Raw genomic sequence first — 144,179 nt, 5'->3', positions numbered from 1 at the left:
TATGGCTGGGGGTGGTACTAATGAATATTCATGACAAACTTTAAAGACACTGTGCAAATTGAACATTCACATGATGGTAATTATGGCATTTGATGACTTTGTTGGAGGTAGAATAGGGGCTTAAAATATCAGCTTTTCAAGTGATAAATATATGAACAGAAACAAGGGTTAGCTTTTTGCAGTTGTATGGATAGAGACTTGGGATTGCACCTTTACCATATCGGTTACATCAAATTTTGATTAGAGAGAAGCTATTAAACTAAATACACACCTTTTCTCAATACCTATCTATGCATATGTCATCATCAATGTTACCAAGAAAGAGATATGATGGCCCACTGTATAAATGTCTCATTTCTTCGCAGCCGGTTTTGAGCTACGACGAATTCAAATTTGTCCCTGGAAATTTCCTGTATCTCTGATTGGGCTATCACATTGTTGCCAATGAGGAAGCATTGTCGAAAAGAGAAAATGAACTCAGCGCTCTTTCCTGCTGATATTAAAGGACAAGTTCACCCTCATAAACATAAGGATTGAGAGAATGTAGCAATATTAGGAGAACACGTCATTGAAAGTTTGAGGAAAATCGGACAATCCGTTCAAAAGTTATGAATTTTTGAAGTTTTTGTGCAGTAACCGCTGGATGAGAAGACTACTGCAGTGTATGAATAACTTAGATGTCACATGCGTACAACAATATAAGGAAAATATAAAGAGAATTTCACAAAATTCCATCTTTTGAAAAAAGTACATATTCCCTTGACTCGTTACCGACATATGTTAGGGGTAATATTATTCCCCCTGCCTTTAGAAAGAGACAAGTCAAGTGCTCTTTTATTTTGCGGAAAAAGAAAAGTGAAAATATATTGCATTTTCTTTACATTTTCTTTATACTGTTGTACGCATATGACTCACAAGCTGTAGTAGTCTCCTCATCCAGCGGTTCCAACACAAAAATTTAAAAAATTCATAACTTTTGCATCGATTGTCCAATTTTCCTCAAACTTTCACTGATGTGTTCTACTAATATTGCTGCATTCTCTCAATCCTTATGTTTATGAGGGTGAACTTGTCCTTTAAAGTGATAAAGCTTTTGCTGGAATCTGTGAAACCAGTCCGTTTTGAAGTTTTGACAATTACTGTGTGGTAAGATTTCTTTGTACCTGTTGATTGCTTTGAAATACATAGACACTTCCATGTTCATTTTGTAGAAAACACAAATGCTGAGGATCCTTCGTAATATCCTAGTGATTTTACAATACCTGACGTTTGCCAAATGTAACTGATCAAAATAGTAGACAAAATGACATCCTATATCATAAAATATTTTGAGCACTGTGCGTCAATTTTATTTCGTAACCTGCTTCCTGTGACCATGAAATATGCATCAAAGTCACTTCAGTATCATCCTCTTATGCATTGTGTTGTTTTGAATGAATATCTACAACTGATGCAAAAATTATCAATTGGATTGATTATTTTCCTTTCTTTTCTAAATTAAAAGCAAGTGGATCTGTAGAAGAAAGTGTTTGTGCTTTTTTTATTCTCTCAACCAAGCTAACTGGCCATGCCTCAACACCATGAGACCAACAACAGCATGGACGTGTCACATGCTTTAAAGGTCCTGTTTACCTTTTGGAGCAGTGATGTAAAATAAAATATTCCAGATATGACTTTTGATGCATATGTGTAGGCCTGTTGTATCACGAAACATCCTACCATATACAATTTTTGCAATAAAGCGTAAAATATAAGGAGATATCAGTATTTTTCTCATTAAACCATAACTGGTTTAGTCTGGAAACGTTTTTATTATAACCGTTGTTCACATTTTGTGTATTTAACAATACTTAGCATCGATTATACGGATTCAAATTTTACAGTGGTTGTTTCTATCCCTAACTTACATTTTAGAACTATTTTAAAGCACTAATGTGTTTTTTTTTTTTGTTTCATCTGCAAATGATAAATTATGCCTTTAAGCTGCAGTCAATACCAGCCCACAATGGACACCATTATAAACCATTTGCAACTTACTCATATGCATTGCCATACAAGGTGATGATACCGAAAGGGAAGGGATGGGATGACAATTTATGTCCTTTCACTTTCATGATATTAACAGTCTGATATATGCATCAAGAGGGGATTTGATTGGGGAGAGGTGATGATGAATGAATGACAACACAAAGAATAATGTGTGGGACTAATGTGTTCAGTGAAGTAGTGGGAAGGAAGATACTATGTGTACGTAGCAAAGCAGCAAAACTGGTATTGAAAGTCAGTGCAAATGTTTATGAGACCACAGAAGATAATTTGTTTTTTCCTCTTTTATTCTTTCAGTATCATTTACAAGAAATTGAGAAGTAAACCCTTGACGTCTTTCTATATCACTTTCATTTTTTTTCTACTTTCTCTGAAAGGTCTGCAAATGTTTGATTTAATGCAAGTTGTAAGTGTCACATAGAATTAACAAGTTTGATGACCAACCACATACACACTCGTAGGATTACCACAGACCGCTGTACATGTAATTATCACTTTCTGAACAAGAGATTTCTCCTAATAGTTTTCATGCGTGCAAAATATTATTTGGTATTAAAGAGTCTTTGAACTTGGAAAATAATAAGACTGACCATTTAATAACGAGTCCCTAGATTCGGTAGTGACCAATGAGTTGTTACATTCGAAGTAGGCAGAATGTATGAATTTTTGTCCTTTGCCAAGCTATGAAATTTCATCATTATTGATATGCAGTGTAATTACACTGTACATGAAACTTTTACAAGACAGGTGACAATGATTTTGTGGGGCGCTCTAATTTCTTGTGAGACTAAGGTCTTCCTAGGCCTGGGATTGATGCATACGTCTGGACATTTGCATGCATTTCACATTGAAATTACATTTATTGGCCTAGTATTATATATCTTTATATTTATGATATGTACAGTGTGTACAGTGTATATTACGAGGAGGCGTAAAAGGGTGATACTTCCTTTAATTCATGGACGAGATAAGGGAAACGCCATATGCTACCCACAAATATTTTTTCTTCTTCCTTCTGTCCCTCTCTCTCTCCATATATTTAATCGTTAGTATCTACTCGTCAACTCTAGGCCAGCCTGGGCCCAGTTGACACGTATCTAATTCAGGCGAAGTGGCAAGATCCGCAGCTGTGTCGTTCTAGCGTTGGTATAGTTCGCTTACAGTGGTTCCTATGCCTAGCCTCAACCCCAGTCCCCAGAAGTCGGCAGTACAGTAGTAGTAGTTACCAAGCTACCAATGCTAGCAGGTTGCTCAGTTTTTATATAACCTGATAATTTTGTTAATATTACACCATTTCCCATCGGAAGGTTCAAAGGTTGTTAACATTGCTAGTGCACTCATCTTTTTTTCCCCTTTTTTTTCAGTCAGTGATCTGATTCACTCTTGAAAGTTTGCTCATGTGAACTCAGTCTTGGAGTCATTTACATATGGAATGCAAGGTGTCAACCTAATGACTTCATACAATTGCAATTCTTTTGTAGCAAATTGTTGAGAAATATTATTTGCTTAAGTTATCTTTCTCTTTTTGATTTGCAATGAGATAGAATTCCCCCTCCCCCTTTCAGGAATGACAGGTTATAGCTTTGCCATTCATGTGTAGGAATATCCACTCAAAGACTCGAGCAGTCACTGACTCAAGTGAACTGAATGTGTATTCTCCGGTAGCGTGAGGATATACCATTCATAAGGAAGACTAGCCCTACTTGGGGATCATTAGAAAATCCTCGTAACGAACCATGTGCAGCTGTGTCACTGATCTGTATGTAAAGTACGCACTCAGCTGAATATGAAGTCGAACATAGCATATGAGCATATGCTACGATGCACATACAATCACTGATGGACCATTCTATTCCAGCAAACCTGCACTAGGTGGTATATTCATAGTTTCAAATGTATCCTGGTTGACAGGGAATAAAAATCTATTTAATTGGGCTACCTTTCTCCCTCAGGGCTGGCAGGTCTTCGAGCATTTTTCTTTATTTTCACCTGGCAAAAAGGGTCTAGTGTTTAAGCCTACATTTGTGGTGTAATTACCAGCAATGAGATCTATGGCTACACAGCTGAGAGCATTTGAACTCCTTGCCTGAGCAATATCACTTCAGTGAACGAGAATGTTAATGTTGTCTCTCCATTCTTATCTTATGCCTGTTACAGGATGTACATGTAGGTGTGATTTCTCGGAAGATACACTTTTTACGCTTTGTGCCTCTTGTTAGTCAGTGATGACTCAGAAATCCTGCTGCTAAGAACACTTGAAGGATGTGCATTGTTATCAATGGCTGTACCACACGTTCCTATTATCCTACAGTTGTATGCGTGAAGGTCTTATAATTCATGATGCATTAAAGTAATATGCATTGTATGCAAAGAAGGACTTACACCTGTTTCATACTGTGCTGGCATTCTGGCCACCAATTGCTGATGTGTTCAAACAATAGGCCTACATTTTACAAATCATGTATGTGATATTCATTGTAAGTATAAAAGAGAAGCTGTTGTTTACAGTCACATATGGATGCTGCTGTATAAAAGTACTGCTTACAGTGGTACAAGTACATTATACCAGCATAAATTTAGTGTGAGGAAAACATTGTTTTATTTTAAGTACATTCTATGACTCCTGAGAATTATGGGATATTATTGTCTGAAAATGAATAAGCTATACCCTGAACAATATCTGCTGCATGAACTACATGCGTCCTCTAGGCTATATGCCAATCTCAACAGGAATTTGGGAGTGCATTGATAAGTGAATAGAACTTGACAAAAAAGCATGTACAGCTGTATTTAGATGAAATTTGAAGTTAGTATCATGGCATAGATATGGTAATATTTTGGTAACTAGTGGGTACACACCTTTGGGTGCCCCCCCCCCCCCCCCTTGAAGATGTTATATTTCTCCACTTCTTATTACTAATTTTAGAAGTTTTCTCTTTTTGTTGGCCTGGTCCTTTTGCAAACAGCTCCCAGACAGAGAAATGATCTCTGTAACTATAATTGGAAAACATTTACCCATCTGTGCCTATTCTTCACTCCCTCTCCAGCAGGCTCCTAACAAGAACAGTAGAATCACAGTGGCATTGTCACTTTGCTCACTGTATATTTTGGAGGCAGTTTCCTCTTTGTATAATATGTTCATATTATATGAGTAGAATATTCCTGTGTGTGAGAGGCCCCCCAGTGAGAACAACGAAACTAAGGGTAGATTATCAGTGCAACCAAAGTTTGAAGGTGGTTTACCAATTGATGTCTGTACTTTAGAGATTTCTGTTTGAGATATCCAAAGTTACACGCAGGCCCTCTCTCCCTTCCTTGTGATGAGTAAGTCTTACTCACAGAAAGTCGCAGGAGAGATTCTCGGCTAGCAGTGACTTTCCGACGGCTTGGGCCGTTGCAAAGTCGTGACTTGTTCGAACATGCCAGTCCCATCGTGACATGGTTTCTCATGGTTGATCATGACATACATTGTAGATCAGTGAACATCATTGTAATCTTTTCTTCTGAGATTGAAAGGAAAACATGCAATTTGTTCAGCTGGTGATTTTGGAAGAATATTTTCCTCAGTTTTACACCAGATACAGTTTGTAAGCTTCATTTGTTGAAGAATCCTTAATGGGTTATATCTACAACAACAAAAAGCCCCAGTTAAAAAAGGGGGCAAGATAATACAGTTGTGGTTGATTGCAATGTCATGTAGGTACACCTATTGTACAATTGTATGTACAGTATATACACCGTGTATGTATAAAAGTGTATATAAATATATATATAAGATTTATGTGTGTTTACATATATAGTTCATTGGTGTATAGATACATTTCACTTTCTAGATGTGATAATGATGTCCCCTTCCCAATGTTAACTTTGAGATACCAAATATGCAGGGATGCCAAGTTCAAAAAAATTTTATGAGTGAGATTTTCATGACTCAATGTCTCGGCGCTCGCATGTGCGCGCAAGCGAGGGTGTGGGAGGGGTTAGTAGGGAGCTTTTTCAATTTTTAGCTATTAATGGTGCGATCAGGTGCATACTTAAGTGACTATTTTTTACTTATTTTGAAAGACAAAAGGGAAATATACCTTCAATTGCAACTATTCCTTTAATCCTTTGAGCTGTGCTCATTATTAATAGGCCCAAGTTGCAGATGCACCCAATGCGTGAGAAAAATGGGTGCCATGCGTGAGATCGTGGGACGGACCCTAAATGCTTGAGTCTCACGCAGAATGCGTGAGACTTGGTAGCTCTGAATATGTATATAAGATTTATGTGTGTTTACATATAGTTCATTGGTGTATAGATACATTTCACTTTATAGATGAGATAATGATGTCCCCTTCCTAATGTTAACTTTGAGATAGCAAATACTTTCTTTTGTATAACACACTGCTCAAGCTCATGACACATACAATCTACAAATGAAGCACAGGTCCGAGTGCATCAGTAGTAGGAATTGTGTGCAAAAGGTAACCATGGAAGTCTTATGGGTGTAGACTAGATTCCATTGTTATTGCATGTACACTGAAAGACACAAAAATATGTATGTTCATTATCTGTTTTATAGAATAGTGGGCAAGATTTTGCTTTAAAAACAAAAATGTTTCAATGTCTCCATGGTAGTCACTGGATTTTTCCAAATGCATGGTTGGCAGCTCGCCATCACTTGCTAAGTGCATGAATGCTTTTTAAGTGCACAAACTCTTGCTACAAGTGCACAAACCAATAGCGTGTGTGCAGTGGCCATCATCAGCGAGTGCAATAATCATGTGCAATCAAATGTGTGGCCAGTAAAAATCAACACACTGCTCTCAACCCATTCTATAGTGTAAGATATTATATTACATGCATAAGGGCAACCAGACTGTGACCTGCGTATACACTTGTGGTGATATGTATCTACAGTACATCAGTGGTGGAGGCCAGCCTTCACATATTTTGATGCAATACACGCACAATGCACCAACCCATGCATCTTCATCTTTTTTTTTACTCCCTGCTGTGTATTATCTATAGAAAGTGGCAAAATTTGTGACACATTTTTTTTTTTTTTTTTTTTGGAACTGCAGATGTGGAGCAAATTCGTTCTGCTGTGGCACATGTTGAATAGCTCACAGCTTGGCATTATGTACTATTGATCTGTTCGTTGAATAGATGAATGGTACAGTTTGGTGATATTTCAATCGGTGGAGGGGGGGGGGGCGATGGGGAGGGATGGGGGAGGTGTGTGGGGGTTAGGTGTTGGGTGCGGTAATAAAGCAATAAGTGGACACCAGGAATGCACTGTCTATTGCCTTCTTTTGATTCTTCTTGAAAACCCCTTGGGGAAAACACTCTTATTGCTAGGTGTGCCCCTGCCCAGGCAATCTTGTGTCTGCTGTGAGCAGTGTGCACATGGCTGTGTAGACCTGAATTGACAATGATAAGTAAGCTAACCTTATACAGTTGTAGGTTAGTACAGTACTGTAAGTATGAAAGCCAGCGATTTGGTTGACCTGGGCCACAGTGATGTTTCCACAGAATTAAAATAAGCAATACAGGCCTATTTCCAAGATTTGGTTTGTTCATTTTGTCATTTTACCATCTTTTTCATCAGAGGTCTTGTTGAGACCATTTCCCTCAAAATTCCTATTGCTTTTGAACATTAAAGACTGATAGTATTGCATTTATGGTAATACATGTAATACATTTTGTAGAGTTAATCCTATTTATAATATGTTTTTACTAGTTTGTCTCGTACAGTGGAGGCCAATATAATCTTGCTACTCTCATAATACAGCTAATATAATTAACAGTAACACACCCAGAGCTCCCTGGATAGAAACCCCCTCCCCCTTCCCACCCACCCCCCCCCCCCCCCCCCCCCCCCCCATCCACCACACCCCAAGCCTCGTTATCAAGCTGTTAATACCACAAGAAATTTGGCTGGATTACCAAATGCAAGGCTACAAAGCCCATTTGATTTGTCACTCACTTTGATGTCCCATTCCATCAAGCCAAGTTCAGGGTCCCCCCCCCCCCTCCTGCTCCCACCCCACCCCCTCTCCAAGAATCCCAAGGAGGTGGATATTTTCTACCTTCCCAGTTTGGACCAGACAGGCCTGGGATCAGGGGAGGGAGTTCAGGGTCATTACAAGGTGTAGCTCTGGATTAACAGCAGTGTCAGAGAACTTTCTTTGCAACGTGTGTGTACCTGTCATCGCCCACAGTGCAGGCGCACTTTTACACATGGGGGCGTGTAGCAGCATGGCTTGCAATGCATTAGCAATCCATGAATAGCGTTCATATTGCTGGATCTATCATGTTGAATAGATTAATGATGATTAGATAACAGTAGGTATAATGATGATATCAAGAACAGATGATGATGACAGTGAATTAAAAAAACAAGAAAGCATATGATGATAATAATGTTATTTATTGTCAAATTACCTTTAATCTTTTATCATTAATAGTTGCGGTGATACATAACGGTGTATAGCAGTGTGATTACATCATAATGAGTATTAGTATTTTTTGTGTCAATGTTGTGCCACCACTACAGAGATATTTGTATTCTTTGTGAATGAGTTAATGCTGTATATTCCCAATATTGATTAAAGTTAGTGAGCAACAGGCACTCTATGCAGTCCACACATGAGAATATAAACTGGTGACACACCCTTGCAGAAGAAATGGTTTTTACTGGTTCCACAAAAGCAAGGACATATCAGTCCAGAGTTGTATAGCAGACTTCAGTTGGAAGGGGGACCACACAGGCCTATTCACACCGGACAACTGATGCATGGAGGTTGTGGTGAAGGATGAATGGAAGCTATATGGGGGCCAGTAAACAATTAGCCTTTTGCTGAGGCCCTGTCGCCCGTTGCAGCAGTCACACAGTTAGAGGGCCTTGAAAAAAGTTGACCCATCCATACCATTGGGTGTGCCAGGGATGGTTTACAGGGATGCCAAGTTCAAAACATTTTTATGAGTGAGATTTTCATGACTCGGCATCTCGGCGCGTGAATGTGCGAAAGGGTGTGGGAGGGGTTTTCCCCCTCCCACGGCCCGTTAGGGAGCTTTTTCAATTTTTAGCTCTTAATGGTGCGATCAGGTGCATACTTAAGTGACTATATTTTTCACTTATTTTGAAAGACAAAAGGGAAATATATACCTTCAATTGCAACTATCACTTCAATCCTTGTAGTTACTTCTGCTGCTGCTATTTCTCACATTATTTGAATTGATACGTCACAATCCCATCATGAGTAGGTCCTACACAATACCTACATACAAGGACAGCCCAGTCACGTTCCTTCACCTTTGCTCACACCAAGGAGGTATCACACACAAACACACACTCGCTGACTTATTTTGCAATTAAATAGATGACAAAACAGACAAACAAACTTATACCAATGCCAGCAAAAACATGAACTCAGCGGCCGAGGGAAAAAAGATGTCTGTAATAGTGCTAATGATGATAAGGATAATATCAATATTGATAATAGTCATGGTAATGCATTCTGATAATGTTAATGATACATATAGTAATTTTTATAACAATGGCTCGAAAAGTCCTTCAAGGACAAGTTCACCTTCATAAACATAAAGATTGAGAAAATGCAACAATATTAGTAGAACACATCAGTGAAAGTTTGAGGAAAATTGGACAATCGATGCAAAAGTTATGATTTTTTTTAAATTTTTGTGTTGGAACCGCTGGATGAGGAGACTACTACAGTTTGTGAGTCATATGCGTACAACAGTATAAAGGAAATGTAAAAGAAAATTCAACATATTTCCACTTTTTTCGCATAATAAAAGAGCACTTGACTTGCCTCTTTCTAAAGGCAGGGGGAATAATATTACCCATAACATTTGTCGGTAACGAGTCAGGGGAATGTGTACTTTTTTCAAAAGATGGAATTTTGTGAAATTCTCTTTATATTTTCGTTATATTGTTGTACGCATGTGACATCGTACACTGCAGTAGTCTCCTCATCCAGCGGTTACTGCACAAAAACTTCAAAAAATCATAACTTTTGAACGGATTGTCCGATTTTCCTCAAACTTTCAATGATGTGTTCTACTAATATTGCTACAGTCTCTCAATCCTTATGTTTATGAAGGTGAACTTGTCCTTTCAGAGAAACACTCTTGCGTGATACAGGGAGGTGCGAGAGTGTTTCTCTCACACATCGGATTTGAACATTCAGAGGGACTTTTGCATATTATATACAATAAAATATTTCATAAAAAATTACAGATACACAAGTACAAAAACAATGTATTGAACAGAAAAAAAAAAACAGGGACACACAGAAATCAAAAATACCTTCAGGGAGATCCAACAGACATCCACATAATTTCTGTTATATTATTTATAAATTTAAGATAAACAAAATTCAGTATTTCGGTATTTTAAACCTGCCATCCCCAACCCTCCCTTACCCGTGCCCACCCTAACCACCGTACGAATTTATCGCGTTTTGTTATATTTTCAGTCCGTGCGTTCGCAGCTTGTTGGGTAAAACTAGGGTTTGATTTGCCGTTGTCGTGTAGTATATGGCAGTACGTGCACACGTGTCTCAAAACTCAAAATAGTTTCGTAGGCTGAGAAGTTCTTTTGTTGCGTTACTAACCAGGCGTGACAGTCTGTGGCATGTGAATACAAATGATTAGGCTTCATTCTGCGCACTGCTGGCATCCTTCAACGGGATTTCTGTAATAAATCCGTTCCATATTATGAAAACGAATGCACTGTGCGAAATAGAGAGTGTGGTCCTGAACTGTTAAACCGAAATGTGTTGGTTGGGTCGGGTGTCAATAGAGGTTGACGCAGATAGGACAGGGGGGAGTAAATTATGCATGTATACGTCATAATCATGCGTAGATTGATTTCATCTCTGAAAGAAATTGGAGAAAAGGAAATCGGTAAGTATGATTTTTAGGATATGTAGCGCAGGTGAGGTCAACCACCACCCACTGTACGAAAGCCCTTTCAAAAAGCCCATCAAAATATTAATTATTCCCTCAAATAACGAGACTTTCCGGATCACGTAAATTTTATACAATGTTCTTACAGGTTTCATGATATTTGCGTCTGCAACAACCACAAACATAACCCTAACCCTAATCCTCGAATCCTTACATCAAACTAAACCTAAGACACTTTCACAGGAATCACAACCCCAACCCTTAGTCCATGGGGGAAAAATAAATAAAACCGGAGCAACTGTCGCAGGAGCAAATGTTGTGTCTGAGTCATTTACATCTCCCCTTTTCCAACAAACAAAATGATTATTCTTCACAATAGTCCTTCGTACGACAATTTTATCTTTGAAATCCGAATGCATGGCCTAATGGGGAAATGACATCAGGACGATGCTATTACAACGTCAGCTTGATTTTACTTGGAACCAGGGCGCTGGGGGTTAATTATGGATGACGCACAGGTGCATCGAAATGAGAAGTTTCTCAACTCTGATGATCACTTGACGTTGAAACGCCATTGACATGCATGCGATGTAACTGTCCGTTGTAACCAGAGAGTTAAGTCATTGCTCTAGATGGGAGTATAGCATCAGACTGCAGCGAGGTCGCAACCGTGGTCAGCCGACTCATCGCGGGCTGAGGGTACGTCACATTGAGTTTCCGAAGAAAACCCATGGCCGAGGCACGGCGATAGCCTTACTTCAAGACGTTTGCGTGTTCACGTCCTCCTCACCTCAAGAACATGCATCCGCAATTCACAATGCAGGGAAAACAAACAGCATGCACCCAAGTTAACACAGTTCAATAGTTGAATTGAAACCCTTTACCCACTATACCAAGAACAGGCCTGTTTACTAATTTATTAAAATTCATGGATATTGTTTACACTGAACGAGTCGACGATATGGTCAATAGCTTTTCACGAGGTTTTAAAGCTGCGTTAAAGAATGCACAAATACAAACTCACACCTTGGTGTGGTTAGCCGATCTATTGAGGCAGAACTATTTGCTTTCCTGGTATTAAATTAATTTGAACTGCCTTTAAACCCAGAAACGCATCTGTCTCGATGAAGCATAGTAACTATAGCATTTAAGTCCGAAAATCGTACGTAATACAACTACTATATGGTTAACTTGGAAAGTTAGCACCGAGAATGAAATAATGTTAGACTAACTTGTTCTCCCAGGTGGGTAAGGAATGTTTCATTCAAGTCTAGAGTGTCCTGAGTTAAAGGACAAGTTCACCTTCATAAGCATAAGGATTGAGAGAATGTAGCAATATTAGTAGAACACATCATTGAAAGTTTGAGGAAAATCGGACAATCCGTTCAAAAGTTATGAATTTTTGAAGTTTTTGTGCAGTAACCGCTGGATGAGAAGACTACTGCAGTGTGTGAATAATTTAGATGTCACATGCGTACAACAATATAAGGAAAATATAAAGAGAATTTCACAAAATTTCATCTTATGAAAAAAGTTCACATTCCCCCGACTCGTTACCGACAAATGTTATGGGTAATATTATTCCCCCTGCCTTTAGAAAGAGCCAAGTCAAGTGCTCTTTTATTATGTGAAAAAAGTGAAAATATGTTGAATTTTCTTTATATTTTCTTTATACTGTTGTACGCATATGACTCACAAGCTGTCTAATCATCCAGCGGTTCCAACACAAAAATTTTAAAAATTCATAACTTTTGCATCGATTGTCCAATTTTCCTCAAACTTTCACTGATGTGTTCTACTAACATTGTTACATTCTCTCAATCCTTATGTTTATGAAGGTGAACTTGTCCTTTAAAGGATAAGTTCATCTTAATGTGGATTGAGAGACTGCAACAATGAATAGAACACAACATCAGTGAAGGTTTGCGGAAAATCGGACAATCCGCCTAAAAGTTATAATTCTTACAAGTTTCAGTGCCGACATCGCTGGACTAGAAGACTACATCTATGTAGTTTGTGATGTCACATGCTTTAGAACGATACGAAAAGAATATGACGAAAATTCAACATATTTTCACTTTTCTCGCACAATAAAAGCGCACTTGAGTCGCCTCTTTCATAAAGCAGAAGGAACAATATCACCCATATAGCATACGTCAGTAACAAGTTAAGGGAATGAGTACTTTTTCCACGAAATGAAATTTTGCGGAGTTCTCTTTATCATGTTTATATTTTGTATTACGCATGTGACATCACACACTGCAGTCTTTACATCCAACAGTGACTGCACAATAACTTTAAAAATTTATAACTTTCACTGATATATTCTACTGATATTGCTGCATTCACCCAATCCATGTCCTTTAAGATAGTATTTAGAACCAAGAGGGAGCCTTCGTGTGCTTGGAGTTCCGACTGGCACGTAAAACCCCATATAGCATTGTAACACACTGGCCAAAGTCTCCGGCGCAGAAAGGGTTAATACACTGTACATTCTAACACAAGTGATACTATAATCTTAAAGGGATCGTAAAGTTTTGGTTGAGACCTAACTTCAGGTTTCTAACATTTTTGGTGAGATAATGAAAAACCTCTTATGAAATATGAAAGAACATGTAATTCAACGTTTATTTGATGAAAATTGGTTTTAAAATGGCTGATATACGGCCAAAACAGAGCAATCCTAATAAAAGGTGGGACCCACCTTTTATTAGGATTTTATTAGGATTTGTTTGACTTTGTTTTTGGATGTCTCTGTCATTCCAAGACTGATTTTCATCAAATAAAGTTTTAATTCCTCCTGGTTCTATTTACTATTTTCATAAGTGGTTTCTTGATGTTTCGCAAAAGTTAAAAGCCCAATTCTCATCTCCACCAATACTATATACCATCCCTTTAACCCATCTCTCTTTCGTTCAAGTATATCCTCCACCATTTCCTCTTTGACTGATTGTTCAACATCCACGTGATACTCTTCAGGAGCCTATTCTTATAGCTGCTGTGGACGCTGTCGACGATTGGTGTATTTTTATCTCCCGAGTTTTTCATCTCCGACTCGCCATAACTCAAGATGCAGAGAGCAGAACGAGAAGACAGTGGGGATCAACGTGTGATGCTGCGTACAACTCTCAGGCTGTTCATGAGTAACTTCCCGATCCCATCAACCCAGCCGCCCGCCTCCGCCCTTGCTCAACTCTCAAGTGGAGTAGGTATTACTCATACACACCGTCTACCACACACGCACGCACACATACACAGAGGGAGAGAGAGAGAGGGACGTACATGTGTGACACATAATAAGGAAAATAAGAAGGTTCTTTTTTCACATCTTATACTGCAAATCTAGTTGACATTTACTTTTATTGCTCCTCCAGAAGATTTCCTCTCGCGTCTCATATACCAGTTCACATTATACACAGATACGAGACGCGGAATATAAACTGCAGTTCCCATGGTAGCACCACTACGTTGCTAGTACAGTGCACGCACGTTATAACGAACACGGTTATAACGAAATTTCGGATACTGAAGTAAGAGTAAGTAAAATTCAGGGCCCAAAATTATCAGCTTAATATCTTGATAGGCTTCATTTTGTTCGGATGTAACGAAATTTCGATATAATGGAGAAAAAAACCCACAGTACTTCGTTATAATGGAATTCGCCTGTAGAACCAACAAGGAGGTACTACTATGGACTCCCGTTATAACGAAGTTCTCGGGACCAGCAGTTTTCTTTTGTTATATCGAAATTTCGTTATAACCGAACAAAGAGAGTGTATGGATAATGATGCAGACTGAATTTTTACTTCGTTGTAACCGGAATTTCGTATTAACCGTGGTCGTTATAACGGGAGTGCACTGTACACAGTTCTGACTTTCATCAGGGAGATTTAATCGTATTGGTGACTAGCGATTATTCTGAATTACAAGATTTGCAGATCTCTGAGTAAAATGAGACCCTAATGGTCCACCGACTAGAAAACGTGATTTATCAAAGTTTGGAGCTGCCCTTATCTAACGGGGGGGGGGGGGGATAGTTTATTTCATACGTCCCTCTTTCTTTCCTTACACCTCTTTAGCCTTCTCCTTCTTCGTCGTCTTCTTTTTTCTTCTTCATCTTTTCTGTTTCTCCTCCTCTTCCTCCTCCTTCATCTTCTTTCCTTCTCTGCTCTTCTTCATAGATCATCGGCTCACTTTCTCTTCTGTCCATTGTGCTCGTCACTGCGAATCCTGTAAATGAGGTGATAAGCCGTGTGGATAACATTTCCAGAATAATTAAAAGTTGTTGTTTTTCCCACGGATCTGACGTTTAACCTACGCTTATTGTGACACAAAGCTTTAAAGGAATTATATTGTTTTGATTTAGCTGGGGAATTCAGTTTCAACTTTTCGGGAGATAATGAGAAACCACTTTACGATTCTAAGAGTAATTCAAAGCTTATTTGATAAAAATCGGTTTTGAAATGGCTGGGATAGACAAAAAGAAAGTAAAACAAACATGACCCTAATACAGATGTCTCCCTTTTATAAGAATCGATTTAGTTGTTTAGGATATTTCAGCCATTTCGAAACCAATTTTCATCAAATAAACTTTGAATTCCTCTTAGAATTATATGCTATCTCAAAAATCATTAAAAAAAACCGTTGGAAACCTGAAGCTCCATCTCAACCAAAGCTGTCCATCCCTTTAAAGCGTAGGACCACTCTGCAGTCAAGATGGCTTTCCAGGGAGTCACATCCCTGGCCTTTAGAAAGTTAACTTCGACGAACAGATTGATATAAGTTTCACTTGTTTACTCTCTGGCTGCTACCTACCATAGCATATCCATTAAACCTATGTATGTGTATTGTCAATCTATTTCTGTTGTATTTTTTCTCCTTTTCACTGTATTATTGATATGTTTGTAATCGTATCCGAATATTGATGTATGTGCGGTTTTTTAATATGTTCCTCGCTTTGGTGAAATAAAGAAACTTGAAACTTGAAACAATAATGTATTGTGCATAGCAAGATATTCAAATTAGCTGTGAAGTATAATGGCATAAATTCACAACAATTACACAATTGCAGTACAAAATAAGTGCTAAGTTCATAAAGTCGATGGATTCACCACGTAAATGGAATCGTCAGCAGGTAAAAAATAAGTGTCCTTTTGAATTGACGATTCATGTGTTTCCGCATATATTTCCCCTTCTTAATAAATCTTGGGCGCTCTTTAGTTCACATCCCAGCTGACTAATTATTACTAGTAGGACTATATTCGTATTTTCAGGCCGATTCTATAGATGTATAAATATATATTTACGCACTTCCTTATTTCTTACGCTTATGTGCACGGCGAAACAGAATATGTACAGATTTATGAAGCTGTTATTATTTTGTGTGTTGTTCCTCTTCGCGTATAATGATAACGCGCTAGATAGGCAATTCAGATGCCAAAGTGAAATTGACATTGACACCGCTATTGTTGTAAGTCGATAATGGCAAACACGAGGCTTAACAAGAGACATTCTTGGGACGTTCTTGTGTTGATCAGGTACGGTGAAATACACCCTTTATACGACGAAGGAGGAAGTGGGTGCATGCAAGCCTATATGGGAACAAACACAAATAGGATAAGAACACCAAAGACGTTATGTTGCGGATCTACATGATGAGGGTCGTCATTCAATGTGAAGTTGCGTGCTCGCTTTTGTTTTCAGTGAGCACCGAAGAAAACATTATTTTGATGGGGAACTCACCGTAATGAGAACCTTATATTTTACGATTTTTTAATGATAAAAAGTACAGATGCATAATATAGCCATAAAAAGGAAGAAGATGTTTTTATTTTTGTAATAAGGGCAGTGAGAAAAGAGAAATACACGTAGGTCACAGAAAATATCGACGTATGATGAAAAGATATGAGAATACAATCGGGTCATATACATTGTGTTGATAAACCTTGAATATACATTATGGGCACCTATATAAAAGTATTCGTATATGATGTCAGTAACACTATACGCAAATTTGCATTATACCGTATTTCCCAAAAGAAAAAAAATACAACGGGAATATCCGCAATAATAACTTTGAAAATGGTGAATCAAGCTAAATACAATTTCAGGGAATGAAACTATGAAACACGTCTTGCAGAAACCCGTATCCGATTTGCTTCAGTGGTCAAAGACAAATTAGGATTTTTGTAGAGCATGTCAGGAATCCCTTCCCTCCAAGTTCTGTTCATTGTGTTCACACATCAATATGCAGTTCCAAGAGCATCCACGTGCTAAACTTGGAAGAATCACATCCACGACATACTTCACAACGATTCACATTTCTCTGTGACCACTTAACCAAATCGAATGGGGTATTCTGCAAAATATAGGTAAGATGTTATATTTTTAGACCCTGAAATAGCATTCAGACAGTTTAATCATATTGGAAGTTACAAATGCAAAAAAAAAAAAAAAAAAAATCCGATTGTATTTTTTGGGGAGCATGCTGTACACTGAAAGGCCAAGTCTGACGTCATTCTCATTCTTCATGAATCAAAAATTTTCTTTCATATTTAAACGATTCATGAAAAATGTGATGCCCTCATACAACAAGGAAAATGCAAGTCCCAAAACAGATGTATAGATAACTATAAGATACCTACGCCATGACCACCAGCACCACCACAACCACTACCACCACCACCACAACAACAACAACAACAACATATACATTCTCACACAGCCACCACTACCACCAACTTTCTTGGATTTTTTCCCCCAACACAGGGAAAATTCTATACACAGTTCGTACATTACGGGGTAATGCTTGAATACACAGAAGGATGACTCATTAAAAGCAAATGTACGTGTATTGTATTGCCACATTCTTGTTAGGCTTGGTCGATAATGTGTTCAGTATTCAGTTCAGGTTAACACGTGCTGCTCTTTATGTGGGCCAAGGCAAATCGATTTTATAGCAGGAACGAAATTAAAGTCCTTTTCATTTCATGATAGTTCTCAACATATGGCGACCTTTATTCACTTGTACACCCTCATGGTGGTATACAGGCTGAAATATATACCGTTCCCAGAACCAATATTGGGCACGTATGAAATGGGGAAAGATTTTACGACACAAGAAAAAAAAATCTTATACATTACTGCAACTTTCCACAACGACAAATTCAAGCGTGTTCTATCACTAATCGAGAAAGTTTCTGCACAGGCAGGTTGTTGTTATTTATTTGCGAGCAAAATGAATGGAAAACCGACAGGGGGCATTTGACCTTCACCTTGAGAAATCCTGGGGGTGGTCTGAATTAATACAAAAAAAAAATCACGACAAAAAGGTTGCGACGTGACCATCCTGTTGCCAACGGTAGTTTTCGCAAAAATTTCAGATTGATTCAGACTTATACACCGTGTCCCAGAAAAGACGTAAAAAACCGCGTACAAATGAGAATTTGGTAGTACGACTGTCCATTGTTCTAACTCAGTCATGCATGAATTATGAACACTGATTTGTCCGTCAAAAATGAAAGAAGAGAAGCGTATTTTTCCATTGATTTAGCTACATCTCATAAAGGAAATTCATGATTTTGATTACAAAAAGTTGCGATGAAATTCAGGGTGTTTTTTTTTCTTGGACACGTTGTATAGATTGCAACGAGTGGAAAGTTAACCAAAGGTTGCGTGTAGGTCGTCAGTGATCGATTTGAGGGTTTGTTATGATTTAATGAGAGACATAGGAATGATGAATACACGATTGCATGTATCGCTGCACGAACTCATATTTTGCGATGTTTTTGTTCATTTTGTTCGTAGTGTATTATGGGTTTGTTTGGTGTGAGTATGTGTGTGTTGTTGGTTTTGGTTTGTTGTTTTTTTTTTTGGAGGGGTGATTTTGATGCAAAATCCCTTGGTCAACTATGAATATTCTATGAGCTGCAGAGCAGACACATTTAGGACAACTCTACATAATTGTTATTTCGATTGAAAGAGTCGCCATTGTTATTTGCGAGTTTGCGAATATAGGCATGATACGACCAGTAAAAACTAAATGGGAAAGTATTGATATATAGGTGCACTTTATGCGAGAACAGCGCCGGAATCAGTTACCGGGATGTCAGTTTTATATGAAACAGAATTATACCGAGAGAGAAAGGGGAATGATCTGTATGAGACACCTGAATTTTCATTGTGCCATCTGGACCCTTAAAGGGGATGGCTAGTAACTGATCAGTGGGAATCAGTGGGAATGCTGGGGATGATTGTTCCAATTCTTGTGAGATTCATGTAAGAGTACATTATATATCTATTGTCGTGTGAAAATTATTTGCTTCAGAATGGTCTCATATTTAAGTAATGTGCAGTTTAATGTTTTCAGGTTAGCATGCCTGTACAGTGACGGGGCCATCGGAAACATTAAACTGCACATTACTTGAATATGAGACCATTCTGAAGCAAATCATTTTCACACAACAATACACTGCAAAAGTCCGGTGTTAAATAGTGAACACCGAGCTGGTGTGAAATTTTCGGTGCTCATTTATGGTGTTAAATTAACACCTACGGGTGTCATTTCCAAGTTTTAAACTGTTTTTTGAAGAGTTTCTTAGTAACTGCACTTCTTGTTGATTTTTAATTTAAACAAGACGATCAAAAATTTTACATTAAAATACTAAATTTTTGAAAAAAATTGAAAATAAATTTACACCAAAGTAACACCAGCTGGTGTGGTCCCTTATTGAAGCTGGACGGGTGTTAAACCATAGATATTAACACCAACAAATATCAAATCAACACCATGTGGCGTCATTTTTTAATTAACACCAGTACAGTGTCAAAATAACACCAGGTACAGTGTCATATTAACACCACGAAGTGTCAGGTGAACACTTTTCAACACCATCACAGTGCATTTTTAACACCTGTGGGTGTGGTCCTTTATTGAAGTTTGATCGGTGTTAGATTTAACACCCGTGGTGTTAAATCTAACACCGATGTTTTTACAGTGTAGATATTTGTTATAATGTGCTCTCAAATGAATCCACACGGATTGGAACAATCATCCCCAGCATTCCCACTGATCAGTTCCTAGTCATCCCCTTTAAATCCCGTTTGCCATCGAGGCAAGGAAAGAAGAAGAGGAAAACGTAGGGGGAACTAGGCTCATGAGATAGGAAACTGTAGAAAGCAACAACAGGAAATTCTATCTGTCTGACCATTCAATCAGTATTTTTGAGAAATCTTACTCAGTAAAGTGTAATGCATGGGGGCTACTATCTCACACGGGAACATTATCATTCATGGAAATGTGACGTTTATATATAGGAAAATCGTTGTTATTTGCGATGAAATACAAAGGGAAATCATTTTGTAATGATTATAATCCCATCTCAAATCTTTTGATAGGCAATTATACAGTTTACCACAAGAAAATCCCGCAAAGAGCGAAATCAAGTGAGCGCGAAAACTTGTTTCTCTGTCTGTATGTCTATCTGTCTGTCTGTCTGTATGTATGTATGTATGTCTGCCTGCCTCTCTCTTTCCCTCTCTCCCTCAATTCCTCTCTTTTTCTCTTACCACGTTTAAATATACAGTGTACATAGAAATATGATTTAAAGTGGAAAACAAATAGGGGCCTAAATAACACACACACACACACACACACACAAACAAAAGTAAGGAGTTGTTAGATTTTCAAGATTCGGTAATTGTAAAACAGTTCTCGAACAGTTGAGATGAATATGCACAAGAATGTGCTGACTATCAAATGTACCATCACCTCAAAATTTTGCATAGATCCTATAAAAGAGGAATGATGAAAATTTAATCCTCTGCTATAAAAGTGTAAAAACATTACGTTATTACTGGTTGGATAACCTAGAAAATAATGATCAGTCAGATAACTTATGGGCTATTAGGATTTTACTCTCTGGGGATAACTGCATTTGAACAAATAAAATGAAAATTTCAAGATTCTATGCATGAATTATATGGCAAGTTGCTCGGCGATGACTGTCATCAGCTTACTATTTGGAAATTCATACTGGCCGTTCAAGAAAGATTTCATGAAAATTAGCAAATATTTTCGTATCTTTCGTAGTTTTCATCCGATTTTAATCAAATTTTCACTTTTGTGCTGGTAAAATTTTACTCCTTTTCAGACTAACTCTTAACTTCCCCCATTATAAATTAACAACAACAAATAAACAAACAAACAAACAAAAACACAGAAATTTAAAAAAAAAAATGATGTGTACAAGGCACTGAACTCAACCCACTTCCCAAATGATCTTCAGACTAAATTTGTGAAAATTGGCCCGTTTACTAAAACATTTTCCGATTTGCTCTTATATTCAATTTAGTATACTTCAATTCATTTCAATTCATTTTTTTTTTTTTTTTTGCGAAAATCACGAAATTTTTCCCAAACCGTGTTGCACAACATTTTAATATAATACAAAATATATGAATATTATCTTGGCAGGCGGATATATGCAAGTGGATAACACACATTAAAGTATTTGACCAAAATCATTGTTTTATCGGAAAAGAGATGCAATGGTAAAAGACTATAACCCGGTAACAGTAAGAAACACGAGTCACACAGCCCACGAGTCATACAGCCCACGAGTCATAACTGCCCAGGAATCATACAGTCCACGAGCTGGACATTAAATTTAATGAACAAGATCCACGAGCTCGACATCAAGAAAATGGGCCCACGAGCTAAAAGCCCTACGGTCCACTAGCTAGACATCAGGCAAATAAGGCCCATGATCTCGACACTAATAGGCAAACAAGCCCCACGAGGTCGACATAATAAAACAAATGTCGAGCTCATAGGCCTAATTTGCTTAGTGTCTAGCTCATGTGCCTGCTTTAGTGTCTATAGCTAGTGAGTCTCTTTAACTTTGTGTCAAGCTCATGGGCTTTATAATGAATCGTAGACCCTTTTTTCATTGTCTAGTTCGTGGGCCGTATGATGGCCCGTGGTTGTCGAGCGCGTGGGATGACCCCAAGACAAGCTTACCATGGTGCTGCTTGAAATATTGCATATACATTGTAGGTCCTATACATGGCGCGAACATTCTTGGACAATTTTCCTCACCATGCCCTTTTTTTACTCAGACGTCGTGTATAAACTGCCTTTGAGTTTCTCATTTTAACACGTCCAGTCCATGCTCGTGGCAGGAAACTCAATAGGAGAGTAGTGCTGTGGGTCCATGCTTATAGTTACACCGAAGAAGCAAGAAACGCTGGTTAATGGGTCTAATTATGATTATCATCGTTATTTCAAAAAAAGATTGTGACGACGCTACCATTGTTCTGCTCAGTGTTCTGCTTGTTTTCGTCTGTTCTTATCAAAGCCACCTTATCCCTGGAGAATAATTTTCCCTTTCACAAATATGGGTTCCTACTGCAGGGATAGAGAGGTTAGGCTTTACAGGAGAGGGTCTCAGATTTTACTCGAACAGGAAAACACGTGCCCAGCTTGATCGAGAGCCGTTGCCTCAGACAACAGGAAGTGCAGACCCGTATTGAAGAATCTTGTGGCGCTAACGAGATTGCATTCTGTCGGGGTTACGTAACATAACAATGTGCATTTCTATGTTCGCGTGTACAGGGATGTCGAGTGGAGACTCGCTCGATAACACAATAAACTCGATTCACCTTTGTTCCAAAAGACACCAGGTAACTCACTGAGAACATCGCTTTGAATGTTTGATCTTGAGGAATCAGGAATGCACCACGAATAACAATATTCTGCACCCTCCTCCTCAGAGTCTTTCCAAATACTGCATGAACACACTGTGCGAATTACATGTACTCATTTCGCAGTGTTGCGGTTGTCAAAATGTTCAAGTCGATGTGCTAAAAAGATTTGAATGCATTATTACTATATGTTTCACTATAACGTGATCATTATTCTTTTCGAGCGATGTATGGTCCCAGAAAATAAGCTTGGAAACCTCTTCCCTTGTCCAAGTTTAGTGACACCGTGGACTGCGGAATAAGCGCCACATTCTGTTTTATCGTGAGCAAATCCGTTGGATAGGATGTAGGATGAGTTAGTGTGTGCTGAATAATATTTAGACACCATGTAAATATTGTTGTTAATCTCAGTAACGCTTGTCTAATTTCAGCAAAATCTAATCTCAACAAATCGAGCATAAGCATCTTCTCATTAGCTAGAATACCTACAGAGACGACCAGAACCGATCAATCAGCAGAAATACCAGGGAGGTGGGAAGAGACTCTCTTCCCGCCTCCCTGGAAATACGTAGCCCAGTATAGTTAGCCAGTTTTGCGATCTTTATGTCGTGGGGGATGTTGGACAAAGATGGCTTTAACTCTGGCGACTTCTTTTTGAAGTCCATGATGAAAAGGCATTCATTCGCAGAGGGTCACAGGGATGAAGCCAATGGCGTCACTGCCTTTGTCGCATCAAGGAGGTATAGGCAGGGAGGCCACCTCCCTGGTATAGGCGAGCGCCTATAGCACATCCTTGATGACATTGGCGTCGCAGCCATTGTCGTATTAGATTTTGTAGTCTCGTCTTAGCATGCTACATGTTTGTGTTTCGCCAGTGGCACATTTCACTATTGTCCTTGTGATCCTCTTTGCGATTCTCACTATTCTATGATTTCTCCGTCGTCTTGAAATTATCATGGAAAGCACTTGACGTATATTAAGGCGTTGCGTATGGTGCATGCATGACTGTGTAGGTCCCCGGATCTGAAATGCGAATTCCTCAGAATTAGCCACGCAAGTCATCTGAATGGAAACCCTTACCCAGGGAATCCAGGGCCTAATGAAACCAATCTTTCATCTGATTAATTGCCTCTGATGTCGTTATACTTCCTTCTCAACATTGCGGGTAATCAGCGTTATGTGAGGTTATGTCTTACCCAAATTGCGTAATTGCGTAATGAGGATGGGGGGGGGGGGGGGGGGGTTACCTTCTGGAGGTCTCCCTCTAATTATCTTCACTATAGGAATACATGTTATAGGTCCTACGTTTCGTCCTGATTTCACCTCTGTTTTCACTGACCACCATGTGTCTTTATTTTGAAATGCATGCTGTCTGTGACGATAAACTTCGAAAAGACAATAGTGTGTGATGTTTTAGATATTCTCTTCGAGTCGTTAATTTGAATATAAGTCCATTTCTGACCTGCGGTCTAAATATAATCTTGTCAAATGAGTGATTATTGTCGCACGAGGGCAAGTTTTTAGCGTTTGAACAGGGAGGTGGTAGGCCTGTGAGCTCTTCCACCTCCCTTGTTTGATGCATCTACTTCACTTCAAATCGAGACCAGCTATCAGTAACTGCGAGCCAGAGCTTCAATGCGATGACACCCAGCACTGATAGTGGAGTCCTGCCCTATAAATCACAACGCAGAAGAAGTTGCCCCACAATGGACAATAAATTTCAGACTTGTCGTCTGCTGATACAACGTGCCTGCCGCGAAATGATTGACGTAGACGGTGACACATAGCTCTGAAATCTTCATCAGCTGGAAGGGAGATCTGTGACTAATTTAGCATGCCGAACACACGAACGACCGTCTGCTGTCAAGTCCAAAGTGACAAAATACAGACTTAGATAAATCCACTAGCTTTCTATTTCGTTTTCTGGAGATACTTGACAAGGGGGTAGGGCAGGAGATAACCGTGAACATAGTACAAATGCGCTCCACAACTGAAAGTAGGTTGGTGCGGTTTCCCGCATTCTAGCCTCGCCCATCGTCACCACTCGTGTTGATTTATGACCAATAAACCGCTGCAGCACCCCCAATATTTTGGCGCGGAATGCGCGCGTGTCCCCCCGCGCGGAGCATACTTTGATGTTGTAGACCCTATTTAGGGCATACAGATCCACATCAAGGGATCTTACAAGGGATTGAACAGGGATATGTTCTATTTTGGACTTGAAGGAAGTATTAGAGTATGAAAACAAAAATAAATTGAAGCAAGGAGCATTTGAGCAAAAAATGGGGGCATGTCAAGAGAGAACAAATCACAGAAGTATAGGCTTGAGGCGTATTTTGTGGTCGTAAATTTCCATTTATTGCACAGAAGGAAGAAAAACACGGAGAAGATAGGATGATAAAACACGAGAACAATAAGAATTAAGTAGTCAAACTTGGGACGCCAGTCACTGAGGAATATGTGAACAAACTGCACGTTTTATTTTGTCAACCGACTCATCCTATTCTATGCCTATAATATAGCCTTGTTTGAACCAAGAACAACAGTTACAAACCGTCTGATCGACCGCCCTTCTGATATAGCCCCTTTTCAATTTATCGCACATTATTGTTGCCAGCTCTGTATATGGCTGTCTTTCTCTAGTGGCTTGACTCTGGAGTCTCACGTGATTATCTTCTGCTAACTTCCCTTGATTCACAGCGAGAGCGCCTTGGGCAAAGGCTACGTCTTTGATGATTTTACCAAGCAATTCCAAATGACCTCCGCAGAATTCCAGAATGATGGTCCATCACGCATCTTCTGCCGTCCTTGCACTTCATTACATTGCGCTGCCAATAAGAAGTGAATGTCATCAACAAGAAACTGAACCCCAAGACTCTGACGGGAAAAAAAAAAATTGCTCAAAATGCATTGCTCTGAGGCTATAGTCAATTGGAGAATGTGGTATACTAAACGAAGTAATTGAATACCTGAATATAAAACGACCCAAGTCCATTACAGAAAACTTAGAAAAAATAGAAATCATTAGATAATTTCCTAATGTTTTTATATTTCTCAGTTAGTGGAATGTCATTTATACCAATGTAAATATAAAACATTCATTTGACTGATTATCTATCTTTGCATGACTTCGTAAAGGGTCTCCAAAGACGATAGCCAAATTTGGACTTGGGTCGTTTTTTTATTCAGGTATATATTCCATTCTCATCACCCGATGGAACGAAGTAAGCCCGTCGGGCTAGCTTTTTTCATACATGCTGTGATACATCAGTTTCACTCTCATCTCGACGGGCTGTGTAAAGACCGGAATTTCTACTTTCCTTCATCACTATATAATATGCACAAGCAAAGCAACAACAACAAAACAAACAAACAATAACAAGGAAAGAATAATCAGGTAAGCCTCAATAATCGTGGCATGAAATTAATGTGCAGCAGCAGTCATTTCAGTATAGGTCTATTGTTTGTCTATTCAGTTTTTAACATGATAATAACAATGATGATTTGATTTAGATCATAAGGATGATAGCATTAATAACGATAATGAAAATAATGGTAATAATGATAATGATTAAGATTGTAACGACAATAGTTATCTGTTGACTTTCACTCAGTAAATCTGATGTTTACATGCGGTACGTCGGTCTGTACTGTCCAGTGTTTATCGGCTGTCAGACCCACTGCATCACTCTCGTGTGATGTTGTGCATTCTTCATCATCATCATCTTCTTCTTCTTCTTCTTCTTCTTCTTCTTCTTATCATTAATAGTATTATTATTATTATCATCATTATTATTACCATATCATTATTATTACCAAACATATACATGCGCTATTAATAGTACAACTGCATCACACGTGCAGAGCTTACAAAAGATACATGTACAAAAACAATTAATATGCATTAAATCATTGCAACTGAGGAAACATATAAGTTTTGAACATTTTTTTGTTCGAAAATGTGTACTGAACTTGCAGATTTGATGAAAGCGAGGAGTTTGTTTCATTCCTTTGTTGTGGATAGCAGTGAAAATACAATCCATAGGACGGGTTCGGAAACATGAAAGACGAAAGGGGTGTGTATTGGAACGTCTATTCCTGCTAAAAAAGAGTATTATAAAGTATACGCCTCAAGATATTGTTGAGGTATATTGGTGCTTGGCTGCGAAAGGTTTTATAAACACCTGCAACAATATCTTGAATATAAAAAGTTACCCTTAACTGAGAGCCAGTGAAGAGATTTTAAAGGGATGGTATAGTTCTGGTTTTAAATTTTTACAAGATAATTAGTAACTTCTCATATGAAATATTAAAGAGCATACAATTCTTCGAGGAATTCAAAGTTTATTTGACGAAAATCGGTTTTGAAATGGCTGGGATATCCAGAAACAAAGAAGTCCTGATAAAAGGTGTGTCCCACCTTTTATTAGGACCACTTTGTTTTACTTTGTTTTTTTTTTTATATCTCGGCCATTTCAAAACAGACTTTCATCAAATAAACTTTGAATTTCTCTCAAAGTTGTATGCTATTTCATATTTCATATAAGTGGTTTTTTATTATCTCGGAAAAAAGTTAAAAACTTGAATCCCCTCTCTACCAAAACTACACCATCCCTTTAACAGGAGCGAGGGATCACGACGATTTCAAGTGTTATTCATGGCATGGTAAGGATGATGATGGAGCCCAACATACATGTAGTATGATTGAGTTGAATTTTGCTGGAGAAATGCACAGCAATCAGATGATGTCATTCTGGTTGTCATGGTTACAGTTTCCGAACAATAAATGGTAGCTGGCATGTGTGCGTCCCATTGTAGTCATTCAGAAAAATGGGCTGGAGGTTGTTCTTTCATTAATTGACAGACGTCGATCAGCTTCGGAGCGCAGATGTGTGCTGGGCGAGAAAACACTTTGGAAGCAGCATCCATGACGATGACGTCATCTTTTCCCTGCGTGAACCACATGAGATGGAGAATAGAAGACAAGAAACAAAAAATGGCGATGAAAATGAGATGCTGGTTTTATCTAGATGGTGAGAATGAAGTCGACGATGACGACGACGATCGACGAGGATGGTTACATAACTATTATCATCACTCAATGTTTGAAAGTGGTCAAGGTGTGTTATGATTATGCGGGTGTTGTGTCTGGTTGGGTTAGTTTCCAATGGTGACTGATGAAACGCAATGATAACAGTAATTGATATCACTGCAAGGATTTGATGATTATAGTGATGACATGCTGATAACTATCATAGAGCAATCACAATAATAAAGTGCTTGTGACAATAATTACCTATGTCAGTGGTCTCTATCCATCGCGTAATAGAGTTCTCTTCACAGCCGATTCACTATAGCGATTTATAAAAATATTCATAAAAATACCACTAAAGAACATCCATGGTAATGATATACATTATACATCAGCCAAAACCGATACAGCCAGTCTTTTTCCATCCGTCCAGCGCTGTGTTTAGCGAGCTTTAGATCTGCTACGCGAACGCTAAGACGACGCTAATTAGGCCAAAAACGATGTTCTGCGCATTCGCGAGACAGCGGTTTCTATTGTCGTTCGCGTGGCAGATCTAAAGCTCTCGGAGATGACTGAAATCGGATGAAAAATAAGGAAGTTAAGTCATTTTGAAGTTTTGCTAATTTCTGCAAAACAGTTCTTGTACAGTGGATATGAATATGCAAATGAGTGAGCTAACTATGTCACACCCTCACAATTTTCAATTGATCAAAAAGAAATTATGACAATTCAATGTTTCTGAAGCATGATGTTATTTCTAGTTGAATAACTTCAGAATAGTGATCAGTTAGATATACCAGGATTTGAGCCTCGGGCATAATTGCGTTTGAATGAAAAACTGGAAATTTCAAAATTTCATGTACGAACTATACGGCAAGTTGTGAGGGGATGACATGCTCACTTTGCCATTTGCATATTCATACCGTTCAAGAATTGTTTCCCGGAAAAATAGCGAAACTTCAGAATGTCATAACTTCCTTATTTTTTCATCCGATTTCAATCAAATTTATACCATTGAACTCGTACTATATTACTCTTTCTTCTCAGACTAACTTATATTTGGACTGGATTTCCCCTTTAAAATTCAAAAAACATTATCTCTTACAGCATACACTTTCACCGCATGCTTGGTTTGGTTTTTTCAGACAAAGAGCAAACTAACAGAACGGTAGATATGTCCACTTAATATCAAAGTTTGACATCTTGTTTCTTGAAATAAACTTTAAACTTTTCAGAACAGTCATTACATTCAAAGAAGGACTCTTGCTATACATCGAATCGAGGCCGATAAAATGCTAGTGGGTTCCAAATAGCTTTTATTGAGCTAACAAATCAATTAACATTGATGGCTTCGAAGGCTAGAATGAGCACCTGGGAGAGTTGGAGAGTTAGGTGTGTAATAAAACCTACACCGAGTCGTCTGCAATTGGGAAGCGACAGCGGCTGGAGATAATGTTTTTGAAAACGGATTTTGGTAAGTAAATACCCGCATGTTCGTGGTCCTGGCATAAAGCCACGTTAGTTAGGCCCTATGTTGGGACGAACCGATACCTTGGAAATTCACTTTGTCGTACATGAACATTAATTCAACCTGAAAATCATTTCAAGTCTGCTTTCATAACACAATATCTGATTTTTAAATATTCGAATATACCTTAGAATATTTTTTTTTAATGTGGCCCCACCTATAGATATTCGCGTCGGTACTTTGCGGTGGTCTTGGGCAGATTGTCTGAGACTAGGCAGTAATAACTTAAATCGTGCCCGTCTATGACCTGTAGCTAATCCACAGAATGAAATTAAATTTAGGTTCTCTCGGAAAAACATTTCGTTGCCAAAACAGTCTTGACTGAAATAACCCCATGCAAATATGGTCTTCCTCTCCGACGAAATCGTATAAATTACTGAAAATAGACTTTCATTAATTGTGCCATTTGAAATCACCCCACATACACACGGATAAGGAAAACGGCAAGGAACGTATGCCACCAGACGGCTTATAACCATACTGCTGTTTGTTACAGCGTTGATGCAGGATATATGTAGAGACAATTGACATTCATACAGGTATCTTAGACCTGGTCAGGGAAGTGGGATCCCACCTCCCTGACCTGGTCGAGCGTTCGAATTGACTTTCGAATTTATGAATCTAAACCAAACACTCTTGAGTATCGTTAACGAACTGATGTCTAAATTTTGATATTGAATTCATTATCCCAGCACCCCATACATGGCGAATGATATCAACCCCCTGTAGTCTGCGGCGCGCTGGGGGGGGGGGGGGGGGGGGGGGGAGGGGGTATGGAATTGAACCGGACCAGATACGTTTCCGTATGTACCCTGATCATGTGACTTCGTGCAGACGATCGCCAAGGCCTCGACTCCACATTATTCTTCCATCTCGGACTATTGTTTGTGAAGGTGATTCTTTCTGTCCTTCCACCAATACGATAAATTTAAAAATGTCCTGATATTATATGGTGCAAGGCAATTGCATCAGTCTCCCAGGGTGTGAATCTTTTCTTATACTTTTCACATGACTCCACCGAGCGATTTATCTTCTTAGTAATTCATCAATGTCATCCATCCATCCATCCATCCATCCACTCATCACTAAATAACTATAAACTGAAAAGTTTAAAAGTAACTTCTGCAAGAACTAAAACAACAGCAACACAGGCTTATTACACCTGCATTGATCGCACGTGTCACCATAAGCAAAACCAACCTGATTCGGGTCTTTGCACACACACACACACACGCACACACACACACACACACTGACATTATTAAGTTATACACACATTCGCACATACTCAACATACAAAATTGATTCACACCATCACCATGGTACAGAAACCTGACGACAGAGATGTATCACCTTATATGTATGCAGTTACTGAAAATCTTTCTCTCGATTCGCTGAACGATTTGCATGAGAGAGTGAAAGTGATAATTAGTTCCTTGGAGTCGTCTGGTAGATTTTTTCCCTTAAGTTTCGATCTATTTCAAGAACCGGAAGACGGCGGTTATTCTTACTGGGGCCCAATACATGTTATACTACACCTAATTATACCAATCCAGGTCAAAACTGGCGGAAAAATTATCCGAAGCAAACGGGCGTGAGAGTTGCATGATAACGAACTCATAGAGGAGTAATCCGCATTGTTTGAGGGGAAATAGCCTGTATCATTATCCCCTTTCATACTTTACATCTAAATATACTCCACAAAATTCTATAACAAAATTCGTATTCGGTAACTTTATTTCATGCCATGACCCGATAATAGCCACTTAAAGTCATTAACTATTATTATATTAATCACCTCGTTAATGCACACATCAATGTTCTGGCTCAGTTGCTCCGAAACTCAATGTGTATTTTAGTGATCCTATAGTTAAAGGGACACGTAAAATCTTTTATAATTCTGGCTAGAGACCCTGTCTATGCTCATTATTTGTTATATAGCTTTCAATGGCAAACTGGAGCACGATGAAGAACGTTATTGTACTAATGACAGCAATAATAATAATAATAATAACAACAACAACAATAATGATAATAATAATAATAGTTATTATTATTATTATTATAATTATCACTATCATTATTGTTATTATTATTATTATTATTATTATTATTATTATTATTTTATGATCCAATGATAACATAAATGTTAAAGATAATAAAATGTAATAACAACAGGAATAAAAAAAGAACATTACTAATGTATGGTATAGCCACTTTGTAAGCTCTGATCAAACTTCACACCATTTCAATTTGATCTAATTCAACTTGATTTGATTTTTCCTGCATTTCAATAACGCCACAATCTTTACACTCCGCGCATGTTCACGCTCAAACTGCACAAGATAACATTGCTATGCCTTTAATTTGCCGGAATTGCAATCAAAGCTTGTTCCCGTTTCCGGTGTAATCTCCTATCATTTTTGCCCTGCCGTTATCGTGCAAACAGACCACTTCCCCCATAGTATAACACAGGATAGGAAGAAGAAGAAGAATGAAGCAGGAAGCTCCCAGAATTCATTTTCAACATGGCGACCGACTGAGAAGGAGCACGCGCGGCTCTGTATAAAGGTGGATGTTGGATGCTATAGTTTTGGTTGAGATGGGGATTCAGGTTTCAACTTTTTTTTCAAGATAATAAGATACCACTTATATGAAATATCATTGAGCATAAGAGGAATCAAAAGTTTATTTTTGAGGAAAATTCGTTTTGAAATGGCTGAGATATTCTAATACAAAGCAAAACATAGTGGGTTTCACCTGTTAGGACCACTTTCTTTTAATTTGTTCTTGGATAGTCGCAGTCATTTCAAAACCGATTTTCATCAAATAAACTTTTAATTCCTTTTAATATTATATGCTCTTTAATATTCTATATAAGTGGTTTCTAATTATCTCGTAAAAAGATGAAAACCTAAATCCCCATCTCAACCAAAACTATACCAACCCTTTAGTCACAAAACACCTTTCGCAACGATAGTAGGTGAACCAAAGAGAATAAAATAAATAAAACAGAATGGTAAGAGTTTCACTAAAGAAGGTTATATGATTAGTTAACATTTGAGGTATATTGAAGTTTCATCTTCCCTTTTTCGTGAAGCAGCTATAAGCTCTGTAGCATGCTATGCATTTGCGCCACTTATTTATGGAAGTCGGTGGTAATCCATGAGAAACAAATCAAAAAGGTTTGATACAATCTGCCGCATCAACTATATACTATCATTCAATTAACTTAGCAATTGCAAGTACGATTTACTGCACTATTATTTCATTTCATTTCATTTTTATTGTTTCTGCTGTATGGTACAAATAATCCACTATGATCACTTTCAGAAATATACACATGGCTTCTTATTCTTAATTGCATAGTCATATCATAATGATATTGTTGGATCCGATGTCATACTGTGGATACAAGAAACTAACGAGGGTCCTATACTTTTATCTGTTCAAGTTCAATGTGGAGAAGAAAAAAAAACTCACATGAAAAAAAGAGAACATTCGATTTCACTTCTTGAACCCAGCGCACAGCAACAATTGAATATCACGGAAGGAATATCACCAAGAATTTCCTCCTCAGTAATCACATGACTATCCATTTCCTCCGATTTCTTTTTTATGCCAGTTTGCTCCAGTCCCTCGTTTTCTGTCCCACTTCCCCCAATCATCATCAAGACCACCGCCATTTCCATACCACCAAGCCACCATCATTATACCATATCTATTTCTTGGTTTTCCTCTTTTTAAATATAAAACTATAGCCTCTTTCAGTTACGATTCTTTCCTTCTTTTATTAGTCCTGTATTGAAACACTCTTAAGTATCTTACACTATATTTCACAATAAATTGTCTTTTTCGTGTTCATCTTCCTTCTTTTATTTACCCCGACGCTCTTCCTCGTCCTATCTTATAAAATCCATTTTCTTTTCGCTCCTCCTCCTCCTCCTTCTCCTCCTCCTCCTCCTCCTCATCATCATCATCCTCAAACCCCTCCTCCTTTTCCTTCTCCCTCCTCCTTATCGTCCTGAATCCTACACTCAAAATTGCTGCTGCTCCTTCTTCGTCTCCCTTTCTTTCTGTTTCCTTCCTCCTCCTCTTCTTCCTCTTTTTTTTTCTCTCCTCCTCATCTTCCTCGACCTAAATCTCTTCCATTTCCTTATCCATCTGATTCTGCTCCTGTATGGTTTTGCTTGATAATAATTATATTCTTCCTTATAGCACCCCACCCAGTTCCCTTCTTTCTTTTTTTCTTACACTCCCGTCTTTTTGTCCTCGTATCGCGTGATATTCCTCTACTCCTCCTGCTTCTCCTCGAATCAAAGTTTCCCTTCTCCCTTTTTGTCTCCTCCTTCTTTTCTCTAATCCCATCAGATTATAATGTTCAAAATCATCCCTTCCCATGCTCTTCATCCTCAACCACCTCCTCTTCATCATCCTTATCTCCCTCTCCATCCTGACCACGCCCTTCTCCCGTCCACGCCTTTACCTCTGATACCAGTTCTCCTTCCCCTCTTCCTCTTTTTCATGCTCTTCCTATACCGTTCAGACGTTCCTTGAGGTGACGACGGCTGTTGCCATGGTTGCAAGATTCGCCAAGCTAACCGGTTCCTCCATCTTGAGAGGTTCACTCACAATATGACGAATGGCGAACTTTTGTCCTGATCTTCAGAGGAGATGATCCACTGCCCCAGTTGCAATGTCATGATGCATTTAAACCAAATGAGAAGTGCCCTTATGTGTGAGGAGTGCAATTTGTTATACAAAATGTGTTTCTCTGATGAAGCCGTATGCATGATAATATTGATCTTGCTATGGTATGGTTACACATGAGCGAGGCTCTTCATTGGCAAATTGTCAGCAGAAACGACGAACAATGCAGCGGTTAAGTTCTATTTCGGTGAGTAGTTGAGAGACATTAGCAAAAAAAAAAAAAGATTTCTTATGGACCATGTGGCATAATCAGACAATGAGTCATAGCAATGAGTGGTGAGGCCAACCGCACAATCAAAAATTTTACACTGTTTGCAGGACTTCGCACAGTGACTTATTGATACACACATGAACCTAAAGGGGCACATTAAAAAAGCTGGATTTAACGGTAGTAGTAGTAGTTGTGGTAGTAGTAGTAGTAGTCGTAGTAGTAGTAGTAGTAGTAGTTGTTGTTGTTGTTGTTGTTGCTGTTGTTGTTGTAGTAGAAGTAGAAGTAATAGTAGTACTCTCTAAAAAAATCGAGTGAAAATATTCACTCTAAAAAGAGTGAATACAAAAAAAAGAGTGAGTTTCGAGTGAAATTGGAGTGAATTTTGAGTGAAAATGTTCATTTTCACTCATTTTGGAGTGACGTCAGGGATCACTCGAAGATTTTGGAGTGATCCCTGACGTCACTCCAAAATGAGTGAAAATGAAAATTTTCACCCAAAATTCACTCCAATTTCACTCGAAACTCACTCTTTTTTGTATTCACTCTTTTGAGAGTGAATATTTTCATTCGTTTTTTTTTTAGAGAGTACAGTGTAGCAGCAGTAGTAGAGTAGTACATGTAGTAGCAACAGCAGCAGTATACGTAGCACTATAGCAGTAGGAGTAGTAGAAGTAGTGTAGGCCATATAGTCAGGGAGGTTTCTTTTCACCTCCCTGACATGGTATAGACGAGGGAGGTGTGAGAGGAAATTCACCTCCCTGTATAGACCTAAGTAATAGAGAAATCTCATGAGTGCATTTCGGGGCAACGTTGTCCAACACTTCAGTAAGTGCAGAGCCACTCCTTTACTCCTCGTTAATGATCGACAACCGGGAGGGACGGTAACGAAATGGAACAGCCAGGGCAAAATAATGATAGTGTCTAAAAGGACACATATTTGCGTGACGTCAATCATGACCCCTTTGTAAAGAAGTTACAAAGTCCGCCGTCGCAGCCATGATGTGACACGCGGGTCAAAACAAAAAACAAAAAACAAAAACAAAACAGAATCTTTCGCCCTGCATTGGCTTATATACCTTCCAAATACTTAAGTGATATTATGGGAATAACCTTATTCACGATGAGGCGATACCTGCATAATTCCAATATTGGAAGATCAATCATAATAAACATACGAGATGTCCTGGGTCTGCAAAAGCGACTATCACAATCTTCCTGACAAAGCTGTGTTGTATGACTATTGCATACCAGCACGATATTAAATAACGAGTCAGGTCAGCGCCTACAGAGAAAGCCCATGTTTGAAAAACAATGATATTAAAGGGAAACATCACTTCACGTTCAAGTTGCCTTCAGTTGATCGAAGTTTGTCTGCCTCTCTTCAGGTTGTAAGATGAGCAATAATTGATGACGACATTCTTTTTTTTTTAGAAATAATGGGAGAGTTTTGAGGTGACGAAATCACAGCTTTGTCTAATTACATATTATACTGTAGTTTGTGCCGACATCACTCATTCCCTTTTACACACAGACACAGACACAGACACACACACACACACACACACACACACACACATATATATATATATATATATATATATATATATATATATATATATATACATATATATGCTAAATTATGATATCTCTCATTCTTTTTTAATACCTGTCCAATATAAATGAAACTCTTCTCCGTCTGTTTGACTTCATTATTTTCCTCAAAGTTCACTTGAACACAAAGAGGAAGGTGAACTTTTATGAGTTTTTTCCCCCAATGAAGACAAAGAGACACCAGTACGTAAATAAAAGTTTACATCACAATCAGGCAAACGTTTTTGTGGAATTTGTTATTGAGCTGCCGAATAAGTACCCCTCCGAAAACACAATATACTGTAGTTCATTAGCTTACTAAAGGCTCTTGTTATAAACGTCGTCCATCACAAAAATAGACGTTTTGACTTGCCCACTCGGATCGAGGAATCTAATTGGCGCCAAAGACACTATAATCTCCACCGAGAATAAGCCCCACCCATTAGCGGTGATAAATGGGTTAACGTTCTAAACTGAGACTATTTAGTCCAACACCAGCTGATGAGGGGGTATTGAGTAACTAGGTATAGATAAGGTAGGCCTAAATTACACAACAAGGTGAATTCCACAATAAAGCGGTGATAACCTAACTGCACAGGAAAGTGCTTGGAAAGTGCAGGCCTATTCGAAGGGAGCTCATTTATAAGCACTTCTTTTTCTTTTCACGAACCTTAATATAGGAAAGATAAAACGGTTCGAGATTGTCACGACCAGTACATTGCCAGTATCCCATTTGAGTTTTGGTAGGTGTTAATGGACCACACTGTGAAATTGCTCTGTATTTTTTTTTTTACCAAATATCTTGGGATTTGGTGAGGAGGCACCAATGTTGAAACTGCCTATATCGCGAAGTGAAAAGGATTATTTAGTATATTCCTGGATCCAGAAGGTGAGGCTGTTTCACATAAGAAAATTGAAAAGGAAAGACATAAAATCTGCTCCTTTGTCAAGCTACCCATCCCTGAAATCTAAATCCATTTTCTTTCACTTTTTTCTCCTAGAACTTTGCCAACTGATACAGAAACGAACAAATGAAACAAACGCCGACAGAATTAACGACTTCCTTGGTCGAAGTAATGACGAGGAGCTCAAAATGTGAAAGAATGATAGGAAATAAAGATGAAAGCAGAGGGGAGGGGCAAGGCAAGGAAGGAAGGGCATAAAAGTATGAGAGAATACGACGAAAAGTGATATCTTCTACGAGAAGGACGAAAACTAGAAACAATAACACATGTATACAATGCGGAAAGCTGTTCGCCGATCTAAAACGTAAAATACGTCTTCCGATGTCGGGAGAAATGTATCTTATTACATGTATCAGACTGCAGGCCCGGGCTTCCCATAATTGCTGGTATGACATGAAAACGAAACAAGAACCGAAAGCTATAACTTGCACATCTCCGCACAAACACGATTGACTGGTATACCGCAGGACCTCTCTCTCGAATTACGAGTTTTCAAAGCACTTGAAAAACATCATGGGATACTCGGAATGGAGTGGCTTTTAACACAGTCACGGGGATCCGTTGTTCTTATAGTAATACATCAGTAATCCCAGTTATATCTCATTGAAACCAAATGAGGGATAACTTCACAGATTAAAACAAAATAAAAAACGTAAATAATACGCACGTTAATCACCTACGTGTCATCAGGTGCGTATATGTACGTATGTTAAACACTGAGCAAAATAGGTTCAACTTTTGCTCCTTTGGAGGTGCAGAACCGGTGCAACTTTGCACCTTTAAAGGTGCAAAGGAACCAATTTTTCTTGGAGTGTTATAGGGTCCTACATTACATCTCTCTCCCTCTCTCTCCCCCTCTCTCTCTGTATATATATATATATATATATTATATATATATATATATATATATATACGTGTGTGTGTGTGTGTGTGCGTGTGTAGAGAGAGAGGGGAGAGAGAGAGAGAAGAATAAAGAAACCAATTACCGTTTTGCAACGAGTGGACGTTTTCTGCACAGTTACTGTTTGGACCTTTGAAATCACTTACAGAACCCGGTCATTATATTTAACGTGGTGTTTAAACATAATACATAGTAACTTCCCCAAACATGCACACGTATCCTCAAACGCATACGACTTACACCCTGGTGAGATCGAGTACCTTCTTCCTCTTCCTTTTCTCTTTCCTCGTCTTCATCTGCCTGTCATATTTTTTTTTTTTGCTCGCCCCTTTTTCATCCCATCTTCCACTCCTCTCCAGTGCACTGGCAATGAGCCCAATGACATCAGCATCCAAGGTTGCAGTGCTACCCCTCCCCTCCCCTCCCTGCGGCGTAGACCGTCTGAGGATAGCAGGGCAGCTAAAAGGGTCACCAATAAATGAATTATTACAAGCAATAGCTGGAAAAAATTGTAACAATGACAACACTTTAGTGTGAAAGTGACGAAACCAATTAATCTTCGTTTACTTGCTAGTTTGTCTGTTTCAAGTGACAGTGCTATACTAGCATTGGGTTTCCCCCGCAACTGAATGGATCTTTACCCACAAACGATAAGGTTAGCGACCATCACCACTATTGATAACGTACTCACTCTGCTTTCAAATGCATCATAATACATGTACTTTGCTGCCGTCATAACTACTGACTGAGGAATAATTATCTTGACGATTTCAATATCTGCACAACGAGGACTACAATCTAATAGAGATTATGGTGAAGACATTTGGAAAAAAGATTGAACCAAAGCGCATTTTAAAAGTCATAAAATGTCTTTCGAGTTTCTGCGACCTTTCACATTGTATAAAATGATCTTACTTCCGCATTTTAGATCCAACTCACCGTTATTCATATCAATGGTATGCATTATAACCATTGTTATCTCCTGTTAGCATTTTATCTGGAACTAAATGATTGAAATATTGCTTTAGGAATGTGATGAAGATAAAGATATGCGATAAACATTCTGATTTTTATTGTAGAGGATGATAATTCGTGCAATTCATTTCTGTCCCTTCTGTTTCCCACCGAGCACATGTGGTGAGAAACAACGCAATATAAGTTTCCTCGATTACCAAATATGATTATTCCTCGCTGGATAAATAGCACCCACCCACCCAAATTGACTCTGTATAAGATTAAAGGGGAATTCCGGACGATTTTCATAATTTCACACGTTGTAGTACAAAATCGATAGCTCCATGACTGTATAGATTTGCGGAATTTATTTTGATCCTATAGATCGAAGAAACTAATACTCTGCACCCCACAAAAAAAAATAAAAATAAGAAATAAACACTGGACAAGGATGATGACAAAGGAGGCTAACATATCTCAGAAAATAAGATGTAGCAATGTAATTCCATTACAATATAGCTTGCTTAACAATTTCACCTTTGTAGAATTCATGCATGCATGTTTTCTTCTTTTGTTCTGCTTCCTTGAGCCCCCACTCGTGCATTATGCCTATGGTAAGGCTACCATGTCATCATCCTTGTTCACTGAAAATGAAAAATTTTGAAAAAGTACTTACTAGTCATCCAAATCACTATATCTATTCAGACATTCTGCACCCAGTGGAAACAATATAGTTACTGAAAATTGAATGTAAAAGTCTGAAAAATCATCCGGAGGTCTCCTTTAACCATAGAGCTAGCTCAATGCTTTAATAGCACGTCATCACTCACTCACGTGTGCTCAATGGGGCATAGAAACGTTCTGTCATCACTTTAATGATCTCTCTTTATCAATGTTTGCCAATAGTCAAGCTCGAAGTCCTGTATGGATAGCACTCAATTGATGACTTCAGTTACACATTATACCAATAAGACAAAGTATTCATTGTAACTCACAAAGCCTATATGGGAAGAAACTGGAGAGGAAAAAAAAATGTAAGAAACAAACATTTACCAGCAATAAAAAGAGACAGGGGTGTTGATGTGTACCCGCGATTATAACCATGTAGCTCCATGGTGTCGCCATGCAGTGACGTACATGGCATGTAGGTCGGCCTGTACACTATATAGTCAAGGAATTATCCGATATAAACTCCTTGCTATAGGCCTACTTTCTTGCGTCTAATCCCACTACCAGAGAGTGGACAACTTGTGACCTAACTTGCAACCACTTATAATGACGGCTATATATATACTCTGTTACAATATTAACGCACGCAATTTCCATCCATCAACGTGGACGAATACTGCTCGTTATACCTGTAGGCACGATGTGATTGATTGTTAATGTATTATCTGGAAGGGCTGGATTCTATCAAGAGTCCACGAATTCAAAGTCAAAATATTTCAGAATTGCTATAGACTGAACTGCCAGTAGCTCTTAATTAGCTATATCTGAAACGAGGTAACGTTAATGAACAGACGTTCATTGCAATGCAGTCTGTATGGATTTCTTGTCGTTTGAGGTTGATTGTCCGCTTTAAACTGACATTGTCTGCAATCCACGTGATTTATTCAGCTTCTTTGCAATGCTATCACCATGACAGTGGTTTCAACAACTCACGGCATTTTGCCTAAAAATCATTCAATAGTCAGCAAACTGTTAACCAAGCACAATATGCCACACAAAAAAGAAAAAGAAGAATGAAATCGGTGAAACTGATGAACGAAAGCAGTATATAGACCTCCGAAAGTTTGAGCCATATCTGACTATACTCTGGTAAAATAAGGACAGGTAGCCGACAAACAGCTAGGAGGCGGTCCCATTGTGATTTCGGGATTGGCTTCTACAGTGTAAACATGACTGAATGGCCGCGATGTCATTGACATAATAAACCCTAGAAATACACTGCTGTGAATATGAAAAAAACAAAAAAAAATATTTTGTTAAAGTTAATGGGGAAAATCAACTTGCCCTATCATCATAGTCGTGGAGTCGTGCGGTATGAGCACATTTTATGATATTGGTGAGTTTATCTCATGAGCCATAAAGAAAACCTTGTATTTCCAGCTGATTCCGATTTGACTTCACTTACATTTCATGTATAAAACAAACGAGCAGTAATGCTCATTAGTGACGTTATATCCATGCGACATTGTAAGGCAACTTTATATCTTTCTGAGAGTTCATCGAACATCATGATAAATAATACGCACATTTAATTTTGTGTAAAGCTGTCTCTAATCTTGTACCCAAGATATTTTTCCTTTTTTGTGCAATTATGTGAGTGCTTTAACAGAAGTTGAGAATTAAACAGACAAACAAACAAACAAACACACAAACCACCAACAAGTATTGGTGGTAAAGAAAAAGTCGGGGGAGCCAAAAAATGCAACAGGATATCATGGTAGCAATTAGGATGTCAGACTTTCGGATGGTATAGGCGGGTACTGTGGACTGTTTAAAAACGGATGGCATTAAGACTTGCTGGCAAGTAATTATCTGATAGCTCATCTTGCCTGGCAGGACAAGGAAATGATGGGCGTGAAAAAAAAAAAATGCTTCTGCTTTCTATAGCGCGCTGGTGAGAGTATAGGATGGTGTTATAATAATGTATGCGCTTTCATGGATTTTACATACAGGAAGTAAAACCTTCTCCATCGAGGGTGTTTCTGTAATCACGGCCGTAGGAAAACTGTGACAATAATTGCGGGTGGGGTGGGGATGCAGAGGAGAGAGAGACGGGGGGGGGGGGGGGGGGGGAGAGAAGAAAGCCCGTGGACGAATTTATCATATTTCACTTATTTCATTGCTACCACTTCCTTGTTTAGAAGCAAACACGTATAAGTGGGTCTTCTCAGAGAGTCGTGTATCACGCGCCTTTCCCATAAAACAGACAACGAGGAAGTTCCAGGATTTTGAAATCCACACGGTCTTGACTACAAGCGGAGCAGACTGACGATTCGGGACACGTACGTGCTATAACAGGGGGTTAATGCTCCCTCGAAATAACGCAGAAGACTTGTACGATCAGGAAGACGGAAATTAATAGATTAAAATGGTGGTTATTTTGTGGTCCCTCTATGTTGGCTAACCTGCGTATACAGCGGATGGTTGCTAACGTACATAAGTCACCTCTTTTTATTGTTGTAGTTCCGTGTATAAAACTTTGGCATCCATATGGGCAAAGTAGAGAGAGATAATAATATTTCTGGCAAGACAAGAAGATGAAATAATTGTGAGAGTTTGAACAGGTACTAACAAAGCAGTAGAATATATTTTTATGCTGGATTTCTTTTCGCGTTTCTGTGACAATGCATTTACACAAAAAAGTATGCAACTTCATGGCTGTGAGGATCTGTAAAAAGATAGGTGCATAAGCAATACAAACCATAATTATGATTTAGGAAAATTGTACCGCACAGAACAATAATTGAATCCTCGTATGTTTGTTTGTTTGTTTGTTTGTTTTTCTTTATCTCTTTTTGTCCCGTGAGACTGTAACTTTTACTGTTTTTTCTAAGAACATAAAAAAAATCTTTCTCTTTCAATTCTGAATTCAGTTTCTGTAAAAACAGTATATTCTGTTATTACTTTTACTTTTTGTTGAACATCTAAATTTCTTTTCTCGTGATAACGTACAAGTTACATCCTATATAGGAAGGTAAGATACCTCCTTGCACGACAGCACTCAAGGGTGTGGGGTGGGTGCTGTTCGTTATTCCGAAGGTTCGCTTTTCCGAAGGTTCGTTAATCCGAAACACACAAATTCCCTATACCTAGATGTTCGTTATTCCGAAAACGAAAAAGGGTTCGTTAATCCGAACATTATTGTGACGTTATTCCGAAGGTTCGTTATTCCGAAGATTTGTTAATCCGAAAATGAAATTCGGAATAACGAACCTTCGGAATAACGAATCTTCGGACTGAAGACCCTTCCGAATAACGAACCTTCGGAATAACTAGCTGTAACCGTTATAAGATACACGGGGGTTGTAATAATGACAATAATTATGATCTTAATTCTACGCAAGGGTAGCTATAAGTGTTTAGGTCTGGGGGTATTTCATGAAGGAACTTGTCGGATGAAAATATTTGACAAGTCAATTATATCCGACAAGTTTTGAGAAATTCTTTAGTCTGATTGGCTGATTTCTCTGAACTTGTCGGATATAATTGACTTGTCAGATATTTTATCCGACAAGTTCCTTCATGAAATGCCCCCCCCCCCCCCCCCCCCCCCCTGGAGGCTCTATCATCGTTACTATCCCGGCACTTATAAGGAGGATTACCCACCTTTGTATACATGATTTGTATCGAGAGGTATAGAAATATCTCGTCGTAAAGTCGCAACACATGGAGGATCTCGAACTCGAGACCTCCGGTTTGAAAGTCCAGAGTCTTGTCCACTGTACCACAGTGCATACCTCCATACCGATTGGACAACTGTGAAGTAATTACATCAGCAGCTCACAGTTATTCTCATATTTTTCTCCATCGATCAAAATTAGCTTTAATATGGGATGATGCTCACTTAGTAGACAATATTCCCCAAATAAAGAAATTAAATAATGACATTGCTTATAATGATTTACAACAGCAACAACAACTACTTACTATACTACTATATTACTATTACTAATGGTAATAATAATACTACGACTACTAATAACAGTAATAATGATGATAATCATCATCATCCCTCTTTCGCAAAGGTGCGTAGTAGGTAAGGACCCATGTCCTTATTACGGCCAGATTATTCTCATTAATTTTCATTAGCCCAATAGATTATAAAGTGGTGTTTCGTTACCCCGGGCAAATGGAGAGCAAGTGGTTTGTAAAATCCTTCACGATCAAGTACTAGTATGTGTTTCCACAAGACACGTTGTGTGTTATTGGTATAATGGAGCATGTGAAGTACCGCTCAGCACGTTCTTCTTTTTTTTTTCTCAGATTATTTTTCTTTGCCGAGATTTGTATTGATGTCCACCATAATCATAGTACTTAGGAGCAACATTTCTTGTTTTAGAAAGTTCAGTTTTGTTTAGATATGTCTTTGAAGAGGGTGTGTACGTGTATGTTGTGTATATATGTGTGAGAGAGAGAGAGAGAGCAGGAGGAATATACAGCTTCGTTTACTTTGCACACAACTCTTGAAACAGAGCCGAAAATTCTAAACGCCACGACTCAAGATAACTTCCCGGTACACTGTGGTATGTCAACGAGAATGATTATGTAACCGGTGTAATCCGCCTATTGATTACCAACGAAATACCTCTATCGTGACGGAAAAAAAGAAGAATCTAGATGGCATCGCAGGAACAACAGTTTAAGAGTTGAAATAGATATCGGACAGGAATAAAGCGGTTCGCAGGCATAGAATATCAATCTAACGTCTTTTGCGGCCATATTATGCAGAAGGCTTCCCCCTACTTTTGTTTAACACTCAAACCTATACTTTCTTATAATGAGCTAATACTAAACGGCATACAGTTGATGTCTCTTCATTGACTAATTGATTTACAAATGCATTTCTGGAATTATAAATAGCTAAGTAAATGTAAAATTTGATAAAGAGGAATATGAATAATACATGATAGAAAAAGAGCGATATATGCACGATATTTTGTACCAGCACCTTTTTATTTATTTATTTGTTCGTTAAATTACTTATTTATTTATCCATCTATCTTTTCATTTACTTATTTTTATTTATTTATTTATTTATTTATTTGTTTATTCTATCTTATTTCATTTTATTTTCAACACACAGCTCTAATTAACATAGCTTAAATAAAAAGTAATGCAAAAAGCAAACAAACAGTTGAACCTAGGTGTTATCATTTCCCCATCTTCGGTCTGTGATGTGACTAATGAAATCTTGCCTAGCTCTTTCTTCTTCACGCTCTGCTTAAAAATCCTACGTAAGAGAACAATCTTTAAATTGGCAATACGAATTGCTTTTCTAAGGGCGTCTCCTCGAAAATGACGTGAGAGGGCAGCAGACTGAAAAGGTTCGCAGTCAGGGAGGATGGCGAACAATCGTGCGTACGCGTACGCGCGCGTCGAAGGCGCCAAACGCGGGTCATCGCGTGGTGATTACATCATCCGTCCGGTCTGTCCGTCTGGAGCTGTCTTCTCGTTTGGAGACCACGCCCCGATTCAATGCAAATCCATGTACAGCCGTATAAAAAGACTCCGAACAGGTATGCACAGCGCAGTTCAATGACGCTGCACTGATAGTTACGTAATCTGTTTATAGGTGGTTTATAAAGCGCATCATTTTATTCACGGGGCAGGTGAGTATAAACGGCAGAGATATCACAGCGTATGATCTTTGAGGCCTACACAGGGCCGGTTGAACCAGTCCATCTGTTTTTGTTTTTGTTTTTGTTTTGTTTTTTCACAATACATAGGAATATATAGGGTGTAACCACTTTGGCCCCCCTTCTCTACCCCGTAAGTGGCACCAGAAAACAAAAACAAACAAACAAACAAAAACTATCAGGCCTTACAGAAGTACTTTTACACAATCATGTGGGCCTATATAATGATGATGATGATAATAATAATAATGATAATAGGGCCTAATGATAAAAAATACTACATGTAAACGAAATATATTTGGATCCTAAGTGATCAAAATTGGACAATCAGGGCCTAAGGCATTTATGTTATTTTGAATTCCAACATAAAAAGTGGAAACAAACCTAGAAACAGTCTCCACAATTAGATGTGTAGATTTAGATGGTGACACGACATTTGCTCCTGCGACATGCCATTGCTCCGGTCTAATTTTCTCCAAGGACTTCGGATTAGGGTTAGGGTTGTGATAGGGTTGAGGTTTGGTTTGATGTGGGTTAGGATTAGGATTAGGGTTAGGGTTATGTTTGTGGGTAAAATGTATGTTTGGCTTAGCATGCAGATGGGAGCAATATTGTCTTAGGAGCAAATGTCATGGAACTGATTTAGACAGTTGTTGCCTTACAGTATTCCACCCTTTGGTTGTTTATATAACGAACAAAAAAAAAATGACATTTCATTTCATTTTCCTTTTTCCCAATAATTTGTATATATATAATATATATATATAAATATATATATATATATATATATATATATATATCAAAGTCACTATACATATATACATATATATTATATACATATAGATATATATTTATATATATGTACATATATATAATTATATATAATTATATATGTATATGTATATATAAATACATACATGTATATACATTTGAGTGTGTGTGTGTGTGTGGGAGAGAGAGAGAGGGAGAGATAAATTAATAGATAGGTTGATAGTTCCATGCATCGATACATATGATGGACGCGTATGTTGAAGAAAATGGAAAGATTAGAGAGAGGAAGGGGCAGGGAGAAATTGACATACAGTGTAGCTGTGCAAGTATATATTATATACATTTTTATCTGCACACACACACACACACATATATACATGTATATATATATATATATATATATATATATATATATATATATATATATATATCCCTAGTTGGCACCTTAGGGAGACATATTGGGGGGAAGTGTCTTCATTAGGGACACAACTGGTCATTAAGGAGACAATTTTCGTGTCTCCATTGCGTAAATTGCCATTGAACATGTATTTTAAAATTTGCATATAAAACAAATGGAAATGTCTTCCAAATGACCCATCTAGGAGTATATATATACATATATACATATATATATATAATATCAAAGTCACTATATATAAATATAATATATACATATACATTATATACATATAGATATATATTTATATACATGTACATATATATAATTATATATAATTATAATTATATATGTATATGTATATATAAATACATACATGTATATACATTCGCGTGTGTGTGTGTGTGTGTGGGAGAGAGAGAGAGAAAGAGATAAATTAATAGATAGGTTGATAGTTCCATGCATCGATACATATGATGGACACGTATGTTGAAGAAAATGGAAAGACTAGAGAGAGGAAGGGGCAGGGAGAAATTGACATACAGTGTAGCTGTGCAAGTATATATTATAAATATTTTTATCTGCACACACACACACACATATATACATGTAAGTATATATATATATATTCATATATACATGCATATACATATAAATGTATAGGTATATATATAGAGAGAGATGATGCTCTCAGTTATTTATTGTCAAAGAACATGTGTCAATATACCTTCGAAAGCAATAAAAAAGAAGTTACAATCAGCTTGCTCAGTGTAGATACCCGAAGCCTCAGGCTTGTTCGTTTGTTAGTTTCCCTACAAAAGCACGAGGTGGAATTTGTGTGTATAGAGTGGTATATGGTAGCAAGAGGATCTGAACTTTTTCAGTTTTATATATTCTCATGAAACAGTAATATTGGTCCTAACAATGGGAGCATAGTAGATGTGATGTCATCGCTTTGCACCTTGTCCAATGGTCATCTATTATTTGCTTATTTTGAATTTGAAAATGGTACAGATACAGCCAAACCTGTCAATAGCAGTCACCCAAGGAGACGGAAAAAGTGGCCATCGTAGACAGGTGATCGCTATAGACAGATTCTTTAACATGGTTTTTCTCTCGGAGGGAATTGTTTTTAGTAGTTGTATATGGCAGATGGCCGCTATAGACAGGTGGTCACTAAGACAGGTTTGACTACCTTTAAGTGTGCAGGTCAAAGGGAAATTTAACTTGTGAAGTGATGTTATAATAACCTCACCTGATTAGACCACCCTCATAGCTCGAAATAATTCTGCTGCTTCATGAAAACAGGTGGAACTTATGCCCATAACTGGCTCCTTTCGAAATCTTTTTATGTTTAACTCTGTGTGCTTTGAGTGCGGATTGGCACAGAAAACTCCATAGCATTGAACAAACTGTCCAAATTACACTGGACACAGAACGAGTTAACCCTTTGGCCCGAATTCACGAAGATGGTACAAATGAAACCATGGTTTAAACCATGGACAAAAACCATGGAGCGCCAAGTGTCGCATGGAATATTTCGTTATGAAATGATTATTTTGTAACGAAATGACAACATTTTGTAACTAAATGAACATTTCGCCCATAAAATGATAATTTTGTTGTCGACGATATGACCAATTTCTTAACGAAATATTCTGTGCGACACTTGGTGCTCCATGTTTTTGTCCATGGTTTAAACCATGGTTTCATTTGTACCACCTTCGTGAATTCGGGCCTTTGTGTGCTTTGAGCGTTGATTGACACAGAAAAACCCATAGCATTGTACACACTGTCCAAAGTCCCTGGCACAGAGAGGGTTACTACAGCCTCTACCCATTCTGTTTTTTTTTTTTTTTTTTTCTTGTTTTATCTTTCCACACTGACTAAAAGAGTCCATCCAAACAGCTCAAACAGGGAGTGGTAATTCAGAGTAGGTTAATATGTAAGTCGAGCTTCAAGTGGCTGTGTGTTTCTTTGGTAAGATGAGACTGAAAGAGATGTTGATACTGCCAAACGATTTTTCTTCTAAGTTTTTCCGGTTCTAAAATGACCTTGCAAACAGTATCCACTTTCCCTTCCTTCTCTATATGTCATTTTACCCAGTCCTCGATAATATTGCTGAATTGCAACCTATTGGCACTTCGTGTTTTCATACACCTTGCTAATGCCTTCATCGAAACTAGCCAATCGACGCCAAAGATCATTCGATCAAACAGAGGCGAATTCAAGATATTAATTCAATTGAAATTTATTTTTACATATCACGACATGGAAAAGTGAAACGAACATAGATAGAGAAATTAATCTTCCTATACCACACCATCAGCAGATTACACATGGTAACAATCTCCTGCATACACATCATAGCATTACACGAAGAACACAGAAGTAAAATGCATGAAGGAGTTTGCGTCTGGTTCCCATGGAAACACTGATTATGTCATTCCTCTTGTATATCTTATATATTCACAAGAAATGTACACCTCATGAACACTTCTTTGTTAGGAATTATGCTAAATGAATCATCTCTTTGAGGTTAAAGGGATTGGTGTGCATATAACACTAAACAGAGTACCATATTTCCTGGTGTATCAACATCATTCCTCCCCCCCCCCCCCCAAAAAAAAAAAAGAGAAAAAAGAAAGGGCCTTGAAAATGGGGTGTGGTTGATGCATGGTAACAGATAAAATTTGTGCCCACAAAATTTTGTCTATTTCTAGAGGATGTTATCCTTGTATCATGTTTTTGTAGCAGATATCAAAAAATGTGTACATTCTGCAGCATCTTTGCAGGCATATTTAATAAAACTCAGCACGGCAGACATTTCCAACTCCTGCCTGAAAAGAATGATGTTCAGCAGACAAGACAGTGATTCTGAATTCATTCTGAATACAAAGACAAGACAACCTTTTGATGTTATTGTAGGTGTCACGCCTGCCACTTAAAAAAAGAAGAAAAAAAAAAAGAATAATGATAAAATAACAATCTCGCCAAAACCCAGGTATGCAGTTGATGCATAGGTGCAGTTAATACACCAGCAAATATGGTAAATATTTCGATGCTGTCAAGTATACACAACCTTTAAAGAATCCTGACAAAAGAAAAGAACAATCCCAAAACATTTAAAATCAGTATGAAAAATAATTCCATGGATAATCATAATACTGGTGCATTCATTTTCAGTTTCTGCTTTCAAGAAATACTCCAGACTAAACTGTAAATTTTTTCCTTCCCTTAAACCTTCCATACTAAACTAAACTCCTGCCTTAGTACATTAAGGAAAGTACAGTTGAACCTCTCGTATCCGGACAAGTCGGGACCGGGGCTCATCCGGATAAGGGATTTGGCCGGATACGGGAGACTCAATGCTTTATACATGTACATAATATACATACACATGCACAGTAGCCCATTGTAGTACCACATGTAGTAATGTGTATACTGCAACCTTTTCATTGTTACACTCAGTAACAGACCCCAAAATAGAGGTTCGTGTTTGCAAAAATGAAATCATTTTCTTTTATAAATTCTTGGGATTATTTACCTAAATAACTATTAAGAAATGTATCAAGTATAAGTAATTCATGTGTGCTTGTGTAGGAGTTCTCAAGGAGTTGGTAATGCCCCTTTCCTCCCGTAATTATTTTTAAAAAAATCACGGCGAGATTGCGTGCGTATAATAGAGAGATCCGGATAAAGGGAGGCCGGATAAGAGAGGTTCAACTGTAATAGCAACATTCAGTATAGAGAGATATCTCAGGGAGAAAAGGTAGCTGCATTTTTTGAGGCACAGCACAAAACTACAACATTAGAACAGATCACATTAATGCCAGAACACACCCACATACATGTACACGTAAATAGCTTTTTGTACAGTTTATAAATCTCTCTGTATATATCATACAAACAAAACAGTTCTGGAATCCTCAGCGTCTCCAAATCACACGAATCTGTGAATGGACCATGCACGATCCATTTTAAACACTTACTGCCCTTTCATAACATGTCATGGGTCCTCTCTATAATGTCAAGTACAATTCGTACAGGTCTCCTCCTACATTCATTTTTATAATTGAGCAACTCAAATCCACTGATTTCTGCAACTTTACATCCAATATCACCCAAACCTGATCATCAATTACCTACCCCCCCCCCCCCCCCCCCCCCCATAAAGAGTTGCATTACCATTAAACCAGAAACACTCACAACATGAAACTTGCAAATTGGCACTGGCGTTCAATGCTTTGCATAGACCAAACTTTCCCACGCATTTTACTTCCACAAATCTTGGCTCGGTGCGAAATTTGTTAAGAGATTCATGCATATGAAAATTTCTGGTTTTACAGCACTTTTCACAGTGTTCACATATCTTCTCAGGCTAGTTGTCTAATAACCATACATAACCATACATAACAATCCTCTTATTCTATTTAGTGAAACTTTCACTCATTTTCCTCCAGATTACAATTACTGTCATTTTTACCTTTGTTTTTTTGACATGCATATAATCTTGGGCACTTGTCTATATTTCAATCCTGCAAAATATATAAGAAGGAGCATACATGGGCTCAATCATTTCATTGCTTCACACCAACGATGTAGCCCTATGCCAGTTTTCTCAATATTAAAGTAAGACTTTTTGTATAAGCATACACTGAGGCAAATATATGCATTCATACTTTCATGGAAATATATCACTTCTTTCCCTTTTCATTCTGACAACTTGGTGATCACCTCAGCTTTAGAACACATGAATTGATTAGCCATGAGCCAGGTGTAACGGACAAGTTTCACTGAAGATGTTAAAAATGGCCAATCCACTGGACAAAATGACCACACAGGGATATATACCAGCATCATTTTCATGAGTATAGTCATCTGTTGGATTGGACGGACACATCTCAGGGCTGACCATGACAAGAACCCAAATCCTTCGTGTCTATGAACACCGAGATCTTTGAATAACTTTTAGGGCTAGGGGCACAGCTGTCACTTCCACACCAGCTCCATTCTCATCAAAACCAATACACAGGAAACCGAGATCCACCCCTAAATCTTAAGTGATTACTTCACAGAATCAACTTCCTGTTACTTCCTAGCAAGTATACAACTTACTCAGATGCAAAGCTGCACGCAAAGGTAGAGATGAAATACTTCTTTGACCAAAACAGGAAAAATATGTGAGAGTACAACAATAAAGCTAAAATTGCCAGTACGTATGTACCGTCTATCATAGGTGGTTTCCTAATTTATAACAGAAAGTTTTCAATATTTCCAGGTTTAAAAACACATCCCCCTCTCCCTGTCTACGCAAAAGAATGGTTATAATATATATTGTGCTCCTTCAAATATATTTCTCCTCATCGACATGTATTGCTTTCGCCGTGCCACGTAAGTCACACAATATCCAAATAACAGGTGAAAGAGGTTATGTCCTGGCCACCACAGGTGCCAAGAAATAAAGATGCCTCAGGCCAACAAATGCACAAAAATTGGAAAAAGAAAGAGAGAACGTAAGAGCCATAAACATATATAAACGTGAACGTAATTTTGCAGGTTTGGTCACACTCACATGGAGATGGGTAGAAAACAGGGGTGATGGAATTGAGCAGTCTGTAATGGTTTGTGTGTGTGGTGGAAAGACCCTCTACAGGAAACAAATATCGTTACAATGTACGTGTGAACGCCTGTCGACACAATATACAGTTGACGTTGACTGGTATTCACATATATCCTTCTTTACGGTGCATTAGAGGTACTGGACAGCAGCAATGCACGAAACATTTCATCGGAGAAAGACTGTGAAATCATGTTTGTCATCTCTGTTGGGACATGCCGCATCTCGATATCCCACCACAGACATTCGCATCTGAAATTATACGAGAACGGCGTACAACAGAAATGTGCAGCACATAGTTATTCAAGAGAATGCCATCAGGGAGTCTACACGGGGAACTGAGACACTGGGGAGAAAAACAAAATAACAAACAAGGAGATGGGATCTATCTTCTCTAAACATCACTACCCCTGAAACAGCAATATTTGAGCTTTCCTCCTAGCAATCCATCAAGTACTGTTCAGCGAAAATTAATTAGTACATAGCTGACCACTGGAAATTACCCATTTGTACTACCATTAAAACACATCTCCAGTCTTTTTCATGCACAACTAAAGTCTAGTACCTTCTGCAGTGTGATTTCACACATCCAATTCTTCTCAAAATCTCTTTTGAAGACACTTTCTGTACTTATGCAGCATTATCCCGACAATCTCAGCTCGATACATGCACAACCGAATGTTAGAAATGCATATCAGAACATTCCTTGTAAATCTGCCTATGAGGGACGGCAATTGCTCAGTCCTACTCAGACTGAGAGATTCTTCACACAGCACTTTCACTGTACTGGCACATAAATGACAGCTAAAACTGCCCGATTCTATAGAAATCATCTTGTCTGTCCCCAACAAGTGATGCAGCTGTAATGGACTGTGGTAGAAGACGGAGACAGCAGATAAGAAGTAGAAGTAGAAGTAGTACAGGGAACCCTGTAATTATGAGGACCTATAAACCATGACGACTACTGGATGTATTAGTGGATAAATAACGGTTTATATTGTTATATCGGGTTTCTCACAATATCTGAGAACGAGAACAAAAATATTAAGAGTCGGATCCTGCAAAATTGCATTGCTATGAAGGGCTTTGTTATATGCGATCTCTTTATTAATAAGGTTCCACTGTAGATGTTGTGTAGGGGTCAAAGGAAAGGAATACGAAGAGAATTTTACAGATGCATAATAACGCTGTAGGAGTAATTTTAGCTCTTTCTGTTTTTGCTAGAGGGTGGGGTCAAAGGAATCATGTTGCACGCAGAAAGAGAAATATTAATTGCTCTGGAGTAGAGTGAGTGCTAAGTATAACTCTCGGGAAGTCATATGAAAACATGATAGTAGCCGAGCTCCATATGAGAGTATTAGCATTGTATTTGGCTTCAAAACATTTGTAATGTGAGTGTGCCCAAGAATATAATGATGTACATACACCAATACGAAACAGAGATGAAATACTGTATACGCTATAATTTTCGCGTACATAAATTTTCGCGAATTGCCGCTGTCACACATTTTCGCGAGTGGTTAAATTCGCGATCGGGGGACCAGAAAAAATATGAAGTGGCAAAGAAAGTTTGAATTTTCAACTTACTAGCAAATAAGAATGATACTAGTTCTACACTGCATGAAAAAAACTTACCAAACTCTGCGAACTAGTAAGTTAGAATTCAACATTTTTGAAGTGGTTAAGTCCATCGCGCTAGAATTCTGATGAGTGGTCCCCTTGCGATAATGGATTGGCTCTCTGTAAGTAGATGTGGACAAGCTTAGCCAGTATGGTCTGTTCGGTAAGCCGTGACATGGTACATGTATACTATAGTACTGAAATGTTCGTATCATCAAGGCAAGGGATTCATTTTGGAAGGTAATATTTTCGCGTGTTGTTAATTTCGCGAATAGCTCCCGACTCGCGAAATTCGCGAAAATAAAACCCCCGCGAAATATATAGCGTATACAGTAGAAGATGGATAGTAATCCCTTGAGCATCTATCAGTGCATCATAGTCACAGAGTGATTCAAATCTTAAACAATGACTATTTCCAGATACCATCCTGGTTGCTAAGCAAATCCTCAAAACCAAACCATGAAATACACTTTCCCTTATGAATACTGTCCATCACTAAGGAACATAAAATCCAGTCGCAAATCAATGCCGTTATGCAACCACAATGTTGAAATTATGCTCACTGCAGTATTCCTGCACAGGTTGACATGATACGAAATCTATGTCTCTAGCTACTCAAGATAACTGTAGAATGTGAAATATTCATACGAGTCAAATTCAATGTGTTTGTCGTGATTTTCACGTATGTGTGCACTTTGTTTAACATGATTCAGACTGATTACACAATAAGAAAATTGCATTGTATGTGCACAAGATTCAAAGTAACCTGGCCAAGCCCTAAACCTGTCTGGCACCCACATTATACAGACTTCGAAGTATAGAGTGCACCATCTGAGACGGGTAAAGGCAACATGTGTACACAAACACTGAAAGTGTGATACCAAGAAAATAATGCTGTCAATCCGCCTAATGGCAACCATCAATCAATATGCACTGTGCCCGTCACACTGCTTACAAAATGTTTCCATCAATTAAAAGTTCATGTGACAGGTGGGGGCTTACCACTATAATGGACCGAGCAAAGTCTTACTTCCATAATGAACGACCCCTCCTCCTCCCCCCCCCCCCCCCTTTAAAAAAGAAGAAGAAATAAACAAGAAACCAAGAGTCTTCCTTCCTATCGAGAATTTGTGTCACGTATATCCATTTGGCATTACTGTCACACTTTTCTTCTACTATCAGAATCTTATGAAAATATGTTACCGGTATAATGAGTAGGTACAATTAGTTATATGCTTTTAATGAATCTTATCACCCTAGTGGCCACATTTTGCCGCTGCTTGCTACCAGTGAACGAAGTAAAAATGTGATCTGCACTTTGATGAATCTTTCTTTAGCAAGATCTTCTGCAGGTGGCAGGCTGGCAAAGGATGGCCATTATTACACAGATCAATTACATCTTAAGCTTTTGGCACCCTATACAACCTGCAGGCACTCTCTATACTTTGTGTGTGTGTGTGGCAGGGTGGGGTGGAATGTAAGCTGACAACTGATTGTAAAACTAATAAACATTACATGAAAATGATTATTCCTCAACATCCACATCAGTGCCAACTTCTATGAAATATCCAGCTCAGTATGAAGTATACAGCTCCCTACACTGAGCAGAGGTTTGCACTCTTAGGCTTCGAAGTGCTACAAAGTTATTGTAAAACAAGGTATCTTCGCCGCATGAAATTTCCACGAATTGGGGCCAACAGCCTTCTTTTCGGCATGAAATTTTCACGAATTGTCACTAGCATTCAACACATATGGTGAAGACAAGAACTTTTGCGTGTATTTTAATTTCGTGAATCTTGGCAAAATTAGCAAAATTAAAATGCAAGCGAACATACCTTGTTTTTACAGTAATCACTTTGGAACAAGCACAATCCAAATTTCAACGAGGTGAATGCTCACACAGAGATCAATGGGTAGGTTTTTGTCTCAACTCCATCACCACCATAGAGTAAAAGTGCCCGAGTACACATTAATAACAGGAAAATCAGTATACAATATTGAAGTGTTCAGAACAGATATCTGAGAGTGATTTAAGTGATACAGGTGTGACTTTACACAAACAAATCTTTTAAATGAAGATGACTGGAAAAAAAAAAAGGCTTCAAAGCACCATTGCAAGAAATAAAGAAAGGTACAAGTTAACTTTTACTGGTGACTTCAAGAAGGAGCCAAGTAGAGGGCTAACTTCGTATACGTAACCTAGAAGAAAAAAAATATAACACTGGTAACTCCTCATATATGTAACCTAGAAGAAAAAAAATATAACACTGGCATCATTCCGTGTTTTAGGTGAGCTTTATTTTACAATGATTGATGACCATGGTCAAAGAATATTGCAAACTCTTTCAAACTACATTAAAACATTCGCTGTTTTAACTGTTTCCTTCTTTCTACAGACCTTGGAATAACAATTGTTCAATGCACTCAGAGCACATCTGTGCACAAGGACGTGGAATGATTTACCTCATACACTACATCAATTCCTATCATCAACATCCTATCGACATACGTGCACTTCAAATGGAACTAATTAGTAAAGGCAATTTGCAGTAAAATCAGGATGAATTAATCTGTATCATGGCAAGCAATACAAGTACATATACACTGTATATCAGAGCTATTTAGCATCTTGTGCCTAAAAAGGAGAAAACTCATGTTGAAAGCTGAACCTACTTCATACAGCAACACGGGTAATCTTGGCAAAAACTAGAAAGCGCTTCAGACTAACAGACTGGGGAAGGTCTAAAAGAATCGTACAAAAAGATCAGTTACATCGCTGCAGCTTTCAAATTTTCAGGTGTGTGTATTTTCCGAGATATTGGGGTGGGGTGGGGGGGGGGGGTGGGTGGTTGGTTTAGTATATCAGTGATTATCATTGGTTGTATCTTTATGAGTCCTTTTTCCACCAATTTTGCAATGATGCAGTTGTGTCCAAGAGCTTCTCTGCTTCATATTTTTGCAGTCTCTCTGACAATTCAAGCACTTGAAAATTGTAACGCTCAACTGGTAGGGGTGATATGAGTTGCAGACTAACTTGTGACATAATTAACAGCGTGAAATGATCAATTTGTTTCCCATTTCTTGCTATCTTTCAAACAATGGGCATTCATCAAAATTCATTCTAAAATAAAGCTGGTGTAAGATTCTACAGGCAAGGCATCAGGTGTCTGTAAAACAGGCTAACTATGCTTCATTCTTTCACTCAGCTTGTCCTCGGTGGAATTGAAGATTGATGTGCATGGAAACAAAGCGCAAATAATATTGTTGCACTTGTTCCACCCCATAAAAACTGCACAATAATTATCACTTGCGCATTTTATTCAATATCTTAACTAAAGAATGTACAGTGTAAGTACCACATAAGTCTGCAAGCTGCAAGATCCAACAGCAAACTGCCCCGATACGCAGGTGAAAATAGTAAAGAAATTACAATACCATGTTTATGACACATGTAACCATAGTCTCATTCTAATACAAACCATGTCTGTTCGTGATTTAAAATCTCTTGAATTTCAACAGCCTGAATGGAACTAAATACAGATTTTAATACGGTTCAAGTTTTCTCGCAGTGCTGTCATGTTTTCTACATCAGCTCATTTGCTGAATCCTTGGAGTCACATGTTTTTAGACCCCTCATTGTAGATTTTACACAAAATGCTTCTAAAAATCACCTAGAAATCCTGGCATGACTTGAATGAAGTCCGATCACTCCACATAACCAGAAAGCATGAGCTTGTTAGTCCCGCAAGTATTACCATCATGTCTGCAGGACCACCCAAAAATTATGAAAAATCTATTACATGAATCAATGAAGTTAAAAATCGATCAAAATGGTAAAATATAAAAACTACAGAAGATACACAATTCACAAAGTTTGTTGATTTGTGCATTGCTTCCTCACAATTCTGAATACCAGTTGTATTCATTCTCTCTCTTCCCTTTGAGCAGCTCATTCGATCATTCTCCCCTCTGCTATATCAAAGCAGTGTGTCGCTTCTGCTTGCATCTGAGAGGCCAGTCGCATCAACACGATATCCCGTCAACATCCTCTGTGGCCATGCATTATGACAATGCGGAGACACGGATGCCTAGAGAAGGTTCATTGCTTTTACTCTCTGATGTGTTGGGCACACAAATGCCCACACACCTAGTCGTCCACATGAATATTGTCGGTGGGTGTGTCTTTTGAACCACCTCAGAATTGGAAGTGGTAGCCACCGGGGAATCCCCCTCCACCTCCCCCCATGTTGAAAGTGAAGGGGCCCCCGCCGCCGCCAAAGAAGGTCTGGAAGATCTGGTTCGGGTCAAAGCCAGCTGTGGAAGGAGAGGGCCGTTGGATGCGAGTGAGTTCACATTCAAACTATTCTCACCCAATGCAAAGTTGATACATATTCCTAAGGGTGAGATCTTATAAGTATATTCTCTTCCACTGATGTGAAAGTGTACTGCTCATCTGTCCCAAACATTTCTTTGGTATGTGTGTACATTTCCTCACTGAGTGAACTTGTTGTAAGTGCAAGTTCTTGCTTCAGTCTGAATTGAGCAGGTACATTTACAACTGTCTCAGTTTAAAAAATAGTGACGTAATTATTCCTTTCTTACTGACATCTCAAGGTGTTCACATTAAAAATAATGGAGGCAAAAAAACCATAAACATGTTTACAAATTAGGACTGATATTTCCGCAAGTAAGTCAGGAGAAATTACGACCCCCAACCAAGCTGCGGAAGTAAAGAACCTGGAGAAGGAGTTGGCCAAATGCGAAACATTCGCCAAAAAGATCTGTCCGAAGTACTACGACCTCAGAGTTTACCTGATTATGGTTGCTACATGATCTTTTTTTTTAACAATCAGATACACTGATTACAATATATCAGGCCACAGCGGTATCCACTGTGCCCAAGTCTGCATGCCATTCCATGCCACTGCATGGACAGGCTTCGATCATCACCGTACTAGCACCATTCTACATACCCACTACTGAACGGGGAGGGTACGTTAGGAATTAAAGTTGGTTTATCACTTCACATTTTTTGCTCAAAATTACTAAAAAAAACAACCCCAAAACAAAAACTCTTTATCTCAGCAAATTGCATTAGGTAGACAAGTTTCTTAGGAGAGCTTTCCGATATATTGGAAGCAACTTTCAAATGGTGGAAGATGAATTTTTAAGTCCTTCCCAGAACTATGTCTTAGTTTTAAAGAGACTGTATAGTACTGGTTGAGGTGAGGATTCAGCTTGTAAAGTTTTGCGAGATATTTAGAAACCACTCTATGAAATGTTTAAGAGCATAAAATTCTCAGGGGAATCAAAAGTTCATTTGATGAAAATTGGTTTTGTAATAACTGAGATATGTAAAAACAAGGTAAAATAAAGGGATCCTAATAAAAGTTGTGGCCTGTCAATTTTATTAGGATCGCTTTTTTGGATATCTCAGTCATTTGAAGGCCAAAAAATTCTCCTTGAAATCACATGCTCTTTCATATTTCCATAGAGATTTCTCATTATCTCACCAAAAAATATTATAAACCTGAATCCTCACCTCAACCTCAAATTCTTATGCAGCTTCAAAGCTGATTGCATGCTTTTTACCATGTTGAAATAAATAAATCAAATCAAATCACACCAGTACTGTACAGTCCCTTTAACATGATGCACATAGAAATCTTTGTTCGTTCCCTTACCACCAGAGAATCCATCCATGTCGTCTAGATCCTGGCCGCTGTCATACATCCGCTTCTTCTTGGCGTCGGAGAGGACGCTGTATGCCTCGCTGACCTCCTTGAATTTGAGCTCCTCCTGCTTCTGCTCCTCCGCCGTCTTGCTGGAGTGACGATCTACGGCAGAAGAGGACAGACGGACGTAATTACTGGAGAAATTTCGAACTAGAAAAGAACTCACAGAGCGCAGATCTCCACCAAGCAGCCCATTTCCACCTATAGGCATACTAGTGCACGCATGCTGAAAATCACCCAATATCCTAATTTAGAAGCCTTTTCTTGTTTACGTGATCAGCTTCCAGCTACGCAGTGCCTCGCCCAAGCACAGCACGCGCTTCAGAGCGCATATGATGATGATGATGATGATGAAACAGCATTTATATGGCACCATTTATCAGTACAATCATTGTGAGGTACCCTGCTCCCACAATGTGCAACACATCACTCACAAAGTTGCTGGAAAAGATAGGTCTTCAGTTCAGATCTGAAGGTATTGAGGTACAGTGTATGCAAACCTCAAATACACGCAGCTTGAACCCAAGTCCATTGAACCCATCTGCCAAAAGATTTTGTTAAAATCCTTCAAAAATCCATACCAATTCTGGATCACTACCAACATTTAATTATCTGTTCCTTTTGTCACTATCAACTTTTCCTCCAAGTTTCATTCAAATCCATTCACAACTTTTTGATTTATTTTGGAAGAGACAAACAAACAAACAAACAAACAAACAAACAAACAAACAAACAAACAAACAAACAAACAAACAAACAAACAAACAAACAAACAAACAAACAACAATGAAAGCATAACCTCCTTCCTTGCCGGAGGTAATGATGCAGTATGTGATACCTTGGGTACCAACTAAAAAATGTGCTATTTTGTCTCTTATTCTCATTCCCTACATCCTTCATCCCATTCTCATTCTTTTCTCCTCCCATTCATCATTTTATTATAGCTCTGACATTCTTTACTTTCTCCTAATCACCTTTAAATTTTATATCCATATGCATACCATTAGATAATTTGAGCTAATAATATATCAATTTACAAAGCACAGATCCTTTGCTCATACATTTTTTTTTTTGCACTGCAATAGCTCCTGATATGCTTACACAAAAGTGAACAGTAAAATCAAGAAATGTTAAATCTTGTCCTTCATAAGAGGATGGACACATTTGCTTGAATCAGATATATTATAACTGTATCAAGTTGATAGTAAGCAACTTTGGCATCTGCTTGAGACGGTGGAGGTGTGTGGGAAGCTACTACATACCCGGATGGTGGAGCAGAGCGTGTTTCCTGTAGGCTTTCTTGATCTCGTCATCGGTGGCGCTCTTCTGCAGGCCCAGCGTCTTGTAGTAGTCTTTCCTCTTGCTCTTCTTCTGTTCCAGCTTCGCTTCATGCAGTAATCTCTTGTTTTCTGGTTTTCAAACCAAGATATAAAGACAACGAGGTCGTAATAGGCAATACTCCCGATTTATCCAATCAACAGGCGTGGCGATACAATGCAATTAGCTTGGCCAAAGCACATGACCTCAAAGCCTCATTTGCATAGAGTAAACAGCTTGTGTACGCAAAACTGCTGGGGAAGTGTTACAGGACAATTGCAATATCTCGCCTTAGAAGCCATCAAATGATAAAATCTATACAGCAAATTGAAGGAGAAACTATTCTCTAACTAGCAATGTTAGTTAGTTTGGATCTTATTGAGGATAAACCTGTGAAAATAATGTCGAAATTTAGCTTCCAAAAAAGAAAATTTGGTCTCTAAAAAAAGTGTTAATTTTCACATTTTTCTTTATTGCCCCCAAATGAAACTTTTATATGACTTGTGGTAGTATATCCATACTGTGTTCCAAATATTTTTTCTGTACTATTTGGCACATGGTCATGATGGGAAAAAACCGAGACCACTGCCATTTTTGACCCACGTAAAATCCATAGTGTAAACAGTACGCAGTCCGATGTAGCGGTTTTCATGCTGCATGAAACAGTTGAAGCACATTGCAGGGTTCCTCTCTCGCCCACTCACACCACCCTGTGGACCAAAACCGAACCCTGTCGCCGTGCGTCGAACCTGACACCGCTGATTGGCTAAGCGTGCGCTGACCAGTAGAGAACGCACGCGCAGGAGGATGATCTAGTTTTGTATGTCCAGTGTTTTCTCCTAAATTTGGTTGTCTTTTTGCTCTGACTTTCACCTAACTACTAATTACAAATTCAAAAGCTTTGGCCTCTTATCAGTGAGTTAATTGCACCGTATCGCCGGGCCTGTTAACAGCTTGTTTCAACCATTGTGACAGGCAATTCTCCCGATTTATCCAATTTACAGCTTGTTTCAACCATCAATCAATCTTAGATTTCTCCAAATGAATGGAAATTTTGCTGGAGTATTATGGGGAATCAAATCACTGGAAGAAAATGAAAGATAATTCTTGACAGTAGGGGGGAGGGGGGATTTGCTCAATTACGATCTCACAACTGATTTTAAGCAATGAACTTTCTCTCTCTCTCTCTTTGCATTTTACATGCAATAAATAACCCCTTTGAATACAAAGGCTATTACATTCACGTACATCCTAGTCTGAAGGCTCAACAAAATATGCCACACAGGAGTAGAATTTGCACAAAGAGAAACATGTAACTGTCTTACATATTCCAAAATCAACAATAGACTCCTTTCATTAGTTGGAATAGAATTTAAAGTCCATCTTCATATACATAAGGATTGAGAGGATGCAGCAATATTAGCAGAACACATCAGTGAAAGTTTGAGGAAAATTGGACAATACGTTCAAAAGTTACGAATATTTTAAGTATCTGCGCAGTCACTGCTGGAAGAGAAGACTACTACAGTGTATGATGTCACATGCGTACAACTATACAAGGAAAATAAAAAGAGAATTTCACAAAACTTTACATTTTTAATAAAGTGCACATTTCTTCAACTTGCTACTGACGTATGTTAAGGGTAATATTATTCCCCCTGCCTTCTGAAAGAGAGAAGTCGAGTGTTCTTTTGTTGATGTGAGAAAAATGGAAATATATTGAATTTTCTTTATTCTTTCTTTATATCATTGTACTCATGTGACATCACAAGCTGTAGTAGTCTTTTCATCCAGCCATGACTGAGCAGAATCTTCAAAAATTCATAACTTTTTAAAAGATTGTCCGATTTTGCTCAAACTCTCACTGATGTGTTCTACTAATATTGCTGCATTCACTCAACCCACATGTCTATGAAGGTGAACTTGCCCTTTAAACCTTCTTTATGATGGAGAGGGAATAAATACTACAGATTTCCAGTGAATTCAGTCTGACCAACTAAAAATTCCAAACATTATTCTCAGGATATGAGGGAGGTTTATTCTTACGTGACATACGGTTGATTTTTTTTTTTTCCAATGGGGTGTATTACTGTAAGATTTGATGCATGACATTTGGAGACATTATTCTGAAACCATGCAAAATTTCATAACTTTTGCAAAAAGGGATATATGACCTTTCATACTGAAGGAAGCCTCACCTTTAGTCCTGTCCATTTGGAATATTTTGTCATAGTCTCTCACTGCTTCATCATACTTCTCAGAATCCATGTAGCTGTGGAGGGAAGTCACAGTTGGGTACATTGTGGTTATCATATGAAGTTAAAAATCTATAATCTTGAAGATTTAAAATGCACCAGACCAAATTCTTTTCATGATACCGTACATGTGGAAATTTCGGTGTAATTTCTCCATTGAGGTGGGTAAAATGAATTTCATGTTTTTAATTCTTCATAATCAGAGATGAAATTCATCACATACTGCAAGCAGAAATATTGACATGCTTTTATTCTTGTGCTAATATCTTCTCACATGAATGAATGAAAATTTCTACACCACGAAAATTTCTACTTTTAAAATTATTCCAAAAAAAAAGGTGCAGTGATGTAAACAGACTTGAATGGGGAAGAAGGTGCAAATGGTACACATATGGAAGGTATATTATTCTATAATAGTGCATAAACGACACACAATCTACACATTTTTTGTTACAGAGAATACAGTGTCATCGTATCACTGATACTCCTATGCAAGAAGTCACTATTATCTTTCACAACCATAAGTATAACAAAAACAATGAATATCACAAATTGGAAATCTAACCAATGGCAAGTCACGCCATAGATACATCGAGTCGATATTCAAATGAACCAGTCCCTTTGGTGTCACAGTGAATTCAACTTAGACCGTGGTGTTTTTTTTTGTTTTTTTTTTCCAGGATCCACATTTCATGAAAAAACACAAAGTGTAACAATGTCACGATTCAGATACTTCCAGACAAGTAGTCATTTCATTGCGTAAACAGACTTTGTGGGAAAGTTTTTGACATAAAATGTCAGCAATGTGCCTAAGGTGCACTTTATTTTTGTCACATGAAGTTCAATTCATTCACTGCGAGTTCTTCCTTACCACTTTGCTCTCCTTAAATATGCCTTCAGGTAGTTCTGGTCTAGTTCAATTGCCTTATTACAGTCCTCCACGGCCTCTTCCAGCTTGTTCAGCTGTGGAGCAAAACACACCAATGAGAGAATAGTAAGCACAAACAGTTTTGACTATCCAGAGGAGAATCTAACCCTATTCATACAGAAAACAAAAGACAGAAAATGATTTTCCAACTCAAATTGGATTAGGAATTACAGCTGATGAATGGAGTTCAAATGGTTTCCTGCACACTTCTATGGAAGAAAACTGCTACTCAAAAGATAATGCATGGCAAACTGCAATGCAATACCAGGAAAATTATTCCCTGCACACACACGCACACAAAGAAACATACTCAAAGAAATGATTCCACTGGTTCATCCAATGTGCAGAGCAGCCAAATATACAATTTGTATTGAGAAGCTGTTTCCACTGTTGCTGGTCCATTGTAAATCAAATTCTTCATGACCAGCAGCTAAAAGCACATAATTTTTTAGTCTTAAAATGCAGACTGCATCAAGTTTGCCAGACATTGAGTCATAAAAGATGAAGATATAATGACAACAAGTCTGAAGCTAACGTGTGAAACAATGACGCCCAAATTTCAGACAAAGATGGTACAATGTGGCTTAGTTACATCATGTAAGTCGCATAGTACTTCGGCAGAAGCCTATTCAATTCAGAGAGAACTGACAGTTCTTTAGCAGGTGTGGGTTGATTCTGCTGGCAGAAGATTGACTGCACTGGCACTTTCTATGTTTCATTCTCAATTGAAATCACAACTAAATCCTCACTTGACTTTATAAGGGCATTAGAAGGAAATATCAACAGATGAGCAAGGACAAGATTGGATCAAACAACATAGCATGGAACACCATCAAAGGAATTCAATACCAGGGCTGCCAGGGAAATCAAGGATATTCCACAGAGCAGTCAGGGGAATACTTGTGTATTACATACAACTCTATGGGCGAATATGATTCCAGAATGAGGGAGACATTCATATTCTCCTATCTGACATGATGTGATATCAAAGTTTTAAAAGACAATTTCACCTTAATGTACAAGTGGATTGAGTGAATGCAGCAATACTAGTAGAACACATCACTGAAGTTTGAGGCAAAATGGACAAACCGTTCAAAGTTATGAAGTTTCTGCATAGTCTCTGCTGGATGAGAAGACTACTACAGTTTATGATGTCACATTTGTAGAACGATATAAGGAAAATATAAAGAGATTCCACAAAATGTCAACTTTTGCGTCATGTTACGTTAGTATTATATTACTTGTTATTCACATATGTTAAGGGGTAATATCATTCTTCATGCCTTCTGAAAGAGGCAAGTCAAGTGCTCTTTTATTATGCAAGACAAGAAAAAAATATGATGAATTGTCTTTACATTTTCTTTACATCGTCCTACACATGTAACATCACAAGCTGTAGCAGCCTTCTGATTCAGCAGAGGTGGCACTGAAACTTCAAAAATTCACAACTTTTGAACAAATTGTCTGATTTTCCTCAAACTTTCGCAGATGTATTCCACTAAAATTACTGCATTCTCTTCATCCACATGTATAATATCAAAGATGGATTTGTTCTTTAAGGTAGCCTCCCGGAGAATCAGGGAGACTTGGGGACTCTGCCATACCTTGGAGCAGACTACCGCTCTGTTGCAGTACAGCTTGGCGTTGGTGTAGACGTTGTGGGGGTCTATTGAGAGCGCCTCGGTGTAGGAGTCGTAGGCCTCTTTTAGCTTGCCCTCCTTGAAAAGTGAGTTCCCCTCGTCCTTCTTTGCCTTCATCTGTTTGCATTTCTGTGATAATTCCAGTCGAGATCAAAGATATTAGTGTGAAAGCTGGCTATACGCATTTCCCTCTTACGGTTTAATGACGTTCGCCCCTACAACAATTGCTTCCATGAAATATCCGCAACCAAGCCAAACATATATTCTACCCACAAACATAGCCCTAACCCTATCCCTAGTCCCCCACATCAAATTAAACCTAAAGCCTTATCACAACACAAACCATAACCCTAGGTCCTTGGAGAAAATAAAACCAGAGCAAGTGTCGCAGGAGTGAATGTCGTGTCACCCACCTCTTATGGGACCTCTTTAATTATTACAAGGTATTATTCTGCACCTTCATGTATAAGCAGAGATCTCAGACAACCCCACGCATCTCTGCAAACCTTGAGATTCCCCTACCTGGACCCTCTGGCAAACTGGAGACATGCACACAATAGCATGTACACATAGAGCACATCAAGGGAGCCAGGCTCGTCACTTGCTGCCAGGGCCCATGGCTTGTGGATTGTAGATGTTCTCCAATAGTATCTTAGTTTCAATACATGTGACAAAACTGAAGTTGGGTGGGAGAAAGATAATGTTCTAGGCAGGAGACGCACAGCTAGATTGAGAGAAATTCAAACAACTGGGACAGCAGAAGATTTTGTGAACATGGCTTTTAAGCAGGAAATCTCCCATCAAATGAAGATAGTTGGAGTCTCTATATGAGAGGAAGTACACATGTCATACATTTCACTTGTTCTACTGGATAGAGATATGGGGATTGAAGTTTGCAGTGACCTGGCCCTCATTCACCCTTTTGGTCCACATGTATCACTAGGATAACTCTGCATTCCCTACAACACAAGGTTGATTCCTGCTAAGTCTGATCAGACTACATTTATGAAGAACATAAAAAACAAAGGATATAACACCCTTACAAAAAAAAACAAAAAAACTTGAGCACTTGGTTAAGATGAGCTAATGAAAGCTAAACTAATGCCATCAGGGCCACCGTGATCACTTTAAGTAGCCTTGAATATTCTCGCTTTGGTCGTGATATGAGGCAGCACCCAAGGATTGTTACAAGCAACAGACATTGCAAACATCATACCACCTTCATTTTTAAAAATATTGACTCCTGGGAAAAAGTTGTGAAACAAACATTTTCCAAGATGTTAAAGTCAGAGCAAAGTCCTAAAGCTTATCGATGTCCACATACGTCATTCTCATAGTGTGCTTGCCACAAGCGGAAATTTAACCTGTACAAAGCTGCATGGCAGAAATAACCCAATTGAATTTGAAGGCATTACCTTGAATGCTAATTTGGCTTTGGTGTAGTCCGGCGACAACCTAAGGACGTGCTGGAAATGTTGCTGGGCCTTGTCGATGTTGTCCTGATAGTACAGACTCAGTCCTCGCACGTAGAGGGCGTCTGGGTCACGAGGGTCTTTTACTAGTACAGCGCTGCATGGTGAAAGCGAGAGTTTGACGAGTAAAGTTAGTTTTAATATTTGGAAGAATTCAACTTACAGTGTACCAGCTGCTATGGCCACATTCAATTACTATATCACGTTGAATGTTATAATAGATTCTTTTTTTGAGTCAATGCACTTGCTTGTTTGTTTGTTTTTTTCACTGCACTAAATAGATATTTGAGTGAGGGCAAACATATGTATCATATTATTCACAGGAATTGTAACAACTATTATATCACTGAGGTGAAAAAAAAAAACCCAACCCATCCCGAATAAGTTTTGGGTCCCTAATTAAACCACCACCATGATTTTTCTAGGCCTTTAAAAGTCTGACTGCAGAGTTCAATCAAGATGATTTCATTTAATTAAGTTATGGGCAGTCTTGTAAATAACATAACCTCACTGACAAATACAGTTTTGATTTCCACTAGTTCCCTTAAAACTTTTTTTTTTGCCATGTTTGTCAAAATGGAGATCAGCACTTGCAATTTTACAGGTACACTGTACATTTGTACAGAGAGCAAGCAACTCATTCAAAATCTGTCAAGACACATATAGACATTTCTCCCACATCGCTACTCACTTAACAGCCTCTTGCGCCTCCGAAAAACGTCGCAGCTTCAGCAGGGCTTCAGCTCGCCGCACCTTGAACCTTACACAGGCTGGTGAATGGTCTATAGCCCTCTCCATATCAAATACAACCTGTCCAAGGGGGGAAAAAAATTGGTGAATATAGAAGGAAGGATAGTCAGGTGCATGCCCTTCTGTATTGACAAAAAATACAACAAAAACAAAAGCTACTAGACCTACAAATACACACAATCACTTATCAAAACAGAGGCACATTCACACAAATGTATACAGAGGAAAGAAATGTGTCCTCATCTGATATCCAATGTATGAGCTCAAGCAAAATGTTTATAAATTGTATCTCTTTATATGCTTGGTGCCAGTAAAGCATGTATCACAATGACAGCTACGACTGCAGTCAGTTGCTCTTATGCCGTAATCTACATGTATGTGACAGATTTATCATCTGGATGTTTATATTCTTATTCAAACATCCATGGCACTGCTACAAACATCACCAATGTGTGGGGAATACAGTGTTATACCCCTTTCATATTGGCATCCTCGGATGTCACGCCAGACTCGCGTCTGGGATGAACACGGCGTGACTGACCTCCCAAATCCTTATGTAAACACGAGGTACAGCCCATGGTACCCTTTCATATTGATCTTGAACACGGCACGAACTCGGCACACGTTCCCATAGCAACCTGCAGGGGACACGGTCCCGTGATTACTTGCCGCCAGCTTCCCGCACTTTTTTTTTCATGAAAGCGATAGTCTGGCAGTCCACCAAAATGCCGAATCCACAAATTTTTCCCATGCATTAAAACAATACATACATTTTACAGCTGGCAGCAATCAGTACAGTGTATGTATAGCCACTGATGGCAGTCGTCAGTAATCATGTCAATTACTCGCGCAGACTGACCCAATTCTAAGCAGGTGCACCTAATCGCCTTGTAATTTCTCACGTGAAATGAGTGTAAAAATTGTTTAGACATAAATAAAACATAAACTACATTATTTTGTTGTCAGCACATATTTCATTATTCTTTTTTTTGTGTGTTATTTACTCATTTGCTGTTCTTACAAATTTGATATCTCTGCATGTCGGCAAACAATTTGCTATGGCATAATACGATAAATAAACGACCATTGTACCTTGACAAAGCACACACGTGTAACTGTATACATCCTCGCGCGCGCTCGCAGTTGTGTTCATCAGAGATTTCCGGTTCCGGTTGTATGCCGTGTCCGTTCATATTGGCAGCGTCTAGCACGAAGTTCACGCTGTGTTCATCCACTGTTCGTGCTGTGTTCACGCCAAGTCAAGCTTTCATATTGACAGTGGTCTGGTATGAACACGGCACGTCCTCCGGAAGACGTGCCGTGTCTTTGGCCAATATGAAAGGGGTATTACATTGTATATCCCAGCCTCTTTCAAACATGCCCTTTCTTATAGGGTCTTTGACAATGACTATCAGATACACGTACCTTGAGTTTTTCAAGAAACTCACCTTCCTATAATCACCAGCATTAAATGCCTTATCTCCAGCTGCATCATGAATTTGCACAATTTTAGCAGCCCTCATCTGCAATAAGAACAAAGACACAGACATTAAAATAGTGACAATTCACTTCATCGTATGAACAACAACTAACTAAAATAGTATTATTCAATGTGGTATGCCAGGCAGATTGAAGATTTTTACATTTTTCTTGCTATGTGATACCGGTGTAAAAATAACAAGGCAAGTGCCATAATGTGTCTCGCCCATTCGCGTACAAGAAATTGTACGCGAATGGGATATAACAGATAAAAAGAGATATAAAAGAGTAAAAATTTATGGCGAAAAAGAAATATGCCATAAAAACTAAACATTGAGCCCTTAAAGTTCGTTGTCCCCTGCCTGTGACCTTTGACCTTGTGGTGATCATCCACTCCCCAAGAGACATCTACCATACAAGTTTGGTAACAAACGGACCTATGGATCAAAAGTTATGACCCATAATAGAAACGCGCCATAAAAACTTAACATTGGGCTCTAAAAGTTTGTTGACCCATGCTTGTGACCATTGACCTTGTGGTGACCATCCACTCCCCAAGGGACATCTACATGTACCAATCAAGTTTGGTCACAAATGGAGTTATGGATCAAAAGTTATGACCCATAATAGAAACGCGCCGTAAAAACTTAACATTGGGCTCTAAAAGTTTGTTGACCCCTGTCTGTGACCTTTGACCTTGTGGTGACCATCCACCAAGGGACATCTACCATCCAAGTTTGGTCACAAATGGAGTTATGGATCAAAAGTAATGACCCATAATAGAAACGCACCATAGAAACTTAACATTGGGCTCTAAAAGTTTGTTGACCCCTGCCTGTGACCTTTGACCTTGTGGTGACCATCCACTCCCCAAGGGACATCTACCATCCAAGTTTGGTAACAAACGGACCTATGGATCAAAAGTTACGAGTCATAATAGAAACGCGCCATAAAAACTTAACATTGGGCCCTAAAGTTCATTGACCCCTGCCTGTGAGCTTTGACCTTGAGGTGACCTTCATAAATGGTAAAATGTGAAACTTTGTATGACCCCTCTTCCCTCGAAGTTTGATTGCAATTGAAGCTCAGAGTAAAGAGTTATTGAAGTTTTTGTAGGACGGACGGACGGACGATGGATGGACGACGGACGGACAGACGACGGACGGATGGACGGGCGGACGACGGACGGACAGACGCCACAGGCGATCCCTTAGTCTCCCCGCACCTCCGGTGGGCTCGACAAAAATGGACACATACTTTGTCTGCTACTTTATACGCAAGAATTTGTCCTTTCTAGTGGCATGTCAACAATAGGCAAAATCAAAAACACACATACAGCAATTGATCTTCCCTGACTAGAGCATGAAACTTGATTGCGGCAAAATTTCCTTTTTTATATTGCAGAGCAGAAAGTCCCGAATGACAGACACAAAATAAAACTGAGCAAAGGAGGAGTCTAAATTTATGCAACTCATTAAATTCCTTACACAACAATTCTGCCCTATGGCAAGACATCTGGCAACAAAGTAATTCACAGGTATGGGTTCTTGTTAGCATTGTAGTTTCAGCAAAAATGAGAGACAAAAAAAAAGATAATAAATTTACAAGAGAAAAACACAACAAAAATCAACTAAATAAGTACATGAAATAATATAATTAATACAAGTATGAGTGCATCTTATCATGCTGCTTTTCATTGCCAGGGGTGTTGGTAATAGCATGGACCTATATAGGTCCATGGTAACAGGTACACATCCCTAATGTGAGTGCAGTTATGTATGTACATGTATTATATAAATGCATGTGAATGTGTACTTAAATGTATGTATGCATACAATGTATTGATGCATCCATGTATGTGCAATATATGTGTAAGTACTATGCAAGTATAATGTGCCTACCAAAACATGGTCCTATTAGAAAATGCTGCAAGTCATCAACGCACTGTATGACTTATCTCTTACTTTGAAGTATTCCCTACCAAACATGGTCTTTGAACTCTGAGAAAATTTAGGATAGACTATCAAACACAATCCACAACGCAGTGTTAAATCTGTCGTTCCACAGGGGGAGGGGCCTCTGAGATGTGGAATTATGTTGCTTCAATCGAGAAATGCGACACTTATCAGCAATGCATGGACAGCGCTGACTGTGCCACACACCCTTGCCAAGCTAAGCTGCCAGCTTATCAACACTGCATATTTTGCTCAAACACACAACCACGCACAAACCAATCGATAAATTGCAATATGCCACAGTACGTAGAAGGCGTAACATGTGTTTCCATTCCTCACTAACATAGCTTATGCAACATGGTGACTAAATGGCAATGTTTCGTAGGGATTTTCGAAGCAAATTCTGATTTTCCGTTACAGTTGTGTCTTCAAAGACATGTCTCCTCGACCTTTTCAAGAAGTTAGTATGCATAATCACGATGAAGAATATCATATTGCAGTCTGTTTGGGGGTCAGATTTTGAATACTGGCCATTTGCAAGAAAAATAGCGATAGATTTGTCATAAAATTTGTATCATAGCAACGTTTGCACAAGTTTGCTGTACTGCATTTACAGTACGAATGCTTATACCACTATATAAAAAGTTAAATGCCTCAGGGAAAAACAGAATGTTTTCCAAAAGCGCTCACATCATTGTATAACAGTAAAGCTTGAACAAGTTTGCTGTACTGCATTTGCGTACTACCGCATATATAATAATTAAAGGTTAAATGGCTTTGAAAAACAATGTTTTCCCAGAGTACACACTGGCCCGAATTCACGAAGGTGGTACAATCTTGTCCATGGTTTAAACCATGGACAAAGACTGTAGTTTTGTATGGGGCACCAAGTGTCACATGGCCTATGTCATTACGAAATCAGTCACTTCGTTGACGAAATGATCCTTTCGTGGACGAAATGTTAACAAAATGAACATTTCGTAACGACATTGGCCATGCGACACTTGGCGCCCCACACAAAATAACCGTTTTGTCCAAACTATGGACAAAGAATGTACCACCTTCGTTCAGGCCAGAGGGTTTACACAATAGCACACATGGAGTTTATGGAAAGAATCAATGCTGATGCTATCTATGACGTCATGGTAGGATCATTCACCCCTTACCTCAGACTGGGCCTGCTTATTGGTGGGTTCGATTTCAGTCACTCTCTGCAGAGCTCTAATTGCTGCCTCCACTGACCCCAGAGCAAGCTGGCACTTGGCTTCCCGTAGGTGACCCTGTACCAATGTAGGTACCAGAAATACAATCAATTCATACTCTAAAAATACTGGTTTATGACCAAAAACAGGATTAACCCTATAAAGCCCAAGGGAGGGCACATTGTGCCCCCCCCCCCCATCAGATTTTCATTCGCCACTCCTTCGCCCTTAATCCAATTTTAACCAAATTTGGTGACTTTTCCTAAAATCTTATTCCGAACATTTTGATATATAATTTAGCTATATTTGATATTGCTGGTTGCCATGGCAACCATAAACTGACAACCATGTCAGTCAGATTTTGCGTATTTTTCTGTTCCAATTCGAATAAACAATATGTATGAATGTATGAAATGGGCGTTTCTTGGCTGAAATTTGCTGAAGAAGCAAAATATGAAGTAATTATGGCCCTGAAATGTTTTTCCTATTATTTTCTTTGTTTTTCTGTGACAATGGCATAAAACAATAGATATAATAGAGATAGTTGAAAATAACAATATTTTCCAAAGATTGCCATTCTATTTTGTGTCATTTTGATTCCTTCACACTAATTATACTTCTAGTATCATTTGTTTATCACATTATCAATCTGCAAACTTAAAATTCCAATATCATGGGAATATGAAATATGATAACTATGCATGTACTTATCCAAAAAAATACATCACAGGTCTCATAATGTATTTCTTTATTTTGTAATGAATAGCGCCCCCATGTGGTGACCTTGAGAAATTTCAATCATAACAAATAATGAGCTTTGACTTGCACATCATTTGTGGCAAATATGAAAAATATTGGTCTATGATAAGACATATATACTGGGGATAAAGAAATTATACAGAAAAATCGTGTTTTTAGCATATTTCCTATGTATTTCTTTATATTTTGGTAAATAGCGCCCTCTATGGGTGACCTTGAAAATTTTCAAGTATGCGGTCATGTAGAGTACGAGTTGCTCTACCCATGCGCCAAATATGACGATGAAACATCAAACAATAACAAAGTTATATAGGGGGCACAATGTGCCCCCCCCTTGGGCCTGGGAAGGGGCAAAATAGCTTGGGCTTTATAGGGTTAAATCAGAAGAGTATCAGCATTGCAATGCTTATTTATTATGAGAATACTTAATATCATACACATAAATAGTCACTTTTCTTTCTCCCCCTGTCAAATATCTCTTCTACTTCATGAAATATATGTGTGAAAAACTGCACACTGCCAACAGGGAAACAATTAAAGAAATACTATATTCTTGCAGCAACATATCTTTATGCAGGGTGTGCCTCTGAATAAAACTATACTGATTCGGATTTTCAGTGATAATGCCTACAGAAACCCATGCAGCAAATTTCTTGGCTCTTCAGAATCTCTTGATACATTCCTGAATTTGCTTCTATCTGAATAAATCATTATCTCTGGCGCTTGACAATTCAAAATGGAATCATGATGATCCATGAGTCAAGTTTGGAAAAAGAAACGACAAGAAATATCATCTAATGATGGGACAAAGTCAAATATGATTCTTGCAAATCATTGACATCAGCGCTCCTCTGGCCTCTGACCTTGACCAACTGGTCATCCAACTTGACCGAATGCTGGGCGTCCTGCAGTGCTTCGGCATACTTGTCCAGCATCATGTATGCTGCTGCCCGGTTCGTGTAGAAGCTGGCACATGTTGGGAAAATTTCTGTTGGATTGTACAGAGAGAAAAAAAAAAGGTTTGTTGGTGTGATTGCTGGTTTACCTGCTGACAAGGATGTTCTGCATCTTCAGTTACTTAATTTTATCTTTTCAAGTGTTTTCTCTCCTTAACCATGTTCATTCTGATGAATCAGAGACAGTTGCTTTCAGAACTATCATGCTAGGGTAAAAATGTGCTCTGTAGAATAGTTCTGCTCCTTGCTAGTTTATATTTCTTCAGAAGGGAAGAGAACTCTCACAACTATTCCCCTAGTGTTTACATGTACTTACGTAACAAACTATAGTCCTGCAATAAAACAACAAAACAGCAATACAACAAAATGTCAGAAAGGGGACTTTTTGTTTGTTAAGGTATCAGAGAAATAACTTTATGCAACCAAAACAACTATATAGAGGCATTCATAGCATGCCTTAAAAAATATACTTTATTTCTGAAAATGAAATGGCTGTCACCTTCTTCTTCCGTTCATTCCGCTTCGTTCAATCCTGAAGATTCTTGCACATGCCTTGGCAAGGCCTTATTACCTCTCTAAATCTAAGTTTGACAAGTGTTCAATGATGTTTTTATTTTGGTAGTTTTCAACTTACTAATAGCCTCAGAATAGAGCTTGATGGCTTGGTGGTATTCCTTCTTCTTGTAAAACGTGTTGCCTTCATTCTTCTTGGCTTCAGCGAGGCTGCATCAAATATGGAGAAAAGAAAGAAAACAGAACCACACCTGCATTATATCGCTCCATGAAGAAGGATGAGTCATTTCATTCAGAGTATAGACCAGATTCATGAAGCTACAAAGTAGTTTGTCAAGTGAAGAGCATCCCAGCATAGATAGTTGGGAAAGAGCTGTTGCAGGGATTACAGTTATGCATCTCATCAAGGGTCAAGGGTGAAGGTTCAAGGAAGGAGACAGATGTACGGTAGTCTGATGGGATTTGGCAGTCCTCGCACATTGATTATACGTGTAGGGTCTACCAGGAACTAATTACTGTATACGCTATAATTTTCGCGTACATAAATTTTCACGAATTGCCGCTGTCACACATTTTCGCGAGTGGTTAAATTCGCGATTGGGGGACCAGAGAAAATATTAAGTGGCAAAGAAAGTGTGAATTTTCAACTTACTAGCAAATAAGAATGATACTAGTTATACACTGCATGAAAAAAACTTACCAAACTCTGCGAACTAGTAAGTCAGAATTCAACATTTTTGAAGTGGTTAAGTCCATCGCACTAGATTTCTGACGAGTGGTCCCCTTGCGTAATGGATTGGCTCTCTACGGTATTCGTAAGTAGACGTGGACGTGCGTAAACAAGCTTAGCCAGTGACGTGGTATACTAGTACTGAAATGTTCGTATCATCAAGGCAAGGGATTTATTTTGGAAGGTAATATTTTCGCGTGTTGTTAATTTCGCGAATAGCTCCCGACTCGCGAAATTCGCGAAAATAAAACCCACGCGAAATATATAGCGTATACAGTATACACAGCCCAGTTGCTGTAAATACGCGCCAGGGCTGTACCAGGATGGTGCACAACAACAACGCGAACACAAAGCGAAAATGCCGATCGCGTTGAGTTTTGATACTTGAAGTCGGACGATCGTCATCCCTAATGGTACGTAAACTCCGAACGACCGAAGTTTGTGCATGCAATTGCGCAATGCCAGACTCGGTGCTATATCCATAAATGTGTGGGACAATGCTGCCACTGACTGAAACACGTGTGTGTGTGTGTGTGTGTGTGTGTGTGAGTGTGTGTGTACACATTAAACACAAACATTGTGACCGCGAGCTGCGGTGATTGGAGGAGAGAGGCCAGAAGACGCGTGGCTCTTTTGGCCTCTCTTCATGTGCATGCGCACTGAGAGTGTGCATCCATTCGGAAGCTCTCGTGGCTTGCTCCGACAGCCATTTTGGGTCAGGAGATTTGTAGCACAGAACTCTTGTAGTCTGGAGTGTTGTTCGCTGACCCATTGAGCCAGCGCTATTCTCAGTCAGTGTCACTACATTTGATACAGAATGGGGGAGGCAGCGTGTTGCATTGGTCTCCGTGCCGTACAAACCACTCGCCACGATTGTATGCCTTTGACATAATTTTTGCCACCTCAAACTCACCTATTAAGACAATCTTCATTGATTAGACTTCATGTCTATCTTATCAATATTGACATACACAATTAACAACTTACCGAAAACAAAGATTACATGCAGCGTGTGCGAATGGTACATCATCTTTCACTGATGGTCATTTTGAATAATTGGGAGTTCACACAATTGGAGCTGCATATCATCTTCCTCTTCAGTAAGTTGTAAATTGTGTAGGTCCATATCGATAACATAGACATGAAGTCTAATTAATGAAGATTGTCTGTAATGAATTTCAGGTAACAAAAATGATGTCAAGTATCAAAACTCAACACGATCGGCATTTTCGCTTTGTGTTCGCTTTGTTGTTGTGCACCACCCTGGTACAAGTGGTACAGCCCTGTCGCGTTTTAGTTTTTACAGGGACTGGGCTGTGATCTCTGTAGTTTAGTTAAAGGACAAGTTCACCTTCAATACATGTGGATTGAGTGGAGGCAACAATGTTAGTAGAACACATCAGTGAAAGTTTGGGGAAAATCCGACAATCCGTTCAAAAGTTTAAAAAAAATATCTGTGCAATCACTGCTGGAGGAGAAGACTACTACAGTGTATGATGTCACAATAAATACTCAATCGTAAATACTCAATCATGAGTGATACACGCCATTAAAACCAAAACAAAAAAAAAGTCACATGCATACAACGATATAAGGAAAATATAGAGAAAATTTCACAAAACTTGACTTTTTGAATAAAGTGCACATTTCCTTGTCTTGTTACTGACTTATGTAAGGGGTAATATTATTCCCCCTGACTTCTGAAAGAGAGAAGTCCAGTGTTCTTTTATTATGTGAGAAAAGTGAAAATATCTTGAATTTTCTTTATACTTTCTGTACAATTGTATACAGTTGTACTCATATGACATCACAAGCTATAGTAGTCTTCTCATCCAGCTGTGCTGTGACTGAGCAGATACTTCAAAAATTCATAACTTTTGAACGGATTGTCCGATTTTCCTCAAACTCTCATTGATGTGTTCCACTAATATTGCTGCATTCACTCAACCCACATGTCTATGAAGGTGAACTTGTCCTTTAACAAGGAACACGTTAAATTTATTGCTGCTTCTTTTCCTGTAGAGTGTAGGCTGTTGTAGCACACACACACACACACACAAAATGTAATGTGTGATTGTGAAGTGTCAGGAAGTTTAAAAGGTAAATAATTGTTTGTAGCTTTGTCCACAGCCAATATTTGTTTTGACTTCTTTCTTTCTTTTTTTCCTTCTTCCTATCTGTTTTCCCTCCTGCACACTAGCTTTAACTAGTCTCTTGTGTATCTGTACCGTAGTTATGGGTAAACTCGGCCTAGTGTGTAAAGTCGGCCGCCAGCGCGCACAGTACATAAAATTGTACTGTGCGCGCTGGCGGCCGACTTTACCCGCTAGGCCGAGTTTACCCATAACTACGGTACTTCGTCTTGTAAATATGTGTATTTTAAACAAAAATGTCTTTTTAGCTATGTTTCAATCAGATTCAACTACATTTTCAAATGTTAAGGGTGCACTCACTTCAAGCTGTGCTTACTGAGTTGTCACCTCCAGTTTGTCATTACTGAATTGTTACTGCTGTTACACGAATTGATCTGGAAATAAATGTTCTATTGAATTGACTTAAACTTTTAGTTGAGCCATGACATGAGCAGTTGAGTAGATTCTATGACTAAAAAATTACCCCTCTAGGCTCTCATCTCATATAAAGCCATGTCACACTTCTACACTAGATTCAACACAGATGCCACGACACAAATGTCAGGAACACAATCAAATCGAAGTAAAAAAAAAGTGGGCTTCCAGTGCAGTGGCAATGTCAGTAGTGTGGCAAAGCTGTCGTTCTGTTGCAAGTTGGAGTTGTGCTGTGCTGTGCATGCATGCTAGGCAGCTAGGCGCGCCGCCCTGCCCGCCGTGCCCTGCCTGCATTCACCGGCAGGTTAGTGACCGTGTCCATGGAAGTCGGTGGCGACTCTACGTAGCCCTCTCATGCAATTCACACTGTTCCACAACCGACAACCATTTGATCAACGAGCAATACCACACTCTCAAACAAAAATTCAACGACTAAAATATACTCAATGAAAGCATATAATTATGGTCTCTTACTCTTGGTCGGTTTCCATTCCATTCTCCTCGACATTATCTTCACTTTTGGCATTTTCCACCACAGTTTCATTCTCGATAGGATCACCCATTTTCGCAGTTGAGTTAGAAAGGGAGCTTGCTGCAGAACTCTCGATCTCTCATGAATGAAATGCCAATTTAGAATTAGTTAATAAGAGATATTTTAGAATTCATGTCTATAGCAATTAATTACGCCCATTAATATACATAAAATAAATTAACTACGAACAATATTTCATGGATTTTATAGAATCGTATACAGTCAATGAAATTTATGATAAAAAAAATCAACATCTTCTATTATGTATTCAAATTGGCAGAAATCATTGGCAGTGTAGTAAATGGCTGTACCTGTAGTAATCGCAAAGACTGGGTGAAAGCTCGGCCTTGATTTTTATGTTTTCATCTATTTCATCGTGTCAGCGTACTGATAACATGTCACCAGCGTTCGCAATTCATGTCATGCTTCGCACTGTATTTATTTTAAACTTTATTGCTCATAAATGACCACTGTGTATCTTCTGCTCTGTAGGGCATAAAACTCCAGCAGAAAGAATGTTCTGGAATACGAGCTCACACGTGCGAACGCTTGTTGAAATCGAATGCAGCCAGCCGCTGGGCCATGCACCTTCCGTTGCATTTACACGGGCTCCAGCATGTAAATGGACGTCAATGTACCAGTTGTACTAATAGTAATCAGATTCTGCTGGTACACTGTACTTCTTGGGAAACAAGCTCTGCTTTCATCGGAAATACAGGGGACGGTATTGGTGTGGGATAGAATGGACAATGATAGTACATTATGAACAGAAAAAAAAGTTGGAAGCATGTATGCCCTACTACATACACTATGTACAATGTATTCCATTCCTCGCAACTTGCCGTATCGCGAAGATTATGTAGTGGTACATGTATTGTGGATTTCTCGTAGATGTAGGAAAAGCCCCGTTTTATCAAAAGATATGATCAATTTTAAATTTCCTTACCACACAGGCTGCCATAGAAAGTTGAAATCAATCAATTTTAACTCTTCATAAAACAGGGCTCAAAAGATGGTCTGCTGCCATCTTTCGTTAGGATTTCTGTTTTCCGATGAGAGGAAGATTGACGTAGATGCAAGTTTTTATGCGTCGCCGTCCTGGTCGAAACATGGAACAATATTTTTTATGAAAACATTTAGTAGAATAAGGCTACTGACAAAATAAGAGGGGGCTGAAGAAAGAGCATTCTCGATTTTTTTTATAGATTTATTTATTTATTCATCTATTTATTTATTTATTTATTTCATTTTATTATTATTTTTTTTTTTGGGGGGGGGGGTGGGGTTCCCATCTGTATTCTTTATGGAGTATTAACAGCTTTATGTGAATTTCCAGTACTTTTATCGAGGTAATGATTTTGGACTACTCTCTGTAGGCCCTACGTGTGCCGAATTGAATTAAATATATATATATATATATATATATATATATATATATATATATATATATATAATATATATATATACGTATATATTATAATATACATAAAGGTCAAGTCCACCTTTATATACATGTGAATTGAATGAATGCAGCAATATTAGTAGAACACATAAGTGAAAGTTTGGGGGAAATCGGACAATCCGTTCAAAAGTTATGAATTTTTAAAGTATCTGCGTAGTCACTGCTGGATGAGAAGACTACTACAGTGTATGATGTCATATGCGTACAACCATAGAAGAAAATAAAAAGAGAATTTCACAAAACTTTATTTTTTGAATAAAGTGCACATTTCTTTGACTTGTTACTGACATATGTTAGGGTAATATTATTCCCCCTGCCTTCTGAAAGAGAGAAGTCAGGTGTTCGTTTGTTATGCGAGAAAAGTGAAAATATGTTGAATTTTCTTTATTCTTTCTTTATATCGTTGTACTCATGTGACATCACTAGCTATAGTAGTCTTCTCATCCAGCCTTGAGTGAGCAGAAACTTCAAAAATTCATAACTTTTGAACGGATTGTCCGATTTTCCTCAAACTCTCAATGATGTGCTCTACTAATATTGCTGCATTCACTCAACCCACATGTCTATGAAGGTGAACTTGTTCTTTAATTTGACACTGCAGCTGGTGATATTTTTTACACTGCGCTGGTGTTTATTCAACAATGACACCAACTGGTGTTACTTTGGTGTAAACGTGTTCACACCTTTTTGTTTCTAAAAAATCAAGTACTTTATCAGAAAATTCTTGATTGTCTTGTTGACGTTCAAAATCAACAAGATGTGCAGTTACTAAGATACTATTCAACAAACAATAAATTTTAGACAATATTTTGAAATGACACCCGGAGGTGTTAATTCTAACACCACAAATGAGCACCGGAAATTTAACACCAGCTCGGTGTTTCATAGTTAACACCAGACTTTTTGCAGTGTATGTATCTGTTGTGATGTGATTCTGTCTTCAAATATGTTTTTCCGATGGTGGTGTACCGGGCTAAGCATAGGGCCTATCCGTGCCCGCATGGGCCTACAAGTTTTGTATACTGTTTGTGTGCATGTGCAAAGTGTGATCAAGAGTGTGTATTGTGTTAGTGAGGACGAAAAAATGTTGAAAGACAATGTTTATGTGTGAATAATATTATACTGTATGTGTGTGTGTGTGTGTGTGTCATGGGCGTAAATCCCGGGGGGGGGGGGGGGATGGGAGGGGGGATATATCCCCCGTAAAATGGAGGAGGGGGGATGGCCTGTACAATCATCCCCCCCCCCCACTGCATTTTGCAAAAAAAAAAAAAAAAAAAAATGGAGGAAGCAAAAATCCGATTGTATCAATTTTGGCATATTGCATGACGTTTGTACACCGGCCTTCAGACAGGTAACAGAGCTGAACAGTATTCTATCTTGTATAGGAAAATGTATACATGATTTTCTCAAGCGCTCGCTCGCTTCGCTCGCTCGCGAAGAAAGTATCATCGACATACACTGTAAGGTATGGCTCACACGTTGACAACGTCAAATAGTATAGGCCTACATGTAAACATGCTATGACGCGAGTAACTGGGGACAATCGACAAAAGATGTACGAAAACAAACAAACAAACAATAACAAAAAATATATCGCCATAATTGAACCCCCTCCATTTCCTGAATCATTCCTGAGAAACGACAGTGAGTGATGACTCAGTCAGGATACATCATGGGCATACTCAGGGAATATCATGGGCGTCGAATCTATCGGGGGGGGGGGGGGGGTGGAGGGGCATTTGCCCCGCCCCTATGGAAGTGCTTAGGCAGACAAATCATTTATTTCCCAAGCAATTCCCGAGATGAGGACAAATCTCGAACTTTCTTAATGGAAAATTGTCCAAATACCGCCAGAACTATGCACCAGATCGTTGAATTGCAATCATAAACATGCAAAAGCTCCGCTATACTGGATCCCTTTCGATAGACTTTGTACACTTTTGAGATTGACGTATATTTCCCTAATTTATCAAAAAGTGTGCAGCAGATCCCTCATATGCAGAGGCATCGATGGGGGGGGGGGATGGTTCCCCCATAAAAGTGGGACAAACAAAAGCGAAAAATATAGCTACAAACGGCAGTTTTTGGACTGTAAAATGTCAAAATTTTAAAGCTCGCTCGCATTTAATCGCTATGCCATTCTCCCGATGTTGCTGCCAGTGTATTGACAGCAGTTGCGCCCGGCCGGTGCACCCCCTTAATTTCCAAAGCGAAAAAAATTAATATAGCTACAATTGGCAGTTTTTGGACTGTAAAATGTCAAAATTTTAAAGCTCGCTCGCTTCGCTCGCTCGCATTTAATCATTATGCCATTCTCCTGATGTTGCTGCCAGTAATTGCCTGCAGTTTTCGCCCGGTGCGGCCCCCTTGATTTCGAAAGCGAAAAAATACAGCCACAAACGACAGTTTTTGGGACTGTAATATCAAAATTTCAAGCTCACTCGCTTCGCTCGCTTGCATTTAATCATTATGCCATGCTCCTGATGTTGCTGCCAGTAATTGCCAGCAGTTGCGCCCGGTGCGCCCCCTTAATTTCCCAAGCGAAAAAATATAGCTCTATACAACCGGCAGTTTTGGGACGGTAAAATGTCAAAATTTTAAAGCTCACTCGCTTCGCTCGCTCGCATCTAATCGTTATGCCATTCTCCTGATGTTGCTGCCAGTAACTGCCTGCAGTTGCGCCCGATGCGACCCCCTTAATTTCCAAGGCGAAAAAATACAGTTTTTGGGACTGTAATGTCAAAATTTCAAGCTCACTAGCTTCGCTCGCTCGCATTTAATCATTATGCCATTCTCCTGATGTTGCTGCCGGTAATTGCCAGCAGTTTTCTCCTGGGCCCTGTTGTATAAAACCCTTACTGCTGGACTTACCACTCCTTTCTAGCGGTAAGTCTTCAAATTAGCGGTAAATTTTATAATCCTTGATGCTGATTGGCTGTGACGCCTAATTTTGACGGTAGTTACCATTGAAATTCAGCGGTAAGTTTTATGCAACGGGCCCCTGATGTTGCTGCCAGTGATTGACAGCAGTTGCGCCCGGTGCGCCCCCCCCCCCCTTAATATCCAAAGCGAAGAATATAGCTACAAACGGCAGTTTTTGGACTGTAAAATGTCAAAATTTTCAATGCTAAAAGATTCCACCGTAGGAGGGGGAAACCCCAGTACAATACCCCCCCCCCCCCTCGTTTGCTTCACTCCCTCCCATAACCGCTCCCCCGAAGATCAAATCCTTTCTACGCCTGTGATAGGCCCCACTATTTAGTAGGCCTTCACAGTGATGTCGCACAGGCGGAGCAAGAGCTGAAATACCACGACTTAGTCATTCAATGATATATTGTGAATATTTCATTTTCTTATTGTTTTTTAAGAAAAAAACAACAACAAAAATTTCACCAAAAGTGTGCACAAGGGGGGCATTTCATGAAGCATTTTGTCCGACAAAGTTGTCGGACAAATTTGCTCTTAGCCAATCAGATGCAAGGATTTCGATAGCTTGTAACAGTTTGTAAGAAAAATATCCGACCAAAACGCTTCATGAAATGCCCCCCAGATCGCTGAATTTCAGGTCTGAAAATGCAAAATCTTCCTCGTGTGGGAGAGGGATACCCTCCCACACACACACACACATCCCCCCGTTCGGTCGCTCCGCTCCCTCTCACAGATATTTTAAAAAACAAAAAGTGTCTTCATACTTTTAAGGTCTGATTTTCCGCCGAAAGTCATCTGACAAGCAAAAAAAAAAAAGCAAAAAAAAAGCTACAACCCTAACAAAAAGTCTTCATATTTTTGCTGCCACTTTCCTCCCACTTTGTTTCATGCAAAAGAGTGGGACATCCGATCCTTGTAAAGTGTGTGTGTGTGTGTGTGTGTGTGTGTGTGTGTGTTTTTTTTTGGGGGGGGGGCACCAAGCTTCTTCCCCCCCCCCCCCCCCCCCAAGGCTGCGCCGGTCTGGTTATGGGCTTGTAATCGTGGTGATGGTGACTATCGCCGATCATCCCCCCCCCCCAACTCCTCAGTACGGATTTACGCCGTTGGTGTTTTTGTGTGTGTGTGTGTGTGTGTGTGTGTGTGTGTGTGTGTGTGTGTGTGTGTGTGTATGTGTGTGTGTGTGTGTGTGAGTTTTTCATTTCGTGAGATTCGAGGGATGTATACGGTTTCACGATGAGAATGACATGATGTGCATGCATTCATTTTATTTTTATTGACGATATTACGGTCTGCGAACTTTTGCATTACTCAACAAAACAATGTTTGGGAGCGTCTGCGATGAACACGGGGCTGGGCGTGTGCACTGGTGGTACGATTGCATGATATGTGAAGTGCAATAATCTACATGTATTACTACTCAGTGGGTTGGTTGATCCGATTTACTTTGTCATACAGTAACGTGGCAGTCTCTTGTATACACTGAACAGGTTCTCGAAAAAGAAGGTAGCTCTATTTAAATGATTCGATGAGCAACCGTTCTCGTGATCTCTCCAGGCTTAGTTGCATATTCAAAGAAAGAAAAAGAGAATTACTCAAAATTCGCAAGAAAAGTAGGCCTATATTCTTATCGTCTTGTTAATGGTAAAAATATGGCAGGGGTACTGTTATTCTGCTTTCTGGCTGAAGTAATTCAAGAGCTCCTTCATTGATATAGAAAAATTGACATTCTCTTTTTCTTATATCCCCTTTGTGACTATGCATAATTATAATTGTCGGCTTTAGAGATGACGGCTCATGGTTGCGACTGCAGCAATGGATGTTTGGGGACGTTTATGATGGTATTATAATGAATAAGACTCTCGAATCCCAATCGGAGGACCCGAGCTCGATTCCCGCCCAGTGCTTACGTCCTAGAGGCTGGACAAGATGATTTTACCCACCATGTCCCTCTCGATCCAGATGTATAAGCATTGAGGTACCTGGCAACGTTAGGGTAATGATAATGACAATGGTATAGTGCAGTGCCAACACTAAAGAGGCTATAGACTGAATAAAGAAGACCTTTATTATTGTTATTATCATTATTATTATTGTCATTGTTATTATCACCATCATCACCATATCCTGTTATCAATATTGTGTAAATTGTCATTGTCAGATAGACAACCGGTGCGATGACTTTGGAAACAAGACTTAAACCCACGAGAGCAGAGAGATGGTTTAAACAGTTCCAAAGTTAAACTCGCGCATCCAGTTCTTACCGATCCACGTTGCTGTCCTGTGCATCATTTGCATAATATGAATATCCCCCTCTCTCTCTATTACATAATCCATACGTATATTACATATTTCATATATCTCTGTGTGTGTATATAATGATAATAATAATTGTATATTTATATATGTATATGTATATATATATATATATATATATATATATATATATATATATATATGTGTGTGTGTGTGTGTGTGTGTGTGTGTGTGTGTGTGTGTGTGTGTGTGTATGTATGTATATCTGTCTCTGCGTGTATGTGAGCTATGTTCCAGTGATCTGCATCATAAGACCCTCATAAAAATATTCTACAAAGAGACGGCATTGACATACACAGTACATGTACTCTAACGTAATGAATGGAATATCACATTATTGGTGTATGTATGACCAGGGTCCCATTTCATAAAAGATGTTAGGATGGCAACTCTTGCTGGAATGGCAACTTCCAATGGCAACAGCCAATCAGGAAGCTGGATTCTTGTCGTTACTATGACAATTGCCATTCTAGCAAGAGTTGCTACCATATCAACTTTTTATGAAATGGGGACCAGGTCTTAGGTTTATAATCCGTTTTACAGTGCAGGTTGTGAAGTAGTTTTCATACTCCCGGCTGACCAACATAATAGATCATACTGATGTCATCCCTATATGTGTGTTTTTTCAGAAGTTTTTCCTCACGTGTTTATTTTTAATCATAATTTTGGCAGGATAACAAGAACTGATCTGGATGACTTATATATACAATGTATCCTTTTAGAGCTGTAAGTCACCTCTATCAAAATAGGATCGTAACTAGAAAAGAACAAAAAAAAAAGAAAATGTTATCTGGCTACTTTTTGTGGCTTTTTATGTGATACAGGGTCACTATACGATACGTGGTATATAAGGTACGCACAATGTATGCATGTTTTTTAAGTGTATCGTGACTGTGTTTATGCATGTATAGGGCCTACACACTGCCTTTGGGCAGACGCTGTGTTACGCACGATGCCCTATCTGAATGACAGTGGTTCCTCGATCATTCATGTCTGTATCCACAATACAGTATATCCTATTTACTGTTTGCGAGCTGCCAAGCAGGTATTAAAAGATGAAGGGATAGCTGGAAATATAGGACGCTCACTGCATGGTCATGTGAAGACTGATCGACCGTTAAGTATACAATGTAGTAAGAAGGAATTTGGGATAAGCGATCACAAAGGAAAACGCACGATGCATAAAGTCCCAGCTATGTCAAGTGGTCTGGTCTTTGGTGCAGCCCCCTGCTCAACCGGTAGGCCCCTACCTCTTTTTACCATATAATACTCGAAAAGGGCAGTTGATTTCCCCCGACAACTTTCGTTCGCGCAAGACAGAGAAACAACGAAAATCCCGAGTAAACAACAAACCCTAAGCACACGTTTCTTTCAAGTTAGTGAAAAGTGTACATCATCGATTGATACACTTCGTTTTTCTGTTACGTAAGTTATGTCTCATTCTGTTATCCTCAAACAATAAAAGGAGATAGACATTAACTCAAGACTCCCCCTCCCCTCCGCTTGTACGCCATATATATTCCACCTCTGTTATAGTCCCACCCATTACGACACACTTCGCTACACCTGCTATTTTTATTCGCCATCTTATGGCAAGTTCCTATATAGATCCAGTCGTTGCATCGCTCACTGATTCTTCCCAGCTTCACCTTCTCTTATCTTTTTCTTTTGTTGTTGGAATAGGATAGAAGTCACCGTTGTACCTATAAGATGAAATTCATTCGTGTGGTGGTGGTACATGATGAGGACAACTGGATGAGGAGTTACCTGTAGTTACGTAATGGAAAACAACTTGTTTCAATCGATGATGCTCTAAGCCTTCACTTCTCAAAACACACGTTACCCACTGAATTATTAATTTCAGGTATACATTGTTGTTTCTGCAACTTGTTAAGTGTGAACGATAGGAAACTTTCCATGGGTCTAACGAAAAGTTCGTTTTGTAAAATGTAAAGTACACGTAAAACAGCATCTGTCATTGCACGTGAGGTGGGAAAATGGTTTTCAGTAAACTGCATGGTTATTATATGAAAATCATACATCAAGAGGCTGGAAATATGTGTGAAATTACAACAAATTTAACAATCAAATTTTAGGCGATTATATAGCAAAATGTAATAAGAACAAATTTAGGTCTGGAGCTTTTACCCTTAAAGTGAATTTATCACTCAACCTGAAAATTATACAAGTGAATCTAGAGAATGCAGAAGTAGGCCTACACATAAGAAACATCAGTTCAATAATTATGAATGTTTAAGATTTTGGTGGGATAAATGTGTAATCATCGCAAGATTAGAAGATTAGAATACGTGGAGTCAAAAGGGGCCTGAGCTTTCGATCCTATAGCAGAATCTTCGTCAGAGGCAAAATGACCAAGAGTATAGTAGAAGACTAGGCTATACAAACACTCGCGGTGTCACATAGCGCAACAACACAAAGAAAATATGAAATGAAATCCGCAAACTCTCGATCATTTTCTTTTAAGTGCAAAGTGTAGCGTCAAGTTCCATTGACTTGTTACAATCATGGAGAGAGTATAATTATTAGTCTAATTCCTGCCTTCTGAAAATGCTAAGTCAAAAGCTCTTCACAATGCTAGCAAAACAAAAATATTGATATTGGCTTGTGAATTTTACAAATTGAATTGGAGTCACATGAGCTAGAACATTGCTTTACTTCTATAATTCACTTAGAGGTCCTGTTATCATAAATTCTCGAGATCCCTATACCTTTCTTCATAAAACTGGCACCTGTTGTGGGCGAACGTGGACATTACACTATCTACGTAGATGCAAGAACATTCTCATAAGCATTAATTATTGTTGTTGATTTGATGATTTATTCACTCGTTATAGTTTCCATGCACAGATGACAGATACAAAATAATGATATTCAGAATATATTTTAAAAAGAGAGAGAAAAAAATTGACGAATGTCTAGGATTACAAGTTGTATCGATAAGGACTCGAGATCTGTTAAAAGGCTTTCTTTAGCATGGAATGAAAACACCAATAAATACAAACGTAATCAGAAAGTACACGAGTAACCAGTCAAGGACAATGTTTATTATTATCAGCATAACTGCACCTCAGCGAAGTGGCACTGTAATAAGATGACCGACAGTGAGCAATTATTGATAATGAATTAACAGACGGGTGTAACAAGTTTTTATCGTTGTACTCCGTAGAAACGATATCCCCAAATTGCATGAACACTTGCACAAAGACAGTTGAACTTCATATCATTTACACCCTGTTGAGGAATAGATGGATGAGACAACTCAAATTTTCGTTCTTCTTCAAAAAGTATTACTACAGGAAGAACAGTGAGTGCAATATTATGCTACTGTTATCATAGAACGAAATAAAGATTCGATAACTAAATAAACAGGAAAAGATTCATATAACGAAGGCACCATTTCTTTACTTACAATATTCTTTACTTATTCTGCGAAACTAAAGGAAATACAAAGATTGTTTACTTTCGTACGTAATCCGGTCAGCCTATAACAATAATTCGAAATAACAATATCCTGGCCCCATATGACCAGCAAAATGACGTCATATGAAATTTGCAAAAAGAAGTTACAGAAACGATGAAAAAACAAGCAAACTAGGAATTTTCGTGATCTGACAATTGTTAAGCAAACTATCGATATAGCAAATGTCTTGTAATTATTTGCGTAAGCCTCTGATCAGGAGGAAGCTGCTCTGCATTGGTGTCAAAGACTTTGGAGAATATTGCAATCATTTTGGTCAGAATTTTTACGATATACAGGATCGGGTCATCGGCATACTTTGATATATACATTAAACCACCTCCCTACACATACATACAGAGCAAGATCACATTTTGAAAAAAAAAATCAAATCTGAAATACATGAAAAAGTTTGATATGATTTGTTATAATATGTGAATCCTGCACGCAGGCAAAACTAGTTATCTCGTTATTCGCACCCGATATACAAAACTATACAATACGATATGACAAATCATCAAAACATAGTATTTGGTGAAAGCCGATATCACCAGTGCGTGGCTGGTTTACTGTCGATGACCAAATCAATTTCATGTGTTTGTTAACTCACTTTCATACGTCAGCTCAGTTGATTTCGTAGGTCTGGTACATAATCGACTATTCTTCACTTTCTTCTCTATCTGCTGTGGTTGATACTTCTTTCTTACATCATCAATTCTATAAAACATGTTATGCACATGTTTATTTCATGCGTCAGGAGAATATCCAAATGGTAACTCCGGAATGGCCGTATAATACACACACAACGTCCTGATATTATTTTGTACTTTGATTTTCGTTAAGGAGTACTCATATTATATCAAGAAAAAAAGGTATTCCTACACGTACTATAAGAATTGAAATTAGATTCATCCATTTCATTATTATAAGATGCATCAACCGGTCCCCCCCCCCCCCGAAAAAAAAAACACGTTTATTCTTGGAAAAGTAGAAGTGCTACACACTTTGAAAGAAAGCCACAATGTGTGTCAGCAATTTTATTGTGCATTTTTAGAAATAATAACTTTTCAAGCATAAACCGATATTTCACGAAGACCAGAGAGCAGCGAATGTATTAGTGATTTTCAAAACCGTTTATTTCATCACTTCTAAACGTTGTTCACCCCCATCCCCCACCCCCAAAAAAGAAAAGAAAACAAACTTTTTTTTTTATGCAGAGTTGACGTTAAATTATCTAGCGACAGAAATGCTTCAAGCAGCTAGGGAAAAATCAGGGTCCAGAGGTTTGACATTTAATCGAGGTAAAATTGAAATATAAGCAAGAAAAAAAAACCCTACGATATAGTAACAACGGTCCTAGACAGATATGTACTTCACTTGATGCTGTGATTTGCACAGCATCTTTATTCTATTTTACTTTTGTTCTTCCTCTTATTAATTCTTAGCTCTTCTTTTGATCTCTTTCTCTTCGGATCTATCTGTATCACGACGCCAGTACAGAGAGTTGTCGCTATCTTGCTACATACAAGCAATTTCGACTTGTATCGTAAAGGTTCTATGACATTTGGCTAAATATTATATGGTTGAGTTGTGAAATTGATTATTAGTTCATCGTTCTCGACCTTGTCCAGCAATATGAAAATGCTGTCTTCAAATCAGCTAACTTTTCCAATCTTCCACAACCAAGTCATCATTTCTGGAGTCATGTTTGTGATCACAGTGAAGAGCTGCATCTTGTCGCCGGGAAGCATGTCGTCTATTATCAAGCGGAACTTCAAAAACTTCTCTAAGGCTTGGACGGGAATTCCCGCCTTTTTCAGGCAGATTCCAATAAAAGCATCTTCCCATGGAAACAGAGGAGTCCTGATTGCCTGACGGTACACCCTTTGGACTACATCGGTGGACATTATATACGCCGGGCCGTCCATGTAAGGAGGATATGTTGGATGGGGATAAAACTCCTCAGAAAGGTAAAATCGTTGTTTTTTGTTTCGCACCACATTTTGTGCAAGCCAGATCCTTCCGGCCGCGAAATTTGAAGTCGGAGCCGTCGTCAAAATATCTAGTAGATTTTTTTGATTCACCATAGTGTCGTCGTCGATCTTAATGACAAAATGGGCGTGTCGACAGTGCTTCGTGACCCACTTCAATCCCATGACTGTCTTACGCGTGAGATTCATGTAGCTATCGACAAAATCCTCCTGAACGATGTCGGAATAGAGGTCAAACTCGACGTCGATTTCCTTTTGCAAGGTGGCATTTTCAAAGGCGCCGAGGAGAAACACCGTTTTAACTGTCATGTTGTTACTTGTAACATTCCAGGAAGCGGAGTCGCCGTAGGTCGAGCGAATGACTTGGCGCCTGAGAAAATTCCCGGGGGCTGTCAGAACGAGGAAGACAGCCAACACTTGCAACTTCTTGTTGTTTTCCTCCAAACACGTCAGCCACGGATTGTGACGGTAGGTATAGTTGTGAGTGTCGACGGGCTCGTCAAGATAGGTGGAATTCTTCGTATCAACACGGACGCTGTCGTCAGATTTGTCGATGTGTAGTTCGAACATCGTGGATATGTCGTCGTTCTCAGTACCCATCTCTGGATTCACGTCCGAATCGACTTCGAGTTTGCAAGGATATGATAGGTTGTCACAGCGTGGGGCGGTTATCCTATTCCCATCCACTGCCGCCTCTTGCATTGTCGATCGCAAGCGAGACTGTACGACGAGGTCGTCGTCCGTGCGATTATCGTGCTCACTTTGCCACGACCCGACGACTTTTGGGGAACCGTAATACCAAACGGTGACATCACTACCCATATTACTTGACGCCATGAATATGAACATGACCAGCGCTCCTGACAGGAAAATTAGCCCATGCTTTGCCGTAAAATGATGGGAAGCAGTCATTGTACCATTAGTATGCACGTTCGTGTACAATCAGACTCGCATACACAGTATCTACTTAAGTAATTCATTAACTAAGTTCCATGGATGTGTTAGAACACATTTCAGGTCGTCCACTTACGTACAGGTTAGACTTGAACAAACAAAACAGACGCAAGATTCCACTGTCGGCACGAAGAAAAGTTTAACCTCGATGACGCTCTCGTTACACGGTCAAGTTGTCATCGTCAACGCTTGATACAGAGTATACCACAGTACTCAAGGCATGCTTGCACTCGCTGCTCTAGTCATCGACAGTTTCCGAAGAGTAAGAAAGTATCGACCGTAAAGTCACAATCAATACAATGTCGTAGAAGCTATACTCGCACTAGACGTTTCGATGCAAGGTCAATCGCGATTGGCCGAACGGAACCCATACAACGTAGGCACAGAGCATCCAATAGCAGTATCAATAGAGAATGTGGTGAAGTGGCAAGCAATAAGACCTTCCCTTGTCAAGGAAGTAGCTATCCTCTTTGTGCTTCCTCGTTCAGGGGTTAGTCGACCGCGGAGACACGCACTAATCACCATTCTACCATTGATAACTTGATGAGAAGATTTTGGATCGCTTATGATCTCGTGAAAGCCAAAGGCTTGGGAAAGAAAATATACGCGAGTACTTCACAAAATGTCATGTAAAAAAAAAAACAGAAAACAAAACAAAAAAGGTACAGAACCTCCTCCAGGATAAGTGTTTCTTTTACCGCTCAAACTGACTGAAGCTGAAAGACACTAGTTCCATAGTTTCGTGGATACAGAGATGCCAAGTTTCTCAACTGGCTGGTGGTGGAAAACTGCGACAGCGAAGCAACCGGGGAGGAGAGGGTGGAGCAGATGCCCACCCCCCCCCCCCCTCCAGCTTTTCATTTTGGAATCAGAAATTGTGCAATTTGGCGCACAGTTTTATAATACAATCAACTTGCCTAAATAATGCTCATCTATTCGTTATGGAAGATGGTCCTGCAAGACATCATTCTGAGCGTGTTTTTTTTAACTTTTTTTAAAGCAAATTTTGGTCAAGACCGAGTCTAGAATGTATGCCTGACATGACTTACTTGATGGTAGAATTTAGGAGACCTCTTTGGATTATTTTGTAGAAGGAAAATCGCTGTAAGCTACAGCCATGTAGGTGTCCCAGCCAACAGAAAGAATAAAGAGAAAGTTAACCATACTCACTTCAGGATAAAAGCGGGTTTCTCATACAATGTTTACTATTAATGTACCTGCCGCATTTTCGTTTTCTTCTTTTCTTTAGGTTTAGTGTTTCGCGAGACCACACGCAATTATGCGCAATGCAAAAACTGTGGTAAACTATAACGACACCATTATAATGTTCTGTAAAATCTCAAGGTGAGTATCGGGTGGACTGCATAAAAATGCCTCAGGGACTAGAGGTGACGGGTTTTTTCTTCTTTCAAATTGCTGTTATTCTATATTATATCCCACATAATGGCATTATATTTGAATTTGGAACACACGACCGAGACATGTTTTTCTCCCAACATCCATGCCGTGGTACTGTCACAGACAGGTGTGATTATGTGATATACTTTTTCGTTATCATATTTTACCAAACAGCTTTTAACCAAATATACCCGCCATTGCAATCGATTAAGGTATCGCTCGCGTCTTTCGGCCACGGCCAAGTCCGGTAGATGTTATTTGTACATGCGCATCGCACAATATTATCGACACGATATCGCTTATTATCGACTTAGATCTAACGTTACCCTCGTTCATTCGACTGTCGTGGGCCGCGATTGTATACTGCCTCTGTTGCAATATTCAGCGCGATTATAAAACAAAAATTTGCATGGTTGATGGAATACGTTTTTATCAGATCTCAAGTTTGTCAGTAGATGTGAGATATAGAGCAAAATAATCATCTCCTATATTACTCGGACAATGGATACAATCTAACATCGCCTCGGTGAAAGCAGGGAGGGTACCACCTTGGTGAAAGAGTGTCTATCAGCCCTCGCCTTCACCTTGGATCACCTCGGCGATGTTAGATTATAAATTATCGCCTGGCCTCGCATTCGATGATTATTAACCGTATTCTGTGCCAGTCGATCTCGATGTTTGCCCACTAAGTCATTATTGCATTTTTTTTTAAATAGTAATGCTCTATAGTTCATTGTGTGTAAAGTATGTTGCTTTTTGTTTTTACTCACGAAGTATCACCAGTTTGCTTGCAAAATGTATTATTCATCTTTCTTCATCATCTTTTTTTCGTCTTTTACATAAATAGTTATTACAGTGTCTACTGGGGACCAACAGTCGATGATTCCAAAGTTAAGAGCACACTACAATGTTGTGTCTATTACGTATAAGTATCCTCATTTATTCTCGTTGCGTGAAGACCACAACCGTCCAACTACTGATGGCATGCTTGACATGCTTGTGTGACAAAGCCGGAAAAAAATCCAAGTATCTATATTGGTGGTATAGCAAATCATGTAGTAGAAAAAAAACACACACACACCAGCAACAACAAACATAATGCCTCGGGTCAAGCTTGGCAGAGAGGGAAAGTGAATAACAATAGGACGTAAAACCAAGTAGAGTAGGAGAAAGCTCCTCGTGTAGACAGAACAGTAACTGTTTGGAGATGGGTATGAGAAAGGAAACAATCTGGCGAAGGGGGGGGGGTGATGGGGCAGCGACTTAACTGAAGGGTATAGAGAGGGTTATGTCTCCAATCATTCTTATGGAACAACTTAAGTGAAGGAGTGACTCAAAAGAGCAACAAATCTGTACGTCAAGTTGTTGTGATGGCAACTCATGCTGGAATGGCAATTGTCATGGTAACGACAAGAATCCAGCTTCCTGATTGGTTGTTGCTATACGGGAAGTTGCTATTCGAGCAAGAGTTGGTATCCTGACATCTTTTATAAAATGGGTTCCTGGTATATATGTGTATGCCCTCTTGAGTGAATCATGCTCAATGATCTGTCTACATAGCATCATGTGATCAAACGTAAAGGTGCTATAATATCGATGTTGAAAATAATAATGAAAAAAAGTACTATTCTATATAACTCGACGTTAGTCGCTGCATAGTACGCTACAATATTGTTTCTCATGGATAGCGTGCTGTGTAAAGTGCTACAGGCATCGACCTCAGGTATCACTGTGTGTAAGTCGCTTCCACTGTGGTCTAAACAGATCGTCGCTAGCTGCTTCTATACATAGACATTTATATAAAAGAAAAAAACATATTGTGTTCCGTATATGGTTGGAGGTATATAAAACAAATACATCATGCAATGTTTTGAGGTTTTAGTGGAATTATGGGTACCTTTGTGACAGAAATAGCACATTCCTCGAACATAACCTCGGATTCGACGAAAAAGAAAACGCAACATGAAGAATACTTTACTTCATCACAGGAACGAAAGCTTATAACGATGAAGATGTTGAAGCTACTCGTTATGTTTCTATGTTGTCGGGTTTTTTCTTCTTTCAATTCTTTTTTCTTTCTTCGTTGTCAACAGTTTTGTGAATCTCCAAAGTTGCTCCCTTGCCGGTTTGCATGTTTTATAATTATCCTACTGCAAATGGACAGGCTCTGGTGTGTGAGGGTGAATTATTCATAGAAGTTCTCATAATAGAGGGGGAACTATTACAGTGGACTCCCGTTATAACGAAGTCCTCGGGACCGGCTGTTTTCTTTCCTTATATCGAAATTTCATTATAACTGAACAAATAAAATGATACAAATACATAAAGTGGATAATGATGCGGCCTGAATTTTTACTTCGTTATAACCGGAATTCCGTTATAACCGTGTTCGTTATAACGGGAGTGCACACTTGGATTCTTGTCAGTACATTATTGGATGTTACATACAGCGCCTACTCTGAGATTCCTTACATCAACTATACAGTACTCAGTATGTCCAAAAAAAAAAAAAAAATTACAATCGGATTTTCCCATTGATAACTCCCAATATGAATAAACTGTCTGACTCAGGTTCAGATTCAAATTCAGATTCATTTATTGTCCATTTAGAAAATTCTTCTTGTTGAGTCTTAGTCAGAGTCAGAGTCTTAAGATATAACATCTTAGCTCTATTTTGCAGAAAACCACATTCGATTTGGTTATGCGGTCACAGAGAAATATGGATGGATTGTTGTAAAGCATGTCATGAGTCTACTTCTTCCAAGTTAAGCACTTGAATGCTCTTGGAACTGCTTATCAATGTGCAAACACAATAGACAGAACTTGGAGGGAAGAGATTCTTGACTTGCTCTACAAAATGCCTTATTTCTCTTTTACCACTGAAGCAAATCGAATGGGGTTTTCTGTATGATGTGGGCAATGAGTTGTAGTTTCATACCCTGAAATTGTATTTGGAATGATTCATCATCTATAAAGTTATTACTGCAGAGGGTCCCGTTTTTAGACATACGGTATAGCGAATATATATCACAGTTTTACTCGAGATACAAGTCATAACCATACAGAAAAATCTCATCATTGAGTTTACTTTATTTATATTTCTTATGATTTGAGATGATAAAGGCAATTCAATTTGAAGTTACTTGCATACATGTGTGCTTACAGTTTACATTGCCGTAGTTGATAACGGAAGTAATATTTACGAAATTCCCAGAAAGAATTGTAAATGATGCCATACTGAGAATAAATCAAATCAAATCAAATTATGATTAACGATAATTACATTGTTGGTGATGATTATCATTTTGCACTGAACTTGTGCGTCACGCAAATCATTTGATTAAGGCCAATTTGTTTTATAAATAATGGTGGTGTTAGGTGCATATGTATAATAACAATAATCTATAATGACCAGTCCTGTCAGCTTGGGATACTATTTTTTGCAACTCATAGTTGAATATAACACAAAATGAAGCAAAGCGAAATATGACATAATTCTAGCTGCTCAATTCTAAGTGTTCAAAGTTAGTTTCCTCTCACTTTGTTCTATCCTTGTTGCGATCATAACAGAAATTAATTCAATTCAATTCAATTCAATAGTTTATTTATTTCCATCATCACAAAGAAAAGAAAAAAAAGTTGACATAATCCAAAGTGATACAATTTTTTTTTCATTTCTCTTACACTCGTCTGATAAAGGATTTTTTTCAATACAATATAAAGTATATTATACACGAATGATGTCGTAAAAAAAGAAACAATGCACTTTGTCATGGCAACAAAAATAGTAAATAATCACAATGATGGAAAACAGTGTTCCACTAAAAAAGCCACGCTTGTAAAACGTGGAACACTTGAACAAAACAACAACAGCACCAATTTGTTATACCAAATCATTTTAAATTCTTCTATATACTATTGTACATTTTACTCATTGATATAATGATGTTGATACTATGAACAATACTTACTAGGATTTTAGGACATGTAGGATGCAAACGTATAAACTATATAACATATCACATTAATATCATATTAATCGACATGTTAACATGAAAGATTTACTCAATAATCAATTAACTGTCTGATGAAATAAGAAATGGGAAAAGAAATTCCTATCAACTTGATATTTTGTGACATGATAATTATCAAGTCTCATTCTTTTTTCAACTGAAGGAGACATTGAAATGAATATGAAGGTATACGCACAAGGCCATTTCGCAAGTCAGACTTTGGCGAACGCTGAAGACGTCTTATACAATACTGATATGAGCGTAACTTAACTTCAACGTATGACACATTAAATGTAAATGGGTATCCACCTCCCATACACACTGAACTCCTTGCGAAAGAACGCAGTATTTTCGCAGTTGATGAGAGGAAAATATAGCTATCGACAAATCAACTGTAACAGTGCTCGGTCTCTTCGCATCAATCTGTAGCGTCATCCTCATTTGTTTAACTGGATCAGATTGCTCAGTTGCGTATTATTATGACTCCCTGGTCCGCCAGTCAATGTCAACGTGCAATGTCAACGTGCAGTCTCCAGATCAGCTAACTTTTCCAATCTTCCACAACCAAGTCATCGTGTCTGGACTCATGTTTGTTATCACGGTGAACAGCTGAGTCTTGTTGCTGGAAATCAGGTCTTTCGATAGGCGGAATCTCGAGAAATTTTTCACGTCTTTCATGTCCTGAATTCCGGCCTTTTTCAGACAGATTCCAATAAATGCATCTTCCCAAGGAAACAAGGGAGTCCTGATTGCCTCGCGGTACACCTTTTCTACCACGTCAGTGGACATTATATACGCAGGGCCATCCATGTAAGGAGGATATGTTGGATGGGGATAAAACTCTTCAGAAAGGTAAAATCGTCGCTTTTTGTTTCGCACCACACTTTGTGCTGGCCAAACTTTTCCGCCGACAAAATTTGAGGTTGGAGCTGTCGTCAGGATCTTAATTAGTCTTTTCTGATTCATCATCGTATCGTCGTCGATCTTCATAGCAAAATGGGCGTGTCGACAGTGCTTCGTGACCCACTTTAACCCCATGATCGTCTTCCGCGAGAGATTCATGTAATTATCGACAAAATCCTCCTGCACGATGTCGGAATGGCGTTGGAACTCGACGTCGATCTCTTTTTGCAAGGTGGTGTTTTCGATGGCGCCCAGGAGAAACACTGTTCGAACTGTCATGTCGTCGTTCAGATTCCACGATCTGGAATCGCCGTAGGTCGAGCGAATGACTTGGCGCCTGAGAAAGTTCCCGGGGGCAGTCAGAGCGAGGAAGACAACCAACACGTTTAGCTTCTTGCCGTCTTCTTTCAAACACGTTCTCCACGGATTGTGACGGTAGGTATAGTTGTGAGTGTCGACCGGTTCATCGAGATAGGTGGATTTCTTATCGACACGCACAATATCGTCAGATTTGTCGATTTGTAATTCAAAGATCGCAGCCATATTGTCGTTCTCAGTGCCCGTCTCTGAATTATTTTGACTCACTTCAGATCCGACTTCGTGATTGCAAGGATATGATAGGTTGTCACACCGTCTGGAGGCGGTTGTCCTAGCTCCATCAACTGCCGTCTCTTGCATTGTCGATCGCAAGCGAGACTGTACGACGTGCTCGTCACCCGTGTGATTACCAAACTCCCTCGCCCGCCACGTCGCGACGATTTTTGGGGAGACCTTATACCAGACATCACTATCCATTTCGATAATCGTCATAAATATGAACATGACCAGCGCCCCTGACAAAAAGATAAAGCCATGTTTCACGGTGAGATGACGAGATGCGATCAGGATCATGATACCCTCAGTACGTACAACCCCAGACGCCACCAAATACGTACTATAATGTTGTGCTGTGGACCGGTATATTTATGCCATCACCACGTAACGGTCCGTCGCCCCTGGAAAACATCGCTAGGTCTTCCAGTTATGCGAATGTATAGCTCGAACCAGCAAAATAGACTCGACTCGGCATTCCGCATCTTGCAAAAGCGATTCTCAACAAGTTTACTTTGGTCTCAGTAGAGTGATGTCATTTCCGATTGGTTTTCCGCCCATTTCTCCACAGAAAGTCAGAGAGTCAGAGAAAACTCATTTATCGTCATGGTGCCATATTCTTCTAGATTTGCCCTCTAATTTTATATCAGTCAGTTCAAGTTTCGTCGTGAGACGAGAAGAGTTCTCTATTCCCTCTATGGTGTTTCTAGACGAAAGACTACATGCAGGGTACCAAATAGCCTGAATGCCTGAAGGTAGCCTCCATCGCCTCTTAAGAGAGAGGGGAAGAGGGAGAATAGAATTGGATTCTAAATCTGGTTCTCAGCCTTTAATAGGGCTACAGTACAGTACAATACATTAAAATACAATACAATGAATGTTTGAAACGCTCTTCCCACGTGGCTCAGAGCGCTTACAATAATATACAAGAATAAAGCAAAAGATTGTTTAACTGAAAATGGAATAGTGAAGAAAAAAAAACAACGACAACATTATGATCAATCTTAAATCCATCATTTAAAGAGCACACAATAAGGAAACACTGTATACATGTATACACAATTCAAATACTCATCATAGGCCTACAATATGCATACACATGCACATACACATTAATTGACATTAATACCTAGGATATCCAGAGGTGAAGATTGGACAGATATGTTTTCAGAGCATTTTTGAAAGAATTTGTGGATGCAGACTGCTTGATAATCAAGGGGAGATTATTCCATAGCTTTGATACAGTAACAGTGAAAGTTATGTCACCAGTTTGAGTTCGAGTAGAGGATATAGGGAAGGGAATATAACATTCCGTTTGTTGACAGCCATACAGCGCGAATTAATGAGATAGAGAGAGAGAGAGAGAGAGAGAGAGAGAGAGAGCGAGAGAGCAGATAAAACAATGGGTTTGTGCCTATAGACAATAATTCATCATATTCTTTCAATAAGTTAATTGATCGATCTCATTAACTGAGGCAATGATGGAGCGAATTAATTTCAATGCAGCCATCAACCTGGATCATCTTCTACACAAAAATGAAAAGGAAGAATTTGTTTGAAAAAAAGAAAAAGTCGTGCAACTCAAAAAAAAAAAATCTCTTCGAAAATGATCACGCACTCAACAACTGCTCAAGGAATAAGATCAATGATCAAATGATAGACTTTTTTTTTTGTCTGCAAGCACCCAATGTCATCGAACTACTCTTTAAATGGAGTACTGCAGTATACACATTCAGCCTGATTCTGGGTCTGGCACACTGCACTGCATTTTCACCAGATATTCACTTGCCAACTCCCTTGGAGCTGTACTTGCATTTTGTAATATAACAGCAGAAAATACCGCATGTTATTCTCAAAAAACAAACAAACAGCAAATAAGTTTGCATGTTCAGCTATGTTATAGGGATGTTTGTTGTACAATTTACTTCATTTTTTTATTATTTTTGCCTACTTCTGTTCCTTTGATTAAAAAAAAAATAACACTTCGGGCCTGAGGAACTACTCTAGTTTGTATCATGAATGTTTGCATGAATAGGGTTCACGAGCGAGTTCGAGAGGATTGATATTAATGTGCGAAGCTGACGTAAAAAACAAACAATACCCAGACATGTACCATACTTGTCCTCATTCAAAGGGATTGAAACACTAATTAGTCGGCATTTTGGTAAAATTCTAGGATATTATTAGGAGTTGTATTTTCCTTTGTGGCATCTATTCAGGGCGACATTACTGGAGCCTAATCTGTATCTAGTCAAATTAGTGGTAAGACGGCTTTTCATGACAAAGAGCTGCATTAATTTTGTCAATCATGTCTGTGTGATTATGACTGAGCCAGGACTCGGTGGAATTCGCGCAATGAACGTAAAAGCAAACATATTCATGGCTGATTTATTGGTTCAGGTAAATTTTTGTGGCCGGTATACGCAGGTAGGACCTAGATATCTACCAAGGGATAGAAAATGAGTGGCCGCTGTCCGCGTCAGGGAGGTGGCCGCTATACAAAGGGTCTATAATACAGTGCACTCCCGTTATAACAAACACGGTTATAACAAAATTCCGGTTATAACGAAGTAAAAATTTGGGCTGCAATGTCATCCACTCCATGTATTTCTATTGTTTATTTGTTCGGTTATAACGAAATTCCGATATAACGAAAGAAAACTGCCGGTCCCGAGGACTTCGTTATAACGGGAGTCCACTGTACAGCAATTTCGTGCGGGGGATTTTTCAGTGGTCGCTATAAGCAGGTGGCCGCTATAGACAGGTGACTGCTAAGACAGGTTTGACTGTATATAGAATATACTATAATAATTACAAGGGTCGACATTTACAGTGACCCAGTGGCAAAGAGTAACTAAAAACGATGTCAGGCCACCAAAATTTGAGATTGAAAGATTTTAGAGCCGCGAAAGGGCCGCCAGAAAAAAGAAAAAGAGTTGCATTATTTAGTCCTGATATTTATGTAGGCCTACATACATAATAAAAAAGAATATGATATACATGTATCTATACCTAAGTGGAATTTGTGATGAGAGACTAATCACGTTACTCGTAGTTGAGGATTTTTCATCTGCGTGAGCAAAATCTTACGACTGTGACGAAAAGCTGCTACCTATATAGGAGACAGTGGGGAGCAGTAAGTAATCTGACATAAGTAGCGACAGCTCTCTTATAGAAAAGAATAGATTTACAATGTTTACTCGCTGCAATAGAAGCTTACCCAAGTGGATACAGCAACTGAATACAGTCACTGAAAGTTCGAAGAGATTTTCAAGGCTTTTTGCTCAATGCTGTATTGTCCACACCCAATTACGTCATACCGCCTTGGTCATTATTATGCTGCTGATACAGTGTGTTGTGGTTCGAAGAGAGCAGCCAGTATGGGTTATTATGCAGTATACTTGTACAAATAGAAAATTAAAGGGATTGTACAGTTTCGGTTGAGACCTAACTTCAGATTTCTAACATATTTTGTTTTGTTGAGATAATGAGAAACTTTTTATGAAATATGAAAGAGCATGTAATTTTAAGAGGAATTCAGCTTCTATTTGATGAAAATTGGGTTTTGAAATGGCTGAGATATCAAAAAAAAAAGTGCGATCCTAATAGAAGCTGGGACCCAGATTTTATTATACGATCGCTTTGTTTTACTTTGTTTTGGGGTTCCTCAGCCATACCAAAACCGATTTTCATCAATTAAACTTTGAATTCCTCCTAGAATGGTATCCTCTGTACTATTTCATAAGTGGTTTCCTGGTATCTCGAAAAAAATTTAAAAGCCAAATTCTCATCTCCACCAATACTAAAACCACCCCTTTAACTTTCGCTCTGGGTCTTCACAGAAAATATGTTAAGACATCACACATAATCTTTCTCTGATATTCCTGTACCGGATACATTGTAAATTGAACATGTTATTTTCATCTCTGAGCAAACACACAAACCGCTTATGAAACACACCATGGAAATGGAAGTGGAGACACATTGTTATTAAGAGCGTCCTTTTCGGAATATTGCACGATTTCCGTTCAAAAACAAAACAAAACAAAACACACACACACACACATACACCTAACAAACAACACGCAAACACGGCATACCGACATGAAGAGTCTATACAAGCAAAAGAAAACAAAAGAATAATAGACAGTACCTTTCCAATAAATCAAGCAAGGATATATTTCATAAATTTTATATTTTATTTCAACATTTTACACAAATTCTGTATGATTCTAACCAATCTAGGTGATTTTTTTCCTTCCTTGTTAAAACTCACGAAATGATCTTTATGACAAAAACTGATATTACGATCGAGTTATTAATTTGAGAGATACAATTTGAAGTAATGTCCCTTGGGCTTAACAACAGTAAAATTAGCTATTATCGGATCCTAGCTGGTCATTTTTGTTGAATTTGATGTTTTCAATTGTTTGGGGGTACGAAAATATGGTGCATTTTAGCAACCTATAGTCTACTGATAGATTTTTTCTCGTTCTTTTCATTTGATACTACAAAAGGAACAATATGTCGTCGGTTTGAAAGTATCAATGCCCTGTTTATTTCTGCTACAATGAGAAAAATAAATACAGGCATAGCATAAAAAAATAAGCACTCAACTTGTCTTGATATTTCGACGAAAGAGCGATAAAGGGGTATATCAATATCCTGTTAAAATCACCCATGCACCCTAGATGGGTACACGTCACCAGTTCGACACCCACAAGTAATACAGCCCATGAGCTCAGCATGCACAAAAGGCGAAAAATTAAGGCCCACGATAAAAACACATTTGAATTTCTACTTTCGTTGATTTGTTCATGTGTTTTAAGGGTTACTGTGATACAATGTCGTAACAATCTCCAAATTTCATTCGTTTGCTTCTTTGGTTCCTTTATAATAATGATAATATATCAATCTATAAAGCGTGAAACCTATAGACATATATTCTTCTGCGCTGCAAAAGCTTCTGATGTGCCTGATAATAATGAACAGTTAAATGAAAAGATGTGTTTTGAGCCGCGATCTAAAGACTGCTATACGGTTGGGGATTTCCGGACTTCTAATGGTAGATCATTCCAGAGTTTGGGAGCTGCACAGGCAAATGAATTTGTAAGAGAAGAGTGTCCTTAGAACTGCGCAAGTGTGTGTGTCTATGAGATTTAAATACTAATAATTCGGATATGTACCTGGGGGCTTGACCGATAAGTGACTTATATACAATCAACAAAAATCTTAAACAATATTCGTTTACGAATCGGAAGCCAGTGTAAATCTTTTAGAAGAGGAGTAATCCTTGAAAACCTGGGTTTGTTACAGATAAGCCTTGCACAGGAGTTTTTGACTCGCTGCAGGCGCCCAACTTGAGAATCAGGGAGTCCATATAATAACCCATTGCAATAATCCAATTTACTGACAATACATGCTTGGACGATCATTTTCATACTGTTCTCATCAAAATATTTCCTAATACGTCTAAGGTTATAAATCATATGGTATGATGATTTACACACATTTGTGATGTGTGCTTCCATGTTCAGATGTTTTTCCTTCAACTCATTATTTTCGACACATTTCCGCGGGCAGTCGCATCTTGAAAAAGACCCATTTTCCAAACAAAGGACATATCTTTTGGTTTCAAGTTTGTAACTGCTACGTGTTTTTTGATCTTTGGCACTGGGTCGACACCCCGTGGCAAGCGCGGGAGCAAGAAGCGGCCCAATGATTTCAGATGAATTTTAGCTCTTTGCAAGCAAAATCCTACGAACACGTCCTCCCATGGAAACAGAGGTAAAGTGACTGCTACTCTATACACCTTTTCCGCCACGTCTGTGGTCATTAAGTAGGTTGGTCCATCCAAGTAATTTGGGTACCTTTCCTTGGGGTAGAACGTCTTAGAAATGTAAAATTTTCTTCTGATGTTGCGGACGACCTTTGGCGACACCCGAATTTTGCCGCCGGCGAAATTGGAGTACGGTGACAATCTTTCGAGGCTCTCGAGCAATCTCCTTTGATTGATCTCCGTGTCATCGTCGATCTTCATTACGAAGTGGGCGTGTCGGCAGTGGTTCGTCACCCACTTCAACCCCATGACCGTCTTACGTGTCAGGTTCATGTAGCTGTCGACGAAGTCCTCCTGTACGATGTCATGGTGGCGATCGAACTCGACGTCGATCTCCTCTTGCAAGCTGGCATTCGCCACTGAGCCGAGAAGAAACACGGCTCTTGTGCCCAGGTTACCAGCTGTTTCCCATTCGCTGGCATTGCCGTAAGTCCCACGAATAATCTGTCGCCGCTCGAAATTTTGCGGAGCCGAAAGTACGACAAAGACTATGGTGATGTTTGGCTCTCTGTCACTTTCAAAACAAATGCCTTCTGGATTGTATTTTAATTCATATTCATGAGGATCGACTGCTTCTTGATGATAATCGCCTTTTGATGGCTCCATCAATTCTTGACCAGCCGCCCCTGAGTTGTGGCTTGGATTGATCTGCGGCGAACTAGAGTGTTTACCTCCGATAGCATGTGGGACAGGTCGCTTGATGGCGCCTCCTTCTCTAACAAGGGATCCTGGGTCGATTAATACGCTGGAGTTTTGAAGACAGCAAGTCTCTCTCGAGGTGGGTCTCAGAGGTGATGTATAGCAGGCGAGGTGATCGCAGTATCGATCGATAATCCAGTTGTTCATCGTACGAGCGTAGAGAACAATGAGGAGTAGAGTGGCCACGAGGAGGATGCACAGGCCAGAGTACTTAACTGATGGTACCTGTGTCATGGTGCGTGTTCACGTGGTGTCCACGGAGGCATACAGGGTGCACCTGTTTGATGCAATAACTTCTTCAGCTAACATTTGAGATGGCAAGGTGAATTCCTCTATAAGATTTGCTGTTCATATTCTTGCTCCTTGTTCACGTAGCGATGTCGCGAACGATAGACAGAACTGATTGTTCAGTGACAGACCTAGGCATATCCACTGGGCAAGTTTAAAGGATTCATCGGGTAATCTGTGACGACTGAACGTGTTGCAGGCAGTTCTTTCAAGTATGTCCCCTTGTGCTATCCAATACACAGAAGCAGTGATATTCCGTGATGGTTCAAGAGCGAAGAGAAGAAGGTGAAAATGGCTTAAAAGTTTATCAAATCAAACGTAGCAGAGGTGAAAACCTCGACCCTTTCCTTAATGAAATACAGAGCTCTACAATGACTATGTTTGAGCTGCACTCGACACGTCCTCCTCCCGCTATTGATTGTTCAGTGTTGCATAAAAAAGAGAAGGGAAATAAACTTAATGGGCAATGTTAGCGACTCTTCCCTCAGCTACAAAGTACACACACCTCTTTTCTCAGTATATCACTGTCACATTCACCGATCATGATTATTTATACAGCAAGATTCCTGACTAAAATCTGTTTTTGCTTCACGTTTGGAGCCCTCCTTTAGTTTGATCAGTATTGCTTGATTTTAACAATATATAGGCATAGTTGTAACAACGGAATAGAACTTTGACATGTTCAATACACAAACCTGCATTTTTCATTTCGAATCTCAGTTATGCGGTTTGCAACACGCACAAATTGCCCCACGGAAAATAAGAACTGATTAAAGTTCTTATAGTATGTCAAATCGTGCCAAAAGCCATACAATACATTATATTGATTATCACAGAGTGTTTATATGAAATACAGTACCGACATATCATGCAACAGTCACCATCTGAATATGTTCCTTGATTGGAATGTAATATGAAAACGTTGATAGATTGCCATAGTGACAATTTCAAGGGTCTACGTTGAAACAAAATAAAGTGAGAATACACAGGGAGGTAAGAGAAGTCTCACCTCCCTGGAATACACAAATCGTTGACAATTCTGGTGACATTATTCAGAAGATTCGTGATCCCGAAGGTTCGTTAATTCGAAAATGAAATAAGTTTCGTCATTCCGAAGGCTCGTTAATTCAAAGGTGATAAGGTTCGTTATGCCGAAGGTTAGCCTATCCGAAATAAAAAGGTTCGTTAGTCGGAAAATGGAATTAGGAACTTTATTTCCCTTCCGAAGATGACTGCAAAAAAAAAAAAAAAATCAAAAAAAAAATCACTATCTGAGTCGCAACAAACCGTCTGTAAAATAAGCAAAATATTAAAATCATCTGGTTCCGTCAACCTTGCCATGAGCGCAACACTGATATTAGCACCCATTAGATGAATGTTTGCATGTTATATCTCCGTTCCACACAGATTTTTTTTTTCTCGTCGGTCCTTCGTCGGAAGCAAAGTTTTGCTTTGTTTTGTTGTTGTTGTTGTTGTTGTTGTTGTTGTTGTTGTTGTTGTTGTTGTTGTGTTTTTTGCTTCCGGCCGGAGTGTATCGGATCGCATTCTAATGAATCCGACTTGTGTTGACCATCGAGATCAGGTCAGTGTCAGCCCCGTCGGGCGTGATCCAATGAGGCGAGATCGTCGGATGATGGAACAAAACTCGATCAGAGTTTAACGGACGTCATTTCCAGTCGCAAGTCCAGTCAGTGTCATACAAGTGTAGAGTCAGTCAGAAAAGTGTCGAATCAATCCGATGTGAGACTGGTGTTGCGCGACTATCGGACGTGTCCAGCTGCCGCCGTCCTATGACAGTCTGTTAAGTTTTTTGACGATTATACAGTCATCGAACAGGTTGGTTCTGGGATTCTTCTGGCATTGGTATCAGCCTCCTTGGTGCGAGTCTCTGGAGATTGTCGGAGCAGATTTCATCTGAACTCATCCGAGCGCCAAAATTTTTACATTTGGGGGATCAGATGAAAATCCGATGGTTAATGGCATGGGGGCGTTATAGGCTTTCGTAATACTCCATCGCAGACAATAGAAAGACAGTGGAAAGAAAGAGCGAAACTTTGTTGCATAACGAAGAGGATTACACAAGGAAGGAATTCATCGCATGATAGACTCATCAGCTGATGCGTAGGCCCTATGTGTTCTACTTTATGCATATACCCTAAAGAGAAAAAGAAGAAAACGAAGAAGAAGAGGGCGAAGAAGAAGAAGAAGAAGAAGAAGAAGAAGAAGAAGAAGAAGAAGAAGAAGAAGAAGAAGAAGAAGGAAAATAAAGCTTCACGTACTACCCAGTACTGCCTAGTACTGCTGACGACTTTGAATAAAGAACTAGATCATTATGGAGAATTGATTACTCACGTATATAACTGTGAAAAAGTGACAACCTCGTACCTGCAACTTCAACTACGTCGAGGCACCATTTTTTTTTCTTTCTAGAAAGCAACGTCCTTCATAATTATATAACACTTTTGTGAAGTAAACTTCGGGCTATTTAGAGACCAGCATTATGCTTGATGGGTTTGAAAGCCGTACGAGCACACCAAGCCAGATTCCACGCAATGATACTTACGATGGTATTATTTGATTAAGGTTGCATGCGGCATCAATAAAATCAGACGAGCTTGCCCAGTGTCACAGTATAGAGAAAGTTAATCACAAAAATCGGAATATAAGCTTATTTCATAGAACGATAATATGTAACCGAGCATCACCATACCAACAAAAATTCGCCCCCTAATAATAACAATGATAACAGTGCTTTTATAGCGCATATCACTACGGTAGTGTCTCTATGAGAGGGATGAAAATAGGAAAAAAAGAAAGAAAAGAAATGTACTGTACAATGTATATACCGTAGATGCAAAGCAAAACCCATTCTTAATACTTTTTAAACAGAAATGTCTTAACGCCCTAATGTTGAGTTGTTCATATAGCATGGTTTCATGAAAAACTCATTAAGCAAAAAAAAAAAAAAAAATGTCAAAAAAAAAAAAAAATCGAGATTTGTAGTTCTGCCAGATCACGGCCGCACAGGGACCCCACCACAGCTAACGAGGAATATAATACTTTTGTCGCAAGATGGCGCTCTTCAAAATTAACAGCAATGCTTCGTTGACCAAGTACAGTAGACCGACCATTCTGGGCCAGCAAGCTAGCTAGCTACACTGTAGCTGCCGCTGAAACGTATACAACAAGCACGGTAACTAGCAAATTGTACAATTACAACCGACCGTGTAATCTTTGTACCATTTTTGCATTGTGTGGCGACCTGTAGTCCATGAAGTGCATGACTGTGTATCAAATTTTCTTCCACCATCTGCCTCCAGTTTACTTCACGTATTAGACTGAAGTGGCACAAACAGCTAGCCAGCCAGGAGTGGTATGATTGGCGTTCTAGCTTGGCAACCGATGCTGGTTTTGAGAACGGAAGGTATAATTTACTAACAATCTAACGCAGTTAAACACTGTTAACACTCTAACAGTCAATTGATGTGTGTTCTATACACAGCCCAGTCGCTGTATAAATTGATGTGATGTCGACTCTATAAAAACGTACAGAGTCTAACAGTGTTAGATTTCATATGATATGAGAGTGTAATGAATGTGTTCAGTAGACAACACGTAACTAGATCAGAGTAGGGCCTACAATGTATGCTTTCTACATTTACATAGATCTAGAGGCAGTAGAGCTCTAGCGCTCTACACGTTGTTGTACGTGATCAATGTCGACAATCTAGCGGTTATTGTCAATGATCATGATGATTAAAGTTGAACTGATAAAGAGGCTGAGTAAAATAGAACAGAAGACTCCTGCCGAGTGCTGGATCGACTGCATGGCTTGTGGTCATCTTCTAGATTCTAGTTCTATTTCTTGTCTCATACTAAGACTATTAAGAGTAAGATGTTCCTAAAATTCTATGGTAGCCTTCAAAGGCAAAGTAGTGTCTGTAGTGTGATAGAAGCATACCAAGTTCAGTGAAACATGACGGTGTCCGTGATGACATGTCGGGCAAGTGACGTGACTGAACTACTTAAAGAAATTAGAGAAGGCCTATAGGCCTATGTAAATTGTTAAATGTTATAATAGGGGCTAACCCGGCCTGGGGCGCTCCTTAATTCACACAGTTCGCGTTCGAACTGGTCGCACGTACAAAATGTAGTTAGGGGCCTGTAATTCATATTCCATGGACTGTTAGTGTTGGTGGATGAAGGTGGTGTTGATTAATTTAGTAGGCCTAATGCTATTTGGATGCACCTTTTGCACCTGCCGGAGGTTGAGCTCATCACTCTCTTCAAAGTAACTAAATTGTCCTCTTATTCGATGGCCCGGCCTCTTGCTGTCGTTATTGAAACTGTCGATGAGTTGGTTGGCCCCTCATTTTCTTGTTCGTAGGTAGTAGGCCTCTTGTTATTGCACTGTTACAGTCTGGACTGAATGGCTATGGTCAGCCCCTCACTGTGAGGGGCCGACCGTATCACCGACTGTACAATTAGGCCCAGGAGCTAACCGTATTATTACCAACTATATACTTTACTCGTGTAACAAGAGGCCACTGAACAAGAGGCAGATTTATTGGTCTAATCAAGGAGTTAATAATTCCTTGGTCTAATCCATAGACATACAGATAGAGGTTCATAGCAAGACCCTATTTTGGTCTGCACCAGCACCAGGATCACTTGTATGTTTCACATGGATCCATATATTCACACTCACAGAATGCATCTCCCGGCCTGGTCTGTTAGCGTTAGAAACATAATATGTGACCGTGCACCTCAAAACGAACGTAAAGTCGCACACACTGATTTTGCGTGAGGACAGAAAATAAGTGAAATGGGTCAACCTAGGCGAACTTGACTTTTTCATATTTTCTAAAAGAGCGGGTCTTCCTTTGCATTTTGCTAAAATTTGGTATCATAAAACGGGCGGGAAAGTGTGTTTTTGTAGCAGTTTATCTTGAACATTTTTGGTAGAATCTAGTGTGATTACGTCTGTCTTTAGAATCCCTTTTTCATTCCTGAAAAACCTTGTCCACACTCTTCACTTTCAACTCTAATAACTTTTGGAAGGATAGTGCTACTGCTTTGAAAGTTGGCATTAATTATGGGCAAAATGTGTTAATGAGACATGCTTAATTTCAGTTTAAGTTGATAATCCCTTCATTGTTGTTGCTCTGGTGGTTTACTTCCCATTTTTTGTCCCATTCATCGCACAGCCAGCATGGTTTGGTAAAGATTAAGAGCTTGAATAGACACTGTACTTCAGAGTCTCTTTTCTCAGTTCACACTTTTCCTGAGTTTGTGCTTTCTTTCCAATATTTAGATAGGTTAGGAGAGTCCATTTGATATGAGTTATACATCATTCTAAAGCTTAAAGTCTGCTCTTTCAGAATATGGTCTTAACTAAAAATTCATGTCTGGCGACTTTTTGTTTGTTTTGAGGTGCAGGGTCACATATGTTGCTGAAGTAATTGGCATTACAGATTCATGCCACAGCACAGGCCCCATATTGCCGTAATCCCAACAGGGTTTTACTTTACAAACATAAAGCTCATTCCAACATCATGTGGCCTAGACATTTGTATCTAGGGAGTCTAAGATGTGTACAATGTAACACAATTTTGTTAATGTCCTTCTTTTGTATTCATCATCTCCTTCAATTTCACCCTACAGCTAATGTATGGACCACAAATTGTGTAGACTAATCAGTGGCGGATTGTACACTTTCTACTTAATTAACTCAACCTATATATTCCATTATTTGATTTACAAAACAGATAACATCATTTTGTCTTTGTTTACATCCATCTTGCCCCAATGTCTATTGTTTTTATAAATTGTATGAATACCATCAAGCACTAAATTATATGAATACCATCAAGCACCGGCTTTCATGGTTAATGATGGTAGCTGTAGACACACACAAATAAAAATATTTGTGAAATTTCTGTTCTATGCTTGTGAGCAGTTTGGAATACATCATAACAAGTCATTTAGTGAGACCAAGGAAGATACACATAATTGCTTGGGATACCTTATTGCAGCTGTTTGGAGGAGGAATGCAGAGATTTTTGAAGATTTTTGTCAGTTCTGAAAAAGGCTCTCTGAGCATGCAGGGAGGGTTATAGTGTGCATCACTAGTCCTTGGTCCCATACCATGAGGATTGTATGTTGTGATGCAGGTCCACAAGTTTTCACAAAAGGCAGACGTATGTCAAAGATCAAAATATCTAGGTAGTAGAATTGCAAAAAAAAAAAAAAATAATAAATTAAATTAAAAAAAAGAAAATTTTCTGTTAAGAGTTTAGTTAGAGATTTTTTTTTCTCCTTTCTCTTCTTTCTATTCAATTGCTGATACTGTCTATACAGTTTGATTTCTGACATTCCAACTGAACTACTTGTAGCCTATAGGAAAGATATTGGCAGCCTACACCTTTCGGAAAACAGGTACACATTGAAGGAAATCACTCAAACAAGAGGAAGTTCAAAAAACCACATCACAGTCATTTAGCCACATACACAGGCTCTCCATTGGGATGCTACAGGGGGTCACATTTTCATTCATTGTTATGAGTATGTGATTCTGCCCAACTTCTGTACCTCCTATATTGAAGCAAACCAAAACCTAAATATAAATGTGGATTGAGAGAAAGTAGTAATATTAGTAGAACAATTCAGTGAAAGTTTGGGGAAGATCAGACAATGGATATTAAAGTACCGGTACTGAATTTTTAAGTTTCAGTAATGTCATTGCTTGTTATGGAGACAACTACAGTTCATGACTTGATTACCTGGTATGGACAACAGTTACCATAGAAAATATCAAGACAATTCAATATCTTCACTTTTTTAGCATAATGAAAGAGCATGTGACTTCGTTTGTATTTCTTTCAGAAAGCAGGGAAATAATGTCACCCATAACATAATATGTCAGTGACAAGTTGATGGAATGTGTACCTTTCATTAAAAATGAAATTTTGTGGAATTCTCCCTATATTTTCCTTGTATTATTGTCTGTAATGATGTCATGAGATGCAATAATCTTCTTTAATATCCAGTTATGAAGGCACCAAAACTTTAAAAATTAGTAAAGTTTTGAATTGATTGTCCACTTTTCCTTAAAACTTATTTTCCTCACACTGATACATAATGTGTTCTACATTGCTGCTTCCACTCGATCCACTTTCATATTTGGGCTCTGGTTTCCTTTAACACACCAGGTAGACAACTGAGTCATGTTCCCATCCCTTGTTGACTAAATCCCATGGGTGAAACAAATTTGGCCTGGACCTGGTCTGTCTTGATTTCCGCTCCTCCTCTTGTAAACTGGATGAAGTTGTCAGATCTGCTCACTGATACATGAAGTGGCAGGAATTAATGGAAAGTTCTGTTTTTTGCTCTGTTCCAAATCCCTTGGTTGACTACCAAGGGGCAGATTAGAATTCAAAGTTTGAACCCGTGGAACCCCTCCTTCTTCCACCTTTGATGATTGATGTAAGATGATTGATCCGGACATGTCCTGATGTGCTAAGGACTCCTAAAAATACACCCATTATGTGTTAAAGGTACTGTTTACCATTGGGAGCAGTGATTTGAAAAATGTTCAAGATATCATATCTTCATGCATTATGGGAAGGTCTGTTTTATCACATAACATCTTATGATGTAAAAATTTCGGAACAAAGCCTCAGATATAAGGAGAAATCGCTGTTTTTCTCACTAAACCAGAACTGTAGACGGTTTAGTCTAGATGAACATTAATTCTACTGATTCAGATTTTTGAATTGGTTGTTTCTAATCCTAACTCACATGTTCGAATTATTTTGAAGCACCAAATCTGGGTTTTGTGAATAAAAACAAACTTTTATGATACACGTGGACTGAAATTGGTTGAATTTGCTCAGGACCACTGCTGTGGTTTACTGTCAGTATCTTACTTATTCCGTTTGCCAATGAAAACACCAACAGTATGCAGGAAATGCATGTGATACCAAGAGTTTACCTTAGAGGTATTTCTTTGATTAAACAAGTGAATGCAAAAAAAAAAAATATGCATTTTCAACGGAGAAGATGTACCGTGCAATTTTGATGGGCTTTATAATGATTGAAGCTTGTATGGAAGATCTGTCTATTTATATCTTATAAAGTGTCTATGGCAAGTTCTGTTGTATGTAGTGGACACCGTTTGGTCTGGCCAGGGGGGTTTAGCCGGATTAAAGGTTTAATGCAAGTATCTAGCTGTGATTAAGGGGATCAAAGTTTCAGCTCAGATTTGCTGTCGGCCGGAATCTTTAATACCATTGGAAATAAGTTTGTGTACCTTTTGATGTTTTTACATATTTGTGCAGTGGTAGAAAATCTGACAATGGTTCTAAAAAGCACTGGAGTGGAATGAAGATTTGAGAAATAGGAGAGGAGTTAAATTAAAGTCAATTTTACAAGACCAAGCATGAATTGCCTTCTCCGTCTTCTTCTTCTTCTTAGTGTCACAATAAAATTAGGCTTTTCTGGTAAGATGAAAGATACTATCATTTTGAATCAGACACTCATTGCATTTTTCCCAGTTTAATGATGGCTTTAGGTTTTAGTTGAGCTGTACCTTTCTTTGAATACCGTGAGCTGTTCACATTGCACCATAGCATTGGTTAACTTCGTGGTTTTAATCAATCGTCATGATCACTCGCGTGATGAGTAATGTTTTTTAATGCAAGCAATATGCTGTAGGGGTGAGGCCTATCATGGAATCATGGATCTACAACGAAAGGTTCATACAACGGGCCTACTGAGGTTCCAGGGACATATGTGATAACTACAAATTTCATAGTAAATCTGATGTACATTGTACATTTGTACATAAGGCATTTTAGTGATATGTATTGTGACACACCTTTTGTGCTGGATGCTGTAGATTTGTTTTCTTTTGCTTTGTTTTTTTTTTTTTTGCATTTCCTTGTCATCTTACCTTTCTTTTGGGAGATCAAGTTTATTTGTTTGAATGTTTTCAGTATTGTACTGAATTAGAATACATAGGGGCCTACATGTAGTAGGCCATGATATCAGCATCCCATCCATTATAGATGACACCCAATGAAAGTCAGAATAATACACCCACGCCCACACACACACACACATACACAAAACACCATTAGTCATGCCTAGAGTGTGTAAACTCCCTGCCCAGCTTGATAGTGACACTCCCATGCCTCATTTATTTGTAATTTATAGCAGTAGTTCAAGGTTTGCTTCTTTATTTTTTCATTGCTGAAAATTTACTACCAACTAGTAAAATTGACATGTGTTTATTAGTTACTCAGTATACATTGATACAGAATTGTGTATGTGTAGATAGTGCTCACGATATCAGCTAGCCATCTCTCTTTTTTCTTCTTTTTTTTTGAGGGGGGGGGGGGGTGTGCTCCCAAGAACCATATTTCACTTGTCTCTGACTTAATCCTCATATGGCCCTAAACTTCAAGGGCAAGTTAGTCGCAATCACTGTAATGCAAACTGGAGGAAGTGTTGATGTCATCAGCTATACAAGTCTTCCATTGACCTATAGATCATAGTACACAAATCTTCCTTTGGAAACTTTCCTTTTTGTTCTGAAATCGTGAAAGATTTTTGTATCTTTCACATCAAATAACTGAAATCTTTATGAACTACATATGTACATGTAGCAGTTTGCTGTAGCTGGGATGACTTGCAAGGGTGAGGGATTGTAGTTGCTATTGATATCGATCATTTATCATTTTGGTATCTACATTGTGTGGTTGGGTAAAGATATCACTATTTGGTGGCAAACATGTGAAGCTTTGCAAATCCATAACATTCTTCTGTTTTTGTCAGATTATGATAAATCATTGATATTCTGTATCATTGTAGCTAGCCATTTGAAATGCCACCAGAATGTGGGCTAAGTACAGGACTTGATATTACAATGTAGCTCTGTTATGGTTGAAAAGTTACATACTGAGTTTTATGTGCATTCCTGTTCAGCAAACGTTGCTGCATGTGATATGTGGGCGTAAATGTTTGTAGCCCAAGCATTGAGAGAATGCAGGAAACACCATTTTGATCTTTTTCAGTTCATTGAGTACCACCGTTTGTACCAAACAATGAGTTTTCGTGTTTAAAAAACAAAAAACAAGGGGAAAATAATACTGCTTTTGTGTCATTTTCTATTTGAAATTTGACAAAGTGATTATGATAAGAATCAGTAGAATGTGATGTTTTAAAGAGAAGATGCATTTGATAGTGGGGGGGGGGGGGGATAATTTGTTTAGACTGGGCAAAGAAGAATTCTTGGGGATAATTGGACCAAAATGGGTGCAGTCCAAGGGACACACTGTATGCGTGCCAGTTTCCCATGCATTCTATTGAATAGGGATTTATCCTTCATGACTCAATTATAATCTCAACTGCCTTTTTAACTGTAGCAATGAAGCAACACTAATACCCCTGCTGGTATGGCAAATAAATGGGGAAAAATGCTTTTGGTATTTATTTCTGGGGGAATGATGGGTAGGGCTGCAGGAAAGAAAATAGAAACTATTTGACGTGCCAGTCATTTATCATTGCTGATGACACTCGGCACACATGATTTGTGGCACCCTGGGTTTTCCTTGACTTTTTGGGTGGAGGAGGGTAATCCCTTGATCCAACTAAGAGCAGAGTAGACCAGGGACCCCCCTCCCCCCCCCCCCCCCACACACACACACACTCAAGTCTTTAGCCCATCCCCATTGATTAAACATTCTGCAGCCACTGTTGCGCAATGGAATGTAATTTTACAATAATTTCTTTCCTCGAATGTATGCAACATGCACAAAGTGAGTTTGTACGTCAGTGAATACTGCTATTTACAGTGTTTATCTCGTCAAGGCCAGCTTCAACCGTCAACATTCACATGCTGTATTCTGTCTGTTGATGGCAGGGTGAAGTTACAAGACCCTCTGGTAGTACACTTTTGTAGTTTAGCTCATATCCCCATCAGAGCCAAAAATAAGTACATGGGTTCATACTGGATAAGAGTGTGATTTTGTATTTTAAAAAAAGCACAAGCCCTGCTGGATACTTGCATCTTGACAGAAAGAAGTCAGGCTGGTAGAACTTTATAAATCATCAAGGAGCTTGTTCTATCTAGTACAGGGGCCATTTCTTGGGGGGAAGGGGTAGGTCCACCTCGATAGTTATACACTATACAGTATCTCTCAAAGAAATTACCATCTGATTTCCGCATTGATAATTTTCATTATTATTCAACTGATTGAATGCTATTTCAGGGTCTAAAAACATATATTTTGCAGAAAACCCCATTCAATTTGGTTAAGTGGTCACAGAGAAATGTGGATTGTTGTAAAGCATGTCATGGGCCTTTTCCTTCCAAGTTTAGCACTTGGATGCTCTTGGAACTGCGTATAGCATGTGAACACAATGGACAGAACTTGGAGGGAAGGGATTCCTGACATACATGTACTCTGCAAAAATCCTCATTTCTCTTTGACCACTGAAGCAAAGCAGATAGGGTTTTCTGTAAGATGTGGGCAAGGAGTTATAGTTTCATACTCTGAAATTGTATTTGGATTTATTCACTATTTTTAATGTAAATTGTTGTGGAGGGTCCCGTTGAAGTTGGGGGCATACAGTACAATGCACAACATGTAGCACGTTACTGCCTACTTCAATGCATACTACCAACATTTGGAAGATAAAGAATAAATGATACCCCCACAAATGTAATGATTAGAGTTAGGTTTTAATCAGTCTATCTTTGAGAGAAATCAGAAATCATTGGTGACATCAAACTTTTTTTTGTGTCTAGCTGCAAACTTTTGCTCCTGTCGACCTCCATGAAGTGTTGAGGTATTACAGCATTCCTTGAGATAAATTTTTGCACAAGATCTTTCAGAGAGTTGTTTTGTTTGTGTGTGTGTTGCGCTCTGCTTTGCATGACATTAATTTGGTAATAACCCAAAGAATGTGGCCAAAATCCATGTGCCAGAGAGTTGATAGCTTTTGACTCGAGAGAGCGCTCATACGATACAGTTTTGTATACACGTAATATGCCAGCATTCCTCAGTGATGATTGTGTGGGTCTCTACTCATATGTGGACTTATCTCCAAAGTGTGCCTCTACTGAAATGGACAATGGAGAAACCAGCGCCGCTACAATTGTACAGTCATATGTGTGATGATCGCTGATGCGAGGAAAGGGTGTCTGTGCACCCGGTATTGTCAAGGCGCGACATGAGGTCTGTATTTGACAAGTTGTAACCCTTATTGTCCACAATGTCAACATGCACCTGGACAACAAAAAGAGAGAGCGAGATAGGGAGTCTTGCACTTCCACATTATGACCCACCCCCACTCACCAGTTCTCTTTTGACAGGGAACTGATCTTTCAATCATAGGCAACTGGGGAGAGTACCTGGAGATCTGCTTGAACAGGCAGGCTATCACTATAACTATCTCTGCTCTTTTCGCTCGATATCGTGCAAGCACACACTGATGGTTGTCTCCCCATCAGCCACCTCAATCAGCGGGCATGCATGAAGTACCCAAACCCAGGCCTTTTTAATGTGGTATGACGCAAGGGGTATGTCTCTTTGAAATGATGAATTTATACATTTTTGAACACAGCAATTATTTCAAGCTCTGTGTTCATGTAATGATACTTCTACTTTCTTTACTGCCGAGTAGATCATACAAGTACAATTGTACGTTGTACATCTCTCTTTGCAATTGTATGGGATAAAAATGACCATGCTTTGAGCATTGTATTTTGTAACAGCAACAGTGGTAGTAAAATTTTGTAAAGCATTTGTAATAAACGTAAGTGTTGTATTAGTGACAGCTGAAGTAATAACTAGCTGTAGTTACAGCAAAACTGGAGGTGTTGGTGGTGGTAGCAATGCTATTGATAAAATGGTAGGAGCTGTGTTGGCAGAGGCAAAACAACCTGTAGCAATTCAGATACCAGTAATGGTTTTCATGTGGAGCTCTATGTATGTTGCACAACAAAATAGTGTACTAAAATATATTGTCCACACAGGCATATCTTTACATCCACTGTGTAAACTTCTTTGATAATTCACACTGTAACTCACCGAATTCTCGCGACCGGGAGGCTACGTCTTCCATTCTCATGCCGTCGAGGGCAGCTGCAGGGTGGGGGATTTTGAGGAGGCGGAGCTGGCTGGGTGAAGCGCTGCCATGTTTCCTTGAGCTTGTCGGAGGCGAACATCATCTCAGGACTAGTTGGTACGGCTGCCCTTCAGTCCAGTGTATTGATATCCACGTGTGTATATGTGATCTATATGTGACGGGGTAAGTGGTCCACACATTCAACTGTCCTGTCTGATCAGAAATTTTGTTTACAGCAACTTGTGGAATATATTTGCCTCCTCTGTGATGTGACAGAGTGGATTTAAAGGTGTACAGATTATCAAGCTTCCTGCTGTTGTAATTGCATGAGCCAAGAGCTTGTAATGCCAATTTTCAGATACAACCCTTTTGCCGTATAGGCAACAGCATGGATGTAATATTGTTAGGTCGAGGAGAACAAGTTCGAGTAGTTCTATCAAAAGGTGTACTCATAGAGAGAGGATGGAGTTTATACTGAAATACATTGTAATCCGGATGTCAATCACAGGTTCTGGCTTGCTGTCCACACTTCTCAACACAACAGCCACAATCTAGTTGACAAATGCCCCTCATTCTTCAAATTTGCACAAGTATGTGATGACTCTTCCACAGAATTTGCTTCTCATTGGATATGATTTGTCAGAAATCTATTCTGAGTTTTGCCGACAAGAGTTCTTTGTGCAGACTCTCTGTTGATGGTGCATCAGCTCAAGTGTTCCGTGCTAGAGGGAGAGTGATCACTGGGGTGGTGGTTGGAGTTTGCTGTGAACCTGGCTTCAAACTCCCTTCCGGCAGGGAAGTCCCCCCTGTTAAGAATGAGAATATGACCAAAAAAGAAATACCTAATCAGAGCTGATTCATGCCAGTCAACCAGCTAGTGGCCAGTCACCAGTGAGGTCGTCTGCTTGAACACTGCGTTGGCCCTTGGCCTGTGAGACAAGTGATTCACAGTGCACGTGCAACGTCTCCACGGCTGCGTCGTGATCGCTATCTCGACGATTTGTAAGGATCCCTGGGCAGGAGGAGAAGACGAGGGCCCCTTATGACAGAGCATGATATCTACCCATCCGTCAACAGCATCCGTTCGTACAATGTGCTATAATGTCAGCTTGGGGTTTTGCCGTCACTGCTGTCCTATCTCTGTGTACTTTTGAAAGGCATCGCGTGCGTTTGAGAAAAACCTAGATGATCACCAAGGTAATTATCTCACTTCTTTACTCAAAATACGATGTGCTTCTACCTTGGATAAAGATGCATGTGGAGCAGCTGCTTGAATGTTGGAGATATCAGTCACATCGAATCTGTCTCTGTTTGAAGGGATGACAACCCAGTGATTTCTGTGTCGTCTATTCCCAAATGTTATCCCTGATGAAAGGATGTTCTAGCTGCTTCTGAAGTTCACTGCGCTTGTGAGTCACCAGAGCAAAAAATAGCTCAGTCTCTGGAATACAGCCATCATGCCAGTGTGTGCCTGCGCAGACGACAATGTATCAGCCTTGAGGGATTATTTTTGGCTGTTTGAGAGTTTGTTTAATTAGGACCAGCTTGTCGGGTCTTAATGTTGTGAAAAACCCCTCTCCTTGAGGTTGGAGAAAGGGTCTGGAAGCAAATTTATAGGTGGAAAGATTCGGGATTCATGAGGAATCCCGATTCGGGATACGGGATTACAACGACCATACCAGATTACCTCATACCAGCTATTATTTTTGTAGTTAGACGTTGAAGAGAAGTCAGCTGTTTGTACACTCAGTTGAAAATGTATGTTGAGATGACTTTGTACAGAAAAAAAAAGCAATCTTTGAATCATTGGAAATTAACTGAATATTCAACCTGAGTTCTAGAAAATGCATTGCTGCACATTGTAGGTTGCTGTAGATAAACAATTTGGACAAAACTTTATGCCCTCATTCAGGTGATGATGAGATAGAAAATCTATAACTGATCAAAGTGATTCTAGATTCATCTTTTTTGGTTCACAAGTGATTTAAGTGGGTGTCCACCTAACGTCTTGAAAATTTTAGGGGATAATATTTGAACTCAAATCAAAGTAGGTCTCCACTACAATAAGACATGCAATAATTCTAAGACATGGCACAACATTTGCTCCGGTCTTATTTTCTCCAAGAACTTAGGGTTAGGTATGTGATAGGGTTTAAAGTTTAGTTTGATGTGAGGATTACACTGTAGGATTAGGGTTAGGCTTATGCTTTTTGGTAGGTTTTATGTTTGGCTAATAGTGTGCAGAAATTGCATAGGAGCAATTGTCGAAGGAGCAAATGTCATGGAAGTGACCAAACACAACTTAGATTGCAATTAGTTGTCTCCATTACCTTTGCATTTCCGACTCGGTGTCAGTAGATGAAATGCAGGATTGGCTTTTGAATTACAATTCAGGGACAACATGTGCTCTCACAATGCCAGCAAAGTGAAGCATTTTAGGTACAATTTTTGAAACATTTCCCAACCACACCTTCATTGCAAAGTTATGTCCAGTCCAATCTTCTGCGACACAACCACCCCCCCCCCCCCCCCCCCCCCCCCAAAAAAAAAAAAAAAAATGACATTCTGGCAAAAGTTCGACAAGTGTAGTTCTCTGCATGTTTGCTGAAACAACCCTGTGACTGGCTTTGGCTGATGACAGAAGATTACATCAGTAGCACCATTGTACACTGTATGTTGTGACCATATACATACCATTGTGTGATGGCAAAGGAGATCACAAGAAATAAAGGAAGTTATGCCACGCTGCCATTCAATTCATTATATTTCCCGTAAGATAATCTATGGCAAGACGATACCATAATATTATGACCAAAAGGGATTTTACTATCACTTTTTCAGGGATGAGTGTACTGATAAGGCTGATACACTGTAGCTTAGAAATGGTGTACAATGTAGTTGAATTCATATCAAAGTTTTGCATATTATCTACACACAAGTACATTTTAAAGTGCTTTCAGTTTCTAAAAAGGTTTGTTATTCAAATGCACACAATGTTACAGATCTATAGATTCTCTCTGCTGTTAAAAACAAATTTGTGCTCTACAAGTGTAAGATGATCTGATTATCTGTTACCTAATTAACATGTTATGAAGATACGATGTTGTAACTAATTTCAATGCATTGTGTGTCAGTTTGTACGTAGACTTTGCTTTTAAAGTTGATTATGTACCCATCATCGTTTCTGGGAGTTATTTCAAAAATTGGTTATTGCGATGTACACATGTATATTATATACATGCTCTCCATGCAAAGTTTCAGTGAATATAACAATAATTGATTGTGATAGTGCCTTTAAACAGTCTTTTTTGTCTAGAATAGTGTGCCACAAAAGAGCAAGCTTGTTTGGATAGCCTCCTCTTGCTATGAGTTTTCAGTGGTGGCTTTCTAAAGGCAGAGCCGGGATTCGCCACAGTGATTGGCGTGAACTTGACTTCATTCCCGCTTTGTTGATGGTGTGATTAGCACGTTTGTCATGTCATCTTCCCGGAGACACGAGACACGCGCCGCCATTTCTCTCTTCATTTGGACAGGAAATGGGTGGTAATAGGTAGTCTGACACGGCAAATAGGGTGAAATAGAGACTCTTTAAGCAGACGGACAGACAGACAGACAGGGCTTGCAGACATGGAAGACTGATGCAGCAGGTATTTCAACATTCAAAGTGCCCCCTTGTGCCTATCTTTGTTGTTAATTATTTGTGTTTGGGTTGTTTTTCTTCATGTTTCAGGCTGTTAGAAAGTAAAAAACAAACCAAAAAAACAAACAAACAAACAACCCTCCGTGCTGGTTAACAAAGACCAGTAGGTGAATATGCAATGCATTATACTTCGATGCCGGAATTGCATTGCTTGTTTATAAGTAAAGGGCAAGTTGGGGGCAAGAAGGTTTGTGAATCTTTGTTTCAGGTTAGGCTGTGGATGGGTCTGGCAAGTAGAATATCTAGGAAACAAGACTGTATTTGATTTTGCACTTGTCTACAATGAGACTTGTAGTAGATTTGTTGACTTCTCAAACAACTACCTTTGTCTGCATCAAGTTATTTTTTTTTCCCGTGAGAAATGAATGGATTGCTTTAAAAGCAGGAGAAGGACAAATTGAAAAATATCTGAGAAGTAAGTGGTAATTCAAATTCAGAGTGAATAGATTCAAGGAATGGGGGGGGGGGGGGGATGGATGTCTCGTTCTTGGCTGAACAAGGGATGACTTGGGTGCCCCATCTGAGGAAGCGACAATTTATTAGCAATTTTATCACATGAGTGTTGTCAAAAATACGCCAGCTGTGAAGTCGCCTGATACTGCGAAGTCAGTGAGCAGGATGTGTGATGGTTGCATGGCCATCCTCCTATGACCTCTTGCTATTAAACCAAATGCTGTGTAAAATGTAGTGGTGTATAGTGTCAAGTGACCATTTCTCAACTAGTCTTGCTTCCAAGACTGCTGAGTATTTTTTTTTCCCTTCAGGATTCTTCCACTATAAAGGAATGGTATAGTTTGTGTTGAGATGGGTATTCAGATATTAACTTTTTGCGAGATAATCAGAAACCTCTCGTGAAATATTAAAGAGCACACAATTCTAAGAGGAATTAAAAGTTTACTTGATGAACATTGGTACTGAAATGGCTGAGATATCAAAAAGTGAAGTAAAACAAAGTTGTCCTAATAAAAGGGGGAACCCACCTTTATCAGGGCCTCTTTGTCTCTGGATATCTCAGCGATTTAAAAGCTGATTCTTGTCAAATGAACTTTGAATTCCTCGTAGAACTATATGCTCTATAATATTTCATGTAAGAAGTGTCTATTATCTCATAAAAAGTTAGAGCCTGAGTTCCCATCTCAACCAAAACTATACTATCCCTTTAAAGGGCATGATGATGATTGTAAGAATACATGAAGGAAGTCCCCACAGGGTTCTAGCAAATGTGAATGCAACACTTTATAGAGGCTAATGTGCATGAATGTGGCACAGCAATGGTTGCATTGAAACTGATGGAGTTGTTTGTCATTTTGATATAGGATCACCTTGCTGGATATCAAGGAAGGAGGAAGGATTTCATATATCAAATGGTTTTGTAGATTGGGTGTGGGTTGATATGAATGATACAGCTATACCAGCTTTATTATTTCCTTTACAAGTTTGTTGTCAGTTTGTGCTGCGATGTGGGAGGGATGGTCATGTAGGAAGCTGAAAACATTTAGTTCTTCTGTCAATTACCTTCTCAGATTTTGCTGCAAAGAATGATATTCAACTCAGATTATGTGTAAGCAGCTTGTTCCCTTTGAAATGACATAATACAGACTTTGTGGGATGGATATATTTGATGAGGATGTGGTGACAATCTCAAATCAATGCTATGCAACTTTGTGATAGCCATGATACGTTCGGTGCAATTCATTACACTCGTTCTTCACTGTTTGTTGCTCCATCCGCTAGGATGGCCCAGTAGCCTTCCCTTAGCAGATCTAAGGCCTTGCCGTGTGGCTGTAGTTGCGTTTACTTCCTGTTGTTCCCATGGTTTTGTAGTGGTCAGTCTGAAATAGCCTAATAAAATGCTGAGTTAAAAAAAGAGAGACACTTCTTCCTCCCTACCCCAGAAAGTAGCATGTGATGACAGCAGACATTTGACCAGACATTTTTGCAGCAAAAGTGAAAACAGAGTGTAATCCTGACTTTATTTCATTGAAATCACATGACATTAGTCTATACACTTGACTATTGAAACACATGAGCAGCACCCCGTTTGGAACTCTCATCTGGTATGGTTGTCCTTGTGTCATATCTAGTATGTGTGGGTTTTGTCATTCAACTGAAGGATTCATGGTTTTGAAATGAATCAATTATATGGCTTCCCTGAAGAACATGTACAATTAGCACATTTGACGAACATGAAATCACTTTTTAATCCAGAGTGTATGCCTATTACCTCTTCGTTGGTAGTGTCCATTTTAATATGAGTATTTTACGATCCACAGATGTGGACAAAAGGCCACTTGATGCACGAACTTCAACAGCAGTTGTCTTCAATAGACTTGAAGGCAACTATAGAACGAAAAGTAAATTCTTAGTCCTACAGCCACATTTAAAATGCATATCACCAGATGTGTAGCTGATGCTTAAAGGACAGTAATCCATCAGCATTATCTTCAACAAAAATGATGACATGAAAATGACAAATGAAAAGTATATCATTTTACTGATGGCAAAATTGGAGTGTACAGTGTATGTGAAACAGAGATAGGACAAAGGAAAGCCTGTCAAAGAAAAGAAAAGAAAAGTAATGCTCAACTAAAGCATGGATTACAGTTGTTTACAAGACACCTGTGGTTAGAAAGTCCCGGTCCCTACTGTTCATGGGGATTTAAAGCAGGTTATGTACATGTCCCTTCCGTTGAGTCATGTATTTTCCTTGGGTGGAGGAGAAGGAAAGGATTACGATGGTAAATGCTACCAATCTTGTGATTTACAAAACAAATAATGGATGACTATTCATATGTTTTGTCTTTGTTGCTACAGTAGGACTGTCTCTTTCATGTATGCTACAATGCACACTAAATAACTCTGGAAGGAAGATCACACACTAGCATACAATGTATGTCTGAAAGTCCAATTATGCAGTGTTTCCAACCAAAAGTTTATTTCATGCATCAACAACACAATCCTTTAAAGTAACAAATTTAATGTCAAGACAGTTTTCCAGTAGATACATATACACGTTTGTACTATATACCATACATTTTAAGCTGTGGATCATAGTGCTTACAAATAGGCCATATTCACTTCTGAATAACTTTGATTCGCTTATATTCAATAAGGATGTACTGTGAATTTTAAAGAAAAAATGTGTAGTTGCATTCGCATAAACTTTGTGTTTTGTTGTGCCTTGTGTGGTGTTTGTGTGCTTTTGTAGTGTTCGACTTTGCATCCATCTTCCTCGTAAGCTATCCATCTTCTTGGAATTAAAATGAGTCATGTTATGTACGTACAAATGTATTCTACATCGAATGAAGCTCCCTCTTGCTGTACACGGATGTTTTCTGTGCCTTTGTCTGGTCCCTGAAGGACAGGTCTTTCGGACAATGGTCAGCTTGTAAGCCTCTTATTGTCAGTGGAGTAGGAGAATACACCGTGAGTTATGCCAGCTATGCAGACAATTGTGCGGAAAAACAAGGGCAAGGGAGGATAAAGCCAATGTTTGAAACCTGTCCTGCTCACCCCTTGAAGGTAAATAGATGTTATGTAGACCTACACTGTGCATCAACACTCTGCAAGCTCTTAAAAACTTCTGTCAAAGATTTGAAGTACATGTAGGCCTATAAACCTGGACAGTGGTTAATGGTATTAAAATATGCTCTGTGCTTGTTCTTCCACTGTTCAGTCTTGTGGCTTTTTTTGGCTCAAATGTATGAACTATCTGATTGGACTACTCTTCTGGTCAAGTACACATTGTAGGCATCCACCTTCTGGGGGGTGTTTCATCAACGTTTGTCGGCGCTGACAACTTGAATCACCATAGTAACAGTCAGTGACCAGAGCAACTCCACATGGCAGTTTTTGGACTGTAAAATGTCAAAATTTTCAAGCTCGCTCTCTTCGCTCGCTCGCATTTAATTGTTATGCCATTCACCTGATGTTGCTGCCAGTAATTGCCAGCAGTTGCGCCCGGTGCGCCCCCCCCCCCCCCTAATTTCAAAGCAAAAAAATATGGCTACAAACGGCAGTTTTTGGACTGTAAAATGTCAAAATTTTCAAGCTCGCTCGCTCGCATTTAATTGTTATGCAATTCTCCTGATGTTGCTGCCAGTAATTACCGGCAGTTGCGCCCGTTGCGCCCCCACCCCTCCTTTATTTCCAAAGAAAAAATATCGCTCCAAATGGCAGTTTTTGGACTGTAAAATGTCAAAATTTTCAAGCTCGCTCGCTCTCTTCGCTCTCTCGCATTTTATTATTATGCCATTCACCTGATGTTGCTGCCAGTAATTACCGGCAGTTGCGCCCGTATCTAACTGTTATGTTGTTCGCTCGCATTTAATTGTTATGCAATTCTCCTGATGTTGCTGCCAGTAATTGCCAGCAGTTGCACCCGGTGCGCCCACAGAACTCTTACACATAGAAGAATCACTCGCCACCCGTTTTGTCGCCGTCGCTCGACTCATTGTCACGTGACGTCCGCCATTTTGCTTAGCGGAACTTTTTTGCGTGCAAATCCCAGCAGACGCTATCCACATACAGTGACTGCATGTTGTACCGTGTTTTTCTGACGTTCCGAGACCTTGAGCGAGGCATTAAAATGCCATATTGTGCGGCTGTAAACTGCACAAATCACTTGACAAAAGGATTTGGAAACAGGTAAGTTTGACACCAAGCCATGATGAGAATAAGAAGTAGTAATTCCCCCAAGTAACGTTACAATTAGGCGGATCGGTCGTATGTTGGCTTTCTTGTGAGCGCAGTAGCAAAGATAGTCCCAGACACTGGATTTTGTGTTTGCCGTCGACATATCTGTTTACCACCAACTACTATGCAAAATAAAAAAGATCAAGTAGGCCTAATATAGGCCCTGGGGCTATATTACACTCTGTACGTTGTGTGTTGGGGCAAACAGCTTTGTACATGAAAAAAGTGTAAATTTATGTAAATTTGAGCTTAGGTGTAAACTTTACACGTAGATTTATTCTTGTCTAGCTAGAGTAGAGTCACAGTACCAGTGCCGTGGTGGGCCAGTGTCAGTGTCAGTGACAACACTATGGTCGTTTAGATACTAGATTGTCTAGACTGACTGTGTACTCTAGTATTAAAGTAACCCCGGGACATTGCTTTCGCAATATGCAATATTTGTCATACATGTGTTTGCGAGACTTGTCTTGCCTACATATTGTTGCCACGTTAACATTTCGTACTATACCATATACACTTTGTACATGTAGTATGTTTTCACACTCATAAGGATTTCATTTTGAATTGTGCTTGAAGCGAACAAGTGCAAGTGAAATCTTGGATTATACAGTATTGCCTTTGGTATTTTTTTTTAATATTCTTGCCAGTGTCCATTTTTCATGTTTTTATTTTGCTGCCATATTGTATGCTAAGTGATTGTACATGCATTTGCTTTCATGATATACAATACATGTAGTTGTCTTATTTGTGACACTTGTTTTGCCTACATGTACATACTTTGAGATGCAGTGTAGTATGTTTTCACACTCTTTAGATTTCACCTTGAATTTCGTTTGAAGCAAATGGGTGCGTGTGAAATCTTGCATTATACAGATGTTCATGTATTGCCTTTAGTTGGTATTGTTATGCCAAGAATGCATTTGATATTCTTGCCCGACAGTGTTCATTCTTTATGGATTTTATGTTGTTGCTATATTGCATGATAGTTGATTATACAGGCATTTGCTTTCGTGATATACAACATTTGTTGTATATCTGTGATACTTGTTTTGCTTACATGTTGTTACCAAATTATGTTTTCATACTACACAGTGTATGGGATAGTGTTTTTTAAACTCATTACTAAGGATTTAATCTTGAATCATGCTGAGCTAAGTACAAGTGAAATCTTACATTTACAAATGTATTGCCTTTAATACTGTTGCCAGGAATGCCTTTGGTGTTCTTTTCAGTGTTCATAATTCGTAGATTTATATTGCCATAGTGCATGCGGATCAACACAATATGTTTTCATACTATACCATAGTGCGTTTTTACACTCATTAGGATTTTCTTTTTGAATCACGCTTGAAGCTATCAAGGGCAAGTGAAATTGTGCACTATATTGATGTATTGCCTTAGATAATCTTGCCAGACAGTGTTCATTATTCATGAATTTTATGTTGTTGCCCTATTGCCTGTCCATTATAGATGTATATGCATTTGATTTTGTGATTACAATAGTTGTCACAAATTTGTGACACTGGTGGTCTTGCCTATCATTTGCATAATATGTTCCTGACGCATGTACTGCCTGTGATTATAGCCGCCGTATTAGGTATGATAATGGTACGTGTACTGCAAGCAAATTAATGGTATATCACTGTACTGTGGTTGATTCTCAGCAATCAACTTTGACCTTGATGAATTTCAAATAAATTGTAAAAAATCAGGAAAATTAACTCTGTCCAACTTAACTTTCTGTTTTTTGTGGAAGACAATCTTGAAAGGAGTTCATGCTTGTAATGTGTGTGTGTGAGTGTGTGAATACATATATATATATATATATATTATATGTGTACATATATATATATACATAGATAATTATATATATATATATATATATATATTGATTGACTACCAGGTAGTCTACATGTTGGTGCAGCAATATCATGATATCGAAAGTAAAACAGAAACCAATTTCATGTTGATCACCAACAATTTATTTACAGCACACAGATATTTGAGCGATTCGCTCTTTCTCAAGTGTTGTTGCAAATCGCTCAAAAATTGGTGTGGTGAAATAAATTGTCGGTGATTAGCATGAACTCGATTTCTGTTTTATTTCATGTATACAGATATACAGTGTATACATGCCTATAGGCATATTGCTTCCTATACCAATATGTGCAATAGTGGTAACTACATTGTACTACACACTACTAATGATAATGGTAACAGCAGGAATATAGATAATTAAGGTGATGTTGTCTTCCAAATTTCTAATATGTTGAACGAGTGTCAGATGGGGAAGATGTATTACATGATCATATCCACAAATCATTGATTTTTACAACTGGACTGACTGGAAATTTAATTTGACCTGTTTAATGGGAGAAAAATCAAAAGCACGAACACACATCTTCTTACAATATCATTGGAGGGGGAAAAATGCAAGACATAGGGGTGAGAGGGGTATCAGAAAAATGGCAGGACACAGACAAGGACAGGCGCGCGTCTTAGATTATTTTATACCAAAGCAGATCACGTCTCCGAAGTCAAATAGATCTATCCGAAAGGGGAAAAAACACCTGTTTCAATACAGACAACTTTCAGGGAAGAGTGAAATAAATAACATAAACGAGTACATGAATCTGTGGTCAACGCTGGATTGAGAAGTACCAGTTTGACAGTTTACAAGTTCAAGTAAATATCAAGGGCTATAGCGGCTGTCATACTGTCCGATCAGTGAGTTGACCGTACCACCGTACTCGCGAGGAGCTGCGGAGGTACCTCTAAGCAACATGGCGGCGTGTGCACTGAGGCGTCACATCCGGGGTGCGCGGTGGCGACACCGAGCTCAGCGGGTTGTGGATGGGTATGATTCTTCTATGTGTAAGAGTTCTGTGGGTGCGCCCCCTTAATTTACAAAGAAAAAAATATGGCTACAAACGGCAGTTTTTGAACTGTAAAATGTAAAAATTTTCAAGCTCGCTCGCTCCGCTCGCTCGCATGTAGTCGTTATGCCATTCTCCTGATATCGCTGCCAGTAATTTGTCGTTTCACACCGTCATTCCATAATCCATTTATAGGGGGTACAACCTCCTCCGACACTTCCACACCCTCCCCCCCCCCACCCTTGCTCGCTCCCTCGCATACTAACATCCCCCCCCCCCCCCCCAAGATGAAATCCTAGCTACGCCGGTGCCCTTTTCCCGCTTGGTTTCCCTCAAAAAACAGTAAAAGTCTAGGGATTGAGAGCTTCCTATATTCCAAATGTCTGTCCAAAAATCTCGTAAACATTTAGTGTCAAAACGCACCCCCCTTGAAAAAAAGCTGGTGACGCCCCTGTGGTAGTGACACAAAAGTTGTGAAGTCTGGGAAAGTAATATTGCGCAAACTTGTAAATTCTCCTGAAAATTTTCAGAAAGTCAAGATTGCCTTGCAGGGTATATTTAAGCAGTCATGCATCATTGTTGTTGTAGTTGAAGGTGTTGTTGTTGTTGTTGTTGTTCAGATGACTTATGGATCATTATTGCTGCTGGTCTTGCTTGTAATTAGAATGAAAATGATGATTATGTATAGTGATCCAGAAAGTACATCGCCTGTGTATCACTTGCAGATGATGAAATTTATATTGTTTGTGATTTCATCTTTGGATAGGAAATGTATTATTATGTGCGATGTACATGGGAATGTCACATCATGGGCTAGCCACATTCGTGTATCTTTTTATCTATCTATTTGTATCTTTTTTCTTTTCTTTCTTATTTTTACTGCTCCATGACTTGGAGTCTGATGTAGGATTCTTGTGCATCGGTGCTGTGAGTGGGCGTGCAAATGAAAACAGCCTTCTTCAGCCTAAATATAGCTGACATTATGAAACATGTTTTTATGCGCTGTGTGCGTCTGTGTTTGCGTGGCTAACTGTCCTACCTTATTGGCCATATGATCACGTTTCACATCCACTTGTGTAGTATGTATGTACTTTCACACAGTGTCATACTATTAGTGTCATGAGCACCACTGTGGAGGCATTTCATATGGTAAAGTTTATTGTCTGCAGAAAGCTTCCTTGCTTTGATATGAGTCTGTTGCAACCTATACATTTATTGTATGCTTTTTTCTTTACTATTCTTGTATGCAAGTGGTGCTGAATAGGGTAACAGGTGGATGGAATACAATATGTGTCGCTGTTGTTCAAAGATAACACGGACAAAGATAACCACAGATCAGAAACTTGTATTCATCATTATGCCTTTGTTGTGTCAAGTTTGATGAATTGAGAGCTTTTTATGGAAACCTTGTATGTTTTACAGTCTTCTTTTACATAATTATAGTCATTTATTGTTTGCACATTGTTCTGTCGAAGGAAATATTTGGTCACATGGTTATGCAGTATATGAGATTACATGTGTCCATGTACTTGTATGTAATGTCTATCATGTTCATGAGTTTTACAAGCAGGTGGATGGATGTCCATTATTGTTTGGATACCGGTAAGGCTAGATTTGTGTTTCTTTGAGTGCTGTGAGCATGAGGAGAGCATTTCTGTTTATATCTAATGGGGACTTGACATGTGCCGCTTGGACTTCTTCTTGTGTCTGTTGTACTGGTAAAGGAGTACTAAGGATTATAATGTTACGACATTTGTGATCTTCCCACCAATTTTCAAACTTTAGACAAAGCACAAGGACAAGAGACATCTAGGAGAACGACCTTGAGCCTCCTGACGATGAAGAGCTCAATGCGAATACATTGTACTTTTATGTCACATTTATGTGACATTTCTAAGAATCAGAGTCAAGAGGTTTCCTGAGGCTGAAGCTGTTGTCTGCTGAATTTTCTTCTTCTGTTTTTTGTTTTGTTTTGTTTTGTTTTGTTTTTTTTTGGGGGGGGGGGGGTGGAAGGGGAAGGGGTGGGGGAAGGTGTAATTGTATGACTGCTAAGTGCACCATTGATTGAGCAGCATCACCATTGGTGGTTGACAGTAGTGATATCTTGTGTGGAAGTGTCTGTAGTGGTTGATTGTGTTGAGGAACTAGGTTATCTGGAATATCTCGCTGCCCGTCAAGTGCTGCAGGAGTCAAAATTGCAGAATCAAAGTGCATTGAAAAGAGGCCATATACCTGCTGGGAATGCACCTTCCAATAGTGGGAACAATAGTAGGACTGACTCAAAGGCAGGGAAAACTTGATGGAACTGGTGCCACTTCTTTGGCAGAGTAGGCCAGATATGTCGTCGTGTTGAAAGTGGTCTGTATTGGGCAATATTAGTGCCATTTTTAGAGTTTATAGTGATACACTGCATGTCATGCTCAGTGATTGAAGACTTGATGTCTGTAAGTTAAGATGCCTGTGCAAATTGTGTTCAATGCCGTGCGGTTTTGTTCATGCAAGGCATCATAAAACTTTGGTGTTATTACCCCGTATGTTTATTTTGTTTTCTTCGTAAACTTTCAGGGAGTGTAAATGGTACCTTGCAGAGTTTCTCTATTGTCTGTGTTCAGTTGGCTTGTCGTCTTGTGCAAATTAATGGTCTCCTTTGTTGTTTTAATGTGCATTTCAATATTTGTTTTATTTGTAATGCACTGATATTTGATGGTTGCATTGTCTCATATCATAAATGTAGTGCATAGTGCTGGGGATAATTCCTATATTCTGTAAAAGTGTACATTTTCGCCCAACTAATTTTCGCGCTCGGCGAGAAAAAAAGAGTTTTGGGTGTTTTTAATTCCGCTAAAACAAGACATCAAATACTGGAACGCATGGGAAGCAACAATATTTGTGTGCTTTTTATTTTCGTGCTAGTTTCTGTTTGCGCGAAATGCATGAAAATTTCAGCACCGCAAAAATTTTCACTTTTACAGTAGTTGAACAGGCTATGGGCTTTACAAGTGGATTTGAGGGCTTTACAAGTGTATGTCACTAAAATGCGGCCGATGTAATTATGATTTTGTTATGTAAATGGTTTTGGAAACCCTGCTGTGGCACTCACAGAAACTTTGAGCGGATCTCTTGTCATTTGTATATATTGCCGTCTCATGCATGCTGTCACCCTTTTTGACCTGTCTCCGCAGATCTTGACCACTGAAGGGATTTTGGAGTGACCGGTCAAGATGGGGTACGAGGTTGCCCGCTTTGAAGGCGAAGTGGACGAGGAACTCATCTGTCCAATCTGCAGCTCAGTACTAGAAGATCCACAACAGGTAAACAACTTGAAAAAGTGCTATGCTGTTGTAACTATCCATACAAATGGAAAAGCACTTGGAGAGCACAGACCTCCACCAAGTCAGCAACTCATTTCCAACCTTACACGCATGCCATCTCCCAAAATAGAAGCACTTTGTTTACGTCATTGCACGGTGCCTTGCCCGAGCAGAGCATGCGCTTTAATAGTGTGTGTATGTAAACCTCCAGTACGCACAGCTTGAACCCCCAACTTTGTTGACCTTATGTGCCAAAAGATGAAAAAATCCTTCAAAAAATCAATAAAAATTCCTGGATCACTACCAAAATTGAATGAGGTGTTCCTTGTGTCAATATTGACTTCTTATTCAAGTTTCCTCGTAATCCGTACACAACTTTTTGAGTTATTTTGCAAACAGACAAACCAACGCTGATGATCACTTTAACACCCTCCTCCTTCCTTGGCGGAGGTAAAAATGTAGATGTGAAATACCTCTATTCAGACTCTTTCAGACTGTGTTTCTGGATTGTAATTTTTTTTTTGCGAAATAATCATGAACCACTTAAAAGAGCATACAATTCTTTTAAAGAGGAAATTAAAGTTTATTTGATTAAAATAAATTTTTGAATAGCTGAGATGTCACAAAACATGACAAAACAAAGTGGTCCAAATAAAAGATGGATCCCACCTTTTATTAGAACCTCTTTGTGGGTGTCTCAGCCAATTCATAATTATTTCACAAAAATTTAAAACCTAAATCCCCATCTCAACCAAAACTATTCCATCCGTTTGATATAGAGAAAACTGAAGAGAATGCAAACCTCAAGTCCACCCATACACACATGCTGAAAATTACTCCATTTCCTGATGATAAAGTGGCCTTTCTTGTGCCTCAAAGTCTACGTCATTAGCTTACTGCGTGCTGCACCAAATCTGTTCCAACTTTGTGAATTGTTGGGCACAAACCAACGCTGGCAAAAACATAAACTCCTTATGTGAGCTAATAAAGGATGTTCAGGTTGTCTACAAGTTCTCCTTAAAGAGTGTGCAAAATTTCAATCTTGACCTGTAAAAAACTTTGCCAGATATGATTAGCAGTACTTCATGTTGGGATTATGATTATTCAAGTATTGAGAGCAACACTCCATTGCCCGTTGTTTTCTTGTATGAGTAGGGAAGTGCTTTCCATTGTTGGTGATCACTACTTAACCCCGTCACAACCGTTAGCAGTCAGTGCCACAGTCGTCATGGTGGTGAGAGGGTTAATGCTCTGATGAGTGTATGTTGGGGTAATAGAGTACCAAAGTGTGGTGTCATAGACCCCGTTTACAGTGCAGGGCTGGGCCGAGCCAGGGCCGAGCCCCGCAATTTTGTCCATTTACGCTGCCCGGGCTCGGCCCACGCTTTTAATTCAAACCTTTCAATATTTTGTCGTAGTGGTGCTCTGCTTGTAAACAAATGCAATTTGGCATAGTCTGGTTTTTAGACCCTCTGCCAACTGGATTCCGTGGCAACGAAGTCGCCGTTCGGGCAAAGTCCTTTGCCGAAGGAAAAATCCTTTGTAGGACAAAACCACCTTAAACTGTACTAGTTTTCGACGTTGAGGGGGTTAATATCGTGAATAGCGAAATAGTACGGGTTGAGGGTCTGGAAGCCAGACTTATATGTAAGTTGGCTGCGCATTTGGCCCAGTTTGAATTTACACTGAGAAAAGGCCGGGCTCGGCTGTGGCCGAGCCCACCTCCAGAGCGTGGCCACATGTGCGGCCAATTTTGGCCCCGCATTTGGCCTTTTTGCGCGTTTACACCGAAATGAAGGAGGGCTGGGCCGCGGCCGAGCCGTGGCCCAGCCCCGCACTGTAAACGGGGTCATAGCCATTCATTACAATGGAAACTAGGCCTATTGAGACAACCACACCTTTATGGCCAGCATATCTGTGAACACTATTGTTGCCAACCATGCTCCCACCTGGTTCCAACCCAAGATGTAACAAAAGACTGTGACATCATCACTTATAGGTACTCTATAGCTGACACTTGTCTGTAGACAGGACTGTTTACAGACTGTATATACATGTATATCTTCCTTGCAAGTGTTCAGATATTGCACATTTGAATACAATACAACTTGCAACAATGTACAGTTTGTGGGGAGAAGGAATATTATTCTAATGCATGTACATTTTGTACCTTTATGTCAGACCAGCAGGGCCCATCTCGGCTGAATCAATGAAATTGCACTACCTCTTGATTCATGTTATAGGTGTATCCACTGTTTTCTCAAACCCACTAAGCTTCACTCAGAGATTATTATGGGGTGGTGCTTAGTTTTTTGAAGGCCTTAACTGTTGCTGTAGCCATGGATCCGTCTTCACCAAACTTTTTTTTTTTTTGACAGGAAATAACATGTTAGAATACTGTGAATGTGTGTGCGAACTTACATGAGTTCATCCCTGTTTAATACAAATGTAGCAACAGCTCACAGTGGTGTGACTTTAGGGATTGTAGTGCACTTGAATGCACATTTACAGTATGTGCAGTTAGATGCCATATGGTGATAACAGTTGTATCTTCATTTTTATGCAACTCTGTTTGTTGTATTCAGCAGACAGGTAGATCAAATTTGACCTGTTGCCCTGAAAGCCCACAGGAGTCCCTGAACATTGATTTTCTGACATTGTTATTAAAATTTCCAGACTCTTCTTAGCTTTCCGGCGATGTATGATTTGTTCCACTTGATTTCCCCCAAACCTACCTACCACCTGAGTGGTGAGAAAACTGAGCATGGGAGAGTATGCAGCCATGCATGTAAGAGATCAGTCAAGCAATCTCTGTAGATTATTTCAGTGCATTTGTAGTAAAATACTTCATAAAGACCGTAAAAGTTGTCAAATTTTGGAATATTCTTAGTTTTTTGAATTAGGAATGGAATAATAGATTTTCTAAATTCTCAAGTCCAATTGAATGTTACACATTTCATACAGGTCTATTTGCAAGGGATTCTGTTTTGTTTTTTCTGGCTTTAATATCTGACATCAGGTAACATGGTGAAAGGTAATGAAGCATTCATAGTAAGATGACTCTATCTTTAACCATACATGACCTGTTGTAATGTTTGTGGCATGAATGTTGTCTAGATCTATGCTTTATTCTCCTTACGTTGTATATTTTGCTGTAATGGGGCATGTACATCAATCAGCTCTCCTCTGCAAGATTCTTTTACCCATGATTCTCCAAGTCTTTGATTTGATTCAAAGTGACATGTTTTTCTCATGCATTGTATCAAGATAGTGTTGACCTCAACTTAATGGCAGATATTACTTTTAAATCAAGACATTACCAACTCTCTGTTTAATGTTCTCTTGCAGGCACCAGAATGTGAGCATGCCTTCTGCTCTTCATGCATCCAGGAGTGGTTGTCACGGCAACACACCTGCCCTGTGGACCGCAACCACATCACCTCCCAGCAGCTCAAGCCAGTGCCTCGCATCCTGCGCAACCTCCTGGCGCGGCTGCAGATCAAGTGCGACAACGAGGGCTTCGGCTGCGTGGCCGTGGTGCGGCTGGACTCCCTCCACCAGCATCTGCAGGAATGCGAGCACAACCCCAAGCGCCCCATCCAGTGCGAGGCAGGGTGTGGCATGGTGATCCCCAAGGACGAGGTCAAGGACCACAACTGCATCCGGGAGCTGCGGCTGCTGGTGCAGAACCAGTCCAACAAGCTGAACGAGCAGGAGACGGAGATGACGGAGATCCGCAACCAGCTGTCCGAGCACCGGCGCGAGATGCAGATGCTGAAGGAGTACATCCGCGCCATCCGCATCTCCAACCCAAACACCAGCCCGTCGGTGCGGGCCATCGAGGACGAGATCGAGAACAATGAGGTGGTGCGATGGGTGAATTCCATGCCGCTCGCCCGTGTCACGCGCTGGGGCGGCATGATCTCGACGCCCGATGGCGTGCTGCAGACGGTCATCAAGCGCTCGCTCCTGGAGAGTCACTGCCCCGCCCACATCGTGGCGGAGCTCATGGAGAACGCCCACGAGCGCAACTGGCCCCCTGGACTGAGCACGCTGGAGACGCGGCAGATGAACCGACACACCTATGAACAGTACGTGTGCCGCAGGATCCCCGGCAAGCAAGCCGTGCTGGTGATGGCGTGTGACAATGCCCACATGGGAGAGGACTTCACCCTTGACCCTGGCCTAGTCATGATTTTCGCACATGGCATCGAATAGCAATCGGGACAACCTCCCACAGGTGTACAAGTTAGGACACAGCGAAAACTTATTGCAGTATACCCAGCAAGTCTGTGACGTGTGATGCAAAATGATGTAAACATACTTGCTGTGACGACATGTGGTGGTGCAGTAAAGTCTGTGATATTATGTCATCATTTCCATGCGAACTGCGTTCATTTCTGTAGAGAGGAGAGAAACAAAAGAGTCTTGTTTAGGGCTCTCTGATGCAGTTGCATCTAGTCAAGATCTGATGTGTGTGGTGTTTTCGTAGAATTTGGCATTTGATAGGCAATTCTTCATGATATGTTGCAGGTACCTGTTGTCATAATCTGTGCATTAGTGTGATCAAATGTGGTAGCTGTTTGTGACAACAGGAATGTTCATACGTGACGACCAGTTTGTGTTTTGTTTTTGTTTATGTTGGCCTGGAAGTGCGTGGATGGCAAGTAATTAATGTCATGATGCTACCCAAGAGTGTCACAGAAGCAAGAACTGCTAGTCGGCTTGTTACTCTAAGTACTCGAATGCCTATCCTTGCTTTTGCCGGCCTTCATATTTCAGAGCACACTCGCTAAACTTTACTCCTGGTCTGACAAACCCTCAGCTGGTCTGCCCTGAATGAAAGGGGAACTCTTGAATTGGCCATTATGTAACAACTACTACATTCACTTCATTTACAATGGTGAAATGTTGGCTGCTCTGTTTATAATTTGAAGTGAACTCATTACACAGGGGTTACTGTAAAAGTGGATATTTTCATGTGAGTACTTTTTCACGCTCAGCTGGGTAAGATGAACTTTGCATGTTTTTAAATCCGCGTAATCAAGACATTGATTACTGGAGTATATGGCATGCAAAATTATTTACATGCTTTTCTTTTCATGCTAGCTTCTGTTTGCGTGAAATACGTGAAAATTTCTACTTTTATAATATGTCTTCACTATTATAAGGGTTTAGAGTGTAGACCAGTTTTGGAAAGCAAAAGCAAACGAATATACCACAAATATATTGACTGCAATGATTGTTATGACCATCATGCATTTTTCCTTTCTTTAATTTTTGCCTAAATGCCTGGAACAGCCAACTAGTGATGCTGCAAGCTTCATGTTTCCAAATCGCCCATTCATCATGATGTCCCGGCAACGGTCCATACACTCTTGTTTTGCATGACCATGATAACTTTTTTTTTTTTTTTTTTTTTGCAACAAGAAAACCTGATATGTGTACAACCATTTCTCTGCAAGATGAGACTATGAACAACAGTTATAAAGGTCAAAATCCAAATGGCGCATTCCAAGCAGTAGTTTGAAAAAGCATATATGGCAAAACATACAAGCTGCATAGTGTAGAGTTAAACTTCTGTTAGGCAAGTTGTTTGGCTGAATCTGGATAGATCTTGCAAAGGTAAAGTCATAGCATTCACCAATATTTGCCCTAGAAACTTGAGAATCACAAACTTTGACAGGGCAGTGTGCTGACATGATGTGGACTTGATCTGATGGGAGTTGAGGTGAAGGCATGATCCAACCTGAAATGTTTCCATGTGCACAAAGCATGAAAAAAATGCCTAACCTAGTGAGTTGAAACTTTTTAGTCTGCAAGACTAGACGCATTCGACCAGTCAGATGTTCAGCAAAATATTTTGATGGTAACAGTGATGTTTACACCTTGAATACGGGTGGTATTCTGTGCACAATGTAAAATGGTTCTAAGTCATTTTCCTGCTGTTTAGTATTTACATTGCAATGTTTTGTTTGTTTGTTTGTTTGTTTTCAAAGTTTTTTTTTGTCAACTTTGTTGTTGTTCATACAGCCATAATTTGTATTGGGCAAGAGGCTGTGTTTGAGTAGAAATATTCAGTGCTGAACACTAGATTTGGTGGCAGTACATTTTGAGTCCGAATGAAAGTAGCAAGTAAAGAGAGTGCATAAACATGAAACAGCTATGAGTGTGAAGACTGTAAGGAAAAGAGCCACACTAATCCTGAAAATGCTTTACTTTGCCCCGCATGATCTAAACTGAAATCCCACCAATCTGTGGACACCAAGAAATTGATGCACAAAGAAAGAATGAAAAAATAGACTTATCTTGCTGTGAAAGCCATTCATCTCTTTCAGCCATTCATTATTTTACACAGTGTATGGTTTATTACAGAGTCAAATCTTGAATTCTCCATTCAATCCACATAAAGAATAGAATGGCATATATTTCCTACATCAGTGCTGCATGAATACAAATCATCATTCATGAATATGAATTATAGCCTTTGGAGATTTTTTTTTTTCTCGAAAATGCTTTATATGAGTATGTTGTCTTTGCTGTTTTCATTTTGAATGTTACATACATGTCATTGGCAACCAAATAAGAATGAATTGTTTAAGCGAAAGCAACCAGTAAAATTTACATTGTAAAGCATGCGTAACGGCACCTACAATTGTTGCTCTACTTGTCTATTTGTCGTACAAGAACAAATTTATTTTATCATGTGTATCTTGCCTGTGGCTGTTGCAACATACTGTATTTTTTGTTTTTTCATTTTCATAGCCTTGCCGTTATGTTTTCTGTGTGTGTTTGCTAGAAATATATATTTACCTTATAGTTACAGCTTAAACTTGCACCTGTTATGAAGCTAATTATTCGTGAACTTATGGTCTTGCTTGTATGAATTGCAGGTGAAATATCTCCTTTTATTTTAAAGTCCTGCAGTTACGCTGTAGATAAAGATTAGTATATAAAAGAGAATGTAAAGCACATGATGCCATAATAATGCATGCGTCATGGTTCTATGGCTAGAAATGGAGAGATTGCAGTGAGTTCTCATAGAGATATTTTCATACCAGTGTGTAATTGTCATGTATTGTAGGAGGATTGTGCAAGATGCCTCAAAACCTATTACAGGATGCATCATACTTTTTTCTCTTGGGATGAATTCACACAAATTGGAAAGAAGGAAAAAGGGGAAAATATGTCTGCAATGCAAAGAACTTGAACAGTGTCAAATCTCCATGGTACATATAACTGTTGATGTATTGTGTACATCCAGGGACCTCCCTTGTACATCTATAGCACTGTTCAAATGTAAATTGTAGAATGACAGGGAAGATTTTGTCTTGGTCGTCTTTAGGTTTGGATAAGCAATTGATTGGGGTGGAGTTTTGTCACAGGGGTGTAGTGGGATGTACATGAAAGGGTGGGCTCAGAATGTGTGCAGTCGTGGGCCTTGTGACAAGACTACATGAGCACTGTCATGCACGGAAGGAGTTCGAAGACGGGACAGGCTTTTGAAGGTGATTCACGCTTGAACGGACAAATAGGGAAGTCCCTAAACCGTACCTTTTCCATGCTGTGAAGAAGAAAGAAGGTAATAAAACAACCTGTGCATTAACATTAGCTGCATGGAACATTAGTAGCCAAGGCTGTGGTTGAGGTGTGTTTCCATCTTACTGCATAGTCAAGACCGTGTTTGCGGTATAGAATTTGACTTCATATTTCATATTTTCTCAGGGCATGTTTGCATAGACATTGGCAATGTGTGTTCTTGGATGAAGTATTAACCACCTATTGAGGACGAGGTGACTTTGTTATAACAGGCATTTCCCATTGACACTTGCCCAAAAATACCCAGGACTCGTCCTCAATGGAAAGGAAAGGGGGGGGGGGGGAGGGGAGGGGGACGAGACTGTTTCGTTAGGGCATCTTAAAATAGGGCTTATATGGACTTCTTCATCGCTGCATGGGTGACAAGAATGATGACCCATAACAAAACATCTGAAATGTAAGAGATGTGTTGAAAATAACAAGAATAACAATACAAACACAAAAATTACTTCATCTGATATCGGCAGGCTCAATAGCATTGTTGTAAATAAGAACTTTTTGCCTAGATTAATTTGCGTGCTTTATGGCAGCATTTTTCCTAAAGCCAAAGATGAAATTGTATTTATGCTTCTGATATTAACTTGGAATCCTGCAGAAGTACCTAAAACAAACAGCAAAAGGCCAGAACTTCTAATATTTCATTTGCGATTTGTGAATTCAAGATGGATATTTTGATTTTTTCCCCAGATTCCCAGGAGTACTTTGTATATTCTGTTGAAAAAAAATGAAAATAAAGTTTGAATTTGAAATTCAATTGTAATTGAATTGAAGATTGGCTTTTTGCATCTTTTTCACCAATCGTCCCAAAGCATCTATCATAATTGGGTTGGACTCACCTAGCTGGGATGCAAAATAGATTTCTATTAATTTCTTTGCATGTTTGTTTGTTTGCTTTGTTTTCAATATTAACATTGCGATCTCTATTCTTTGGGTAAAAACCTAAAGGTTACTGACCTTGTTGGAAGATGATGTTGCTTGGGTTCACTGTTCACTAACTGATAGAGTCATTTAAATGCTTGCAAGCATGAGGATATCTGTGTTTTGTATGACTCTGAGTGATATGTATATTTGTGTCATGTTGATATTGTTGAATTATTGATATTTGAGGAAAAAAACAACAAAATCCTTGCCCATGTAGTGGTCTTATTCCCATATGAATTACATGCAGGTGTTCATGTATGTCTGTTCTAGCCTAAATATGCTTTGTTGGATTTTTTCTCTCTCTCTCTTTTGGAGTTGTGCAAATGAAAATGTATTTCTCTCTATTTTCCCACTCATGTTACTATGTACTATGTCTAAATTCAGTTGTATAATAAAGTGTATTTTGTAAACAGAATGCAAATATTTGAAAAACCAACAGTTCTTGTGCCTAACTCTGAATTGTGTTCTCAGCATAATCAGAAGATGCGATTGCCTGTGGCTGTGTAGTGTACTTGTGTGTGTAGAATGATGTGGCTGCCTGATTTAGATAAGTATTTTTATGAAGGGATAATTCATTTTATGAATAACTGCAGTCTTAACAATGCAATTTATTAATGTCACTATGCAAATCTGTGGATAAGAAAAAGAGAAAAAAACTTTAATCAAATGTATGAATTAATTTTTGTCTAGATGTCACTGTAATATCTGAACATATGTGATTGAAGCGAACAGTAATGTATTGTCTGAGATCAAAACTGCCCCATTTTCTCTTCATTATTCATTAGCACATTTGTGTATTTATGTTATTACAATATATCAGGTAAAACTCACAATGGTATACTCTTTGATAGACTGATGTAAATTCTTCACAGTCGTTCAGTCAGAGTGCAAAATACTAGTAGTTTCACTTATTTGAATAGATAAAATGGAAATAAAGTCACAACGTTTTGGGATGTTTCGTCAATCAATTTGCTTCTTTGGTCGAATGACGCTCCCGTTCATGGAACGACCCTTATCACTTGATGTAGTGCGAGATTGTGCACAGCTAGCGCGCACTGGACCTTGTCCAGCGCACAAGATGGCCCCATCCATGCAAAGTCATTTCCATTTTTTTTATTCAAATATATATAACGATCTTATATTCGTTGATATAAACCATGTTATGTTCACTTCAGGACACGAGATGAATTGAATCGTCAGTAACCGTTTTCTCAAAATGCCTGTACCATATGTCCCCCCCAAAAAAATTACAACGGGACCCTCCGCAATGATATCTTTGAAAATAGTGAATCAATCTCACAGACTCATGACATGCTTTACAACAATCCACATTTCTCTGTGACCACTTAACCAAATTGACTGGAGTTTTCTGCAAGATAGAGCTAAGGTGTTACATTTTAAGACCCTGAAGTAGCATCTAGACAGTTTAATCATATCGGGTGTTATCAAAGTGAAAATCCGATTGTATTTTTTTTTTTTTTTTGGGGGGGGGGGGGGAAACATACTGTAAAGTTGGCCTCCAAGCCTCACACCTCCCAGGCAAACTTTGATTGTCTCTCTTTCTTTCTTTCTTTCTTTCTTTCTTTCTTTCTTTCTTTCTTTCTTTTTACTGTTCCTCTCTTCCTCTCTCTGCCACGTGTCTCTTTACTTTCTTCTCTTCCTCTTGATATATTTTCATGAAAATTCCACCTAACATGACAGGGATTTTGTTTGTCAGCATTTATTGCTCAGTTAAATATACATAAAATATGCATCTATTTTGTTTTCATTACAAAATGACCTCATACATATACACATTTATTCATATTTTTACAGCCATACACTAAAGAGGCCAGTAGGCAGTTAGAATGTCAGTAATCGGGTTTTAAGGGCCTGAGTACAGCTAACTTCTTTGAAGAGCAATTCCAAACTGTACTTGTACATGTATAAAAAAAATAATGTAGTGGTGTTTACTGGAGTCATATTTTGGCAGTCATCAATCCAGATAAACAGTAGAGGTGTGTTAACTCTGGGGCTCCGTACTAACTTCTTTCTTTTTTCCCCCTCTCTGATGGTTTGTTCGGGTTACTCTCTTTACTCCCGAGATTTTGGTGGGCCAAAATGAAAAAATATGTATCTTAATTTGCCCCATCAGGCATAAAACTTAACCTTTTTCGGAAGTTTGGTGGCCATAGGGGCCTACATCTATATAGTGGCCATGGGCCACCGGTTTATGTCGGGCCCTGAATAACCAACTGTTAGGAATAATGATAAAACATGAAAATGATGACCGTTGCATACATCATGGACTCTATTATTTACATATCAAAATGCACATGAAAACTGGTTTGCGGAAAATCCTCATCGTTTATCACCAGAAATGTCAGTGCCTGTAAATGCTTTAACACTTTACCCAGTGGCGGATCCTGGCGGGGGCGCACCGGTCGCGAGCCCCTCCCCCTTTATTTTTCATAAAACAAAAGAAATAAAATGAACCAATGGAGGGGGCGTGCTCCCCTTTAATTTTGTAAAGGCACCCCCCCCCCCCTTTTGTGGAATTCCTGGATCCGCCCCTGGTACTACACATCTCACCTGAGAAATTATTAATAATTATGTGTTTCATGTCATGCACGTGGTCCTTCAAAGGGTAAGCAGGTACACGGAGCAGAGATCACCTCCCTATGTACTTATTCCGAGTAGTATTATGGTTATTATGTTGATATTCCCTTTTGTGTTGTGTGAAACGACTCATTTGCTGTAACAAAAGTATATGTGTACGTTTTGTTGCTTCGTGTAATATCTCAAGATTTCGCCTTATTTTCTATTCATTTCTTTCTCAATTTCCAGCAGAATATTCCCTTTCTTGCACGCTTTAGTTGGATATTTATGTCAGTTTCATAGTCAACTGGAATTCACGGTGAAGAGCCACTTTAAGTTAATGAAAAACAGCGGATCCTGCAAACACACCCTCTCGAACCACAG

General features: G+C 39.0%; 5 protein-coding genes across 5 annotated transcripts; 1 reads left to right on the top strand and 4 right to left on the bottom strand.

The window, feature by feature from the left end:
- Positions 1-57,008: 57,008 nt before the first annotated feature.
- On the bottom strand, positions 57,009-78,153 carry LOC139723551 (dnaJ homolog subfamily C member 7-like). The gene is made up of 13 exons (XM_071634791.1): positions 78,065-78,153; positions 74,415-74,503; positions 73,688-73,812; positions 72,030-72,143; positions 68,878-68,952; positions 67,371-67,489; positions 66,623-66,776; positions 65,172-65,336; positions 63,511-63,602; positions 62,583-62,656; positions 60,330-60,476; positions 59,017-59,169; positions 57,009-57,646 (listed from the first exon to the last, which is right to left on the bottom strand). Exons 1-13 carry the CDS (start codon positions 78,151-78,153, stop codon positions 57,528-57,530), a joined length of 1,515 nt encoding a protein of 504 aa, XP_071490892.1. The 3' UTR covers positions 57,009-57,527.
- Positions 78,154-89,961: 11,808 nt separating this feature from the next.
- On the bottom strand, positions 89,962-91,119 carry LOC139723511 (beta-1,3-galactosyltransferase 5-like). Its single transcript, XM_071634749.1, has one exon. It carries the CDS (start codon positions 91,117-91,119, stop codon positions 89,962-89,964), a length of 1,158 nt encoding a protein of 385 aa, XP_071490850.1.
- A 6,080-nt stretch (positions 91,120-97,199) lies between these two features.
- LOC139723510 (beta-1,3-galactosyltransferase 1-like) lies at positions 97,200-98,360 on the bottom strand. Its single transcript, XM_071634748.1, has one exon. It carries the CDS (start codon positions 98,358-98,360, stop codon positions 97,200-97,202), a length of 1,161 nt encoding a protein of 386 aa, XP_071490849.1.
- A 5,344-nt stretch (positions 98,361-103,704) lies between these two features.
- On the bottom strand, positions 103,705-104,928 carry LOC139723509 (beta-1,3-galactosyltransferase 5-like). Its single transcript, XM_071634747.1, has one exon. The coding sequence runs from the start codon at positions 104,926-104,928 to the stop codon at positions 103,705-103,707; it is 1,224 nt and encodes a 407-aa protein (XP_071490848.1).
- Positions 104,929-108,171: 3,243 nt separating this feature from the next.
- LOC139723550 (E3 ubiquitin-protein ligase NRDP1-like) lies at positions 108,172-137,835 on the top strand. The gene is made up of 3 exons (XM_071634790.1): positions 108,172-108,406; positions 132,570-132,698; positions 136,047-137,835. The coding sequence occupies exons 2-3, from the start codon at positions 132,609-132,611 to the stop codon at positions 136,914-136,916; spliced, it is 960 nt and encodes a 319-aa protein (XP_071490891.1). The 5' UTR covers positions 108,172-108,406; positions 132,570-132,608; the 3' UTR covers positions 136,917-137,835.
- Positions 137,836-144,179: the final 6,344 nt, after the last annotated feature.

This window comes from Diadema antillarum, unplaced genomic scaffold (genome assembly GCF_040938485.1).
Source record: "Diadema antillarum isolate AM-2024a unplaced genomic scaffold, OU_Dant_1.0 scf00000192, whole genome shotgun sequence".
NCBI classification, from domain to species: Eukaryota; Metazoa; Echinodermata; class Echinoidea; order Diadematoida; family Diadematidae; genus Diadema; species Diadema antillarum.
Note: the sequence above shows the minus strand (reverse complement) of the source record. Positions and strands in the feature narration are given on the sequence as shown.

What these genes read in the sequence shown, in the direction of transcription:
- LOC139723551 (XM_071634791.1), bottom strand. Translation starts at nt 78,153, where the DNA reads ATGGGTGATCCTATCGAGAATGAAACTGTGGTGGAAAATGCCAAAAGT. An exon ending in GGAATGGAAACCGACCAAGA is followed by an intron (nt 74,504 to 78,064) that starts GTAAGAGACCAT and finishes TATTTGATGCAG; the next exon opens with CCTCGCTGAAGCCAAGAAGA. An exon ending in CGCTCTGCTCCACCATCCGG is followed by an intron (nt 59,170 to 60,329) that starts GTATGTAGTAGC and finishes CTTCTGCCGTAG; the next exon opens with ATCGTCACTCCAGCAAGACG.
- LOC139723511 (XM_071634749.1), bottom strand. Translation starts at nt 91,119, where the DNA reads ATGGGTAGTGATGTCACCGTTTGGTATTACGGTTCCCCAAAAGTCGTC.
- LOC139723510 (XM_071634748.1), bottom strand. Translation starts at nt 98,360, where the DNA reads ATGGATAGTGATGTCTGGTATAAGGTCTCCCCAAAAATCGTCGCGACG.
- LOC139723509 (XM_071634747.1), bottom strand. Translation starts at nt 104,928, where the DNA reads ATGACACAGGTACCATCAGTTAAGTACTCTGGCCTGTGCATCCTCCTC.
- LOC139723550 (XM_071634790.1), top strand. Translation starts at nt 132,609, where the DNA reads ATGGGGTACGAGGTTGCCCGCTTTGAAGGCGAAGTGGACGAGGAACTC. An exon ending in TACTAGAAGATCCACAACAG is followed by an intron (nt 132,699 to 136,046) that starts GTAAACAACTTG and finishes GTTCTCTTGCAG; the next exon opens with GCACCAGAATGTGAGCATGC.